This window comes from Scyliorhinus torazame, chromosome 1 (genome assembly GCF_047496885.1).
Source record: "Scyliorhinus torazame isolate Kashiwa2021f chromosome 1, sScyTor2.1, whole genome shotgun sequence".
In the NCBI taxonomy this organism is placed as follows: Eukaryota; Metazoa; Chordata; class Chondrichthyes; order Carcharhiniformes; family Scyliorhinidae; genus Scyliorhinus; species Scyliorhinus torazame.
In genome coordinates, this window is record NC_092707.1 from 126079074 (window position 1) to 126223252 (window position 144179).

At 47.6% G+C, this 144179-nt stretch overlaps 2 protein-coding genes, 1 long non-coding RNA gene, 3 other non-coding genes and 1 pseudogene across 11 annotated transcripts; 2 read left to right on the forward strand and 5 right to left on the reverse strand.

The window, feature by feature from the left end:
* Positions 1-4720: 4720 nt before the first annotated feature.
* LOC140411923 (uncharacterized) lies at positions 4721-32643 on the reverse strand. Of its 3 annotated transcripts, none has more exons than XR_011941150.1 (7): positions 32324-32643; positions 31871-31935; positions 31313-31369; positions 29582-30867; positions 14354-14505; positions 11885-11970; positions 4721-5044 (listed from the first exon to the last, which is right to left on the reverse strand). It is a non-coding gene; the product is annotated as an uncharacterized lncRNA (long non-coding RNA). The 3 variants fall into 3 exon arrangements; XR_011941144.1 differs by having other exon boundaries at positions 14320-14505; XR_011941138.1 differs by lacking the exon at positions 14354-14505.
* Positions 30941-31013, reverse strand: LOC140430814 (small nucleolar RNA SNORD99). The gene has a single exon (XR_011949554.1). It is a non-coding gene; the product is annotated as a small nucleolar RNA SNORD99 (small nucleolar RNA).
* Positions 31458-31593, reverse strand: LOC140430758 (small nucleolar RNA SNORA44). Its single transcript, XR_011949533.1, has one exon. It is a non-coding gene; the product is annotated as a small nucleolar RNA SNORA44 (small nucleolar RNA).
* Positions 32109-32254, reverse strand: LOC140430715 (small nucleolar RNA SNORA16B/SNORA16A family). The gene has a single exon (XR_011949512.1). It is a non-coding gene; the product is annotated as a small nucleolar RNA SNORA16B/SNORA16A family (small nucleolar RNA).
* Positions 32644-32778: 135 nt separating the features above from the next.
* Positions 32779-89079, forward strand: LOC140411866 (synapse-associated protein 1-like). Of its 4 annotated transcripts, XR_011941092.1 has the most exons (10): positions 32779-33203; positions 41152-41270; positions 49936-50002; positions 60947-61020; positions 63337-63476; positions 73484-73632; positions 74015-74073; positions 76643-76793; positions 81850-82354; positions 87840-89079. XR_011941092.1 is itself a non-coding variant. In XM_072500777.1 (9 exons), the coding sequence occupies exons 1-9, from the start codon at positions 33032-33034 to the stop codon at positions 81978-81980; spliced, it is 1062 nt and encodes a 353-aa protein (XP_072356878.1). In that variant the 5' UTR covers positions 32779-33031; the 3' UTR covers positions 81981-85563. The 4 variants fall into 4 exon arrangements, 3 of the variants coding, with proteins under 3 accessions (XP_072356878.1, XP_072356880.1, XP_072356881.1); XM_072500777.1 differs by lacking the exon at positions 87840-89079 and having other exon boundaries at positions 81850-85563; XM_072500779.1 differs by lacking the exon at positions 87840-89079 and having other exon boundaries at positions 32780-33203; positions 81853-85563.
* Positions 48895-49802, reverse strand: LOC140411907 (peroxiredoxin-1 pseudogene; annotated as a pseudogene).
* Positions 89080-106532: 17453 nt separating the features above from the next.
* Positions 106533-137848, forward strand: LOC140411944 (ras-related protein Rab-39B-like). Its single transcript, XM_072500781.1, has 2 exons — positions 106533-106885; positions 137366-137848. Exons 1-2 carry the CDS (start codon positions 106671-106673, stop codon positions 137784-137786), a joined length of 636 nt encoding a protein of 211 aa, XP_072356882.1. The 5' UTR covers positions 106533-106670; the 3' UTR covers positions 137787-137848.
* Positions 137849-144179: the final 6331 nt, after the last annotated feature.

A 144179-nucleotide genomic window follows, 5' to 3' on the forward strand; every position in this document is an offset into this window, starting at 1 on the left:
AAAGTTTCCACTTCATTAAAGCGATTCTTAGGTCATAAAGCACAATTGAAAATAAAATAATAGGAACTTCAGTTTGGCCACCTACAGAAGTTTCCTGTCGAATAACACTCTCCCATTTATGCCAGTTTAACCTGCAGTTGTCAACAGGCAAAATGTTAAAGCAGGGCTTCATGGTGGTTACAAAATGGCACTGGAATGAACACAGACATGGTTTGGGGAGAACTGATGGTTACAGAGGAGTGACTTGTGGAACTAAATATGCACCGCAAAATTGTTTTGGTTTTTGCCAACATTCTGCCCTCCTTTCTTGAAGGCGACGATGATTCATGTTGGGGTTCTATTAACTTCAGCACCTCTGCAGTGCTATGCCTACGTTTACTCTTCATGTGTGAGCCCAGACAATGAGAGTTGGACAGCTGTTAAGAGTGTGGAGGTCGGGGACGGCACGTGGCGCAATGGTCAGCACTGGGACTACGGCATTGAGGACCTGGGTTTGAATCCCAGCCCTGGGTCACTGTCCGTGTTGGGTTTGCACATTCTCCCCGTGTCTGCATGGGTTTTACCCCCACAACCCATAAGATGTGCAGGTTAGGTGGATTGGCCACACTAAACTGCTCCTTAAATGGAAAGAAATAATTGGGTACTCTAAATTTATTTTTAAAAAAGAGTGTCGAGGTCACCACAGCCACAACAGATCTGGACCTCCCTCACATCAATTCTTTCCAGCAGTGCTCGGTCACTATTCAAACCTGGTTGACCAATTTCAACTCCCCTCGCCCAACCCCTAGATCAGGGTAATGAGGTTAACTACTGTTTACTACTGTCCTGGCTGAGATAAGTCAATACAGTTTATACTGCAGATTGAACCTTAGACCTTATCCTAGTCTCTGGCTTGGTTACACATTACCTTCACCAACAGAGCAATCAATAGAGCTGTTGGCATGGTTTTAAAGGAGGATTGTGCAAGGCTTGGTCACAAATCAGCTTTGGAAGAGATCTTGGAACACTCAATGAGCTAGAAGAAAATTCTTTTGTCTTTTGCAAAGATTGACTATGGTATTTATCCATTCAATTTTTAAAGCGTGTGCATTGATTTCGGTGTCATTTAGTGTGAAGGCAATAATAATAATAATTGTTTTCAATACATTTTAATTATCAGCAAATACTGAATTTCCAATCGGCTAATTTCAGATGTGGTCAACAGCACAAACCTTGGACCCGATTTTAACATTGTCTAAGTGAATGGGTTTTGAGTGAGTTAAAATCAGGAGCAAAGTTTGCCTCTGCCTGGCCTGTCTCCAATCCTTCACTTCTTCCATCTCTGAACCAAGCAGCAGAAGGACTGAGAGAAACTCTAATTTTCTTTCCCTTGCGAGGTACTAAGGTGTTTGATATGTACGAAGAAGCTTCGCAAATGAAGGATGCAGCAACGTGTGTCACACAAGTGCTTGCTCCAGACAGGCCTGGACACAAAATCTGGGAGATATAAATTTCCAGATAGAGGGATATAGCAGCTTGGCTGTGCCATGTCAAATAAACAGGAACTCCATTTGTTGACATGACAAAAACCATGATGAGTGCCCTGAGTTAGAATTACTGTATGAGTGCTAGAACAGATCCCACTTCAACGATATGGAACTACCGAATTTTCTTTTAGATTAAGGGGCAATTTATCGTGGCCAATTCAACTACCCTGCACATCTTTGGGATATGGGTGTGAGACCCATGCAGACACAGGAAGAATGTGCAAACTCCACACAGATAGTGTCCCAGGGCAGGGATTGAACTCGGATCCTCGGCGTCATGAGGGAAACTACTGAAATAAAAGCAAAATACTGCAGGTGCTGCAAATCTAGAATAAAAACAGAAGGTGATGAAAATACTCAGCAGGTCTAGCTGCATTTGTGGAAAGAGAAGCATCGTCAAGAGAGGAAGAACAAAAGAGAAGGTCTGGGATAGGATAAAGGTTGGAGAGATTAAATAACAAAGACGACAAGGAACAAAAAGCAACGGGCGAGGTAATGGTTGTAGTAAAGAAACAAAGCATTGGCCCAGAGCAAGTGTCAGTGACAGAATAATGAACAGCTCTGTCTGAAAACAAAAGCATGAAAACAAGATACATGCTGGCACTTGGCCAAAAAAAACAAATCAAAATGGAGGACAGAGTTCATGGTCTGAAGTTGTTGAACCCATTGTCGAGTCCAGAAGGCTGTAAAGTGTCTAATTGGAAGATGAGATGCTACTCCTCAAGCTTGTGTTGAGCTTCACTGGAACATTGCAATGGCCCAGGACAGGAATGTGAGCTTGAGAGTAAGATGGTGAATCAAAATGGCAAACAACTGAAAGCTAAGGGTCATGGAACTACTGAAGTCTTGCATTATACTGTTGTCATAACAAGGCAAAAGAAGCTGTAATATCACTCTTGGATGTGCAGTTATTTATAGCCATTCCTACACATTAAAAATTGAGGACACCACTTTGAACTGTCTAACATTTACGTGGTTGTAGCAAAGCAGTATTCCACGGGGTTAATAAAGTTGAAATTGTTGATTTAAACTTCTAAATTCCAGCCTTTGAAATAAGGTGAAACATAGACGAGCAGCTAAAAACAACACACCAGTGCCCTCTATTGGTAGAACTGAAGAAGCTTCCAAACAAACAGGGATCTTTCTCCTAACCTTTCTAAAATGGGCTGCTGCTGAGGCCCACTAGGCCCTGACCCATTCAGTCACTCCGCATGTTAACAGATTATTTGACAGTGAACCAGGCACTTTGCCAAACCCACTGACACCCACATTCCAACGTTTGCATGCAGTCTCCTGAATTATTTTTCCAGTTCTTAGCCGAGGGCCTATGAGGCTGCTGTGACCACTTATTTTTATTTAATCATTCACATGATGTCTGTGTCACTTGCATGTCCAGCATTTATTGACCACCTTGAATTGCCCCTGAGAATGTGATGGTGACAACTTGGCTTGTTAGGCCATTTCAGAGGATAGTTATGAGCCAATCACATTGCTGTGGGTCTGGTGTCACATATAAACAAGAGTGGGTAAGGACATCAGCTTTGCTGCCCTAAAGTACATTCATCAACTGGTTGCGATTTTATGATAATCCAATAATTTCATGGTCCTAGTTGCTAGTACTAATTTTATTTTCCAGATTTATTCAATTAACTGAATTTAAATTCCCTAACTAGTGGGATTTTAACTTTCGCCTCTGTCTTACTGTCAGGGAACATAACCACTATGTCACCATATTCATTACCCATTACATCCCGATTCTTTCTGCAATGTAGACCTGGTTTCCAAACTAGGGCCTTCCATATCAGGGTTACTCAAACAGTCACCTTTTGGAGCATATGTTTTATGTAAGCTGTGTTTTAGTAGCAGCACTCACCTCTGGATCAGAAGGTTGTGGGTTCAAGACCCACTCAAGACTTGAGCACAAAATCTAGTTTTTTAATATTCATTTACGGGATGTGGGCGTTAGGCCAGCATTTATTGTCCATCCTTAGTTGCCCTTCAGAAGGTGATGGTGAGTTGCATTCTTGAACGCTGCAGTCCTTGAGGTGAAGGTACACCCACTGTACTGTTAGGGAGGGAGTTCCAGAATGTTGTCCCAGCGACAGTGAAGGAGCGGCGATACATTTCCAAGTCAGGGTGGTGAATGACTTGGAGGGAACCTCCAGATGGTGGGGTATCTGCTGGTCTTGTCCTTCTAGAAGGTGTTACCGAAGGAACCTTGGTGTGTTACTGCAGTGCAACTTATAGATGGTACACATAGCTGCCACTGTTCGTCGGTGGTGGAGGGTTGAATGTTTATGGAAGACGGAGCAATCAAACGGGCTGCTTTGTCCTGGATGGTGTCGAGCTTCTTGAGTGTTGTTGGAGCTGCACTCATCCAGGCAAGTGGACAGTATTCCATTACACTCCTGACTTGTGCCTTGTCGATGGTGGACAAGCTTTGGGGGATCAGGTGAGTTACTCGACATATGATTCCTAGCCTTTGGCCTGCCCTGGTAGCCACAGTATTAATGTGGCTAGTCCAGTTCAGTTTCTGATCAATGGTAACCCCCAGGATGTTGATTGGAGTTGACATTCCAGGGTAGTACTGAGGGAGTGCTGCACTGTTGGAGGTGGTGCTATTCAGCTGAGATGTTACATTGAAGCCCTATCAGATAGATGTAATAGATTGCTGCACATTATTTTTGAATAAGAAAGGGGAAGTCTCTCCAGTGTGCTCCATATCACAGTGACTACACTTCAAATGTATTTGATTGGCATCATGAAGATATGAAAGGCTCTATCAGAGGCAAATTAGTCTTTGTGTTGTCGGGCTGCAATTTGGTCCTTTGATTTCTAAAACATGCATCATTGTAATGGAAAGTAGCAATGAAGGCATATTGTGCATTGGGATATACTGTGAGAAATACACGAGGAATGTAGAAATATTAATTTTGTTGTCATAACTCGAATGGAGAAAATGTTAATGTCCAAGAGCACTCTACGTTTGGTGCTTCCTTTATATCTAGGGTTATTGATGAATGCTGCGATTGACTCATTATGGGGTTAACAGTGTTACAACCCCCTGGGCTAGTGCAAGGTCAGTTCCAGCCCACTTGACTCGGAGTCGCCACACAATTGAAATTAACAGATAATTCTTAGAGAAATACCCAAAGTCTTTGGCCCTTAGCTGCTCAATAACTACAGTCACCAGGTTTGTAAATACAAACATATATAAGTTTATTAATAATAGTAACTACTACTAAATATGCAGCAAATATAACGGGTTAACAATTATCTAATTCCTACTCCCCACACACTTAAACTCTCTCCGCCCTCTATATACACACACACATGACAGTCAAACACAGAAGGGAGAAAAGGGGTGTAAAAATAAGGATAAAAGTAAAAAGATAATAGTCTTTGTTTCAGATGGTCGTTTCCAGCATCTCTCTTCTCTTCAAACTTCGCTTTCAGTTCAAGGTTTTCATTTGTAGATTCATTCAAGTGTCTGTAGTTTCAGAAATACAGCAGCTTTTCTGGAGAAGACAAGAGTGAGTGAGAGAGAGAGAGAGAGAGGGGGTCCTTTACCCTCAGTGTCCATGTTTCAACTCTGCTTTCCTTGAGTCTCTGGAAATCACTCTACTCGAGGAGGACCCAATCACTACCTGTTACTGGGCAGAATACAGCCTTTGGGCCAATTCATTGGACACCAGCCAAACAATCAAGCTGATACCCACCCCTTCTCTCGGGTGCCACAATGTATGAGTTCTGTTGCTCTAAAACTAGCACCATATAGTATGTTTCAACTTTTTGAATTTCTCATTCTCCTTGCTACTTGACTTAAAGATACATGTCCATTAAGCATCCATCACTTCCGGTGGTGGCCATGGAGTGAGCGGTCACACATTTGGTGGCTCCCGCTCAAGGTGGTATTTTTTGGTTCTTTCCCCGTCTGAAGGGCAAAATTTTGGATGGAAAGAGGAGTACCTGGAGAAGGTGTAACTCCTCTGGTGTGGTTGGTGGATGAAATGAAATGAAAAAATGAATGAAAATGAAAATCGCTCATTGTCACGAGTAGGCTTCAATGAAGTTACTGTGAAAAGCAGTACTGTGACCTAGTCGTCACATTCCGGCGCCTGTTCGGGGAGGCTGGTACGGGAATTGAACCGTGCTGCTGGCCTGCCTTGGTCTGCTTTAAAAGCCAGCGATTTAGCCCAGAGAGCTAAACTAGCCCCTTGTGGGTGGATGGATCCAATAATTAGGAGTGCGATGAGAAGAAAGGAGCTGTTGGAACAGGAGAGTCTTTGTGGTGTGCCACAGGTAAAGGTGGCGGAGGGCAAAGGGTCCGTTCTGCCCGCCCAATGGTCAACGGAGCAGTTGGTGGAAATTTTGAATGCGTAAGTTCAGCCAGTAGAGGAAGGGGGCCCTGGAAACTTGGCCAAGGTGGTGGAGCTGGTTAAAGCAGGTATCGAGAGAGTGGAGCAGAGGCTGGGGTCCCAGGGCCAGGCGATCCAGAAAGTGGAGAAGGAGATGGGGGAGCATGAGGAGCTGTTGGCCTTGTTGGTGGCCGAGGTGGGGGTGATGCAGGAGACCCAGAAGAGGCTGAAGGAGAAGTGGAGGATCTGGAGAATCGCTCCAGAAGGGAAAATTTGAGGATTGTGGGAATGCCCAAAGGCATTGAAGGTGCGGAGGCGGCACTTACGTAGCCAAAACGTTGGAGCAGTTGATGGGGGGGGGGGGGGGGGCCTGGAGGTCAACCGAGCACACAGGGCCTTGATGAGGAGGCCCCAAGCAGGCGAGCCTCCTAGGTCGATGGTGGAGCGGTTGCACCGCTTTTTGGATAAAGAAAAGATTCACCGGTGGGCGAGGCAGATGAGGAAGTGCATTTGGGAAGGGAACGAGCTGCGGGTGTATCAAGACCTGGGTGCAGAAGTGGCGAAGAGGAGAGACGGGTTTAATTGGGTCAAGGCTGCCCTCGTCAAGAAGGGGGTGAAGTTTGGAGTGCTGAAGCTGGCCCGCCTCTGGGTAGCTCTCCAGAAGTGTGAATATTATTTTGGCAGGCCAGAGAAGACGATGGAGCTTATGAGGGACAATGGACTGAGAGGAGAATGAGGACATTGAACTTTGGAGGAGGTTTTTTTTGTTCTCGGGAAACTTTTCCCCTGTTCTTTTGCTTTTGACGGCGGGGAGTTTGGAGGACAGGTCCCGCCATGGGGGAATATCAAGGGTGAGTGCACCTTTTCTGTTTTTTGGGGTAGCGTGGATGGGGGGGGGGGGGGGAATTGGGGGGGGGGGGAAGGGCAGGGGGTTCGGAGGCCTTGGCCGGGGGCCACCATGCTAGCTGGGCGAGCTAGTAAATGGGAGTTCAGTGGGGGGTTGTCATGGGATAGGAGTAGGGGAGGGGGTTGGGGTTGTAGTTTTGTTTGGGAGAGGGGGGTGGGGGAGGGTTGCTGACAAGGGTGTGGGTGCTGTGGCGCAGCTGGATAGGCAGTGATGACGGAGGACATCCAAGGGTAAGCCCTGAGGGACGCATGGCATGGGCTAGGGGCTGGTCCAAAAAGGAATATGATTCATCGGCAGGGGAGGGGGCAGGGGCCTCCCCAACCAGGCTGGTCACATGGAACATGAGGAGCCTGAATGGGCAGGTCAAGCAGTTACGTGTGTTCGTGCACCTGAGGAGTCTGAAGGCGGGCATGGCCTTTTTGCAAAAGACGCACTTAAAGATAGGGGATCAGACAAGGTTGAGGAAAGGATGAGTGGGGCTCACAGTGGAGGCTGGATGTGGGATTGTTGGCGGATGAGGAGGTGTGCAAGCGGGTGTGGAGCTCAATGACACGGGAGAGGTCACAGCCGACACGCTGTGGGAGGCACTCAAGGCAGTGGTTCGGGGGGAGTTTATTTCAATATGAGCGCATAGTTGGAGGGCAGAGATGGCAAGGCAGGTGGAAGAGATTCAGAGGGTGGACATAAGGTATTCGGCGGCAGGGTTGAGGGAGAGGCAGAGGCCCCAGATGGAGTTCGGATTAGTGTCCACGGGGAAAGCGGTGGGGCAGCTCCAGAGGGCCAGTATGTGAGCATGGTGAGAAGGCGAGTACGATGCTGGCCCACCAGCTGCGGAAGTTGGAGGTGGCAAGGGAGATTGGTAGAGTAAGGACGAGACGGGAAGAGTGGTTTTGGACCCGGTGGGGGTGAATGGTGTGTTTGAAGCTTTCTCCACGAGATTGTATGAGTCGAGACTCCCCGGCCGGGCGGGATAGGGGGGGTGCAGAGGCAGCTCCCTGATGGTTGTAGTTTCCCAGGGTCGACGAGGAGTTGGTGCAGGGAATGGGGGGCCCCATCAGGTTGAGGGAGGTAATGGGGAGTATGGGAGCAATGTAGACAGGATAGGTCTTGGGCCCGGATGGGTTCCCGGTGGAGTTTTATAAAACGTTTGGGCAGGGGGGGACCTGGGGCCACTGCTGGTGAGTGCACACAATGAGGCTGGTGAGAGGGGGGATCCCCCCCACTACATTATCACAGGCATCCATCTCTTTATTATTGAAAAAGAACAAGGATCCGGAGCAGTGTGGATCGTACCATCCAATATCGCTACTGAGTATAGATGCCAAGTGGCTGCCGAAGGTGTTGGCTTTGTGAATTGAAGACTGCGTCCCAGGGGTAATAGGTGAGGGCCAAATGGGATTTGTGAAAGGAAGACAGCTGTTGGCGAATGTGAGGAGGCGGTTTAATGTGATTATGATGCCTCCAAGGGGCAGGAGGTGGAGGTGGTAGTGGTAGTGGCGATGGACGCGGAGAGGATTTCGACCGGGTGGAGTGGGAATATCTGGGGAGGTGCTGGGGAGGTTTCAGTTCGGGCAGGGGTTTGTGGACTGGGTCTGGTTGCTGTACAAGGCACCGGTCGCAAGTGTGCCAACGAATTGGTGAGTTTGGGATATTTTGGGCTGCATCACGGGACGAGGCAGGGGTGCCCTCTCTCCCCGTTGCTTTTTGCCTTGGCTATAGAGCCATTGGCTATGGCACTTAGAGAGTCGAGGGAGGGGGGTCGTCGAACACAGAGTTTCGCTGTACGCGGTCGACCTAGTTATATATTTTGGACCCATTGGGTGGCCTCAGGGACATTACAGGGATTTGGAGGGCTTTGGCCGGTTCTCCAGGTTGAACATGGGAAAGGGCGAGGTGTTCCCAATTGAGGCTAGAGGACAGGAGAGGAGGTGTGGAGAGTTCCTGTTCAAGGCAGTGGGGGTGAGTTTTAGATACTTGGGCATCCAGGTGACGCGGGGTTGGGCGGAGCTGCACAAGTTGAATTTGGCTCGGCTGGTGGAGCAGATGAAGGGGGTCTTCAAGAGGTGGGATATACTGTCACTGTCGTTGGCGTGACGGGTGCAGACAGTAAAACCGACGGTGCTGCTAAGGTTCCTGTTCGCATTTTAAACCCCCCCCCCCCCCCCGATCTTTGTCCCGAAGTCGTTCTTCGTAAAATTAATAATCATTATTAGTGTCACAACTAGGCTTACATTAACACTCCAATGTGAAATCCCCCAGTTGCCACATTACAGCACCTGTTCAGGTACACTGAGGGAGAATTCAGAATGTCCAATTCACCTAATAGCACGTCTTTCGGGACTTGTGGGAGGAAACCAGAGCTCCCGGAGGAAACCCACGCAGACATGGGGAGAACTTGCCGACTCCGCACAGGCAGTGACCCAAGCCGGGAATCAAACCCGGGTCCCTGGTGCCGTGAAGCAACAGTGCTAACCACTGTGCTACCGTGCCACCCATCAAAAAGGTTAAAGCGCTGATCTCTGGGTTGTTTTGCCGTTCTCGCTAGCCAAGTACTCCGTGAGCCCAGTGATAGTGTCGGCCTTGAGGGTGTGGGGGCAGTATTTGGGACTGGAGGGCGCCTTGGTGTGGGTACCGATTTGTGATAATCATAGGTTTGCACCAGGGGGGCTGGATGTGAGGTTTCTGGGGTGGCGGCAGGCAGGGATTGAGCGATTTGGGACCTGTTTGTAGGGGGCAGCTTTGCGAAGTTGGAGGACCTGGAGGAAGAGTATGAGTTGCCCAGGGGGAACAGTTTCAGGATTAGGATTTTGTGAAAAGCGAGGTGCCGTCCTTTCCTGGGTTACTGCCCTTGGGGTTGCAAGACAAGGTGCTGTCGAAGGAGTTAGGGGAGGGGAAGGTGTCCAAGGTCTACAAGGAGTTGATGGATTGGAAGGGGACCGTGGTGAGGAATATAAAGCGGAAGTGGGAGGAGGAGCCGGGTGGGGAGATAGAGGCTGGGACATGGACCTGAGGAGGGTGAATGCATCCTCGTTGTGTGAGGCTAAGCATCATCCAGTTTAAAGTACTTCATAGGGCACATATGAAGGTAGCGCGCGGATGAGTAGGTTTTTTGAAGGGGTAGAAGATTGGTGTGGGTTGTGCGCGGGGAGGCCCGCGAATCACATCCACATGTCCTGGGCATTTCCGAAGCTAAAAGGGTTATGGCAGGGGTTTGCGGATGTAATGTCCAAGGTGCTGGGGGTGAAGATGGCCTCAAGTCCAGATGTCGTGATATTCGGGGTGTTGGAATACCCGGGAATCCAGGGGGCGAGAGAGGCCGACATCTTGGCCTTTTCCTCCCCGATAGCCCAGAGATGGATCTTACTTGCATGGAGGGACTCGGAGCTTCGGAAAGCAGGAGTGTGGCAGAGTTCCTGAGGCTGGAGGTCATGTTCATCCTGAGGGAGTCGGTGGATTGGTTCTCTCGGAGGTGGAAGCCGTTTGTTGACTTCTTTAAGGAGGATTGAGGGGTCAGCCAAAGGGAGGGGAGGGGGGGGGGGAAGGGTGTTAAAATGGGGGAAGCAGGACGGGAGGAGGTGGCGTGAGTGGGGAGCAGGGGGGGTGAGAGGTATATTATTTTGCTTCTGCTTCAGTTTGTTTTTTATTAAAATGCCTGAATAAAATATATATATTTTTTTAAAAGCATCCATGGATCAAAATGATAACGACAAAATAATAAAGAAAGGGGAAATAAAGGAAATCAACATGAAGGACCTTTACATCAGCAATGCGCTTTAAACTGACTCTCACTTGCATGTAGTTTGTCAAGCCAAGAGTCTTTATTGTTATGGCTGTCCTTACGACTAATATGAATGAAGATGATGTACATTAAAGTGTGACTAGATTTTTCTAAAGTGCTCGGTACATTCCTTCATCATCACTGGGTCAGAATCCTGGATTTTTTTGCAGACCACCATCATGAGAGAACCAGCAGCACATGGATAGCTGCAGCCCAAGGAACGGTTCAAGAATATCTTTCCATGGGCAATAAATGTGGAGATTCCAGCATTGCTCACATCACAAGATTATTTTTTAAATATCCAGTTCTAAGGAAGCTAATGGAATATTAGCTCAGAAATAACTGAGTATGATATTAATACCTGCTATTTTCGTGGCAGCATTTAACTAATTCAAGTAAGCTTGATAACTCTTGGAATGTCATCAAATGAATGAAACATTTTCTTTGCTACAATCAGGCAACAGCAGTGTCCTTTTTTTCATAAGTTTAAAGTGCCTAGTTCTTTTTTTCCACTTAAGGGGCAATTTAGTCCTTTCCCCTCTCTCCCCACCATTCCTTTCCCTTCTGTTGGTACAGAGGCGAGGGTACCTGGTCTCTCCAGCGCAAGGTTTAGTGCTTGTGCCATTTGTTTTTTTGTACAATTGTGTTGTGAACTGTTTAAATAATCAGAGTATCCTACCTCCCCCTCCCCTTACGTTGGTACTGAGCGGAGGGTACCCTGTTTCTCCAACACAAAATGAGTGTTTGTACCGTTTGGCCTTGTATATATTTTTTACTGTTTTAAGAAAACAATATGGCCAATCCACCTTCCCTGCACATCTTTGGGTTGCGGGGGTGAGACCCATGCAGATACAGGGAGAATGTGCAAACTCCACAAGGACAGTGACCCAGGGCCAGGATTCAAACCCAGGTCCTTGGTGCCATGAGGCAGCAGTGCTAACCACTGAGCCACCATGCCCAGCATGGTGCTTAATATCTAGGTTTTTTTTTAAAAATTCATTTTAGAGTATCCAATTATTTTTTTCCAATTAAGGGGCAATTTAGCATGGCCAATCCACCTACCCTGCACATATTTTTGGATTGTAATATCTAGTTTTAATCTGCTGTTATATAAAAGAAATATGATTGTCTCTTGGGCAATTATGTGCAATAAATATTGATAAATTTGGCAATATTTTTATGTGTCCAACATCTCCATTTTTATTAGCCTGAGAAATCTTTCCATTACGTTTTGGGCATTTCCTTTGAGTGTACAGGCAACAGATAATATCTGAACACCAATGTTTGTTTTTCTCATTAGAAGTCGGCCAAGTACCTTGCAAGGTCCAGTGGTGACAGTGGACGGGTCCACCACTCACATCTATCCAATCAGGCTTGGGGATCTGTAACCTTCGTGAGCACCTGCAAAAGAAGCACAATGCCAGCACTCCTAAGCCAGATAATCACTTGTGAATACTCAAGACAGCTGCTCCACATGCTCCAAGAATAACAGGATCTCATGTCCAGCATCAACGTGCTGGCTGGGATAAAGACAGAAAATGCTGGAAATACTCGTCAACATCTGTGGAGAGAGAAATAGAGATAATATTCCAGAACTGACAAGAGAAAGAAAGCAAAATCTTTTTTTGAAACTTTCTACCACGTGGCTTAAAATTATCCTTTGGTTAATGGCACCAACCAGTATCTCTAAGCCAAAGGGTGTGCGATGGAAGACAGATGTAGGAGAGAACTTGTGGAGCGTGTAGAGAAATTCCCGAGGTTGCAGTAAAGACGACAATGTGAGTCAGTCGTCTGGTAGATCAGAACTTGAGTATTGCTGAAAAAAGACATTCCACGCTGGGTCATGGTCTGTGAGGAGTCTGCATGTTCTCTCCGCGTCTGCATGGGTTTCCTCTGGGTTCTCCAGTTCCCTTCTACAGGCCAAAGATGTGCAGGTCAGGTGGATTGGCCACAGTAAATTGCCCTGAGTATCCAAAAGTTAGGTGGGGTACCTGGGTTACGGGGATAGGGTGGAGGTGTGGGCTTAAGTAGGGTGCTCTTTCGAAGTGTTGGTGCAGACTCAACAGGCCGAATGGCCTCCTTCTGCACTGTAAATTCTGTGATTCCATGTGATCAATACTCCACCCACCAACTTATGTGGTGTATGTGCACTATCTACAGAATGCACTTCAGTAACTTGCTAAGGCACCACCTCCCAAAGCAGTCCAACCATTAGCAAGGTCACACCTTCAAATCTACATTTCACTCCAAGTCACAAAACATGCTGAATTGAGCGTGTATCTCTGTTCTTTTATCGTCACTCGGTCCAAATCCTAGAACTCACTGACGAACAGTGTTGAGAAAATACTCCCACAGTCCAAAGATGTGCAGGTTAGGTGGATTGTCCATGATAAATTGCCCTTAGTGACCAAAAAGGTTAGATGGGGTTATTGGGTTATGGGGATAAGGTGGAAGTGAGGGCTTAAGTGGATTGGTGCAGACTCGATGGGTCGAATGGCCTCCTTCTGCACTGTATATTCTATGTATGTGGATTGAAGAAGGTGTCACGTTTCAAAAAGGTGACTCATCAGCAATTTGCTAAGGCCAACCAGGCAAGGTAATAAATGCCAACATTGCTCCTGATACCCATAACACAAAGAGTTACTTTGAAAAATATCATGACCAGATATTGCCTGCTGAAACTTGCCCATTGATGATGGCAGCTAGTATAGTGGGCAGAGAGGAGAGCTAAAGTGATCAGGAATTGGGTGGCTAAAGGATTGAGGTACAGAAGTTGGAAAGGGCAAAGAAGGGATGATGATAAACTGCAAAATACAAGCATTCAGTGCCCCAGTGGTTGGGGGAATTGGAAGAAGGGCTATTGGGGAGGGCAGGTGAGAAGGAGGTGGCGATACTTCAGTGACAACAGCAATTGACCATTTCTCAGAGATGAGCCGAACACACGTGAGGATTGGTTTCTTGGGATAGGTACTAGGGGCAGCTCACATTGTGGCAGGATGATCATGTAAGAGTCAGTTCTTCAGGAAAGAAACAAAGAATCACTCAAGATATTTAACCAATATAATCTGAAATTAATATACGTCACTGTTATTCTGTTGAAACACCGCAGATCTGCACATTTTCTAATCTTTTCACAATCTGATGTCTCTGCATATAATCAATGTCTAATGTGTGTACTTCTGTTTAATGACAAATGAACCATAGAATCCCGACAGTGCAGAAGAAAGCCATTCGGCCCATCGAGTCTGTACCAACCCTCCTCTGTAGGAGCACTCTACCTAGTTCCACTCCCCCGCCCTACCCACATAACCCCACCTAACCTGCACTTCTTTGGACTGTGGGATGAAACGCACACAGACACGGGGAGAACATACAAACTTCACAGTCAAGGCTGGAATCGAACCCGTTCCCTGGCGCTGTGAGGCAGCAGTGCCACACCATGCTGTCAGTATTTTCTTCACATGCCAGGCGTTTTGCACTGTGTGCGGCTGAGTTGCACAGAAAGCCAGCTTGTGGTAGCAGCCGAGTTCATTCCACATGAATTTGATTCAAATTCTCAGAAGAAAATCTTGTCCCAGTTGGGGCACATGATCCAGAGTACAGGGCAGCAAACCATTGACCTTGCTAAAAGCTCATTAGTATTTCTGAGTTTAGGTAATGGACTTTGAATAATATGGCCCACTTGGGATCATTTGCATTGGGGAGTTGATCATTGTGCAACCAGCAATAGCCAGGCAAAATATTGCTCACTTTATAGAAACATAAGAGTGACATGATGCAGTACTTCAATATTCCAAGGTGAACGACAATGACTTCATAACACAGCTGTACACAGCTCCGAACGGTTGGCAGTTGATTTTGCTGTTATCATTACCCAATGGGTCAAAGTAGTGCTCGGAATTTCAATATGTCACGCACAAGATTGCAGCTTTGATCCTGTATTTTGCAAACAAACATCAGCCAGTCATTATGTGGGATGGTTGAATGGTTCAAATCAATACAACAATCCTCTTTTATAATTTTATTCTCTCATGATAAATTTTTATATTTTGCACCATATGGAAACTTTTTCATTGCAACAAGAAACAGTATTCCATCATTAAAAAGCCAAGGGAAATAGAAAAAGTTTGTTGCATCCATTTATGCATTCAGGGATATGTGCATTATTGTCAATTCCTTATTGCTCTTGACAAGGTAGTGGTGAGTTGCCTTCTTGAACTGCTGCAGTCTATGTGGTGTAGGGAACATCCACAGTGCTGTGAAGAAGAGAGTTCCAGGATTTTGACCAGTGACAGTTAAGGAACGGTGATAAAATTTCAAGATAGGATGATGTGAGACGTGGAGATCATCTTGCAGGTGGGGGTGTTCCCATACATCTGCTGCCCTTGTCTTCTAGATTGTGGGGATTGCAGATTTGGAAGGAGATGTTGGAGGATTCTCGGCAAGTTGCTGCAATTCATCTCATGGATGGTCCAAACTGCTGCCATTGTGTATTGGTGGTGGAGGGAGTAAATTTTTAATATGGTGGGCCAGATGCCAATCAAGCAGACTGCTTTGTCTTTGATGGTGTCAAACATCTTACGTGTTTGTTGGGGAGCTGCATTCATCCAGGCAAGTGGAGAATATTCCATCACACTCCTGACTTGTACCTCGCAGATGGTGAATAGGCTTTGAGGAGTTAGGAGCTAAGTTACTCACCACAGAAATCCCAGCCTCTGACCTGCTCTTGTAACACTGTGCTTATATGGCTGGCCTGGTTACATTTCTAGTTAATCGTGATCCCTAGGATGTTGCACAATGTTCAGCACCATTCATGATACTGCAGCAGACGGTGACCATATGCAGCAAGAGCTGGACAACATTCAGGCTTGGGCTGATAATTGGCAAGTAACATTCAACCTCAGCAAAACTAAAGAGCTGGTCATTGACTTCATGAAGCGAAGTATTGTACACACATCTGTCTGTATCAATGGTGCCGAGGTGGAGATGGTGTGCACCCACGTTGATGCTATGACTAAGAAAGCACAACACCACCTATGCTACCTCAGGAAACTAAGGAAATTCGGCATGTTCACAGTAACCCTTACCAGTTTTTACAGATGCACCATAGAAAGCATCCTATCTGACTGCATCACAGCTTGGTATGGCAACAGCTTGGCTTAAGACAATAGGAATCATAGAATTTACAGTGCAGAAGGAGGCCATTCGGCCCATTGAGTCTGCACTAGCCCTTGGAAAGAGCACCCCACTTAAGCCCACGCCTCCACCCTAGCCCTGTAACCCCACCCAATCTTTTGGACACTAAGGGGCAATTAAGTATGGCCAATCCACCTAACCTGCAAATCTTTGGACTGCGGGAGGAAACCAGAGCACCCGGAGGAAACCCACGCAGACACAGGGAGAAAGTACAAACTCCACACAGTCACCCGAGGCCGGAATTGAACCCGGGACCCTGGAGCTGTGAAGCAGCAGTTCTAACCACTGTGCCAACTACGGAGAGTCATGAACACAGCCCAATCTATCATGCGAACCCGCCTCCCATCCACTGACTCTGTCTATACCTCCCGCTGTCTTGGGAAAGTGGTTAGCATAATCAAAGATCTCTACCACCTGGGTTATTCGCTCTTCCAACCTCTTCCATTGGGCAGGAGATACAAAAGTCTGAGAACATGCACTAACAGATTTAAAAACAGCTTCTTCCCTGCTGTTACCAGACTCCTTATTGACCCTCTTATGGACTGAACTGATCTCTCGGCGCATCTTCCCTACTGAGTAGCATTACACTCCGTATGCTTTACCCAATGTCTATATCTATGTATTTATATTGTGTATTTATTGTATGTTCTATGTCTTTCATGTACGAAACGCCCTGTCTGCACTGTATGCAGAGCAATACATTTCACCGTACCTCGGTAAATGTGACAATAAATCCAACTAGATGCTGTGAATTATTTTTAAAATTATTTATTTCCAATTAAGAGCCAATTTAGCGAGGCCAATCCACCTATCTTGCACATCTTTGGGTTGTGGGGGTGAGACACGAGGAGAATGTGAAACGTCAATTTTGCAGAATGTGGTAACTCCCCTCCTTACTTCCAGAAGCCTGTCCAACATTTATAACGCACAAGTCAGAATTGTGATGAATACTCTCTACTTACCTGGTGAGTGCAGCTCTAACAACGTTCAATTAGTTCGACACCATCCAGGACAAAACAGCCCACTTGATTGGCATCCCATACACCACCTTCAGAATTCATTCTCACCACCACTGAAGCACAATGGCAGCAGTGTGTACCATCTACAAAATGCATTACAGCAATCACCAAAGTTCCATTGACAGCACATTCCAAACCTGTGACCTCCTAGGACAAGGGAAGCAGACACATGGGAACATTACCATCTGCAAGTTCCCCTCCAAGTCACACATCATCCTGGCTTGGAACTATATCACTGATTCTTCACTGCGGCTGGGACAAAATTCAAGAACTTCCTTGTGGGTATACCTACACCACATGGGACTTCAGTGGTTTAAGATGTCGCACCACCATCTTCTTCAGGGCTTAGGGATGGGCAATAAATGTTGGCCTTGCCGAAAATGCCCACATGTAGTGATTTTTTTAAAAAATGTTAATAGTTGGGATTCATTGACAATAATGCCGTGGAATCTAATGGGAGATGGTTAGATTCTCTCTTGGTCATTGCCTGGCACAAATGTGGTGAAAAGATTGCCACTTCTGCACCCAAGCCTGAGTGTTGTCCAGGTCTTGCGGCACGTAGGCACAGCCTGCTTCAGTATCTGAGACGTTGCGCATTCAACTGAACACGTGTGCAATCAGCAAACATCCTGAATTCAGACCTCATGATGGAGGAAAGATCATTGATAAAGCAGCTGAAGATAATTGGACACTACACTGAAGAGCTCTTGCAGCAATTTCCTGAGAATGAGATGATCGGCCTCCAACAACTACAACCGTCTTTCTTTGTGCTAGGTATGATTCTAGCCATAATTCCCATCGGCTACCATTTTACTAGGTCTCTTCAGACAAATTGCTGCCAGCAGCATTCATTCTCACCTCACCCCTGGAATACAGCTCTTTTATCAATAACTGAACCAAGCTGTAATGATGTCTGGAGCCAATTAACCCTGGCAGAACCCAAATCAAGCATCACTGAGCAGTACTTGATGAATAAGTGTTGCTTGATAGTCCTGTCAACAACCTTTTGCATTACTTTGCTAATGATTGTGTAGGCTGATGCGCGGTAATTGGCAGAATTGGATTGGTCCTGTTTTTTGTGGATTGTTATGTGTTGAGGTATAGAAATATTGCCCTGAATTATTCAAGTCATCCATGCTCATTATGTTGAAGAAAAAAAACAGGCTACCAAAAGTAGGATTTGGAGGTTTTCCAGAAAGGGTCATCGAGCTGAAGCCAATTATCTGCGATATGGTTAAGAATGGAATTTCCTTCTTGGCAACATTTTGACAGCCACGTGACCAATGGAATTATTTGATTTTCATGTTGTCCTGTTACTGTGGCTCTAGATTGGCAATTTTAAAAAAAATTGATTCAGAGCCTGGAAACATGATTATCATAGAATTTACAGTGCAGAAGGAGGCCATTCGGCCCATCGAGTCTGCACCGGCTCTTGGAAAGAGCACCCTACCCAAGGTCAACACCTCTACCCTATCCCCATAACCCAATAACCCCACCCAACACTAAGGGCAATTTTGGACACTAAGGGCAATTTATCATGGCCAATCCACCTAACCTGCACATCTTTGGACTGTGAGAGGAAACCGGAGCACCCGGAGGAAACTCACGGACACACGGGGAGGTTGTGCAGACTCCGCTCAGACAGTGACCCAAGCCGGAATCGAACCTGGGACCCTGGAGCTGTAAAGCAATTGTGCTATCCACAATGCTACCGTGCTGCCCTTTATGTGTCTTAACTTACTGGCATTGACCATCCTGAGGATATCATTTACTACATTCTGAAAACAACTGTAGATTGGAAGTTTCTGGGGAACAGAGTCATAGGCCATTCGGCCCATCGAGTCCACACTGCCCCAGAAAGAGGACCCTACCAAAGCCCACACCTCCATCCCATCCCCGCAACCCAACCTAACGTTTGGACACCAAGGAGCAATTTAGTGTGACCAATCAACCTAACCCGCACATCTTTGGACTGTGGGAGGAAACCGGAGCACTCAGAGGAAAGCCAAGCAGACACAGGGAGAACATGCAGACTCCGTATAGACAGTGACCCAAGCTGGGAATCGAACCCGGGTCCCTGGCGCTGTGAAGCAACAGTGCTAATCACTGTGCTACGACCCTTGCAACCCTATTCATAAAATCCTTAGGTGCCATTTTACTGTTGAGCTTTTCAGACAATTCAACTCTCCTTACATCACATATGGCCTATAAAGATTCTCATTATAGAAAATTGAAGTACGATCATAAGAATTGATTCTGAAATAGGAAATTGGAGTAATTTAGCAAACAAAATGTAATCTAATTGATCTGATAACAATACACCTTCCATCAGTGATACACAAATGGAAAACTACATTGTGTTGCCAATTTATTTTTTTAACACTGGACTGTTGCCTGGATAAGGTGCATTCATTTTTCTTGTTTCATCTCAGGTTCAAAGGTATGGTAGCATAGTGATTATGTTACCGTCTAGTAATCCAGAAGCCTAGTCTAATGATCAGGAGATAGGAGTTTAAATCCCATTATGGCAACAGGGAAATTTAAATGCAATTAATTAAACTCTGGGAAGATAAAGCATATAAATATTAAAGGATGGCAAATAGCCAAAGGCCTAGAACTGATCCCTATGACAACCCAGTAGTCACAGCCTATGAAATTGACAATGCCCCATATATCCCTGCACTCTGCTTCCTGGCGATTTACCAATTTTCTATCCGTAATCCCATATTGTTTCAGTAACAGACTGCAGATTGAGGTTTCACATCTTCTAGAAAAGGTTTGCAGCATTTTGGGCTGGCACACAATGGGCTGAATAGCTTCTTTCTGCGCCATAATTTTTATTTGGTTCTATCTAGTTTGTTTCACAACCCCAGGACATTTCAAACCACTCATGTTGATAGGATAAATGCAGGTCAGGGCACATCCTCCTCCGTAGCACAGTACTGTGTATTGGTTTGCATATGTGATCCTGAAGTGAGACTTAATGCCACCAATGGAACCACAGCTTCATTTTTATGGAATGTGGGTTTCACTGGCAAGGCCAGCATTTGTTGCCCATCCCTAATTGTGGTGGTGATGAGCTGCCTTCTTGGACTGCTACAGTCTATGTGGTGTAGGTACATATCTGTTAGGGAGGGAGTTCCAGGATTTTGATCCAGTAACAGTGAAATATTTCCAAGGCAGGATGGTGAGGGACTTGGAGGGAAATTTCCAAGTAATGATGTTCCCATGTATCTGCTGCCCTTGTCTTAGTATGGCCAATCCACCTAACCTGTGCATCTTATGGGTTGTGCGGGTGAAACCCACACCGACACAAGGAGAACCTGCAAACTTCAGTGATCCAGGGCCGGGATCGAACCTGGATCCTCAGTGCCTTGGCAGCAGTGCTAACCACTGCACCACTCGGCCCTGTGGTTGTGAGTTTGGAAAGTACTGCCCAAGGAGATTTGGTGAGTTCTTGCAGTGCATCTTATAGATGATACACACTGCTGCTACTGTGTATTGATGGACAGACTTTGGGGAGTCAGGTGGTGAGTTACGCGCTGCAGGATTCCTAGCCTCTGACCTGCTCTTGTAGCCATAGAATTTACATGGCCAGTCGTTTCTGGTGTGGTTTGTTGATAATGGGGGATTCAGTGATGGTAATGCCATTGAATGTCAAGGGGCGATGGTTTGATTCTCTTACTGAAGATGGTCATTGCCTGGCACTTGAGGCACAAATGTTGTTTACCACTTGTCAGCCCAAACCTGGATATTGTCCAGGTCTTGCTGCATTTGCACATGGACTGCTTCAATGTCAGAGTTGCAAACAGTGCTGAACATTGTGCCAGTATCAGTGAACATCCCCACATCTGACCTTACGTTAGAAGGATGGCCATTGATGAAGCTGCTAAAGATGGTTGGGCCTAAGATATTACCCTGAGCCACTCCTGCAATGTTGTCCCAGGACTGAGATGACTGACCTCCAACAACCACAACCATCTTCCTTTGTGAAGCGCAAGACTAAAACCAATTTTCCCCATTTCCATTGTTTGAAAGGCCTCTTTTGATGCCGTCCTCGATCAAATGCTGTCTTGATGTCAGGGACAGCTACTCCCACCTCACCTCTGGAGTTCAGCTCTTGGGTCCATGTTTGAATCAAGGCTGTAATGAGCAGGCCATTTCTAAGTAAATGCCACTTGCTGACACTTTACTAATTGAGAGTAGGCAGAGCAGTAACTGGTTGGGTTGGATTAGTCTTGATTTTTGTAGACAAGTCATAGCTCGGAACTCTTCCACAATGCTGGGTAGATGCCACTGTTGTAGTTGTACTGGAACAGCTTGGCTAGTTCTGGAGCACAAGTCTGCAGTACTATTGCCAGAATATTGTCTTTACAGTATCCAGCACCTTCAACTGTTTCTTGATATCACATGGAGTGAATGGCGCAGTGGGTTAGCCCGGTTGCCTCACGGCACCGAGGTCCCAGGTTTGATCCCGGCTCTGGGTCACTGACCGTATGGAATTTGCACATTCTCCCCGTGTTTGCGTGTGTTTCGCCCCCACAACCCAAAGATATGTAGGCCCCTTAATTGGAAAAGAAAATGTATTGGGTACTTAAATTTATAAAGAAAAGACTGCAGAGCTTAGATTGTGGGATCACTTAGTTCTATCACTTGCTACTTATGCTGTTTGGCATACAAGCATCATAGAATCAGAATTCCTATAGTACAATAGAGTCTGCATTACCCTTCGAAAGACTATTTTACCGAGGCCCAATGCCTGACCTATTCCAGCGAACCCCACCCCAAGGGACAGTTTAGCACAGCCAATCCACCAAAACCTGCATATCTTTGGACTATGGGAGGAAGAGCAAATCCAGACATTATCAGAATTAAACCTGGGTCCTTGGCACCAAGGCTAACCACTGTGCTACCCCAGTTGTCCTGTGTTGTGGCTTCACCAGGTTTAACAACTCACTTTTTGGCCAAATGCCCTCACTTTGTAATAACTGTGACATCAGTCCGTCCAGACTTTGCCTTGCTTTGGACTTCCTGTTGCTGCTCTGCTGAGCTAAGTCGCACGTTCGGCAGCTCCCGCCAGAAATGGACTTTTGGGCTCTTTTTAGGGGCCCCAGCGGCATTTGTTCGACGGTTCCCAGTGTGGGAAGGTGACAGTACGATTTCCCCGGCACGGAATGGATTGGACCAGGAGTGGAGCGGTCAAAAAAGTGATTTTGGTGCAGCGAAAAGTGCAAGGGAGGAAAACAAAGATGGCGGCGGGTGGAGACCAGGCAGCTTGGGCGCAGTGTTCGCAAGAGCAGGAGTTTCTCAAGCGCTGCTTCATGGACTTTGAGATTAAAAGGCTTCGATCGACAAGCTGGTCGAGACCCAGAACGCCCAAGGGGCGGCGATTCGGGAGGTGCGGCAGAAGGCCTCTGAGAATGAGGGCGAGACATTGGCCCTGCCGGTGAAGGTAGAGGCGCTGCATAAGAAATGGCAGACGTTTGAGACATGGAGAATCGGTCGAGGAGGAAGAATCTGCGGATTCTGGGTCTCCCGGAGGGAGTGGAGGGGTGGGATGCTGAACACTTCGATGGGCACGGGTGCCTTCCCGAGGCCCCTGGAGCTGGATGGGGCCCACCGAGTCCTGGCGAGGAGGCCCAAGTCTAACGAGCCACCGCAGGTGGTATTGGTGCGGTTCCACCGCTTGGTGGACAGGGAGTGTGTCCTAAGATGGGCAAAAAAGGAGCGGAGCAGCAGGTGGGAGAATGCAGAGGTCCGTATATACCAGGACTGCAACGCGGAAGTGGCCAGGAAGAGGGCTGGGTACAATCGGGCTAAGGCGGTTTCTGCATCGGAAGGGAGTGAAATTTGGGATGCTGCAGCTGGCATGACTGTGGGTCACGTTTAAGGACCGGCACCATTACTTTGAGACGCCGGAGGAGGCAAGGACCTTTATCCAAGCCGAAAAGTTGGACATGGACTGAGAGGATGTCGCGGGAGATGGGGGAAAGAAAAACTGTGGTTACTGTGCTTTGGGGGATGTTCCATTCTGTACTGTTTCCTTGGGTGCTGGGTGGGATAGGGTGAAATGGTTCCAAGTGGAGGTTTTGAGAGAGTGTGGGCATCGGTGGTTGGAATGGTTCTAAGTGGGGGGGGGGGGGGGGGGGGGGGGGGGTCGATGGAGTGGTGGGGTCAGGAGTCAGCTGACTTACAGGAGTGCTATGGGAGGAGCAACGCAGCTGGGGGGGGGGGGGGGGGGGAAAGAGAGAGAAAAAGAGGGTAGAGACTGGGTCGCTGCTGCATTGGCCGAAGGAGAGCTGGAGCTCGGCCAGAGACTCGGGGCGGGGGTCTGCCGCTGGGGGGATTGGAGAGTGCGGGAGGCGCGGGCACATGGCTGGCTAATCGGCAGGGGGGGGGGGGGGGGGGGGGGGGGAGCCCCCTGATCCGGCTGATAGCTTGGAATGTGAGAGGCCCGAATTGGCCAGTCAAGAGGGCCCGTGTGTTCGCACACCTGAAGGGACTGAAGGCAGATGTGGTTATGCTCCAGGAGACGCTTGGAGGGTAGCAGATCAGGTTAGGCTGAGAAAGGGGTGGGTAGGGCAGGTTTTGCATTTGGGGTTGGATAAAAAGAATAGAGGGGTGGCGATTTTGGTGGGGAAGCGGGTGTCGTTTGAGGCGCTGAACATTGTGGCAGACAATGGAGGTAGGTATGTGATGAGTGGTAAGCTGCAGGGGGTGCGAGTGGTATTAGTGAATGTATATGCCCCGAATTAGGACGGTGCCGGATTTATGCGGCGCATGTTGGGCCGGATTCCGGACTTGGAGGCAGGGAGCTTGATAATGGGGGGGGGGGGGGGGGGGAGAGGAGGGGTGAGGGGGTTTATGGACCAGATGGGAGGAGTTTGTCAGGCTGGGGGCCAGGGAATTCTCTTTTTTTCCCCCACGTCCATAAAGCCTACTCCCGGATAGACTTCTTCGTTATGAGTAGGGCACTAATCCAGAGGGTGGAGGACACGGAGTATTCGGCCATAGCCATCTCAGACCATGCCCCACATTGGGTGGAGCTGGAGCTAGGGGAGGAGAGGGACCAATGCCCGCTGTGGCACCTGGATGTGGGCTTGCTGGCAGATGAGGTGGTGAGCAGGCAGATCCGGGGGTGCATTGAAAGCTATCTAGAGGCTAATGATAATGAGGAGGTGCAGGTGGGGGTGGTCTGAGAGGTGTTAATTAGGGGAAAGCTAATCTCCACTAGGGCCCAGAAGGAGAGGAGAGAGGGAGATTGGTTGGGGAGATTTTGGATAGGAGGTGCCAGAGGAGGGATGGCTCAAGGAGCAATGAAGCCTCCAGGCCAGGTTCGACCTGTTGACCACCAAGGCGGCAGAGGTGCAGTGGAGGAAAGCACAAGGGGCGGTGAGTACAGGGAGGCTAGTTGGATGTTGGCACACCAGCTGCAGAAGCGGGAGGCAGTGAGGGAGATAGGGATAAAGGGGGAACACAGTGCGGAGTGCAGTGGGAATAAATGGGGTATTTAGAGACTTTTATAAGGGGCTGTATAGGTCTGAGCCCCCGACGGGAGATGGGGGGGGGGGGGGGGGGGGATGCGTCGATTTTTGGGTTGGCTGAGGTTCCTGAGGGTGGAGGAGCAGATGGCTGAGCTTGGGGCACCAGTAGGGCTGGAGGAGCTGACTAAGGGGCTGGGGAATATGCAGGCAGGGAAGGCACCGGGGCCAGATGGGTTCCCAGTGGAATTTTACCGTAAGTACATGGACCTGCTGGGCCTTCTACTAGTGAGGACTTTCAATGAGGCGGGGAGGGGGGCCTACCCCCGACAATGTCCAGGGCGCTGATCATGAAGCGGGACAAGGACCCATTAGTGTGGGTCGTATAGGCCAATCTCGCTCCTCAAACGTGGACGCGAAGCGGTTAACGAAGTTGTTGGCTACCAGAATTGAGGACGGTATCCGGGAGGTGATTCACGAGGACCAGACGGGTTTTCTGAAGGGAAGGCAGGGGTGCCCCCTATCCCCCTTGCATTGGCAATTGAGCCTTTGAGGGAGTCCAGGAACTGGAGGGGGCTGGTCCAGGGAGGGATGGGGAAGATGGAAGAACACCGGGTATCGTTGTATGCCGATGACCTGTTACTGTATGTGGCGTACCCAATTGGGGGGGGGGGGGGGGGGGGGAGAGATACAGGAGGTGATGCGGATCCTCAGGGAGTTTGGGAACTTTTCCGGATATAAGCTCAACGTGGGGAAGAGTGAGCTCTTCATGGTACACCCAGGGGAGCAGGGAAGGGGGATAGACAAGCTTCCATTGAAGAGGGCGGGAAGGAGTTTCGGTACCTGGGGATCTAGTTGGCCAGGAGCTTGGGGGGCCCTACACAAGCTCAAATTGACGCGACTGGTGGAGCACATGGAGGAGTTTAAGGTGGGATATGCTGCCACTCTTCCTGGGGGGGTAGGGTGCAGTCGGTGAAAATGAGTGCTCCCAAGGTTCCTTTTTGTATTCCATCCTGATCCCGAAGGCCTTTTTTAAGCGGGTCAGCAGGAGCATTATGGGATTGTGTGGGCGAAAAAGACAGAGGTTGAGAAGGGTGTTTCTGGAACGGAGTAGGGAGAGGGTTAGCGTCGCCTAATCAGTGTGGGTACTACTGGGCTGCCAATGTGGCAATGATACGCAAGTGGGTAATGGAGGGGGTGGCGTGGAAGAGACTGGAGGTGTGGGCACGAGTCATGAAAAGTCATTGGCAAATAGGGTTAAGGAAAATCCCAAGGCTTTTTACACTTACATAAAAAGCAAGAGGGTAGCCAGGGAAAGGGTTGGCCCACTGAAGGATAGGCAAGGGAATCTATGTGTGGAGCCAGAGGAAATGGGCGAGGTACTAAATGAATACTTTGCATCAGTATTCACCAAAGAGAAGGAATTGGTAGTAGATGTTGAGTCTGGAGAAGGGGGTGTAGATAGCCTGGGTCACATTGTGATCCAAAAAGACGAGGTGTTGGGTGTCTTAAAAAATATTAAGGTAGATAAGTCCCCAGGGCCGGATGGGATCTACCCCAGAATACTGAAGGAGGCTGGAGAGGAAATTGCTGAGGCCTTGACAGAAATCTTTGGATCCTCGCTGTCTTCAGGGGATGTCCCGGAGGACTGGAGAATAGCCAATGTTGTTCCTGTTTAAGAAGGGTGGCAGGGATAATCCCGGGAACTACAGGCCGGTGAGCCTTACTTCAGTGGTAGGGAAATTACTGGAGAGAATTCTTCGAGACAGGATCTACTCCCATTTGGAAGCAAATGGACGTATTAGTGAGAGGCAGCACGGTTTTGTGAAGGGGAGGTCGTGTCTCACTAACTTGATAGAGTTTTTCGAGGAGGTCACTAAGATGATTGATGCAGGTAGGGCAGTAGATGTTGTCTATATGGACTTCAGTAAGGCCTTTGACAAGGTCCCTCATGGTAGACTAGTACAAAAGGTGAAGTCACACGGGATCAGGGGTGAACTGGCAAGGTGGATACAGAACTGGCTAGGCCATAGAAGGCAGAGGGTAGCAATGGAGGGATGCTTTTCTAATTGGAGGGCTGTGACCAGTGGTGTTCCACAGGGATCAGTGCTGGGACCTTTGCTCTTTGTAGTATATATAAATGATTTGGAGGAAAATGTAACTGGTCTGATTAGTAAGTTTGCAGACGACACAAAGGTTGGTGGAATTGCGGATAGCGATGAGGACTGTCTGAGGATACAGCAGGATTTAGATTGTCTGGAGACTTGGGCAGAGAGATGGCAGATGGAGTTTAATCCGGACAAATGTGAGGTAATGCATTTTGGAAGGGCTAATGCAGGTAGGGAATATACAGTGAATGGTAGAACCCTCAAGAGTATTGAAAGTCAAAGAGATCTAGGAGTACAGGTCCACAGATCACTGAAAGGGGCTACACAGGTGGAGAAGGTAGTCAAGAAGGCATACGGCATGCTTGCCTTCATTGGCCGGGGCATTGAGTATAAGAATTGGCAAGTCATGTTGCAGCTGTATAGAACCTTAGTTAGGCCACACTTGGAGTATAGTGTTCAATTCTGGTCGCCACACTACCAGAAGGATGTGGAGGCTTTAGAGAGGGTGCAGAAGAGATTTACCAGAATGTTGCCTGGTATGGAGGGCATAAGCTATGAGGAGCGGTTGAATAAACTCGGTTTATTCAGATTGTGTCAGATTGTAATTTTAGTACAGGTTAAGGTGAACAGCTTTTAAAGTGGGAGTTTATATATGTTATCCCGAGGGCAGTGGCCTAGTGGTTAGCACAGCTGCCTCACGGCGCTGAGGTCCCAGGTTCGATCCCGGCTCTGGGTCACTGTCCGTGTGGAGTTTGCACATTCTCCCAGTGTCTGCGTGGGGTTTGCCCCCAACAACCCAAAAATGTGCAGAGTAGGTGGATTGGCCACACTAAATTGCCCCATAATTGGTAATCTAAATTTTTTTTAAAAATATATATATATATGTTATCCCTAAGGAGGGAGAACAGAAAATGCAATGGCAAGTTATCCAAATCACTCGAGCCCAGCTAGCAATCTGGCGACAACCCACGTTATATTTCTTTTATTATATTTAGAGTACCCAATTCATTTATTCCAATTAAGGGACAGTTTAGCATTGGCCAATCCACCTACCCTACACATCTTTAGGTTGTGGGGGCGAAATCCACGCAAACACGGGGAGAATGTACAAACCCCACACAGACAGTTACCCAGAACCGGATCAAACATAGGACCCTGGCGACTTGAATTCGGGAACGTTGGGTAGCCAAGTTGGTTCAAGGTCCTGGTTCAAAGCCAGAAGGTTCTGTGGTTAAATCCCGATGAAGTTTACTGATTTGTCATCCATCTGAGATGGATAAAATTAATAGACTGTGAAAATAAAGGAAGTTTCATGCAATGCTTGCCACATTGCCATAGTATCTAGCTATTTGTCAATGGAATTTGGTAATCAGGACAATACTGCGTAGATATTTAGTATGGACCATCTTGTTGTATTCTGTAAACTTTCTCCTGTTTTTGAATGATTTCTCCTGTTTTATGAATGATATAACGTGCAGAGAAAAACAGGTCTGAAATTCAAGTCATGTCTCTCTTTGATAAGAGCAGTTTGTTTAGACCCTTGGATAAAAGCACATTACTATAAAAATGGACAATTTCAGAGGGTCTGACAGCATAAGTGGAGAGCGGGAAGGAGACTAATGTTTTGAGTCTTGCTGACTCTTTGTAAACATTAAGATTCAACGTTAGCTCTGTTCTCTCTCCACAGATGCAGTCAGACCTACTAAGATTGTCTAGTATTTTTGTTTTTCTTTAGACCTTGTCTATTTTTGGATAGTCAGAGGCTTTTCCCCAGGGTAGAGGGGTCAATTACTAGGGGGCATAGGTTTAAGGTGAGAGGGGCAAGGTTTAGAGTAGATGTACGAGGCAAGTTTTTTACGCAGAGGGTAGTGGGTGCCTGGAACTCACTACCGGAGGAGGTAGTGAGGCAGAGGCCAATAGGGACATTTAAGGGGCATCTTGACAAATATATGAATAGGATGGGAATAGAAGGATACGGACCCAGGAAGTGTAGAAGATTGTAGTTTAGTCGGGCAGTATGGTCGGCACGGGCTTGGAGGGCCGAAGGGCCTGTTCCTGTGCTGTACATTTCTTTGTTCTTTGAGTCCTGAGCGCGCTGGTGACAGCACCGCTGCCGCCAAGGTACACAAGTCCAGTGGTGGCAGCGATTTTGAAAATTTGGGGACAGTGGAGAGGCCACAGGGGTGAGGTAGAGGCTTCGGTTTGGTCCCCGATCCGAGAGAACCATCAGTTCGTCCCAGGGAGAATGGATGGAGGCTTCCTGAGCTGGCACACGGCAGGAATTAAAAGGATGGGGGACCTGTTTATAGATGGAACGTTTGCGAGCCTTGGGGCGCTGGGAGGGAAAATTCAGGCTTCCCCCTCGGAAATGCCTTCAGGTACATGCAGGTAAGGGAGTTTTGTAAGACGGCAGGTGAGGGAGTTCCAGGATAGGGTGCTCTCGGGATGTGGGTTGGAGAAGGCAAGGTCTCGGCGATCTACCAGGACACCTCTGTGGAGGAGTTAAAGGGTAAATGAGAGGAGCTTGGGGAGGAGATAAGACGAGGGTACGTGGGCGGACACCTGGGTAGGGTTAATTCTTCTCCTCTTGCACCAGGCTTAGCCTGATACAATTTAAGGTTCTGCACAGGGTTCTGGAGGGGTGTTGTGAGGACGGTTGCTAAGGTGGTGAACACCCGGGCTAAGCCGAGCTTGGGGTTAGCACTATGTGGGGTATTGGACAAGCAGGAGTGCAGGAGGCGAAGAGGTCGGTATTCTGGCCTTTGCGTCCCTGGTAGCCCGGCGGAGGATTCTGCTCGTGGAAAGATGCGAGGCCCCCAAGCGTGGAAGCCTGGGACAGGATTCATTAAATTGGAGGGTAAAATTTGCCTTGAGGGTCTGTGCAAGGGTTCTTCAGGCGGTGGCACCCGTTCCTAGACTTTCTAGCGGAGTGGTAGGAGATGGTCAGCAGCAGCAACCTGGAGGGGGGGGGGGGTGTACTTTGTGTTTATTGTTAGCTTAATGGGGGGGGGGGGTTTGTATATTGGGGGAATTTGTGATGTAGTTGTAAGATGTTTACTATGTGTTCTTTGTTTTTCTTTTTTCTGTAAGGGGGTTTTGTTGAAAATGTAAAAATTTGAATTAAAATATATTTAAAAACTTTGCCTTGTTTTGGCTCACTTGGGGTGGGCAAGGATTAAAACCAAATTCAGTTCTCAATGTTACTAACCTGATAAAGAGATTTGCGAGATCAAGACGATTGATGCAGGTAGGGCAGTGGTTGTCGTCATCTACATGGACTTCAGTAAGGCCTTTGACAAGGTCCCTCATGGCAGACTGGTAAAAAGGTGAAGTCACACAGGATCAGAGGTGAGTTGGCAAGCTGGACACAGAACTGGCTAGACCTTGGAAGGCAGAGTAGCAGCAATGGAAGGATGTTTTTCTGATGTGGAGGCTGTGACTAGTGATGTTCCGCAGGGATCAGTGCTGGGACGTTTTGTTGTTCGTAGTATAGATATATTTGGAGGAAAAATGTAACTAGTCTGAATAAGTTTGCGGACAACACGGAGATTGGTGAATTGCAGACAGCGTTGAGTGCTGTCAGGATACAGCAGGATTTAGATAATTTGGAGACTTGGGCGGAGAGATGCAGGTAGAGTTTTAATCCAGACTAATGCAAGGTAATGCATTTTAGAAGGTCTAATACAGGTAGGGAATAGAGTAAATGGTAGAATCCACAAGCATTGACAGCCAGCGAGATCTAGGTGTACAGGTCCACAGGTTACTGAAAGGGGCAACACAAGTGGGGAAGGTAGTCAAGAAGGAATATGGCATGGGCTGGGGCATGGAGTATAAAAATTGGCAAGTCATGTTGCAGCTGTATAGAACCTTAGTTAAGCCACACTTGGGAGTAGTGTTCAATTGGGGTCACCACACTACCAGAAGGATGTGGAGGCTTTAGAGAGGGTGCAGATTTACCAGGATGTTGCCTGGTCTGGAGGGCATTAGATATGACAAGAGGTTGAATAAACTCTGTTTGTTCTCACTGGAATGAAGGAGGTTGAGGGACAACCTGATAAGAGGCCTACAAAATTATGAGGGGCATAGACAGAGTGGATAGTCAGAGACTCTCCCTCCCCATTTATGGGGCATCTTGACAAATATGTGAATAGGATGGGAATAGAGAAATATGGACCTCGGAAGTGTAGACAGTTTAAACGGGCAGCATGGTCAGCGTGGGCTTGGAGGGCCTGTTCCTGTGCTGTTCGTTTCTTTGTTCTTGTATGCAACCCTGTCCATTGACCAGTCCTCAGCAACAAAACCTAGCTAGTTTTGCAAGTCAAAACATTTCATTAACAAGTCACATGAATGCAATCTATAACCAAAAGACTTGCTTTATTAGTACACTAGTAGACCAATACAGAATCAAGTTGAAACGTCAGAGTCAAATATTCCAGGGTGGTGATGCTTCAAGGTTTTCAAGAGCAGCACAATTTTCAATGGAGATCACTGCACCTGTAAGCAGACCCAAAAAACCCACAATGAAATAGCCTCAAACTACTTTCAAAAACCAATTACATCACAACACCACTGATCTCAGTCCCATATCCGCAAGCATCATCCTACAGTCCACAATATAGGAGTCATCATCATTGATCAGCATTGTAATATCTTAACCAACTCCTGACCACCACAGAACAAATCCAGACGAGACTGCAGTTGATTAATTCTGCTCTACCTCCGTCACTGACCACAAGCTTGATGAACAAATCTCATGGGAAAGGGTGGAGGATATTTAACTAGCATGTTGTTCAAGTTTGCCAGAAATAATTTATTGAACACTAAAACAAGCTTTACCATGCATCTTATCACCACAATTAACATTCCAATATTAGCAGAGTGCTTTAATTGAATGGAAAAATCACCACCAGCCCAGATCCAGCACACAAGTTAAACCTACCTGCAGGCATTGTCATCTACAACAGGAAAGCATCAGAAACAGCCAATCTGAGGGGCTCTGCAAAGAAATACAAAACTCAGTCAATTTATGTACACAAGATCCAGTCAGACTCAGTAATCAGAAGATTCCGACAGTTAATGCCAGAAGATGTAGGAGAGTAGAGTGACAATCAGAGGTAATACAGGACCAATGCTGTCAAAGTCTCTCCAATTTTCTCTTGCATGCCATTGGAGAATCCACAACTACCAACTGTGAAGCTGCAGTTCTTGGTTACCATGCATCAAGATGGCTACATCAGGTCTATGCCACTGGAGTGAAATAAGTGCGATTTCACTTCCCCCTCCAAGTCATGAGCTAATTGTTACAAATCGATTAGCAATAGAAAATAGTTACCATCAGCACTTACTAAATGAAAGATAGTGACTGTACAGTGCAGTAAGTCATTTATGGTGCACGAGGAATGAGTTAATACTATCTTTCATTTAGTAAGTCATTTATGGTGCACGAGGAACGAGTTAATAATATTCACAGTACTTATTGCAATATTTGAAACTTTACCTGGAAGAGTTAATGCTGCTCAAAGCAGGCGGCCAAACAGGAGTCAATGTATTGCAACAATACATCTGTAATACAAGATAATTAAGGCACAAAGGTCAAAAATGTCAGGGAAACAGTGGGTACAAAAGAACATCTGAAACAAATACAACTACATCTTGCACCAAACAAAATAGCATTCGGAAAGAACATCCAACACGGCTCACGTGTTATTAACTCTAATCTAAAAAAAAGGTATTAACACTGTTTTCCATGAATATGTTGCTGAATCAGTTACATCAATAAAACTGAGCAGCGACCGTCAATGGAAATAAAGTTCAATCTGGGCGCCTGCTTTGACCACATGAGCTACAGGGTTAGCTCCACGTGGCTTCGATCAGGGCCCGTCTTTCGAAAGGTCGCCACAGGAAAGCCACCCACATCTCCAACGGCAAAGCAGAACAGAGAATGACTTACATCCTCCCCAGGTAGCACATCCTCCGGTAACACATCCTACTCCCGGTAGCGAAGTGCAAAACTCAATCAGGGCCTGGTCCATAAAACAGGACATTCACCCCCGTTAGGTGGATGGATGGATGGGGGGAAAGAAGGGGAAGTAATTGCCCCGAACAAACCACATCGAAAACAAAAACTACTCAAGTCACATCTGAGAAAAGCATTCAAGGCAATTTTAAGGCGTTAGTAGAATAAAGTAACGGATGGTGCTGGATTGCATCTTCCAGCCAACCCACCACCATGATGCCGGACAGAAATGAAAGACCGGACAGGAGGCGCGCCGGCCTATTATAGGCTGACAGCGCCTCATGCCGATTGGCCGTTTGATAACATCTGACACTATCGTCCTAATGCGCCTGCGCTTTGTTCTGCCGCTTTGCATTATGGGGGGGAGATGTAGTCAATCCGGCTTTTCAACCTCGCGACATACGCAGTTTTAAAGAAAGCAATTCAGAAGTTAGCAGAACCTTCCTTCCTTCTCCAAACTTAATCGGCAACCGGCCGTCTCCGTTCCTCCCCCGCCAGCGGATCTGGGAATGTCCCAGAGTGCTTTGCGGTCGGCGGGGGGGGAGGTCAGGGTGCACTGCGGGCCCCTTGCCCCCCCCTCCCTCCCTCCCTACCGGGCAGGTTCCCAGTTCACCAACAGCCTGAGGCCTCGCCCAAGCTGCCATGTTCCGGGCGCTCTCCATCACTGACTGGCTGGGAGGGGACAACAAGGCCCAGTATGCTGCTTCCGAGGAGAGGCAGCTGCTGACACCCGGGGTGGAGGATTTGGAGGCGCCGCCCGGGGGAGTGAGCGAAGGAGCAGGAGCGGTTCTGGAACAGGCGAAAGGGATGGGAAGTGAGTGAGTGACAGACATCAACCCCCCCCCCCCCCCCCCCGACACAACAGCCCCACTGCTCGCAGAAAAATACTTTTCACTGTACCTTGGTACATGTGACAATAAACAAAATCCATCCAATCCAAATCCAACCCCCTTCCCCGCAGACACAACCCCCCCCACCCCGCAGACACAAAAAACCCCACCCTGCAGATACAACCACCCCGCAGACACAACATCCTGTCCCCCACATCGCAGACACAATCTCCCCCACTCCGCAGACACAGCCCCACCCTGCAGACACCAGACCTCCCAGAGTGTTTGTGGGGTGGGGGGTCAGGGTGCACAGCCGCCCCCGGGGCATAACCGAAGACCCCTTCCACCCGGCTTACTCACTCTTCCAACTTCTTCCATTGGGCAGGAGATACAAAGTCTGAGAACACGCACTAACAGGCTCAAAAACAGCTTCTTCCCCACTGTTACCAGACTCCTAAACGACCCTCTTATGGACTGACCTTATTAACACTACACCCCTGTATGCTTCACCTGATGCCAGTGTTATGTAGTTACATTGTGTGCCTTGTGTTGCCCTATTATGTATTTTCTTTTATTTTCATGTACATAATGATCTGTTGAGCTGCTCGCAGAAAAATACTTTTCACTGTGCCTCAGTACACATGACAATAAACAAAATCCATCCAATCCCCCACCCCGCAGACACAACAAACCACGCCCCCCCCCACCCCGCAGACACACCACCCCCCCCATCCCGCAGACACAATATCCTGTCCTCAACAACGCAGACACAACAACCCCCCCATCCCACAGATACAACATCCCCCCACATCCCGCAGACATCCCCCCACCACCCCACCCCACAGACATCCCCCCCACCACCCCACCCCACAGACACAAGACCTCCCTGGAGTATTTTGCGGGGTGGGGGTCAGGGTGCACGGCCGCCCGCGGGGCATAATCAAAGACCCCTCCCACCCGGCTTACTCACTCTTCCAACTTCTCCCATCGGGCAGGCGATACAAAAGTCTGAGAACACGTACAAACAGACTCAAAAACAGCTTCTTCCCTGCTGTTACCAGACTCCTAAACGCCCCTCTTATGGACTGACCTCATTCACACTACACCCCTGTATGATTCACCTGATGCCGGTGTTATGTAGTTACATTGTGTACCTTGTGTTGCCCTATTATGTATTTTTTTTATTTCCTTTTATTTTCATGTATTTAATGACCCTTTGAGCTGCCGCAGAAAAATACTTTTCACTGTACCTCGGTACACATGAACAATAAACAAAATCCATCCAATCCAAATTCAATCCCCCACAACACAGACACAACACCCCCACCATCCTGCAGACAAAACACCCCCCCCCCCCCAGACAGCAGACACACAACACCCAGCAGACACGACACCCTCCACCGCGCAGAGACAACGCCCCCTCCCCCTCGCAGACACAACCCCCGCCCCCCCCTTGCAGACACAACGTCCGTCCCCCGCAGACACAACATCCCCCCCCACCCTGCAGACACAACAAACCCCCACCCCGCAGGCACAACACCCTCCGCCGCGCAGACACAACCCCCCCCCACCCCCCCGCAGACACAACCCCCACCTCGCAGACACAGCACCCCCACCACCTTGCAGACACAGCACCCCCACCACCTTGCAGACACAACAGCCCCCACCCCGCAGACACAACACCCCCACCACCTCGCAGACACAACCCCCCTCCCTGTAGACAAAACAACCCCCCTCCCCGCAGACACAAAACCCCCCCTCCCCGCAGACACAACATCCCCCACCCCGCAGACACAACCCCCCCCACCTCGCAGACACAACAACCCCCACCCCGCAGACACAACACCCCCCCAACCCCGCAGACACAACACTCACCCCGCAGACACAACCCCCCCTGCAAACACACCATCCCCCCCACCCCGCAGGCACAACACTCCGCCCACCCCGCAGACACAACATCCCCCACCCCGCAGACACAACATCCCCTACCCCGCAGACACAACATCCCCCACCCCGCAGACACAACCCCCCCCACCTCGCAGACACAACATCCACCCACCCCGCAGACACAACGTCCCCCACCCCGCAGACACAACAACCCCCACCCCGCAGACACAACATCCCCCACCCCGCAGACACAACCCCCCCACCTCGCAGACACAACAACCCCCACCACACAGACACAACATCCTCCACCCCGCAGACACACCATCCACCCCCATCCCGCAGACACAAGCCTCCCCACCTCGCAGACACAAGCCCCCCCACCTCGCAGACACAACATCCCCCCCACCCTGCAGACACAACATCCCACCCCGCAGACACAACACCCCCCTCCCCGCAGACACAACACCCCCCTCCCCGCAGACACAACACCCCCCTCCCCGCAGACACAACACAAACCCCACCCTGCAGACACAACAACCCCCACCCCGCAGCCACAACCCCGCCCCTGCAGACACAACGTCCCACCGCAGACACAGCACCCCCCCCACCCCGCAAACACAACATCCCGCCCACCCTGCAGACACAACATCCCGCAAACACAACCCCCCACCTTGCAGACACAACAGCCCCCACCCCGCAGACACAACACCACCTCACACCCCGCAGACACAACACCACCCCACACTCCGCAGACACAACACCACCCCACACTCCGCAGACACAACATCCCCACCACCTCGCAGACACAACAACCCCACCACCTCGCAGACACAACATCCCCACCACCTCGCAGACACAACATCCCCACCCTGCAGACACAACACAAACCCCACCCCGCAGACACAACACCCCCCACCCCGCAGACACACCATCCTCCCCATCCCGCAGACACAACCCCCCTCACCCCGCAGACACAACATCCCCCACCGACACCGCAGACACAACAGCCCCTCCCCCACCCGGCAGACACCACATTCCCCCCCCCCCCCCATCGCGCAGACACAAGACCCCACCCCGCAGACACAAGACCCCCTCACCCCGCAGACATAAGACTCCCTGCCACCCCGCAAACACAACAGTCCCCCCCACCCCGCAGACACAACATTCCCCCTCACCCCGCAGACACAACACCCCCCATCCTGCTGACACAATACCCCCCCCCCTCCCCCCCCCCCACTCTGCAGACTCACAGATAAACACCCCTCTCCCCCAGGCACATTTAAACAACCTCCGCAGGCACATATAAACAGCCTCCCCAGGCACATATAAACAGCCTCCCCAGGCACATATAAACACCCTCCCCAGGCACATATAAACATCCTCCCCTGGCTCATATTCACACCCACACCAGGCACGTATAAACACCCTCCCCGCGCACATATAAACACCCCCCCCCCAGGCACATATAAACACCCTCTCCAGGCATGTATAAACACCCTCCCCAGGCACATACAAACACCCTCCAGACACACGCAGACATAACCCCCCCAGAAACACACATGTAGACATAAATAATGACCTTTATTATTGTCACAAGTAGGCTTACATTAACATTGCAATGAAGTTACTGTGAAAAGCCCCTCGTCTCAAGACATCTGCGCCTGTTCGGGTACACAGAGGGAGAATTCAGAATGTCCAATTCACCTAACAAGCACATCTTTCGAGACCTGTGGGAGGAAACCAAAGAACTCGGAGGAAACCCACGCAGACACGGGGAGAACGTGCAGACTCCGCGCAGACAGTGACCCAAGCGAGAATCGAACCCGGGACCCTGGTGCTGTGAAGCAACAGTGCTAACCACTGTGCTACCGTACCGCCCTACATAACCTGTTTAACCTACATCAACAACCCTCCACCCACACACACGCAGCCATAAACAACCCCCCACATGCACGCAAACATAACACCCACACACACAGACATAAACATCAGAGACAAACTCTACATACAACACAAATATATATATCAGTTGCAACATTCTTTGTCAAACTTAAACCAATGTATTAAACTAATAGATTTATAAACCTCATCAGTGGCTTATTTAATCTCTTAACAGGTCTGAACTCTTAACCAAATACCCTATCACTGCAGCTGAAATTTAATTTAGAAACGCTCTTTATTAAAAGAAAGCTACCTGTTGCGGAGCAGACTCGAGGGGCCAAATGGCCTGCTTCTGCTCCTCTGTCTTATGATTTATTTTGGCTTGAAAAGGCAAGAGGGTTGTGTCTAGACTCAGAATGATTACAACACAGGAGGAGGCCATTCAGCTCCTCGTGTCCATGCTGGTCCCTGCACAAACAATTCGCCTAGTCCCTTTTCCTTTCCTGGTAGCCCTGCACATTCAAGTGTCTACCCAAATCCCCTTTGAAATCCCCTAGTTGACCCTGCATCCACCACATTCTCATTCCAGATCACAATGACTGGTTGCATTGGAAACATTTTTCTTCTCTCATGCTGTTGTTCTTTTGCCAATCACCCTATGTCTGTGCCCTCTGGTTCTCGACCCTCCTGACATTGGGATCAGTCTCTCTAAATTTGTTGTCTAGTAAATCATTATTTTCTATTAAATCCCCTCTCACCCTTTTATTCTCCAAGGAGAACAACCCCAGTTTCTCAAAACAGTCCATGTACTGAAGTGTTTCATCTCTGGAACAATATTGGTAAATCTTTTGCATGCATTCCGTGGCCTTGACATCCTTCCTAGAATCTTAGAATCCCTACAATGCAGAAGGAGGCCATCAAGTCTGCACCGACCCTTGGAAAGAGCACCCACCCTATCCCAGCAACTCAACATTTTGGACACTAGGGGGCAATTTAATTGCATGTCTTTGGACTGTGGGATGAAACCCTCGCAGACACGGGGAGGACATACAAACTCCACTCAGTCAAGGCTGGAATCGAACGCCGGTCCCTGGCGCTGTGAGGCAGCAGTGCTACCTGAGCAGAGATATGGAGCCTCGGTTTACTGTCTCAATTGCGAGACAGCACCTCCAACAGTGCAGTACTTCCTCAGTGCTGTACTGGAGTCTCAAACTTCATTTTTATGCTCACATTGCAAGGCGATTTCCACTGCTCCAGTCTCCTGGCATCTACTGGCCTCCCCAAGAAGACCCCAACCAGGTGCCGTTCAGTACTGGTCCACACAAATGTGGACCAGGCACTTGAGGGGTCCCCTAGGCCATTGGAGGCCCCTGGGCGGTCATGGACAGGGTTGGGTGGTAGCCTGGCAATGCCAAGGAGGAATGATTACCAAGAAGGGTGGGGGAGAGAGGTGGTTCTGAAGAGGCCTATGGAGGTGGTGACGGTTGGGGGTCCTGAAAGGGGGCGTGGGAAGGCCTGAAAAGGGCGGGGGGGGAGCCCTCACTTGGGGGGGAATAATGCCCATGGGCGGGATTCTCCCCTAGCTGGCGGGGCGGGGGGTTCCGGCATAATGGAGTGGCGGGAACCACTCCGGCGTCAGGCCGCCCCAAAGGTGCGGAAGTCTCCGCACCTTTAGGGGCCAAGCCCTCACCTTGAGGGGCTAGGCCCACGGCGGAGTGGTTTGCGCTCCGCCGGCTGGCGGGAAAGGCCTTTGGCGCCACGCCAGCTGGGGCCGAAAGGTCTTCATCGGTCGACACATGCGCGGGAGAGTCAGCGGCTGCTGACGTCATCTCCGCACAGGGGAGGGGGTCTCTTCCGCCTCTGCCATAGTGAAGACCATGGTGAAGGCAGAAAAAAAAGAGTGCCCCCATGGCACAGGCCTGCCCACTGAGCGGTGGGCCCCGATCGCGGGCCAGGCCACTGTGGGGGCACCCGGGGCCAGATCGCCTCCCCCCCCCCCCCCCCAGGACCCCGGAGCCTGCCCGCGCCGCCTTGTCCCGCCGTTCAAAAGGTGGTTTAATCCACGCTGGCGGGCCAGGCATTCCAGCAGCGGGACTTCAGCCCATCACGGGCTGGAGAATCGGCGGGGTTGGGCCCGCCGACGGGCACGGCGTGATTCCCGCCCCCGCCAAATCTCTGGTGGCGGAGACTTCGGGACACAGTGGGGGCGGGATTCACACCAGCTCCCTGCGATTCTCCGACCCGGCATGGGGTCGGAGAATCCCGCCCCATGTGTGTGGGGGGTGACATTTCCTGTGGATGGGGAGGTGTGGAGGACCCTCGAGCTCACCTGGCCATCGGGGCAGCCTTTCAAAGTGATGTTCTGACCAATGAGTTCAGCTCCCCAATGATGGAAACAATTCTAAGTGTGGGCAAGCCTGGGGAGAAACTCCCCAGGGCCCAGAAAAGTGACTAAGTGTGGTTAGGTAGTGGTGGGGAACTCCTGACAGAGCTGGGGAGAAATTCCCAGCCCAGCCCGCCTGAAATGGCACTTAGAAACTTCCATTAGATCATGCCCTACATCTCCTTTACCTCAGTATCCATATCTGAATACACTTCTGCAGTGTTGCATGACTTTTTCCACTGTTACAAATGTATAAATGTAAGTTGGTGTTTTCTTATTAGTTTTCTCAGCACTGCAATCCCTTTGCATTGACTGTCTCTCACAAACATTCCATTATAAAGTACTGTCAATCATAAGGCAGACTGCAAGTGTCACTTTAGTGACACTCTGTCACTGATTATGGATTAAAGTGTGACCTGCTTTCTTAGCTGTCACTTATTAACTGGTTTTGTAATCTGTGTCAGTCCTAATGTTTCCCTGCAATGACAGCTCTGCCATTTAGAATGTTATTCATGAAGAACAGATGAAGGATGATTCCAGTCCTGTAATAGCTTATAAAACCTAAGATTGAGATTGCATGTATATAGCTGTCAGATGAGGAGATCAGAAAATGCTGAAAGCACTCAGTATATGTGGTGAGAACAGGCAAGTTAATGTTTCAGATGCAAAACTTCCTGGTTTCTAAATCTATATATGCTATATATAATATGGAAAAGCCCGCAGATGCAACACCACAGGAAATATAAGGTCAGGTGTATCCTGCAAATTAATTCAAATTTGATGGTATGGGATAGTGGGACTAAGGTTTGCAGATGTAATTTACTTTCCATTTAAAAGTCATAGATTATGTCTTATTTTTATAGGTTCCCATGATAAATTCCTTGTTCCATATTTTTATAATGGAAACAGCTTTTGCAAGCTTATGCTGTAATTGCATTCAACTGTCAGTGGTACAGAACCTCCCATGGAAGGAGATGTGGTTATACTGTGACAAGTTTACACAGGCAGTTTAAATTACAAATGTACACCTCAGATTAATAATTGGGATAATTGTTAGGAGATGTGAGATTTTACATGCTTGGATGAAACTAAATATAGTTATGATATGGTGAACTTATTTAAAACATTAATGTAGAAGAGAAAGAAAAATATTCAATAATATCAGCAAATGTATAGAAGCAGAAAGGTTTTGTGCACTCTTGGTTAGTGCTTTTGGGAAGACAACGAAAATATTTTAGGGAAAGATTGTACACCAACAAAATGAAACATTTGGTGGGCAGCACGGTAGCACAAGTGGCTAGCACTGTGGCTTCACAGCGCCAAGGTCCCAGGTTCGATTCCCCGCTGGGTCACTGTCTGTGCGGTGTCTGCACGTTCTCCCCGTGTGGGTTTCCTTCGGGAGCTCCGGTTTCATCCCATAGTCCAAAGACGTACAGGTTAGGTGGATTGGCCATGCTAAATTGCCCTTAGTGTCCAAAAAGGTTAGGAGGGGTTATTGGGTTCTGGGGATTGGATGGAAGTGAAGGCTTAAGTGGGTCGGTGCAGACTCGATGGGCCGAATGGCATCCTTCTGCACTGTATGTTCTATATTCTATATAACTTCATCTATGAAATTGTGTCTGGGTTTTGTGCCGCATTGCTGTAGGATATTTTTTTCATGAAACTTCAAGCCATTTATTTATGCTGTGCCTGCCATAATCTATAAAAATAATAGTTTAAAAATAAAAGTTTTGTAAAACATAATTGTGTCTTATTTATATGTATCTTTTAATTAATTGCAGGTTACCTACGGGATGTTGCTACGTCTGCTACAAAGAAAGTATCGAACACAATGCGAGAAACTGCGCAAACAATAAAGAAATCTGTAGAGGAACATAAAATAGACAATCTTCTTGATATGGTTGGAACAGCTGCAATTTTGCAAGAAATTACCTGTTAAAACAACTTTGAGTGTTAAGTCGGATATTTCACTGAGTGGTAAAGATAGTGTGCTGGTTCCCTATTTATTTTACCTGCTCAGAAATGTTCATTTGGTAAAATCAGTAGTGGTGATGGGATAGCATTGATAGCCTAAGGGTTTGAATTAGTTTGCATTCAATTTGTCTCTTAAAATAATGTGCCCAGAAATCAAATGCAGGTGCACTATAAATAACATTTAGAGGAGATAACATTATTGACTCTTTGATTTTGAGTTATGCCATAGTCATAGAGTCACAGTCATCATGGCACAAAAGGAGGACTTTCAGCTCATCTTGTATATGCCACAATGACACCCTTTACTGGAGTCATGACCTATAACATCTGGGCATGAACTGAATACTTGTAGGCTAGGTGATGTCCCCTCGCCCTTTCTGTTGGTGCTGCTCTTTTGACCCAACAGTTGGCAATTTTTAAAACATTCATTTACAGGATGTGGGCTTCGCTGGTTAGGCCAGCATTTATTACCCATCCCTAGTTGCCCTTCAGAAGGTGGTGGTGAGTTGCCTTCTTGAACCGCTGCAGGTATACCCACTGTACTGTTAGGGAGTTCCAGGATTTTTCCCCAGTGCCAGTGAAGGACCAAGTCAGGGTGGTAGGTGACTTGGAGGGGAACCTCTGGGTGGTGGGGTTCCCAGGTATCTACTGCTCTTGTCCTTCTAGATGGTAGTTTGGAAGAAGCTGTCTCAGGAACCTTGGTGAGCTACTGCAGTGCATCTTGTAGATGGTACACACGGCTGCCACTGTTCGTCGGTGGTGGAGTTTTTGAATGTTTGTGGAAGGAGGAGCAATCAAGCGGGCTGCTTTGTCCTGGATCATATCATAGAATTTACAGTGCAGAAGGAGGCCATTCGGCCCATCGAGTCGGCACCGACTCTTGGAAAGAGCACTCCACCCAAGGTCAACACCTCCACCCCATCCCCATAACCCAGTAACCCCACCCAACACTAAGGGCCATTTTGGACACTAAGGGCAATTTATCATGGCCAATCCACCTAACCTGCACATCTTTGGACTGTGGGAGGAAACCGGAGCACCCGGAGGAAACCCACGCACACACGGGGAGGATGTGCAGACTCCGCACAGACAGTGACCCAAGCCGGAATCAAACCTGGGACCCTGGAACTGTGAAGCAATTGTGCTATCCACAATGCTACCGTGCTGCCCCCGTCAAGCTTCTTGAGTGTCAAGCTTCTTGAGTGTGCTGGAAAAGTAGTCTCCAGGCAAGTGGAAAGAATTCCATTACACTCCTGACTTGTGCCTTGTAGATGGTGGACAGGCTTTAGGAGGTTCAGGAGGTGAGTTGCTCGCCGTAGGATTCCTAGCCTTTGACTTGCCCTGGTAGCCACAATACTAATATGGCTAGTCCATTTCAGTTTTTGATCAGTGGTAACGCCAGGATGTTGATAGTGGAGGATTCAGCGATGATAATGCCATTGAATGTCAAGGGGCGATGGTTAGATCCTCTCATGTAGGAGATGGTCAAGTGAAATGTGCCACTTGTCAGCCCAAGCATGGATATTGTGTAGCTGCATTTGGACATGGACAGCTTCATTACTGAGGAGTCGAGAATGGTGCTGAACATTGTGTAGTCATCTGAAAAAACTTCCACATCTGACCTTATGATGGAAGGGCGATCATTGATGAAGCAGCTGAAGATGGTTGGGCATAGGACACTACTCTGAGGAACTCATGCAGTAATGTCCTGGAGCTGAGATGATTGACCTCCAACCACCACAACCATCTTCCTTTGTCCCAGGTATGACTCCAGCCAGTGGAGACTTTTCCCCCTGATTCCAATTGACACCAGCTTAGCTAGGGCTCTTACAGCTAATGCAGCTGCAAATAGTCAAGTTTGTCAAATACTTATGGCCATTGATGTTTAGCATTACAAAAGTTGTATCGCATTTACAGTCATTTAGTACACTGCAAAATCAAACCCTGAGAACTAAGATTTCAGGCTCTTGTGGACACCACTGCTCAGAACTGCCGTGATGTGGCTGTCGGTGACATATTTTACTGAGACAGAAAAATTAGAAAATATGAAAACAACATTTGTCTAAGATTCATCATTTGTGTCTCGGGATGTTGTATCGGGACATTACAGTGTGATATTTCTGCAGCACTCCTGAACTGCTAAGGACTGAAATATATTTATTATTGTGCAGTAATGACACAGTTTGCCACAAACTAACATAGATTTCTCGTGATAAATCGTAGCAAAAGAGCCAGGGCTCTGCCACTGAATTTTCCTTTTTATTTCATAGCCGCTCCTAGTTGAATGGCTATATAACTGCAGTATTTAAAATGCAGGGGTTTGCCAACTATTCTTCGCCATAATGCAAATTTTTGGCACTTTCATACTGTAATGAGAATAGAGTATTTGGAAACAATGGGGAGGTGACAAATAATTTTTTTTAAAGTTTATTGCTGGACTCCTAGGCAACCAGTACCTATGTCGATGAATCTGTAGAGAGCAATTGTGCAGTAGAGGGTGCTCTTGTTACAGTTACCTCAAAAGGAGGGGAACGTACAAACTCCACAGAGACAGTGACCCAAGGCCGGGTCCCTGGCACTGTGAGGCAGCAGTGCTAACCACTGTGCCACCGTGCACTGGTCTCTTGTTTCCTATACACTCTGTTGGTAGGAGAATTTATAAGTGACTGTTCCCAGAATACCTCCAATACAACAATGAACAAGCAGCTTTAAGGTACCTGCTGGGCATCACACTCCTCAGAATGCACCAGGCAGAGTAAGGAATTTAGTTCACCTGAGTCTACTTCAGAGCAATCAACTATGCTTTTAACACCCTACCACCACCACCGCCGCCACCACCACCACGCTCCGAACTGTCCTTGGGATGTGTCAGCTTTTACTTCAGTAACCCTGAAGGTTACTAGGTTAGATGGCTTTTGTTTCGGTGCAACATCGTGGGCCGAAGGGCCTGTACTGCGCTGTATTGTTCTATGTTCTAACCCACTCTCAGCTCCATTTAAAATTTGTTGCCCAGCAGATTGATGCATTTGATTCCCTTAACCATTGCATGTTGTTCCCTGCATTCTCTGTGAAAGTATTTTTCACATTTGCTTTTGCAAATCACGTTAAATCTGTAACCTCTCATTCTTGATTCTTTTACAAGTGGGAACAGTTTCTCCCTATCTACTCTGTCCAACCTCCTCATGATTTTGAACATCCCTATAAAATCTCCTCTCAGCATTCTTCCCTTTAAAGAGAGCAGTCCCAATATCTCTAATCTATCCTCATAACTGAAGAATAATCCAGAGGGGAATTGACAAATTGGATGCTGTGGGAGAGACTAGAACTAGAGTACATAGTTTAAAATAAGCGTCTCTCCCATTTAAGACAGAGATGAGAAGTAATCTTTCTCTGGGGGTGGTTGATCTGTGAAATTCTCTTCCCTAGAGAGTGTTGGAGGCAGAGCCATTGAATATTTTTAAGGCATAGTTAGATAGATTATTGATTATGATGTGGAGATGCCGGCGTTGGACTGGGGTGAGCACAGTACGAAGTCTTACAACACCAGGTTAAAGTCCAACAGGTTTGTTTCGATGTCACTAGCTTTCGGAGCTCTGTTCCTTCCTCAGGTGAATGAAGAGGTATGTTCCAGAAACATATATATAGACAAATTCAAAGATGCCAAACAATGCTTGGAATGCGACCATTAGCAGGTGATTAAATCTTTACAGATCCAGAGATGGGGTAACCCCAGGTTAAAGAGGTGTGAATTGTATCAAGCCAGGACAGTTGGTAGGATTTTGCAGGCCAGATGGTGGGGGATGAATGTAATGCAACATGAATCCCAGGTCCCGGTTGAGGCCGCACTCGTATGCGGAACTTGTCTATAAGTTTCTGCTCGGCGATTCTGCGTTATCGCGCGTCCTGAAGGCCGCCTTGGAGAACGCTTACCCGGAGATCAGAGGCTGAATGCCCTTGACTGCTGAAGTGTTCCCCGACTGGAAGGGAACATTCCTGCCTGGTGATTGTCGCGCGATGTCCGTTCATTCGTTGTCGCAGCGTCTGCATGGTCTCGCCAATGTACCACGCTTCGGGACATCCTTTCCTGCAGCGTATGAGGTAGACAACGTTGGCCGAGTCGCACGAGTATGTACCGCGTACCTGGTGGGTGGTATTCTCACGTGTAATAGTGGTATCCATGTCGATGATCTGGCACGTCTTGCAGAGATTGCCATGGCAGGGTTGTGTGGTGTTGTGGTCACTGTTCTGAAGACTGGGTAGTTTGCTGCAAACAATGGTTTGTTTGAGGTTGCGCGGTTGTTTGAAGGCAAGTAGTGGGGGTGTGGGTCGCACCTCTTTAACCTGGGGTTACCCCATCTCTGGATCTGTAAAGATTTAATCACCTGCTAATGGTCGCATTCCAAGCATTGTTTGGCATCTTTGAATTTGTCTATATATATGTTTCTGGAACATACCTCTTCATTCACCTGAGGAAGGAGCAGCGCTCCGAAAGCTAGTGACATCAAAACAAACCTGTCAGATTATTGATTAGCAGTGGAGGTGTGGGGGTGGATAGAAAAGTAGAGGTGAGGCCCCTATCAGGTCAGCAATTATCTTACTAAATGGGCAGGCTTAAGAGGCCAAATGGCTTACTGCTGCTCCTAATTCATATGTTCATATATACATGGGCATTACAATTTTTTTGTGAAGCACAACAATACTAGAAACAGCTTATTCAGTATCAGGAGAGGAGACCTGCAAACCAAAAGTTTAGACATGAGGAATAAAAAGAGTAACACTTAAACTTTCAGTGCCTTTAAATTGAGGCAGCACGGAGGCACAGTTGTTAGCACTGCTGCCTCACAGCTCCAGGAACCCGGGTTCAATTCTGGCCTCGGCTGACTATGTGGGGTTTGCATTTTCTTCCCTTGTCTCTGTGGGTTTCCTCCAGGTACTCCAGTTTCCTCCCACAGTCCAAAGAAGCGCAAGTTAGGTGGATTGGCCATACTAAATTGCCCCTTAGTGTCAGAAAAGTTAGGAGTAGTTATGGGGATCGGGTGGTTGCGTGGGTTTAGGTAGAGTGCTCTTTCCAAGGGCCAGTGCAGATTCGATGGGCCGAATGGCCTCCTACGCTGTAAATTTTATGAAATTCTTCGTCTGAGTTTCAGTATGTATCACTTAAATGTGTGAGAAACCCTATTCGGGCAGAGTATCTAAGGTGAACCCATTACTCTGCCTGTCTAATGTGCCCTCAAAGATTTTCCAGCAGGTCAGACTGCACATCTAGGGCAGCATGGTTTCATAGTGGTTAGCACAGTTGCTTCACAGCTCTAGGGTCCCAGGTTCGATTCCCGGCTGGGTCATTGTTTGTGCGGAGTCAGCATGTTCTCCCCGTGTCTGCGTGGGTTTCCTCTGGGTGCTCCGGTTTCCTCCCACAATCCAAAGATGTGCAGGTTAGGTGGATTGGCCAGGCTAAATTACCCTTAGTGTCCAAAAAATGTTAAGTGGGGGTTACGGGGATAGGGTAGATACGTGGGCTTCAGTAGGGTGCTCTTTGTAAGGCTGGTGCAGACTCGATGGGCCAAATGGCCTCCTTCTGCACTGTAAATTCTATGATTCTATGAGCAAGAACAGACTAGTTAAATTGTAAATGCATTTTCTACTTCAGAAAGGTCTACACCTGTAACAATCTACCTGGTTAGCTCGTCTAGCAGAGCTTGCTGGAAAATAATCATAAGAGGAATCTTAATCCGAGTTGGTTTGTTTCCTTCTCCATCATTAAATCACTAAGGACAATTGTAGAGTCCTGACTGTTGTTGTGACTTAATTCCAATAAATTAACTTGTGCCAGAGATCTTCTGCAATTTTTGAGGAAGTGCTGCAAGACTTGATGCACTTAGTTACTGCGTAACTATTAGGAGGACACTTATTCCAATTTAATATGTCTCTATGTAGTAAACATATTAGGATAATTGGAAGTAAAATGGCTGGTTTTTAATTACTGTATAATTGAAATTTTTGATTCTCCTGCTACTCATGCAGTGATAACTGTTATCCCATAGTCCCCAGATGTCAGTACATTTTAAATCCTGCATGTACCCCACAATTGGCACAGTAAATGCCCTATTGTCTCAGTGCCTCTGCTTCAGAAGAAAAATTATCTTAATATTTATTTCATATTTACCTAGAGCTAGCAATATTTTGCAATCAATATATAATTAAAGACCTGATGATGGAAGCCAGGCCCTCCTTATCCATTACCCTTCGCTTCATCCATTGAACATTTCAAGGTTTAGTTGATTCAACCTATAAACATCAGACTTGCCATTGCACAGTGAAGCTCTTAAGCGTTGTTAGTGTTGAAAATGCTCTGTAGAGCAGCACGGTGGCGCAGTGGTTAGCACGGCTGCCGCACGCGCCAAGGACCCGTGTTCGATCCCGGAACTGGTTCACTGTCCGTGTGGAGATTGTACATTCTCTTTGTGTCTGCGTGGGTCTCACCCCCACAAGGGCAGTAAGGTAACACAGTTGTTAGCACAGTTGCTTCACAGCTCCAGGGTCCCTAGTTTGATCCCTGGCTTGGGTCACTGTCGGTGCGGAGTCTACACGTTCTCCCCATATCGAGATGGGTTTCCTCCAGGTGCTCTTGGTTTCCTCCCACAGTCCAAAGATGTGCCCGGTTAGGTGGATTGGCCATGATAAATTGCCCTTAGTGTCCAAAAAGGTTAGGTGGGGTTAGTGGGTGACGGAGATAGGGTGGAGGTGTGGGCTTCAGTGAGGTGCTCTTTCCAAGGTCCGGTGCAGACTCGATGGGCCGAATGGCCTCCTTCTGCACAGTAAATTCTATGATTCTATGAACCTAAAGGTGTGCAGGGTAGGTGGAGTGGCCACGCTAAATTGCCCCTTAATTGGGAAAAATATTTTTGGGCTCATTTTAGCTGGGCCCAACCCTATTCACATAAGCATTTTCCATCAGGGTTGCTGGAAGCATTAAGGAAGGAAATACTGGTCTGATGCTTTAGTTTCAAGTGATGTTGTTGTCACTGTTCCCTTGATTGAAATTGGCTAACTCACTTTGAACGAGAGTTTGATCTTGGGTCTGCCCTGCCTGTGGGCTTTAGCACTCATCACTCAGTGCTTTTACCTATTGAGCTATTGAGGTTGATTTCAACTGGGAATGGGCAAGGAGGGTGCATGAGGAGGAAAACCCCGGCTGGGGTTGTAGTATTTGTTCTGAATCATTTTAACTCCCAAGCATCATTTAAATAGTCCTAGTTTGAATTTGCTGTAGCCTCTTTACCCAATCCACAACCCCGGCTATGGTTTGGCTGTCAAGGGTTGCCCTGGTGCAGACTTCCCAAATGCTACATTTAACATCCACCTATGTGCCAATGGCATAATTGGGCCGCAACTTGCAGGTTTAAATCAGGTCCCATCTGCCTGCAACAGAAGCCTCAGCCAACTTCAAGGTACCCGAACGGTATTTGGCCTAGTATGTGGATGTGGCGATTTTAACCCTCCCAAACATTGTTTCCACTGGATGGGAAGTTTAAAATCAGCTTTTCTTTTCTTTTTTTTTCTCTTTCAATTGTTTTATTCTGGCACAGAAAAAAAAAAAATTTACAAGAGCATCACGGGACCTTGCACTGGGAGCACAGATGCAAAGAAGAAATACTGCCAAAAACATCCTAGTGTGCAGCAATCTACAATAGGTCTTCACGAAGTGCCGGCATAACAAAAATACAACATCTTCACTCATTTAATCCTCCGCACTAGGAGGAATTGGGCCAAACATCTAATGCTGTTTATCAAAGAACGTTTTGCTGTCTTTCAAATTAGGTTTGATGGTGTCCTGGCCTGGCTTCCACCCAGCAGGGCAAACTTCTCCATGTTTGTCAGTGAATTGAAAGGCCTGCACCAGCCTTAGCGTCTCATCCACCGATCGGCCAACTGGAAGGTCATTGATTGTAATCTGCCGCAGAATTCCTTTATCATCAATAATAGAGTCCTCTGTAAACAATTCCTTCATCTTCCTTGAGAACGTCATACTCTTTGGCAATTGAATGGTTCATGTCAGCAACCAGTGGGATTTCCATGTGACCAATGCCACCCTGTTTACGAGGAACCTTGGTCCAGGCCAAATGGCTGAAGTGAGAATCCGTGGAGGCACCGATTACTTCACAGTTGGTCTTGCGAAACTCTGCAGCTCGGTCACTGAATGCAATAATCTCCGTTGGGCAGACAAAGGTGAAATCCAGGGGTAGAAGAAAAATACAACATACTTTCCTTTGTAACTGGACAGAGTCAGGTCTTGGAATTCTCCACTTGGCATGAGTGCCTTGGCGGTGAAGTCAGGCACAGGGCGACCAATTTTAGCTCCAGGTGCCATCTTGAACAGTTACTATCTCGCAACAATTCCACGGTCTGTGCTCCTTCAGATAATGCTCTAAAATCAGCTTATTTAAGGACATCTAAATAATCAATATTACCAACCAATGCCTTTTTGTTTTTGCATTTTATTGGTATGTTTTAAGCCCATCAATGCATTTGTTGCAATAGAATAAAAGTGATTTTTAATCAGCTTAATACTTTTCATCTTTTGTAACTTATAGACAATTATTGGAAATTTCAAAAAGGAACAAGAAAAATTTGTAAAAGAAAAGAAATTGAAGAAGTCAGGTACTATATTTCAATAAATGGCCCATATTTGTGTATAAATATTATTGAAATACCATCCAATGACTCTCTATACTTGTTCTGTATTTATTGTACTTTAAAAATCAGTGAAGTGGTCCACCATCTCCTCTTACAATTTGTGCCATCTGCTCCCACTGTTGTAAACCTCATTTTCTTTTAGGAGTTCTTTAATCTGTCTCTCCCTAATTTCACATAAAGCAAACCCTCCATAGACCTCAATGGATAGCGTTGCAAGCTATGGTTTAAACCTTAGCGACAGGTACTACTTAACAAAAAGACTGTGACGGTATTGCAGTATCACAAAGAAAGAACTTGAAGAGTACTTTTTACAGAATGTACCAAAGTGCTCAACAAACAATTGATGTACTTTTAAAAGTGTGGACACGAGTGTTACGTAGGCAAACAGTGACAGCCACTTTGTGCAGTGTTGGCCAGGACAGTAAAGGATCTCTCCTGCTCTTCATTCACTTGGTACCTTCTTCAAGGACAGCACGATAACACAGTGGTTAGCATAGTTGCTTCACAGCTCCAGGGCCCCAGGTTCGATTCCCGGCTTGGGTCACTGTCTGTGCGGACGGTCTGCACGTTTTCCCCGTGTCCGCGTGGGTTTCCTCCGGGTGCTCCGGTTTCCTCCCACAGTCCAACGATGTGCAGGTTAGGTGGATTGGCTATGCTAAATTGCCCTTAGTGTACAAAAAAGGTTAGTTGAGGTTACGGGAATAGGTGGAGATGTGGGCTTGGGTAGAGTGCTCTTTCCAAGGGCTGGTGCAGACTCGATGGACCGAATGGCCTCCTTCACTGTAAATTCTATGATATCTTTACTATGATAACCTTGGAAAATTGGCCATTCTTCATTAATGGTTCGAAATTGAATTTTGTGGATTATTTCAAATGCAACTTTACTCTCTGCCAATTCTCTCTTGGATTTGTACCTGCAGATTTTCTTCACGCATTTCTAGATAGCAATCCAAGCAGGAAACTTGACCTCCCAATTTCACATATATGCTGACGACACCCAGCTCTACTTCTCTAAACTCCTCCACTGTTGCCAATCAATTAGATTCCATATTCGACATCTGGATAAGCAGAATTTTTCTCCAATGAAAAATTGGGATGACTGAAGCTACTGTTTTCGGGGCCCGCTCCTAACTTTGTTTCCTAACTACCGTGGAAACAGTCTCAGATTAAGCAAGTCTGTTCACAACCTTGGTGTCACATCTGATCCCAAGATGAGCTTCCGGCCTCCTATTTGTGGCATCACTATCGCCTGTTTCCATCTCCATAAAATGGCTCAATTTTGCCCCATCATCCACCGCTGAAACCCTCACACATGCCTTTGTTACCTCTAGGCTCGACTATTTCAATGTACGCTTTGCTGTTCTCGCAATTCTACCCTCAGTAGGCTTTAGGTGATCCAAAATTTAACTTGCAGCAAATCCCATTCCTTATCATCCCTGTGCTTAATGATCTACATTGGCTCTTGGCAAAGCGACAATTATCACCCATGTTTTCATGGCCTCACCCTTCCTTACCTGTGCAATCTCCCCCAGACCCATGACCCTCCAAGATATCTACCCTGCTGTAGTTCTGGCCTCCAATGCATTCTGAATTTCAGTAGCTCCGCCATTATTGGTTGCGCCTTCAGTTGCCTGGACACCAAGTTCTGGAATTACCTCCTTACACCTCTGCTTCTCTGCCTCACTTTCCTTATTTAAGATACCCCATAAATCCAACCTTTTTGACCAAGCTTTTGGTCATCTGACCTGATATCTTGGGCGAAATTCTCCGTTATCGGCGGAAAGTCCGCCGATCGGCGCAAAAAACGGCGCAAATCCCACTTGCGTCACGTCATAAAAATGGGCCGATAGTCTCCGGCCCGAAATGGGCTAGCAGCGACGTGACAGGATCCGCGCCTGCGCAGTGGTTCACGCCGTGCAGCGTCATACGCGCTGCACGGCGTGACGGCTCATAAGGCCGCGCAGCTCCCCCCCACCCGACCGCAACACCCGACCGCAACACCCGACTGGATGGCTGGCCGTCGCTCAGCCCCGAGGTTCGAGTCACGCGATGTGGAGGCGCTCCTGGACGCGGTGGAGCAGAGGAGGGACGCCCTGTATCCCGGGCACGGCTGCAGAGTTGCCCCACGCCACAGCCGGCGTCTGTGGAGGGAAGTGGCAGAGGCCGTCACCGCTGTGGCCCTAACAACACGGACAGGCACCCAGTGCCACAAGAAGGTGAACGACCTCGTCAGAGCAGGCAGGGTGAGCCTCCCCCATATCCCCCCCTCCCCATATCCCCCATATCCCCCCTCCCCCATATCCCCCATATCTCCCCCTCCCCATATCCCCCCTCCCCCATATCCCCCCTCCCCCATACCCCCCTCCCCCATATCCCCCCCTCCCCCATATCCCCCCTCCCCCATATCCCCCCTCCCTCATATCCCCCCTCCCCCATATCCCCCCTCCCCCATATCCCCCCTCCCCCATATCCCCCCTCCGCCATATCCCCCCTCCCCATACCCCCCCTCCCCCATATCCCCCCTCCCCCATATCCCCCCTCCCCATATCCCCCCTCCCCCATATCCCCCCTCCCCATATCCCCCCTCCCCCATATCCCCCCCTCCCCATATCCCCCCCTCCCCCATATCCCCCTCCCCCATACCCCCCCTCCCCCATATCCCCAAGTGAATCCAGCCCTAACCTTAACCTCTGCAATGCACGCGCAACCGATGGCGTGCATTCATATACCTGCCTGACACTGTTGCCTTTTACCCCTGCCACCACCCCCCCCCCCCCCCCCAGGAGAAGCGCGCACACAACAATAGGGAGCATGTGAGGACTGGAGGGCCCGCTGATGAGAGGCCACTGACCGTACACGAGGAAAGGGCCCTGGAACTGGCTGGCGGACCTGAGGACCGGGAGGTTGCTGATGCAGAGGTCGGGGCCCCACGAGCAAGTGAGCCACCAACAGCCCGTCCCCATATCCCCCCTCCCCTATATTCCCCTCCCCCGTATCACCTGATCACTGCCTGATGTCTAACCATGCATGCTTCATTGTGTATCGCAGGACCAAACTTCCAGGCACCCATCCCCGCAGATGCACACCGCCCGCAGGATGCCCCTCGGAGACCACAGGAGACGGAGAGACCCGGACCCTCCAGCATGCGACGCCCGCAGGATGCCCCTCGCACACCACGGGAGACGGAGAGACCCGGACCCTCCAGCATGCGACGCCCGCAGGATGCCCCTCGGAGACCACGGGAGACGGAGAGACCCGGACCCTCCAGCATGCGACGCCCGCAGGATGCCCCTTGCACACCACGGGAGACGGAGAGACCTGGAGCAACAGGGAGACGACACCCCCGTCACGTGCGGGAGCGACCACCCAGCGATGAGGGGGGCAGCCACAGGCCCCCGTCACATCCGAGCCAGGACACCACTACCCAGGACACCACTATCCAGGACACCCCTACCCGGGACACCCCTACCCAGGACACCCCTACCCGGGACACCACTACCCAGGACACCCCTACCCGGGACAGCACTCCCCGGGACAGCACTACCCAGGACACCCCTACCCGGGAAGACGAAATACCGGACAGTGACTCAGAGTGGATGGGTGGAGACGAACCCCCACCCCAAAGTGCCATGGACTCAGAGTGGGACGAAGAGCACGACACAACGCCACTGCTGTCACCAACACCCTCCACCATCGCAGAAACACTCACCACGGTTGGGCACTTTAGTGATGAGGCGTCTGGTACACTCACTGGTGCGCACAACACAGCCGTCCCGGTACAGCAGGTGGAGGTAGGAGCAGCAGAGGGACCGGGCGGTCGGAGGGCAGCCCAGGCCAAGCGAACATCTGCCGCCCAGATGGATCCCGGGTTCCTGCAGTTACCACACCCACACATAGATCCGATGCAACCACCGACACGGAGACGAGCGAATAGGGTGACGGGTGGCTTGCGGCGGCTGCGGTCGCAGGTGGAGGAGTCCACCCGCGTCCAGGAGCTGGGAGTGGTCCCGGTCATGCGTGCCACCCAGGCTGACACCGCACGGGTGGCGTCCGCGGTGGAGGCAATGGGTGCGACGGTGTCAGACATGGGGAACGGTTTGCGAGGCCTGGGGCCTTCCGTGCAGGCGGTGTCTGTGGCCCAGGAAATGGCTGCCCTCTCACAGGAGGCCATGAGCCAGTGCCAGCGCCAGATGGCAGAGGCGCTCAACGCCATAGCCCAGTCTCAGCAGGCCATGGCCCAGTCTCAGCAGGCCATAGCCCAGTCTCAGCAGGCCATAGCCCAGTCTCAGCAGGCCATAGCCCAGTCTCTGCAGGCCATGGCCCAGTCTCTGCAGGCCATGGCCCACTCTCTGCAGGCCATGGCCCAGTCTCAGCAGGCCATCGCTGAGGGCATCGGCGCCAGTGGCCATGTGCGAGCCGGCGTCGCACTGTCACAGACAGGGTTCGACAACCCCCTGGGCTCCATGGCTGCAAACCTGCAGACCCCTGTCGATACCAGCACGGGCCTCCCGGACTGGCAGCGCCAGATGTCGGGGGCGCGTCGGATGGCCAGTCCGTTCGCATCCCCCACCCATGTAGAGGCCTGGGGGCCATCGGGCACCCCGAGGGAGGAGGAGGTGGTGTGGTCCGTCCCGGCTCCCTCTGTAGGGGAGGTCCCGGTACACCGCGACACCTCGGACTCCCCCCCCCCCCCCCCCCCCCCCTTCCGTCCCAGGTGCATCGGGTGGGCAACGGGCAGGACAGGCTGGCAGCTCGCCATCCCATTCGCCCGGGCCGCAGCCTGGCCCATCTAGGCCAGGACGCCCCAGGAAACGGCCGCCAAAGGGATCCAGTGTCAGAGGGCAGGAATCACAGGAGTCCACCTCCAGTTCTGCTGTACCGTCTGGGGAAACCACGTAGACGTAGTCAAAGGGCCCGTAAGGCCAAACAATTAGACACTGAGTAAGTTGGCACGGGTGCAGGGCACAGATGAGTTTTAGGGGCTAGGGCACGTGCATGAACTCCTTTGGTTATTAAAGTCAATGTTACACCTACCGAAGCTGCCTTTGTGCTCTGTCCAAAGTGTGCGGGCGTGTCATGTACGTTGAGCGCAAGTGTGTGTGTGACGGGTGGTCTTACCTCAGCCCCAGGTGAGTCTGCCCCCTTCCCCCTGGGCCGCCATCAACATCCCCCGGGCAGAGGACGGGACCGTGCGCTGCAGTGTCACAGCCGCATGCAGGGATGGTCCGGGTGGATGGTGGTACTGTGGCCATGGGTCAGACATAGTCCAACGATGTAGAGCCAGGAGCTCATCGGAGGCGGGTTGTCATCATCCTCCATGGCCTGCGATAGACACGCGTCCACCCGCAACTGGGTGAGCCCGGCCCGTTGTGCCGCCGGTGGATCGGCAATTGGGGGGGTGGTGGTGTGCATGCGGGTGGGATGTGTGGGGTTGGGGAGGGGGGTGAGGGTGCTGGGTGGGTGGATGGGTGGGGGGTGTGGGTGGTCGGCTGTTGTCATGGTGTGCGGTCTGTGGCCATACTACCCGATTCCCACACCCATCTAGTCAGTGAAGCGGGCGTCTATCAGTCTGTCCCGTGCCCGCTGGGCCAGCCGGTAACGGTGGACAGCCACCCGCCTGTGTCTACCCCGTCTGCCCTGACCATTGCCCCCATCCCCCTCATCTGGGGAGGACTGGGCCTCTTCCTGCTGCTCCTCCACTCCGCCCTCCTCTGCCTGCGGCACATCGCCCCTCTGCTGGGCTATGTTGTGCAGGACGCAGCACACCACAATGATGCGGCCGACCCTATCTGACCGATACTGGAGGGCGCTCCCAGAGAGGCCCAGGCACCTGAAACGCATCTTCAGCACGCCAAAGCACCTCTCGATCACTCCCCTTGTCGCTACATGGGCATCATTGTAGCGGTTCTCCGCCTCATTGCGTGGCCTCCGTATAGGCGTCATCAGCCACGATCGCAATGGGTAGCCCCTGTCGCCCAGCAACCAGCCCCTCAGCCGGGGATGGCGCCCCTCGTACATGCCGGGGATGGATGACCGCGACAACACGAATGAGTCGTGTACACTGCCTGGGTGACGGGCGCAGACGTGCAGGATCATCATGCGGTGGTCGCAGACCACCTGTACGTCCATTGAATAGGTCCCCTTCCTATTAGTGAACACGGCCCTGTTCTCTGCAGGTGGCCGCACGGCGACGTGCATCCCATCGATCGCGCCCTGGACCATGGGGAACCCGGCAACGGCAGAGAAGCCCACGGCCCGGGCATCTTGGCTGGCCCGGTCCACGGGGAAGCGGATGTAGCGGTGCGCCATGGCATAAAGGGCATCTGTCACTGCCCGGATGCACCGATGCACCGATGTCTGCGATATGCCGGACAGGTCCCCACTCGGTGCCTGGAATGACCCCGTTGCATAAAAGTTCAGGGCCACCGTAACCTTGACGGACACGGGGAGAGGGTGTCCCCCGCCAGTGCCACGCGGTGACAGGTGTGCCAGCAGGTGGCAGATGTGTGCCACGGTTTCCCGGCTCATCCGGAGTCTCCTCCTGCATTCCCGGTCCGTGAGGTCCTGGTATGACTGCCGGGGCCGGTACACACGGGGCGCCCTCGGGTGCCTCCGTTGCCGTGGGGCCGCGACGTCCTCCTCCCCCTCCTCGTCCTGTCGGTCAGGTGTCCCTCCAGCCTGGGCGGCTGCCGCCTGCCCCTCTGCGGCAGCCTGCGCCGCCTCTCTGGCACGCTCCTCCTCCTCCTCCTCCTCCTCATCCAGGGCAACATAGACATGAGCGGCTGCCACCACGGCGGCCAACATCGCTGGATGGTCTGAAAACATGACGGCCTGGTGGGGGGGAGGGGAACGACGACATGTCATCATTGCCCATATCCCCTCCTCCCCCCAGCCAGGTGGCATGGACCGCATGGGTCCAACTGTTGGAGGCTGGCACCTGGCCAGGTGGACCAACTCATTTGCCCTCCCATCACCCACCCTGGCACGGACCCCCAACCCCCAACCTCCACCCCGGCACGGACCCCCCCCCCCCCCCAACCTCCACCCCGGCACGGACCTCCTCCCCAACCTCCACCCCAGCACGGACCCCCCCCAACCCCCAACCTCCACCCCAGCACGGACCCCCCCCCCCAACCTCCACCCCGCACGGACCCCCTCCCCAACCCCCAACCTCCACCCCAGCACGGATCCCCTCCCCAACCTCCACCCCAGCACGGACCCCCCCCCCAATCTCCACCCCAGCACGGACCCCCCTCCCCCAACCTCCACCCCGGCACGGACCCCCTCCCCAACCCCCAACCTCCACCCCAGCACGGACCCCCCCCCAACCTCCACCCCAGCACAGACCCCCTCCCCAACCTCCACCCCAGCACGGACCCCCTCCCCAACCTCCACCCCAGCACGGACCCCCCCCCAACCTCCACCCCGGCACGGACCCCCTCCCCAACCCCCAACCTCCACCCCAGCACGGACCCCCTCCCCAACCTCCACCCCAGCACGGACCCCCCCCAACCCCCAACCTCCACCCCAGCACGGACCCCCCCCCCCCCAACCTCCACCCCGGCACGGACCCCCTCCCCAACCCCCAACCTCCACCCCAGCACGGACCCCCCCCCCCAACCTCCACCCCAGCACGGACCCCCTCCCCAACCCCCAACCTCCACCCCAGCACGGACCCCCCCCCCCCAACCTCCACCCCGGCACGGACCCCCTCCCCAACCCCCAACCTCCACCCCAGCACGGACCCCCCCCCCCCCAACCTCCACCCCGGCACGGACCCCCTCCCCAACCCCCAACCTCCACCCCAGCACGGACCCCCTCCCCAACCTCCACCCCAGCACGGATCCCCCCCCCAACCCCCAACCTCCACCCCAGCACGGACCCCCCCCCCAACCCCCAACCTCCACCCCAGCACGGACCCCCCCCCCCAACCTCCACCCCGGCACGGACCCCCTCCCCAACCCCCAACCTCCACCCCAGCACGGACCCCCCCCCCCCCAACCTCCACCCCAGCACGGACCCCCTCCCCAACCTCCACCCCAGCACGGACCCCCTCCCCAACCCCCAACCTCCACCCCAGCACAGACCCCCCAACCCCCAACCTCCACCCCAGCACGGACCCCCCCCCAACCTCCACCCCGGCACGGACCCCCTCCCCAACCCCCAACCTCCACCCCAGCACGGACCCCCTCCCCAACCTCCACCCCAGCACGGACCCCCCCCAACCCCCAACCTCCACCCCAGCACGGACCCCCCCCCCCCCCAACCTCCACCCCGGCACGGACCCCCTCCCCAACCCCCAACCTCCACCCCAGCACGGACCCCCCCCCCCAACCTCCACCCCAGCACGGACCCCCTCCCCAACCCCCAACCTCCACCCCAGCACGGACCCCCCCCCCCAACCTCCACCCCGGCACGGACCCCCTCCCCAACCCCCAACCTCCACCCCAGCACGGACCCCCCCCCCCAACCTCCACCCCGGCACGGACCCCCTCCCCAACCCCCAACCTCCACCCCAGCACGGACCCCCTCCCTAACCTCCACCCCAGCACGGATCCCCCCCCCAACCCCCAACCTCCACCCCAGCACGGACCCCCCCCCCAACCCCCAACCTCCACCCCAGCACGGACCCCCCCCCCAACCTCCACCCCGGCACGGACCCCCTCCCCAACCCCCAACCTCCACCCCAGCACGGACCCCCCCCCCCCCCAACCTCCACCCCAGCACAGACCCCCTCCCCAACCTCCACCCCAGCACGGACCCCCTCCCCAACCCCCAACCTCCACCCCAGCACAGACCCCCCAACCCCCAACCTCCACCCCGGCACGGACCCCCCCCCCCACCAACCTCCACCCCAGCACGGACCCCCTCCCGGCACTCCCCCGGAGCCCAGCCTACTCTAACCACCACCCCCCCCCCCCCCCCCGCCGCACACACACACACACAAGCCGAGACACACCTCTCCTCACGCAATCAGTCTGCGGCCACACCATTTCCTGCCCAGAGCCAACCCCCCAGGCCGTCACTCACCTCCACGCTGGTCGGCGTGAACCTGGAGCACCGGGTCACGCCGATGAAAAGGAGGTTTGATTCACGTCGACGTGAACGGTCATCACGTCGACGGGACTTCGGCCCATCCGGAAGGGAGAATATCGGCAGGCCGAAAATCGGCTGCCTTGCGCAGACCCGTGACATTCTCCGCGGCAGCGGCGCCATTAACGCCCCGCCGACTTTTCTCCCTTCGGAGACTTCGGCGGGGGCGGGATTCACGGCGGCCAACGGCCATTCTCCGACCCGGCGGGGGGTCGGAGAATGACGCCCCTTGTGTGGCTTAGTATAATGTTTTGTTTTACAATGCTGTGAAGCCAGATGTTCCCACTGTAAAGATTCTGCGATTGCATTAAAGGGGCTATTTAAATCAAGTTGTTGCTGTTGAACTCCTTGCTCAATGTTGCATTGATTGAGCCATCGAAGAGGAGGAAGTTGTGAGAAGCTTATGAAAGATGTTCCTTGTTTTACATTTTTAAAAATAAATTTTTAGAATACCCAATTCTTTTTTTTCCAATTAATGGGCAATTTAGCGTGGCCAGTCAACCTATCCTGTATATCTTTTTGGGTTGTGTGAGTGAGACTCACAAAGAACACGGGGAGAATGTGCAAACTCCATATGGACAGTGACTCAGGGTCCTCGGCACCATGAGGCAGCAGTGCTAACCACTTTGTTTTTACATTCCTTTAAAAGTGGGCCATAAATTAAATGTGAAATGATTATCTTTTGATGTGATAAAATGTATTTGCATAGTGCAAAATTAATTTGGTTCAATTGCCAGTCATTTTAATCAGGGCCTTGTGCTTTTTTATTAAATAAGATTTTCACATTTTCTCCTTTTCTGAATGTGGTGATTGTTACTGGATTAAGATTTATGTCTGAATGTCTGAGTGGTGATCGGCCATTTGACCACATGGAGCTCGTAGATTACCCCAATTCTGTTCTCATTGACACAGGTGTTCATTCTGACCTGGGAGAGGTTCACAAGTTGGCAGTTGGGAGTAGGATTCCTGGTTCCTATTCTGCTGTAGTAAAGAAAGCCAAGACTAATTGTAGCTACTCAACTTGCAATCCTTGCTGCAAAACACTTCCTCAGTATAGTATAGGAATGTCCAAACTACAATTCAGATTCAACTCCAATTCAGCCCTTAAACCCCAATGCTACTTAGGTGTGAATGGTAGCACCTTTGCCTCTGTGTTTGAGGGTCATAGGTTCAAGCCTCAGAGCGGAGGTTTGAACAGCTCATTTATCTCATTGTTTGTGGAACCATACTGTACACAAATCAGCTGCTACATTTCCCTGTATTGGAGTTGTGACTACACTTCAGAAACTTACACCATTGGCTGTGAAATTCTTTGAGACGTCATGAACGGACTATGTAAATATAGCCCTTTGTTCATTTCTTTTTGCTGGATTGTCTTTTTGAATTGTATGCAGCTTAAGGCAATTAAAAGGTTGATTCTAGCAGTGCTGCCTCAGTTAAATTCTAAATCAGATCACCAAGATACTTAATACAAAGATGAGAGTTAAACACCATTCTCCTAGCATATCTCATTTAGCGGTTGAAAAAAGCAAGAAAAAAAGGGCAGCACCATGGCGCAGTGAGTAACATTGCAGCCTCACTGCACCGAGGTCCCAGGTTCGATCCCGGCTCTGGGTCACTGTCCGTGTGGAGTTTGAACATTCTCCCCGTGTTTGCGTGGGTTTCGACCCCACAGCCCAGAGATATGCAGGGTAGTGGATTGGCCACACTAAATTGCCCCTTTTTTGTAAAAATGAATTGGATACTCTAAATTTATTTAAAAAAAATAAAAGCAAGGAAACTGCTTCTTAATTGCCATATTGGTTTTATTTCCAGATTCAGCACTTCCACCATGGGCCGGCCATAATGATGAGGAGACTGTAAGGCACCAAATTCTCTCTCTCTCTGAAGTAAGTTGCGTCCTAAGGTCACTTTGATCTCTTTCCCCCAAGTTGACTTGTTATGAGATGGTGATGTAGAGGCCACTGGACTATTTGTCATGAAGTTCAGGCTCGGGGACACATGTTCAAATCCCACCATGGCAGCTGGTGGAATTTAATATTCAATTAATAAAATCTGGAAATGAAAGCTAGTCCCTGACTATTCATGACCATGACAACTGCCATCAATTGTTGTTAAAACCTATCTGTGGGAAGGAAATCTGCTGTCCTTCCCTGGTCTGGCCTGGATATGTCTCCAGAACCACTGCAATGTGATTGACTCTTAGCTGCCCTCTGAAATGGCCGAGCAAGCCAGTCGGTTCAAGGGCAATCAGGGTTGGGCAATAAATGCTTGGCCACCCACTGACACACGGTAAGGAATACATTTTTAAAAATGCATTTAAAGAGTTGAATCCTCATTGTAAGCACTACAGCACCTTCAAGAGCAGAAGGAGCCAAAAGGCTGACACACCGAGGAATAGGACAGGAAACCCTGCAAACAGCAAAATTCCATTTGGCCCTCTGCCTCCTTTTTGTTGCTCTCAATGTTTCCGCACCCTCAGCTTATCCCTCTATTTCCAAAAGGTATCTTGACCCCACATATACTATCTGCTTCAGGCTTTTATACTGATATTTCTTTCCATATGTCTGTTAACCATCAAATGAAACCAGTTTACCCTAATTCACAATTCCAAAATTCTAAGCACAGTGTGTGAATAGTTTTATTTCTAAAAAAAAGTCCTCATCATTTAAATGTTTGTTGTTGTCCCAAACTTCCCTATTTGAAGGGCTATAATATTTTTTGCTGAATGTGAGGCTGAGTACTGCACAGTGCTCAAGAGAGATGTTGATATAGTGGTACTATTTAGCCAGAGGCTCAAGCTAATGCTCTGGGGGCAGGGGTTCATATTGCAGCTGCTGGGATTTACATTCAATTAATAAATTTGGAATTGAAAACTAGTCTCAGTAATGGTGACCATGAAACTATCATCGATTGTTTTAGAAACCCACCTGGCTCGCTAACGTTCTTCGGTGGAGGAAATCTGCCCTCCATACCGGATCTGGCCCTACATGTGACTCCAGACACACAGTAATTTTGATGACTCTTAACTGCCCTCTGCAATGGCCTAGAAAACCACTCAGTTCAAGGGCAGTTAGATACGACTGGTCTTGCCAGCGACATCCACATCCTATGAAAGAATAGAGAATGGTGCACTGCAAATGATCATGCAACCAGTGCTTTATACAGTTGCAATATCACCTTGTGACTTGTGCTCAGGTTTGAGCACAACCCTTACCTGCTCAACCACCTTAAGAAACACAATCCTAGACAATGTAGAGTAGCTCCTTATTCCGAGTGACCAGCATCCTTCAGAAGACCTCTCCAACAAAACAATCAATCTAAGGCATATACCACTGCAGTGCAACTACTACAGTTTTGTCAGTATTAATGCATGCTCCTGGAAATGGTGTCTAAGCAAAATGTATAACACAATCATTGTATAAATCAGTATTCTGGAGAAATAAACACATAACTGTCTCACCTTCAGTGTAGTTAATTTTTCTGGCTGCAGCACTGATATTAGTTTAGGTTTTCCTGTTTTAATGCCATTAAGTAGCACTTTCACTTTGGTTGGCACTGTGTTACTGCTGGCATCACAATTAGAAAGCCTGGGCTATTGTTTATGTTTTTAAAAATGTATCGTTTCCGCTCATTTGATCTTGAACTTTCAGCATGTTCTTGCATGCTGAGTTGCAAAAAAAAAAGCTAATGACATTTTTGAAGTTTGTGCAATTGTTTTGTCTTTAGCAGACCAGAGAGATTAGACATTGTGTTGCTTCAGATTCACTCAGGCCTTAAACATAGAACATTACACTCTCATTCTAAAGGTAGCATTCAGTGTTTTTGCCTTTGACATAGTGAATATATTTAATAGTTGACCAGATGTTCAGTTGGGCTACTCTATATAATAACTTTAAAATAACTTTATCACCAAAGTCAATTTTCATTCAACTAACTTCAGTGGAAAACTGGAAGAGATGTGAAGAATATATGGGTAAATAAAGCTATACACTATTAAACTTTACACTTGTAGGTTATGTAGTTTGTGTGGATACGCAATGTGCATTTCTGGGGTGGGAGAAAGGCTATAATCTTTTTGTATTTCAACGGTAATATTCCAGTATTATCCAGTCACTTGGATTCTAAGCATTTCTATGTGGCGAGGAGCTAAGTATTGAATTTAATCAAATAAAATCCAGACCTGTAAGAATCTGTTTTTCTAGGAACGACGAAACTTTATTCGGGATCCTCCTGCTGGTGTACAGTTTAATTTTGATTTTGACGCTATAGCACCTGTTGCCATTGTGATGCTTCAAGAAGATGAGCTGCTGAGCAAAATGCGTTTTGAACTAGTGCCAAAACTGTAAGTCCAACACAAAAATCAGTATTTTCTTTCCATTTACGCAGAAACATCTTTCCCAATGAATATTTGTACAGATAGGTCACTTTAGGTTGTAAATTATCTTGGTACAAGGCTGGATGATCTGCCATCAGATAAATATTTAAAAATTTAAAGTAAGTAATTTTATGCTCCATTTGTTTTTACCTTGGAGAAAGGAGTTCACTTTTTCCCAGCAGCAATGATAGTAAATTGTACTGATTTACATCAATGAAATCTTGTAGCCTTAAACATTGCAAATGCTAGCAACACAATAATACATTGTTTTATAAATGCAAACAACAGGGCCGGCATGTGGCGCAGTGGTTAGCACTGGGACTGTGCTGCTGAGGCCCCGGGTTAGAAACCCAGCCCTGGGTCACTGTCCGTGTGGAGTTTGCACATTCTCCCCATTCTGCGTGGGTTTCACCCCTACAACCCAAAGATGTGCTGGTTAGGTGGATTGGCCATGCTAAATTGCCCCTTAATTGGAAAAGAAAAATAATTGGCTACTCTAAATTTATACTAAAATAAATAAATGCAAACAACTACAGATGCTGGAATCTGAAACAAGAACCGAGATGCTGGAAAAATTCATCTGCTCTAGCAGCATCTGTAAGGGGAGAAACAGAGTTAACCTTTCGAGTCCTTTGATTCTTTTCAGAACCGAAGAGGGGGAAAATGCATTAGAGCAGTGTTTTTCTAACTTTTTTTCTGGGGACCCATTTTTACCAACTGGCCAACCTTCGGGACCCAACCTGGCCAACCTTCGCGACCCACGCCGGCTGACCTTCGCGACCCCCGCCGGCTGACCTTCGCGACCCACGCCGGCCGATCTTCGCGACCCATGCCGGCCGACCTTTGCGGCCCACACCGGCCGACCTTTGCGTCCCACCGTTTTCTCTTACCTTGTTTGTTGCTGACAAAAATTGAGAAAATGGTTTCGGGTCCCTTTGGCCCCAATGCTCCCTTTGGCCCCCCGAACTTGAAAAAGAAAGGCTTTTAAAAAAAAATATGGCCGCATTGCGCATGCAACACTGATCATCAGTGCACATGCGCATAGCTTTGTGCATGCGCACCGATGATCGGGCACGCATGCGCAGTGCGGCCAAAATTTTTTCATATGTTTGTGGCCATTTTGAAGGCCGCTCGCAGCCGGCATTATTAAAAGCCGTCTACTGCGGCTGTTGCGCACAGATTTGCGCGATCGGGAGCGCCACAACAGCCGGCTCCGTGACCCTCCCGACACCCACCCGCGGGTCGCGCCCCCATGTTTGACAATGCTTGAGTTAGAGCTGTAGAAACTGCAACAAAAAGTAGCAACTTTAAGAACAAAAGGCAGATGGTCTGGTGTGGGAGGGGTGGGGTTCGCATTGAGGCAGTACATGTGTGGGATATGTTTTAAAAAAGAGTTTAAGATGGAAAAGAAAGGTCATAATCTCAAGTTGACAAACTCAAAGTTGAATCCATTAGTACATTGTTTTTTTATTGTGTTGCATACAATGTGTCTCCTGACTTACTACGTACAATACCATAGGTATTATTAGTTCATATATCAATGCAGAAAAGACTATAAAAGAAATATTTAAAGCATTAATGATTTGCATGTATATAGCACCTTTTTAAAAAAAATGTTTATTCAAATTTTTCCAACAAATTTTTTAACAAACAAACCCACCCCCATAACAAAAAGAAGAAAAAACACAAACACCACAATCAAAAATAATAAACTTCTTATACATTGGGTTTCTCCCGCATATATTAACCCCCCCATATGACATTCAAAAGCACCCTTGGAGACCCCCCCCCCCCCCCCCCCGAAAGAGACACCTCCCTATATAGCACCTTTTGATAACCTCAGGACAGTTTCCAAAATGCTTTACAGCCAATGAAGTCTTTAAAGAAAATGGAGAGGTTTGCTTGAGAGGAGAGGAGCTGTAATACTTTAATTTAGAGCCTCGGTAGCTGATGTACCTTCAACTGTCCAGGCACCAACTTCTGAAATTTCTTCCTCACTACCTCGCTCTCCAATTTAAGATGTTCCATAAAGCATACTTTTTTTTTAATAAATATTTTATTGAAAATTTTTGGTCAACCAACACAGTACATTGTGCATCCTTTACACAACATTATAACAATACAGATAATAATGACCTTTTTTATATAAACAAAAAACAACAAATAAATAAATATTAAATAACAAAAATGAAAACTAGCCCTAATTGGCAACTGCCTTGTCACAGGCTATACCCCCACCCCCCATCCCACCCACCCCCCCCAAGTCCTGGGCTGCTGCTGCTGCCTTCTTTTTTCCCCCATCTATCTTTCCGCAAGATATTCGACGAACGGTTGCCACCGCCTGGTGAACCCTTGAGCCGACCCCCTTAGGACGAACTTAATCCGCTCTAGCTTTATGAACCCCGCCATATCATTTATCCAGGTCTCCACCCCCGGGGGCTTGGCTTCTTTCCACATTAGCAATATCCTGCGCCGGGCTACTAGGGACGCAAAGGCCAAAACATCGGCCTCTCTCGCCTCCTGCACTCCCGGCTCTTGTGCAATCCCAAATATAGCCAACCCCCAGCTTGGTTCGACCCGGACTCCTACTACTTTTGAAAGCGCCTTTGTCACCCCCACCCAAAACCCCTGTAGTGCCGGGCATGACCAAAACATATGGGTATGATTCGCTGGGCTTCTCGAGCACCTCGCACACCTATCCTCCACCCCAAAAAATTTACTGAGCCGTGTTCCAGTCATATGTGCCCTGTGTAATACCTTAAACTGAATCAGGCTTAGCCTGGCACACGAGGACGACGAGTTTACCCTGTTTAGGGCATCTGCCCACAGCCCCTCCTCGATCTCCTCCCCTAGCTCGTCTTCCCATTTCCCTTTTAGTTCGTCCACCATAGTCTCCCCTTCGTCCCTCATTTCCCTATATATATCCGACACCTTACCATCCCCCACCCATTTCTTTGAGATGACTCTGTCCTGCACCTCTTGTGTCGGAAGCTGCGGGAATTCCCTCACCTGTTGCCTCGCAAAAGCCCTCAATTGCATGTACCTGAATGCATTCCCTTGGGGCAACCCATATTTCTCGGTCAGCGCTCCCAGACTTGCGAACTTCCCGTCCACAAATAGATCTTTCAGTTGCGTTATTCCTGCTCTTTGCCACATTCCATATCCCCCATCCATTCCCCCCGGGGCAAACCTATGGTTGTTTCTTATCGGGGACCCCCCCCAATGCTCCGGTCTTTCCCCTATGTCGTCTCCACTGTCCCCAAATCTTCAGTGTAGCTACCACCACCGGGCTCGTGGTGTAGTTCCTCGGTGAGAACGGCAATGGGGCTGTCACCATAGCCTGCAGGCTGGTCCCCCTACAGGACGCCCTCTCTAATCTCTTCCACGCCGCTCCCTCCTCCTCTCCCATCCACTTACTCACCATTGAAATATTAGCGGCCCAATAATACTCACTTAGGCTCGGTAATGCCAGCCCCCCCCTATCCCTACTACGCTGTAAGAATCCCTTCCTCACTCTCGGAGTCTTCCCGGCCCAAACAAAACCCATGATGCTCTTTTCTATCCTTTTAAAAATAAAAAAGCCTTCGTGATCACCACCGGGCGGCACTGAAACACAAAGAGGAATCTCGGGAGGACCACCATCTTAACCGCCTGCACCCTCCCTGCCATTGACAGTGCTACCATATCCCATCTCTTGAAATCTTCCTCCATCTGTTCCACCAACCGCGTTAAATTTAGCCTGTGCAATGTGCCCCAATTCTTAGCTATCTGGATCCCCAGGTAACGAAAGTCTCTTGTTACCTTCCTCAACGGTAGGTCTTCTATTTCTCTACTCTGCTCCCCTGGATGCACCACAAACAGCTCACTCTTCCCCATGTTCAATTTATACCCTGAAAAATCCCCAAACTCCCCAAGTATCCGCATTATTTCTGGCATCCCCTCCGCCGGATCCGCCACATATAGTAGCAGATCATCCGCATATAAAGATACCCGGTGTTCTTCTCCTCCCCTAAGTATTCCCCTCCATCTCTTGGAACCTCTCAGCGCTATCGCCAGGGGCTCAATCGCCAGTGCAAACAGTAATGGGGACAGAGGACATCCCTGCCTTGTCCCTCTATGGAGCCGAAAATATGCCGATCCCCGTCCATTCGTGACCACACTCGCCACTGGGGCCCTATACAACAGCTGCACCCATCTAACATACCCCTCTCCAAAACCAAATCTCCTCAACACCTCCCACAGATAATCCCATTCCACTCTATCAAATGCTTTCTCGGCATCCATCGCCACTACTATCTCCGTTTCACCCTCTGGTGGGGCCATCATCATTACCCCTAACAGCCTCCGTATATTCGTGTTCAGCTGTCTCCCCTTCACAAACCCAGTTTGGTCCTCGTGAACCACCCCCGGGACACATTCCTCTATTCTCATTGCCATTACCTTGGCCAGGACCTTGGCATCCACATTTAGGAGGGAAATTGGTCTGTAGGACCCGCATTGTAGCGGATCCTTTTCCTTCTTTAAGAGAAGCGATATCGTTGCTTCAGACATAGTCGGGGGCAGTTGTCCCCTTTCCTTTGCCTCGTTAAAGGTCCTCGTCAGTTCCGGGGCGAGCAAGTCCAAATACTTTCTGTAAAATTCAACTGGGAATCCGTCCGGTCCCGGGGCCTTTCCCGTCTGCATGTTCCTAATTCCTTTCACCACTTCTTCTACCGTAATCTGTGCTCCCAGTCCCACCCTTTCCTGCTCTTCCACCTTGGGAATTTCCAGCCGATCCAAAAAATCCATCATTCTCTCCCTCCCATCCGGGGGTTGAGCTTCATACAATTTTTTATAAAATGTCTTGAACACTTCATTCACTCTCTCCGCCCCCCGCTCCATCTCTCCTTCCTCATCCCTCACTCCCCCTATTTCCCTCGCTGCTCCCCTTTTCCTCAATTGGTGTGCCAGCAATCTGCTCGCCTTCTCCCCATATTCATACTGTACACCCTGCGCCTTCCTCCATTGTGCCTCTGCAGTGCCTGTAGTCAGCAAGTCAAATTCCACATGCAGCCTTTGCCTTTCCCTGTACAGTCCCTCCTCCGGTGCTTCCGCATATTGTCTGTCCACCCTCAAAAGTTCTTGCAGCAACCGCTCCCGTTCCTTACTCTCCTGCTTCCCTTTATGTGCCCTTATTGATATCAGCTCCCCCCTAACCACCGCCTTCAACGCCTCCCAGACCACTCCCACCTGAACCTCCCCATTGTCATTGAGTTCCAAGTACTTTTCAATACATCCCCTCACCCTTAGGCACACCCCCTCATCCGCCATTAGTCCCATGTCCATTCTCCAGGGTGGGCGCCCTCCTGTTTCCTCCCCTATCTCCAAGTCTACCCAGTGTGGGGCATGATCCGAAATGGCTATAGCCGTATATTCCGTTCCCCTCACCTTCGGGATCAATGCCCTACCCAACACAAAAAAGTCTATGCGCGAATAGACTTTATGGACATAGGAGAAAAACGAGAACTCCTCACTCCTAGGTCTACTGAATCTCCACGGGTCCACACCTCCCATCTGCTCCATAAAATCCTTAAGCACCTTGGCTGCTGCCGGCCTCCTACCAGTCCTGGACTTCGACCTATCCAGCCTTGGTTCCAACACCGTGTTAAAGTCTCCCCCCATTATCAGCTTTCCCGTCTCTAGGTCCGGGATGCGTCCTAGCATTCGCCTCATAAAGTTGGCATCATCCCAGTTCGGGACATACACGTTTACCAAAACCACCATCTCTCCCTGTAATTTGCCACTCACCATCACGTATCTGCCCCCGTTATCCACCACTATAGTCTTTGCCTCGAACATTACCCGCTTCCCCACTAATATAGCCACCCCCCTGTTTTTCGCATCCAGCCCCGAATGGAACACCTGCCCCACCCATCCTTTACGCAGCCTAACCTGGTCTATCAGTTTCAGGTGCGTTTCCTGTAACATAACCACATCTGCTTTAAGTTTCTTAAGGTGTGCGAGTACTCGTGCCCTCTTTATCGGCCCGTTGAGCCCTCTCACGTTCCACGTGATCAGCCGAGTTGGGGGGCTTCCCACCCCCCCCCCCCTTGCCGGTTAGCCATCATCTTTTTCCAGCTTCTCACCCAGTTCCCACGCAGCTGTATCACCCCCAGGCGGTGCCCCCCCCGCCCATCCTCTCCCGTACCCACTCCCCCCTTTCCCCAGCAGCAGCAACCCAGTAATTCCCCCCTCCCACCCCCCCCGCTAGACCCCCCGCTCGCGTAATTACTCCCCCCATGTTGCTCCCAGAAGTCAGCAAACTCTGGCTGACCTCGGCTTCCCCCCGTGACCACGGCTCGCACCGTGCGACGCCCCCTCCTTCCTGCTTCTCTATTCCCGCCATAATTATCATAGCGCGGGAACCAAGCCCGCGCCTCTCCCTCGGCCCCGCCTCCCATGGCCAACGCCCCATCTCCTCTCCCTCCCCACCTCCCCCCATCACCACCTGTGGGAGAAAGAAAAGTTACCATACCGCAGGATTAGAACATAAAACCCCTCTTCGCCCCCCCCATTCGCCCCACCACTTTGTCCAAACGTTCTTTTTCATACTCCACTCATTCCAGTTTTTCTTCTACAATAAAAGTCCACGCTTCATCCGCCGTCTCAAAGTAGTGGTGCCTCCCTTGATATGTGACCCACAGTCTTGCCGGTTGCAGCATTCCAAATTTTATCTTCCTTTTGTGAAGTACCGCCTTGGCCCGATTAAAGCTCGCCCTCCTTCTCGCCACCTCCGCACTCCAGTCTTGATAAACGCGGATCACCGCGTTCTCCCATTTACTGCACCGAGTTTTCTTCGCCCATCTAAGGACCATTTCTCTATCCTTAAAACGGAGGAATCTCACCACTATGGCTCTGGGAGTTTCTCCTGCTCTCGATCCTCGCACCATAACTCGGTACGCTCCCTCCACCTCCAACGGACCCGTCGGGGCCTCCGCTCCCATTAACGAATGCAGCATCGTGCTCACATATGCCCCGACGTCCGCCCCCTCCACACCTTCAGGAAGGCCAAGAATCCTCAGGTTGTTCCTCCTTGCGTTGTTTTCCAGTGCCTCCAACCTCTCCACACATCGTTTCTGGTGTGCCTCCTGTATCTCCGACTTCACCACCAGGCCCTGTATATCGTTCTCATTCTCGGCTGCTTTCGCCTTCACGACCCGAAGCTCCTGCTCCTGGGTCTTTTGTTCCTCCTTTAGCCCTTCGATCGCCTGTAGTATCGGGGCCAACAACTCTTTCTTCATTTCCTTTTTTATCTCCTCCACGCAGCATTTCAAGAACTCTTGTTGTTCAGGGCCCCATATGAAACTGCCACCTTCCGACGCCATCTTGGTTTTTGCTTGCCTTCCTTGCCGTTGTTCCAAAGGATCCGCTGCAATCCGGCCACTTTCCTCTCCTTTTTCCATCCGTGTCCAGGGGGAACACCCTCCTGGTTTACCGCACGGTGTTTTTAGCCGTTTAAATTGCCGTTGGGGCTCCTATCAAGAGCCCAAAAGTCCGTTTCACAGGGAGCTGCCGAAACGTGCGACTCAGCTGGTCATCGCCGCACCCGGAAGTCATAAAGCATACTTTTTGACCAAGCTTTTGGTCATCTGTTCAAACGTCTTTCAATGTGGCTGGGTGTCAAATTCTCTTTGATAATGCTCCTATGCATTGAGACATTTTACAATATAAAAGGTGCTATATAAATGCAAGTTGTTGCTGTCCATTCAATTTGTTGCTTTTGTACAATTGTATATACAAAATCATTGCAGACTGACCAATTAATCTGTTTTATCAGGGTGACAAGGTGGATTAATTTGATAGTTTAACCAACAATTACTTTTATCAAGTATATAGTTTTAGCAAAAATAAAGATTAATGAATCACCAACGTAATCTTACATTACATAATTTTATCTTTGGCCTGTGCCCTTGCTGTTGATTCTATCTCTGCACTCCACCTCCCCCTAGCCACTGCCTCGTGGCCTTCCCCATCCTATCTCTGTAACCTTATCAACTCTGCAATTCCCTTGTGAAATTTTACCCCACCTCTCCTTCACTGTTCGTAATGTGCTCTCAGCCACTTATGCTCCATGTTGTGATGTTTCCTCCTTAAGCTGTTCCCCCATTCTTTTAGACCCTCCTGAAAGCCCTCCTCTTACAGCAAAAGAAAATAAATACTCTATTTAAGGCTTATTGAGTCCCATATTTGTTGTCCAACTTTATTGATCTCTATTATATTGTTGAGGAGGTTGGCTGTCGATGTTTCCAGTGAGTGGTGATAGAAATATTTTTGCACAGTAGCAGATAATCGCGCAGCAAACATGCCTGTGTAAATCCACGTGTCAATTTTTCCATTGATTCATGAGTTCATTGCAGTGCAGATGATTATATCACATACTGAATGGTTCCTAAGTTATAGTTTGTAAAATGTCATTTGATGTGCTTTTGTATCTGCATGTCGAATAGTCAAGCAACAATAACTACTTGCATGGTGGGTAGCACGGTAGCATTGAGGTTAGCACTGTTGCTTCACAGCTCCAGGATCCCAGGTTTGATTCCCGACTTGGGTCACTGTCTGTGTGAAGTCTGCACGTTCTCCCCCTGTCTACGTGGGTTTCCTCCGGGTTCCTCCCACAAGCCCCGAAAGACGTGCTGTTAGGTAATTTGACCATTCTGAATTTTCCCTCCATGTACCCGAACAGGTGCCGGAATGTGGTAACGAGTGGCTTTTCACAGTAACTTCATTGCGGTGTTAATGTAAGCCTACTTGTGACAATAAAGATTATTATTATTTATATGGCATCTTTCATGCAGTAAACATGTCATAATGAGTCCAGGTCAGGTCTCATTTTGCAGACTATATTATATACCTGTGTGTCAGAGATAAATTGAATGCCCTGCTTTGAAAAGAATAAGAAGTGTAATTGGTAAAAAGAGTTGCAACTATTGAACAATGCAGTGTGTTAACATCTTTTACGTCATCAATCCTAAACCGCTATCCATCACAAAGGAGATGTTTTATAACTGCAGCACTTCACAGACTTGTTACCAAGCAAAAGGAGGCCATTTAGCCCATCGTGTCTGCATCGTCACTCCGAACAAGCATTGTGGCTTAGTGCCATTCCCCTGCCTTTTTCCCCGTGCCCCTGCATTTTGGTTTCCCCGTACCTATTCATCCACAGTATAAATCAAATATTCATGAATTTTGGCAAAAGGTTTTTCTAAAGACAGATTGGCTTCTCATAATTCCAAATTCCCACAGCCTGTTCTGTCATGTTGACATCCATGAGACAGCAACATTCAAAGGTGCTTTGATTGGTTAGTAAGCGCACTGGCCTTATGGACTAGGATGATTTTAGGTTAGTTGTGCTGTGTGAGCTGATCTTTGTTAGACTGGCATAACAATGGCCTCCATTATAATTACCACATTGCTTGACTAGGGATGGAGTGGGTGGGGGAGAGTGGGGTGGGGTGGGGGGGGTGGGGGATGTCAGCCTAAGTTACTATTGATAATGGAGCAAGCATTTGAGTCATAATTAAGCCCTTCATTCATAAAATACCTAAGCACAGAAGTAGGTCATTTTGGCACATCCAGTCCATGTTTGTGCTCCACACTTCCTCCCCTTCTTAGTTAGCATAAGGAAAATCAGAATGTTCCATGTTTTGTGTGACACACTTACTGGTTGTGGAGCTTGGTATTGTCTTGTGATGTACATTTGAAGCTTCTAAAATTTCACTAACGTCCTGAAAGATGTGCTTGTTAGGTGAATTGGACATTTCTGAATTCCCTTAATGTACCCAAACAGGTGCTGGAGTGTGGAGATTAGGGGATTTTCACAGTAACTTCATTGCAGTGTTAATGTAAGCCTACTTGTGACACTAATAAAGATTATTATAATACCCATATCTATGCTTGAAGTATGTCTTGTACAAACTTTATACCTTTCTTTGCAGTGTAAAAGAAGATCAGTTCTGGAGAAACTATTTCTACCGAGTATCTCTCATTAAACAGTCGGCACAACTCTCGTCACTAGCTGTTCGGCAGGCTGAAAACTCCAAAGAGGAATTGGAGCATCATCTGAGAAAAAGCATCACAGTTACAGGTGATCACTTTTATTCTGTTTTTCAGTCAGAATAACAAAAGGTGTCACTCTATGCTCCATTTTAATTTTGCTTGTGCATTTTCTATTTCTCCAGAGCAATAGCACTCTGATTTTGAACAGGAAACAAATTGGCTAATTGAAACTCCCTTTTTTTTAAATAAATTTAGAGTACCCAATTATTATTTTTTCAATTGAGGGGCAATTTAGGTGCCCAATTCCACACAGACCCGGGGCTGGGATCGAATCCAGGTCCTCAACACCGTGATACAGCAGTGCTAACCACTGCGCCAACATGCCACCCATTGCAAATTCCAACTTCTAAAATATTTTCGCTTTGTGAGTTGATACAGTTCTAAAAATATGTCTGCTTGTTTTATACTAGATTCAACTCTGTCAAAGACATCCCCAGTCCCAATGAAAAAACAAAATGAATCTGCAGAAGTAAGTTTTTATTGTGTTTTTTTATTGTTTGCTTTACAAAAATTCATCATAGATGTTTATCATAGAATTTACAGTGCAGAAGGAGGCCATTCGGCCCATCGAGTTTGCACCGGCTCTTGGAAAGAGCACCCTACCCAAGGTCAACACCTCCACCCTATCCCCATAACCCCACCCATTAAGGGCAATTTTGGACACTGAGGGCAATTTATCATGGCCAATCCACCTAACCTGCACATCTTTGTGGGACTGTGGGAGGAAACCGGAGCACCCAGAGGAAATCCACGCACACACGGGGAGGATGTGCAGACTCCGCACAGACAGTGACCCAAGCCGGAATCGAACCTGGGACCCTGGAGCTGTGAAGCAATTGTGCTATCCACAATGCTACCGTGCTGCCCAAATTTGAATGGAGTATTCATTGGATTATCAAGCATAACAAATCTCTGATAACTGAGTAAATGCATCATGTATTGAACACTGAGCTGTAGATTTGATTCTGTGTTTATGCTGGTTTGACAAAGCTTAGCTGCAACTTTAGTGACAATAACAGAAAATACTGGGCAATCGCAGCAGGTCTGACAGCATCTGTGGAGAGAGAAGGGAGCTAACGTTTTGAGTCTGGATAATTATTTGTCAAGGCTGGAGAGAACTGGAAATAGGGGGTCATATTTATACGGTTGTGGGGGAGTTAATGACAATGTTATAGTTAGCTTCAGTATTTGCTTTTTTCAGTCATCATAGGATCCCAGCTAAGATTAAAATTGGGCCCAGTTATGATGATCAATTTAGTCCACCTGCTGCACCTGGGCTCTCTCATCAGAATTTCAGTATTTCATCCCTTGTGAGTACATTGTACTGCTAACTAGAAGCATTAGTTCTCATTTTGAGAGGTAGAAATCCAGAGGAAAACCGAAAGATTCAAGTAAAATTTAATGCAGTGATACCTTGTTTTGTTTGGATTTCTCAATCCACATTCTGTTTGTAAATGTGAATAAAATCAAAACCGGGTGCAAAATTATTGGGAACAAATTGCTGTCAAGGTTACAACATAAATAATCGCTGAACTGAAATTATTTTTTTCATGAGGCACTACTGGTAAAGTACAGTAGTACTTTATTCAGACAAGTGTGATCATTAAGGAATATTTTCCGTTCCACCATGTTAGAAATACAGAATAGAATCAATTATCTTAGCATTCTCAGGATTAAAAGTATGCTGCTAAAGTGTCTCGAGTACCAAAACATATTTCTATATTTTACTCCTCCAGTACCTGTTTTCTTTTGCCCAGATCCATGGGATTGCCTTTGCATGCTTCTACTACCATTTATGTGACCAACCAGAGCACCTGCAGCAGTGCAAGCATAGTTCACCGTTGCCCTACCTCAGTTCTTCCACCAGTGAAGCTTTGGTACGATGATCACCTTCACACTTCGCATATCACTCATTTTCTTTATCGCCCTTTCCATACTCCTGTCCCCAAAGTCCAACTTGTCCAAAACACAGTCACATGTATCCTGTGCCACACTTAATCCTTCCTGTTCACCCATCCTCATTGGCCTACAATATGTAAATATTAAATCCCTCCCTGATCTCGTGGCCACTCCACCTGTCCTTGACAGTCTCATAACCCATTTTGTCAATCTAATTTTTAGTCACCTTTCCTACTCTTTCATTCCCTAGCTGTGCTAGTTTCCCTGAAACATTAACTCTATTTTCCTCTCCACAGATGCTACCTGACCTACTGAATTGTTTAAAAAAAATAATGGGATGTGGGTGTTACTGCCCTCACCAGCATTTATTGTCTATACATAGAATTCATCGAATTCATAGAACATACAGTGCAGAAGGAGGCCATTCGGCCCATTGAGTCTGCAACCACCCACTTCAGCCCTCACTTCCACCCTATCCCCGTAACCCAATAACCCTTCCTAACCTTTTTGGACACTAAGGGCAATTTATCATGGCCAATCCACCTAACCTGCACATCTTTGGACTGTGAGAGGAAACCAGAGCACCCGGAGGAAACCCACGCAGAAACGGGGTGAACGTGAGGACTCTGCACAGACAGTGACCCAGCGGGGAATCAAACCTGGGACCCTGGCGCTATGAAGCCACAGTGCTAGCCACTTGTGCTACCGTGCTGCCCAATTTCCCTTGAGAAGGTTGTGGTGAGCTGACTTCTTGAACTACCACTGTCCATGTGGTGTATGTACACACACACTGCTGTTAGGAATGGAGCTCCAGGACCTAACAACAGTGAAGGAACAGTGATATCGTTCCAAGTTAGGATGGTGTGTGGCTTTCCAGCATTTTTTGTTTTCATTTCATGTTTATTATGAGTATCCAATGAGCCTTAGCTCAGTGATACTAGTGTTGATGTTAAGTAGGTTTAGGGGTCAGACTTTGTTGTGATGGTTCCCACACTTCGACATTCCTTAGTTGTCATGAAGAAAGACAGTTTTGTATCTCATCTTGTTCAGAGTATTGGCAAAAAAGGGTAGATAGCAAGAATTGTTTTTATATATGTTCCAACTATTTATTATAAAAACAAGAAGCCTTGTCTTTATAGGTTCATACTTTAGACAAGATTTCAACAAGTCCGGTTGCTAATGAGTTCGTGAGTGACGCATATGATACATCATCCCTAAACCAGGAAGACTTCTTGAGGGGCATGGAACAATTAGGCATGAGTGGTGATCAGACAGCATCTATTGAAGCTGGTAGGTGCAACAGAAAAATAATCAAGCTAAAACCTATTTTATTTTGTCCTTGGATGAAGGAAAAATGGTACATACTCCGATAAAATACATTATTTCTGAATATGAGTCTGTTTGAAATAATCAATTATCGCACATTCTGTGCAAATCTTCATTTAAAACCATATCTGTAAAGAGACTGCACTCTTTAATTGAGTACCATAATTGATACAAGTTACAAGGCAGCCTCCAAATTGCCCCAAAATGACTTGGTGTGGTACTCATGTTTTTGTGACTGATTCTTGAAGTTCTTTTCTTTAATTTTAAGAATAGAGTTTCTTTGAGTAAGCATTTAGTTTCACAGCTTATTGACCAAAATACGATTATGTAATTTAAAATAAAGGGTAACTCTTTTGTCAAGTGCTGCTATTGAAAGAAAATGATATTTAAACACTTGTACATGAAACAGTTTGGTTCCATTAATGCCGTGGGACAGCCATGAATGAAATGAGCTTGCTTTTTGTATGTCACGTACAGTACTATTACAGTTTGCATTCTTCTGTGAAGAAAAGCACCAGTAATCAATTCTTCAGTTTGATTACACCTACCTTAGTCTTCTGACATACCTGGTGTAGCAGGAATTCTGTTCAGTTGCCTCAGTATGGTTCGAGAGTTTTATTCGATTTTAAAATGAAAGGCAATTTATAAAAATAGGATCACAACCTGAAGCACTCAATGGGCGGTTCCCCCATGATCCTTCTCATCTTATTTTAAAGACTCTTGGAACAACGGTCCATCGTAATTTTCTGCCGAATCATTTATTTTTTAAAAGCAGTTCTCAGTATGTTTACGCAACTATCTCCTAAATTCAGACTGGCAATAGAATCTCAGTGTGATAGGCAATTAATCACTTGTACTGGTCACTTAGAAATCACATTCCACTTTCAAGACTTCAACTGTCACACGAAAATCTTTTCTCTGCTCCACCCTTGTTAGTAAGTGTACCATTCATTGTGAAATCATTATTTATTATTACTTTATTAACATTGCTACGTTACGGCGTGGCACTGCCTACAGCGCTGAGGACCCAGGTTCAATCCCGGTCCCGGGTCACTGTCCATGTGGAGTTTGCACATTCTCCCCATGTCTGCATGGGTCTCACCCCCACAGCCCAAAGATGTGCAGGGTAGGTAGACTGGCCAGGCTAAATTGCCCCTTAATTGGAAAATAAAATAATTGGGTACTTTAAATTTATTAAAAGAAAAAAAAATCATTGCTACTTTACGTTTCCAAAGTATTTGTTTTCATTTATCTAGTTTTCTTCTAGTTTCCTCTCCTCTCCTGAAAACACTGACTGCCCATAATAAAGTTTGGCCCTTCTGCCCTTGCCTCCTAAAAAGTTGCATTGTAGAACACCATTATGTAACATCAACATGCTTTAGCTTGATAAACAAGGCTCCACCTATTCCCCGTTCAATTTGAAGACTAATATTTACCACTCCATTATGAAATATTGCACTTGAAACAATGTGGAGTGCTCAGCACATTTTCCTGTCTACTCCACACAGTGCCAAATTGTTGGACCATTACAACCCAGACTAATGATAATCAGTAATTTATCACACACAAGCAGTGAGGCACACAAAATTCAATTCTAACAATGCAAATATTTCGAAAACAAGGGAGTAAATTATCTCCACAAGGGATTTCACTATTTGTTGTATTTCTTTCATGGGCTCATAAGTTTCAGGGGCGGGATTCTCCCCTACCTGGCGGGGCGGGGGGTTCCGGCGTAATGGAATGGCGGGAACCACTCCGGCGTCGGGCCGCCCCAAAAGTCTCCGCACCTTTAGGGGCCAAGCCCTCACCTTGAGGGGCTAGGCCCGTGCCGGAGTGGTTTGCGCTCCACCGGCTGGCGGGAAAGGCCTGTGGCGCCACGCCAGCCGGGGCCGAAAGGTCTACGCCGGGCAACGCGGGTCGGCGCATGCGCGGGAGTGTCAGCGGTTGCTGACGTCATCCCCACGCATGCGCAGGGGAGGGGGTCTCTGCCGCCTCTGCCATAGTGAAGACCATGGCAAAGGCGTAAGAAAAAGAGTGCCCTCACGGCACAGGCCCGCCCGTGGATTGGTGGGCCCCGATCGCAGTCCAGGCCACCGTGGGGGCACCCCCCGGGGCCAGATCGCCCCGCCCCGACCCCCCCCCCCCCCCCCCCCGGAACCCGGAGCCTGCCCGCGCCGCCTTGTCCCGCCATTCAAAAGGTGGTTTAATCCACGCTGGCGGGACAGGCATTCCAGCAGCGGGACTTCGGCCCATCGCAGGCCGTAGAATCGGCGGGGGTGGGACCGTCGCGGCGCGATTCCCGGCGCGGCGCGATTCCCACCCCCACCGAATCTCTGGTGGCGGAGACTTCGGGACACAGCGGGGGCGGGATTCACGCCAGCCCCCGGCGATTCTCCGACCCGGCGTGGGGTCGGGGAATCTTGCCCCAGGTCTCTTGGATGAAATTATTTTTGGAAGACTTTTTAGTGGAATATTAGTACTGAGTGATATGAAATACCTGGATACCTGGTATCAACGGAGCCTAGTCATCAGTGGACTAATCTAAAAGCAGTGTTTTGGGGGTTAGTATATTGAGATGGATAGGAAACTGGTTGGCAGACAGGAAATAAAGAGTAAGAATAAACGGGTCCTTTTCTGAATGGCAGACTGACGAATGGGATTCCGCAGGGATCAGTGTTGGGACTCCAGCTATTCACATTATATATTAATGATGTCGATGAGAGAACTGAATGTAATGTCTCCAAATTCGCAAATGACACAAAGCTGGGTGTGAGGTTGAGCTCTGAGGAGGATGCAGAGATGCTTCAGTGTGATTTGGACAAGCTGAGTGAGTGGGCAGATGTACAGCCGATGCAGTATAATGTGGATAAATGCGAGGTCATGCACTTTGGTAGCAAAAACAGGAAGGCAGATTATTATCTGAATGGCTATAGATTGAGAGAGGGGAATGTGAAATGAGACCTGGGTATTTTCATACAGCAGTGGGTATTTTCATACAGCAGTCACTGAAGGTAAGCAGACAGGTGCAGCAGGCAATGAAGAAGCAAATGGTATGTTGGCCTTCACAGCAAGAGGATTTGTGTACAGCAGCAGGGATGTCTTGCTGCAATTATACAAGGCCATGGTGAAACCACACCTGGAATATTGTATGAAGTTTTGCTCTCCTTATTTGAGGGAGAATGCTCTTACTCTAGAGGGAGTGCAGAGAAGGTTTACCACACTGATTCATGAGATGGTGGGATTGATGTATGAGGAGAGATTGAGCCGGTTAGGATTATATTTGCTGGAGTTCAGAAGAATGAAGGGGAATCTCATAGAAACCTATAAAATACTAATAGGACTAGACAGGGTAGATGCAGAAAGGACCTTCCCGATGGTGCGGGAGTCCAGAAGCCAGGATCACAGTCTAAGGATACGGGTAGACCATTTAGGAATGAGATGAGGATACATTTCTTCACTCAGAGAATGGCGAGCCTTTGGAATTCACTATCACAGAAAGTCATTGAGGCCAAAACATTGTGTGTTTTCAAGAAGGAGTTAAATATAGCTCTTGGGGCTAAAAGGGATGTGGGGTTGGGGGGGGGAACAGGCTGATGAGTTAGATTCATAGAACATACAGTGCAGAAGGAGCCATTCAGCCTATCGAGTCTGCACCGACCCTTGGAAAAAGCACCCTATTTGAGCCCAAGCGTTTACCCTATCCCCATAACCCAGTAACCCCACATCCCACCTAACCTTTTGGACACTAAGGGGAAATTTAGTGTGGCTAATTCACCTTACCTGCACCTTTGGACTGTGGGAGGAATCCGGAGCATCTGGAGGAAAACCACACAGACACAGGGAGAAAGTGCAAACTCCACACAGTTACCTGAGGCTGGAATTGAACCCGTGTCCCTGGAGCTGTGGGGCAGCAGTGCTAACCACTGCACCACCCTGCCGCCCCATTATTAGCCATGATCATAATGAATGGCAGAGCAGACTCAAAAGACCGAATGGTCCTCCTGCTCCTATTTTCTATGTTTCTAAGTGAACAATTTGATTCTACCTATAAGACAATCAACTGAGTTCAAATTTGCTATGCAAAGGACCATTACAAGGCTCAGTTATGAGCAACTTGACACCACATTTTCTAGGCAATATGCATTTTGAAATTCCTCCTAGAAATCCTCCTCCTCTTCCAGGTACCAAGTCCTAAGAGGTCATTGGCAATCATGGACTTCCATTGGATTGGTCTGTGACAAAGTACTGCAGTGGTTTGCCATTGCCTCCTGCAGCATGGCCAACCAGGAAACTCTCTCACTGTCATCAGACATTGGAAGGATTTACAGGCTGATAATCAACATCTTTTGCCACGTTATGGCCATCAAGTCCCTAGGTAGGATATGAACCCAGAGCTTCTGCTCAGAGATGGGACACTACCACTGCGCCTGAAGACCTCATCCTAGAATAAGGCCCACTTTATTTGCTTAATAACCAGGTTTATCCCATTTAACAAACGCTTACATTTAGAGGCTATTATTTTATTCGTTCATTGAATGTGGGTGTTGCTGCCAAGACCAGCATTTATTGCCCAACCCTACTTGCCCTTGAGAGGGTAGTGGTGAGCTGCCGTCTTGAATACAGCCCATATTGCCTGCTTAATCCCTTGTGCTTAGTAATAAGGTATTGGTAAGTAAAACATGTATTTGCGGGAAACACAATTGGGTTGATTAATAATGTGAGGACAGCTTTTGTGTATATTTATATAATATAAAATATTAGCCAGGGCAGTAAGTCCCAGTAACCTGTACAATCATTGTGGAACATCACCACTTGGCTTGGATCCTGTTCTTGTCTGCGACACAAAGGAATTCTTTTTTTGGATATTGACCTAGAGTAGGAAACCTGACTGAGGTTTTTTTGGAGTGTCTCCTAACCCAGTGGTGCTAAACTGGGTTATAGTCATTCTAATTATTGCATGTAACCTTTAAATGTTCATTGTTGTAAATGTCCACAGATTAATCATTCTTTCTATCCCAAGCAGGTGACATTCCAGAGTGGGAAAAGGAGCTACAAAGAGAACTTCAGGAGTTTGAAATTGTTGACGTGAAAGCAAATGTCAGTGATGCCTGGGAGAAGGAAATTGAGGAGATGCTTCAAGAAGATGATTAAATAGTTGAAAACATGACCCTATAATAAGATTTCCACTTTTTGGAGACAAGTGCTTTGTATTAGACTCATTATCTCAAAACGTTCCTGGAGAAATACAGAATGCTATGAATAAATCTTTTGTTTCTTCGGGTGGGATTTAAGCTTGACTACGGGCAGAATTCTCTGGGCCTCATTCGTCCCGCCAGCACTACCAGTAATAATGGAGAGTTTTGTGTGCAGCCAAAACACCATTCACTGCAGTGGGACCAGCCGCGGGTGAGAACGAAGAATTCCAACAGCAGCTTTATTATTACCACATTTTGTACTTTTTGAACCATGATAAGAAAAACAGGTGATTCCTGTGCATTTCAAATGATGAAAAACATTTAAGAAAGGTAAGAAGCCGTAAGTATTGTAGTTTTCAACTGTAGCTGAAGGTCACGTCTTTTGTTAACGATATTTAATTTCTCTCTATATAAACTGTGACTTTTCTTAAAACATGCGTGCCTCATAGAATCTTCTCTTTGTGCCTATCCCAGCCAATACACACAGTAGACCAATGGGTTCAGGGTGGTATAGCGCATTGATATAGTGTGTTGTATTGACAGTGTAAGACCCAGGATTCCCAATTCCTTGCACGGTGGGTTCTGAACTTCAGGCTGTGCTATCAAAGGCTACTGGAGTAAAGTAGTGATTTTGGAACAAAGAAAATACAAACGAAAGAGAAAATGCTGGAAAATCTCAGGAAGTCTGGCAGCATCTGTCGGGAGAAAAAATAGCTAACGTTTCGAGTCCGATGACTCTTTGTCAAAGCAGTTTTGCTGCTTTGCCAGACTTGCTGAGATTTTCCAGCATTTTCTCTTTCGTTTCAGATTCCAGCATCCGCAGTAATTTGCTTTTACAATGTACCCTAAATATTCGGTAGAACTCAGTAGCCTTCTGCGGACCATTTAAGAAAGCACACAGTGAGCAATCCATAGAATTACTTTGAGGAGTCCACGAGTTGTTCAGAACTTTGATCAGTGACTTGGAGAAGGATGATTTTGTTTTCAGGTAGGCTTTAGAAACTCGTTCAGATGCTGGATTTGGCTTCCCAGTAATACAGGAAGATCCCATATTTGACTTGTGACCGGTTCTGTTTGACTAGTCTTAGATGGGGTGACCGGAAAATATTGACATGAAGTTATTTGTTCCCTGTGGAATTATTCTGTCCGTGCATACAAGACTTTAGTAATATTGTGATACTGCAAGGTGTATAGGGATGAACAGTATTTATTGGGTTCAAAGGCCTTCCTTGCATCTTCAAATATAAAATTTGATATGAGTGATGCAAAAATGTTTGATTTTCTTTGCCTTATGTATATTGTATATGTTTATGGCTGTGCCTGAAGTTATTTTATCTTTTTTACAAATGTCATTTATAAATTTTAAGCAAAGATTCCTATCAATAACAAATAGAAATAGAAAGGTGATTCACCCAATTTCATACCATTTAGAATCTGGTTAGAGCTTTATTGGCAAGACCTTGGAATCAGATCAGTTGCATACTCTCTGAATCAGGGAGTGGATTCTGGAGCGGGAACGATGTTAAATGTTTTTGCTACAAAAAGTGTACAGTGAAAATAAATGCTGTGCAAAATTGGAAATCTTTCAGCAGTTTTTAGTTTACTAGAAGTATCTTTGAATCATTATCAATGGAGAGTGGGGGAAATGCTGTTTGTATTTGTGACTTACGAAGTCCCTAGCCGACAAAATCTCTGCTCAGAAAATAAGTCAGTAAACAATGGAGCGACATAATGATGTGGGTTGGACAGCCATAATTACTCTTGTGAATTTCTGTATCTGATTTAGTAAAGAATTGCAATGCTCTGCACAACCCTTTAGAAGTTGTTAAAATAGAGGCTCTTGTTTTAGTTCAGGAGACTTCTTGAATCGTGTGGGACTTGATTTCTGACATAGCTTTTTCTGAATATCCTAGCAGCATTTTAACAAAGGCACTGTAAAATGCAAGAGACGATTAGCTCTTGAAAGGTAACTGTCGCTATTAGGCACAGCTTAAGAACATAAAGAAAACATAAAAATCATGGAGTAAAAATTCTTCTGTGTTCATCAAAACACAATTTTCCCTCGATTAAAGTGAGTGAAAAATGTGTGGGCTGAAAACACATGTGAAATGTCTGCTCCCATCCTTCATTGAACAGAACAACCAAATGTTTTCACAGAAACATGCATATTCAACAAGCACATGGTTTTAACTTGTGTGGGCAGAAATTATTTGGATCCTATAAGTATGCCAAAAATGTAAGTTTCTGCCAAGTGTTTTGGGATTATTTTTTTCCTTCCTGAGGCAAAAGGGGAAGACTATATTATGCATTTTTTTCCCCAACCAACGCAAATGGTCAAAATTCTGTTTACAAAATTATTTTCAACAAAGCTTTCTCATTCATTTATATCCTTTTAAAAATGTAGAACCATGTTCAAAAAAGTACTGTACTTTTAAATTTGTAAATGCTGTTTCCAAGAGGTTATTGGGTATTGTGGAACTTAGCAAACATTCTGAAATTCTTGCACATTACACAGCGATGATCACTTCATAGAAATGCTTACTTCGCTCTGTGATCATGAAAGGTGCCAGATAAATGGAAGTTTTATTGTTTGTGATAGAAAGACTTACATTCATATAATGCCTCTAATGATCTTGGTAAATCTCGAAGCACTTTATAGAGAAGTGCTTTTGAAGTGGAAGTTGCAATGTACAGATTAGAAAAGTTTCCATACTAAATGTAAATTTCAAAATGACACAAATATATTAATGGGGAAATGTTTTTAAACATGGTGTGTTAATTGGTGTTGCTGATCCAGTCTTGCAGTGTCCCATGTTGGAATCAGTTACTTGATCTCATCCTAGTCAGCAGTGGGAGTAGTAAAATACATTTCTTTGCCCACAATTATAGATTTTTTTAAAACAACCAAGATTCGTGTCTCCAGCTGTTATTATTGACCCCATCATTGTACAAACATTGGGTGAGGTTGGGATCTGGCTCAGCTGTTCTTTTCAATCCCTGTGCCCCTTGCAACCAAATTGTTTCCCATCATTCACTGCCTTGGCACGCATCTGAAGAATGGGAAATTCTGCACTTGGGAAATGTATCAGTGGACAGCCTGTGTCCCCACCATGAGTAACTAGCTTCAGAAAGAAAAAAATTGACAGGGAGCAAGGAACAAGCAATTATTTATGTCTGGTTAAAATGCTCCGCGGCCACAAGTTTTAATGCACGCCTTATGTGGTTGCGAAATTTGCAAGTTTTACAATTTGACAGGTGTAACTTCAGACAACTTGTAAACATAAGGGCATCACGAAAACCATTTAAAGAACAAGTCCCATGAAGAGACTTTAGAGGATTAAGCTCATGATTCAATCACAAGCCCAGCTGTGTTTCTTCAGTACAAATGTAGCATTGTATTTAAGATGTTGCACATCTTTCAGTTAACTGGTTTTGTGTGTAATCTGAAAGACTATTTACTGTTGCATTCTGTATATGAAAGATTGTTACACAAACTATATTGCCAATGTGATTTAATTAAATATATATGTATGAATGTGGCAGATGTACTTACATTGCAGAATTATATTTTAATTTTAATTTTGCCAGCTATTTTAAGTTTGGAATCCTTAGATTCCAAGGGGTAAATGCGGCAAGGGGTAAATGGTGGTGTAGAGGTAGTGTCACTGAACGAGTAATCCGGAGGCTCAGACTAATGCTGTAGGGACACGGGTTCAAAACCATGCTAACGTGTGGAATTTGAATTCAGTTAATAAATCTGGACTTGAAAGCTAGTATCAGTAATGGGGACCATGTTGATTGTTGTATAAACCTATCTGGTTCACTTATGCTATTTGGGATGGAAATCTGCCATCCTCACTGGTCTGACCTATATGTGACCCCAGAACCACTGTGATGCGGTCGATTCTTAACTGCCCCCTGAAATAGCTGAGCAGGCCATTCAGGGCAATTGGGGATCGACAACAAATGTTTTTTTTAAAATTTAGAGTACCCAATTAATTTTTTCCAATTTAGGGGCAATTTTAGCATGTTCAATCCACCTACCTTGCACATCTTTGGGTTGTGGGGGCGAAACCCACGCAGACACTGGGAGAATGTGCAAACTCCAGGCAACAAATGTTGGCCATGCCAGCAACTCCCACATCCCATGAAAGAATAGAGTGTTCCCTTTTCCTTGGCCAGTTCGCCTGCCCAATTTTATTTTGTGCTTTAAAGATATATATCTATATTTGCTATTCCTAGCACCTATATATGCATTAGCTTCAATTCTCAAGTCGATACTTCTAAATATTTTTAGATTATTGAATAATGTAAAACATAAGGAAAAGGAATAGGTTATATGGACAATTGAACCTGCTTCACCATTCAGTAAAAACATAGTACGAAGTCTCACAACACCAGGTTAAAGTCCAACAGGTTTGTTTCGATGTCACTAGCTTTCGGAGCGCTGCTCCTTCCTCAGGTGAATGAAGAGATATATTCCAGAAACATATATATAGACAAATTCAAAGATGCCAGACAATGCTTGGAATACGAGCATTAGCAGGTGATTAAATCTTTACAGATCCAGAGATGGGATAACCCCAGGTTAAAGAGGTGTGAATTGTGTCAAGCCAGGTCAGTAAAAACATGGCTGAGCTTGGACCTCACTTTCCCACATCCCTTGATTCCCCTAAAATCCGAAAATCCAATTATCTCGGTCTTGACTATGCTCAACAATTGAGCTTCAAAGAAGAGTCCTGTTCGATTCAAAACATTGGGCGGGTTTCTTCAGTCCCCCAACTGTGTTGCTCAGCGACGCCCCATCCGCTGTGGCAGGATTCTCTCCTGACCCCACCCCCGCGGCTTGTCAATGGGATTTCCCATTGAAGCCACCCCATCACCCCATGCTTCCGGGAAACCCTTGGGCAGGGGTGTACTGTCAGCGAGAAAAGAGAATCCCAACGGCCGGAGAATTCCAGCCATTAACTGTTTCAAAGCATAAATAAAGCCATTAACTGTCTCCCTCTCCACAGGTACTGCCAGACCTGCAGAGCTTTTCCAGTACTTTTTTTTTGTACCTCCAACGCTGCTGTATTTTGATTTTGCTGGATATATCTTCGTTGGTACCCCACTCTGTAGTTTATTTGTACACTGAGCCATAAAAAAAAGTTAACTAGTTGCTAGTTTATGTCCAGGGACATTTACTTCATGTCCACTTTTATTTGCTTTGTTTGTTGTTGTTTAAACAAGGATTTCACAATGTGCCTCACTGCATTCTCCCCCCTCCTCCTCCTCCTCCACCACCCCACCCCCCACCACCACCACCACCAGATATAAAAAATCGAATTCTTAAATAACCAAGGCTTAAACATATTTTTTCTACTTTTCAGTTTGAGGTACAAATGTCACTGCAATGGTTTAATGATTTGCCATCAAATAAACTAGAGTGTGTACAAGTACGATGGCATCTTTCATTGCTGAACTGAATCTTCTGTTCCTGATATCTTGCTGATAACATCTCATGAATTGTATCAAATCTCACAATGACTCAAAAGAAGACCAACTTTTATCCCGTGATTTAACAAGGTCTCACTTTGGAAAGCTTTGCAGTTCCACAGTATCCTTTGCAATGGTGATTTGTTTAATCAATTTGTACTTCTGCAGCACCCAATAATTTAAAAGACCCAATTTTGTGAACTTTGGGGGTCATTCTGTGCATTTATGCTTTGATTTTTTAATAGTCTCTAAAATTTGTTTCCAGTTGTTCATTTGAAGCCTACTTGTGACAATAAGCGATTTTCTTTCTTTAATTTCTTTCTTTCTTTCCACCTAGCCAGACACGGGGGGGAACGTGCAAACCCCACACACACAACCACCCAAGGCCGGAATTGAACCTGGGTCCCTGGCATTGTGAGGCAGCAGTGCTAACCTTTGTGCCACCATGCCGTGTAAATGCTCCTTGCATGTATTTTGGCACGTTAGTGGGCCGTGTTACCATTTCACCTTCCATCTTGTCAACACAATGTAGCACACTCATTCTATCATTGACGTTAAAAAATCTACACTAGAAATGTACTCATACACTTTGTGGTTGTGGAGCACTGGTTAATGATCAGAAGCAGCTTGGAAAACAGGTGTTCATTGTTCTCCGACCAAAAACAGTTCATTTTTCACACTCGTGGATTAAATTTGCAATCGTCATTCTGCTTGTTAGTACCACCCGATGGTGTAATTACCCACTGAGATAGGGAGTGACTCTCTCCCAAGTCTGCTCCCAGCTTTGATTACATGGTGAATTTAAAACCAATCCATGCTTTTATGTCACACCAGTGAAGTATTTTAAAATTCAATTCATTCCATTAGGTTGTGATTTTTTCCCCCCATTAAAACAAGGCTACTTTTCAAAGAATCAGCCAAAATAAAAATGCACAGTAACAACATACTACTTACTGCCTGAAGACTGGTTTGGAGGTATAATTTACTACACTTAAGTCTAGATCAAAATAACAATTCAATTACTAACTAAAAGTACCATTTAACATATGTTATATGTTCTTCAAATCTTTTGAGTAAAAATCACATTTAGTAAACAAACAACCTTTTATTGTACAATAAGTGCCCATTTGTGTTTTTTTATTAATAATTCACAATATATTTATATTGTAAGAATAATGTAAAAATTGCCATAGTCACAGATTACCAGTGGCTGCTTTCTCTTTTGAGGTGATGATTTAACCTGAGAATCACCACACCTCCAGTGAGGGGGCAAGGGTGAGAAGGCGGAGCCTTCATGAAGTTTTTAAAAATATTTTTATTTAAGTTTTTCATTTATGACAGGCACATTTAGGGCAGCGCGGTGGCGCAGTGGGTAGCACTGCAGTCTCACGGCGCCGAGGTCCCAGGTTCGATCCCGACTCTGGGTCACTGTCCGTGTGGAGTTTGAACATTCTCCCCGTGTTTGCGTGGGTTTCGCCCCCACAACCCAAAGATATGCAGGGTAGGTGGATTGAACACGCTAAATTGCCCCTTAATTGGAAAAATGAATTGGGTATTCTAAAAAAAAAAAATTTAAATGACAGGCAAATTTAATAGACATGTAATTCAATTACACATTTGCGTCAGTCATAACAAACTTATAAGTAAGTTACGCCATTTTACTATAAATACCCGAAATGTGATCTAAATTTACACTTGCGTTAAAGCATAATAAAAAAGAGAAAAGTGACCTATTTACATTGTTGTAACCAGCGTGATAAATATATAGTCAGAGCTGCCCCTTTGTAGCCTAAGTACTGCACCCCAGGAAGAAGCAAAACAGATGAGGTCTGGCACAGTGGTTACACCCTTTGTATGGCAGCATTGCTGTTTGTGGGCACCCACGTCCCTCAGTGTATTGTGAAGATTTCACCTTCCCTCGCTGTGGTGTGTGTGTCCCAATCTTGCCCATTCTGGCTAGGGGCTTCGAAACGTGGAAGAGCAGGTCATCCACATAGAGAGAGAGAGAGACTGCTCCCTGTCACCTTTCTGAATGCCTCTCCACCCCTTTGCTGATCTAAGACCGATGGTCAGTGGCTCAATTGCCAGTTCAAACAGCAGCGGGGCAACGGGTATCCCTGCCTCAATGCTCTGTGCAACTGGAAATAGAGCTGATGGTGTTGGTTCGCATGCTCTCCATGCCTGTGCTGTACAGTAGTTTCACCCACAAGATGAACACTGGCCCAAACCCAAGCCTTTCAAGCACCTTCATGAGATACCTCCATTTTATTTTCGAAATTTAGAATATCCAATTCTTTTTTTTCCAATTAAGGGGCAATTTTGCATAGCCAATCCACCTACCCTGCACACCTTTGGGTTGTGGGGTGAGACCCGCACAGACACAATGTGTAAACTCCACATGAACAGTGACCCGGGGCCAGGATCGAACCCGGGACCAAGTGGCGGGATGCAGCAGTGCTAACCACTGCACTACTGTGTCACCCCCGGTACCTCCATTCTACTCGACTGAAGGCCTTCTCTGCATCCAGGGAGATGATCACTTCTGGTGTCTCCTCCGCATGTGGGATTCTAATTATGTTCAGGTATCTGATGTTCGACATTAGCTCTCTGCCCTTGACAAACCTGATCTAATCTTCCAAGATTACTTCTGGCAAGTGGCTCTCCAGTCACCTTGCCAGAGCTTTCACCAGGACTTTGGCGTCAGTGTTCAGAAGTGAGATGGGTCTTTAGAACCTGCACTCATAGAATTTACAGTGCAGAAGGAGGCCATTAGGCCCATCGAGTCTGCACTGGCTCTCGGAAAGAGCACCCTACCCAAGATCCATACCTCCACCCTATCCCCATAACCCAGTAACCCCACCCAACACTAAGGGCAATTTAGAATGGCCAATCCACCTAACCTGCACATCTTTGGACTGTGGGAGGAAACCGGAGCACCCGGAGGAAACCCACGCACACACGGGGAGGATGTGCAGACTCCGCACAGACAGTGACCCAAGCCGGAATCGAACTTGGGACTTTGGAGCTGTGAAGCAATTGTGCTATCCACAATGCTACCGTGCTGCCCATTGGGCCTTTGTCTTTTTTTGGTATCAGTGAGATCAAAACCTGTGTCAGTGTAGGTGGTAGGTGTGTGGGCAGTGCTGCTGCAAACTTCTTGTGTAAGTCCATCGGGAAACTGTCTCGTTCCGGTGCCTTCCCTGACTGCGTGGAATTAATGCATTCCATGATCTCTTCCAGTCCAGGCGATGCTTCCAATCCCTGTCTCTTTTCCTCTCCCACAACTGATATGTCCAGCGCATCAAAGAATTGTTTAAACTTCCAGTCACCCTCCAGGGGCTTGGAGGTGTACCATCCCTGGTAAAAGGTTGCCACGGCTCCGTTGATCTCATCTGGAGCCGTGACCACCCTACTGTTCCCATTCCTTACCTGTGCTATCTCCTTTATGGCAACCTGCTTCCTCAGCTGGTGTTCCAGTAGGTGTTCTCCATGCTCATAGAAGGCCGCCCGTGACTGGTGGAGCTGGTTCACTGCTTTCCCAGGGGAGAGCAGGTCAAATTCCATTTGTAGTTTTTTCCTCTCCGCCAGCAGCTCCACGGTTGGGGGCATGGAGTACCGTCGTTCCACTTCCAATCTGGTGTCCATCAGCCGCTGCCTAGCCGCCCTTTCTTTCCTGTCTCTAAGTGCACTACATGCTATTATTACCTTCTTGATGACCACCTTCAGTGCCTCCCAGAATGTGGAGGGAAAGACCTCTCCATTCTGATTGCAGGTTATGTACCTGTCGATGGCTTGTGACATTTTTTAGCAGAACGGCTTGTCAGCGAGGAGGGCTGTGTTCAGCCTCCATGGGGGGTGGTGCTGGGCCCAGCCCGTCTCCGACCTCAGATCCACGTAGTGTGAAACGTGGCCCGAGATTACTATTGCAGAATATTCCACCCCCACTACCCCTGGAAGCACCGTCTTACCCACTGTGAAGAAGTCTATGCGGGAGTAGGCTTTGTGGACGTGGGAGAAGAAGAAAAACTCCTCCCTCGGATGGTTGAACGTCCGTGGATCCAACCCCCCCCCCCCCCCCCCCCCCCCCCAACTACTCCATGAAGATGGCTAACTCTCTTGCCATTCCTGATTTGGCTCCAGTTCTAGGGCTGGATTTCTCTGTTTTTGGGCCCTGCACACCGTTGGAAGTGCCCCACATGCTGAGTTGGCGGAAGCCGAGGTCGGGATTTCTGCCATTTCCTTTTTAATGAACTTGACGGTAGCCCAGTTTGGAGTGTATATATTTACAAGTACCACCAGGGCCCTTCTAGGGTCCAATAACCATTACACATCGCCCTCCAGGTTTGTCATCGTGTTTGCTGCTGTAAGTGCTACTTTTTTGTTGAACAGTACAGCCACTCCCCTCGTCCTTGTGTCGAAGCACGCCTGATGTCTGTCCTACCTCGCTTTTCCTCACCCTCAAGTCAGTCCCTCTCTCTTAAGTACGTCCCCTGTAATAAAAACTACGTCGGCCCTCAGGCTATTTAGATGGGCGAAGTCTCTGGATCTTTTCACTGGCCCATTGAGTCCCCTCATGTTCCAGGTGACTATTCTGATGGGGGGGTTTCTGTCTTCCTCCTGTGGGGTCAGCCATACTTAGCTCGTGAACATGCCCCTTCACGCTGGGATTTCCCTTTGTTCATTGGTCATCCAAGATGGCTGTCGTCATCTCTCTCTTTCGTGTCGAATCCACATGTAACCTGTTGTAACCTGCATTCTACCCTCCCCCCCCCCCCCCATCACCCAACAGCCCAGCTCCTTTGCCCTTCCTTTTCCACATTCCCCCATTATCTCCCCCCTGCTTGTCCACCATACCCTTTCCTTACACCTTGCCTCCTTCCCTCCCCACTTGCTGCTCTACCTCCCCCCTCCTGCCAGCTGCTCCTTCTTCTCAGGAGGTACGCCGCACCCCGCCCTCCCCCTCTTTTATCCCGTGCATTAGCCTGCTTGCTAGTGTGGTGGCGCCCCCCTGGAAAAGCTTTTCCACCCGTCTGATTTCTTCTCCCCACCCCATCTCCACGTCCCCAAGTATAGTTACCCCTTTCCCCTTGGTTTGTGTGGGTCCACATTTTCCTTGGTCTCCTTCACTGTTTCTTCCTGAGTCTTTTGAACAAACTTGTAATGTTCTTTGTCGTTGAACGTGACCCGTAGTCTTGCCGGGTACAACATACCGAATCGCACTTTACTTTTCAACAGTGCGATTTTCACCTCATTAAACGCCGCCCGGCACTTGGCCAGATCGGCTCCAATGTCCTCGTATATGCAGATTGTGTCCTTCCCACTTGCACGTTCCTTGCCCACCTCAGAACCCGTTCCTTGTCTTTAAACTTGTGAAGTTCCGCAATTATTGCCTGTGGTGGTTCTCCCTACTTGGGTTTTTGGCAGAGCCACTTGTGGGCCTCTTCCACTTCAGGGGGCTTGGCAAAGCCCTCCTCCCCGACCAGTTTTCTCAGCATCTTCGCGACAGATTCCTTCGGGTTCTTACCCTCAGCGCCTCCAGAAGTCTAACGATCCACAGTTTCTACCGGCGGGACCTGTTTTCTCGGTCGTCCACCTTCCCCTTTAGCGCCTTCTGGGTCATACCCAATCTAGCCAACTCAGCTGTGTAGCCAGTTAAAATGGCTAACTCCCGATTTAGAATGGCTAACTCCCGATTTAAAATGGCGAACGGCAAAGGCTGATGGGAACGTCAGCCAACACGACACAAACAAGCAGCTGCAGGTTGAGTGTGTATTTACCTTTGGAAAGGCCAGACAAGATCGATACCGGCAACCATCAGCATAACAAAACACCAGCCATCTGCATATTAATGAGCAATCCCCGGGAACAATGAGCAACATTTAGAACCATAAAGCCAAACCAGACTCTTCGGCGCCAGCAGAAGCCTACACAATGGGAGGTGAACGACCACCTCGAGACCGCCAATCGATCAGGGAACCGCTCCAGCATTGGAGAAAATCGAACCAAGTGATTGGGACGAAGTCCAATCACTTGGAACCAGGTACAGGGTCCGCCCCGAAAGGTGGGAAGCCCCTGGGGACTATAAGAATCAAGCCCAAGTTCAAATCACCCTCTGCTTCTCTTCTGGACCGGGTCACTCAGCAACGCGACCAACCCTTGACAGTGACCGGTCCAGCCATCGCTGATATCTAGTAAGTCTTACTTCAACGCTCGCTACGAGATAGGCGTCCTAGCTACCAATCTGTACCAACTTCGAATCCCGCAGGCTCAGAACCCGAACGAAAGGCCATTTGTTTCCATGACCTGGTGGGCCAGTTCCAAGTTAAGTATTGGCCTGTTAGTCGTAGAAGCAGCTTAGACGTAGAATTTATGCATGAGTAGTGATTACTGTGTATAATAAATGTGCTTTGATTTAAATCTTACTAAGCGGTGTATTGGATTATTGATCATTACTCAGACTTGAACCACGTGGCGGTATCAGAAAGATAACTGGCGACTCGAGCAACGGTGATAAAACAGAGCAATTAAACTAAGGCAAAAGTTAGCAACAACTGCGAGCAAGTAATCTGCTCGTCCTGGTTGGTGCCAGCCTTCTCTTTTTTTTAAAAAGTATTTTTATTAAGGTTTTGCAGAATGTTTCATCATAAAACAGTAGTAACAATAATAACAAAACAAACGAGAGTGAACATTAACATTGAGCAAAAAGAGAATACACAATATCAATTAAATAGACATTACCCCACGTGACCCAATCTTCCCACACCATCCCAATGAAGCACTCCTCCCCCCCCCCCCCCCCCCCACCACCCCAACCCTCCGGATTGCTGCTGCTGGCATTTTAATTTTCCCCGAGAAAGTTGACGAACGGCTGCCACCTCCGAGAGAACCCTAACGTAGACACTCTTAAGGCAAACTTTATTTTCTCGAGGCTGAGAAACCCAGCCATGTCGCTAGCCCAAGTCTCGACACTCGGGGGCTTCGGGTCCCTCCACATTAATAAAATCCGTCTCCAGGCTACTAGGGAGGCAAAGGTCAAGACGTTGGCCTCTTTCGCCCCCTGAACTCCCGGGACTTTTTAAAAAAATATATTTATTAAAGTTTTTTAACAACACAATTTTTTCCCCTTACAAACAATAACCCCCCCCTCCCCGTAACAAAATAACACAAAATCGCACTGAGCAAGATATATACATGGCAAAATGGTATATTTACATAGCTTTATACACTGGCTCTCGCCTGCACGTGCCAGTTTCCCCCACCCTCCATGTTATCTCCTGCTCATCCATCCCCTCAGACAATCTCTCGTTTCCCCCCCCCCCAGGGTTGCTGCTGCTGCTGACCGACCTTCCTCTAACGCTCCGCGATATAGTCTAGGAACGGTTGCCACCGCCTGCGCAGACCCTCTCAAGGCAAACTTAATCCTCTCCAGCTTTATGAACCCAGCCATATCGTTTACCCAGGCCTCCACGCTGGGGGGCTTCGCCTCCTTCCACATTAGCAACATCCTTCACCGGGCTACTAGAGACGCAAAGGCCAGAATGCCGGCCTCTTTCGCCTCCTGCACTCCCGGCTCGTCCACTACTCCGAATATTGCTAGCCCCCAGCTCGGCTTGACCCGGACTTTCACCACCCGAGATATTGCTCCCGCCACTCCTCTCCAGAACCCCTCCAGTGCCGGGCATGACCAAAACATATGGACATGGTTCGCCGGGGTCCCTGAACACCTTCCGCATCTGTCCTCTACCCCAAAGAACCTACTCAACCTCGCCCCCGTCAAGTGCGCTCTGTGAACCACCTTAAATTGTATCAGGCTGAGCCTGGCACACGAGGAGGAGATATTAACCCTACCTAGGGCATCAGCCCACAGACCTTCCTCGATCTCCTCCCCCAGCTCCTCCTCCCATTTACCCTCCAACTCTTCTGCTAGCGCTTTCCCCCCTTCTTTCATCTCTTGGTGTATTGCCGAAACCTTGCCCTCCCCGACCCATACACCCGAGATCACCCTGTCTTGAATTTCTTGTGCCGGGAGCAACGGGAATTACCTGACCTGTCGCCTCACAAAACCCCTCACCTGCATATATCTAAATGCATTTCCCGGGGGTAACTCAAACTTCTCCTCCAGTGCCCCTAGGCTCGCCAATGAACACTTCTAATCCCCACCCGATGCCAGCCCTGGAACCCCCCGTCCATCTTCCCCAGGACAAACCGGTGGTTACCCCTGATCGGGGACCACACCGAGGCTCCCACTGCACCCCTGTGCCGTCTCCACTGGCCCCAGAGCCTTAACGTTGCCGCCACCACCGGGCTCGTGGTATACTTTGATGGCAAGAACGGCAGCGGTGCCGTCACCAACGCCCCCAAGCTCGTTCCTTTACAGGACGCCATCTCCATCCTCTTCCATGCCACCCCCTCTCCCTCCATAACCCACTTGCGGATCATCGCCACATTTGCTGCCCAGTAGTAGCTCCCTAGGTTTGGCAGCGCCAGCCCTCCTCAGTCCCTACTGCGTTCCAGGAACCCTCTCCTTACCCTCGGGGTCTTATTCGCCCACACAAACCCCATAATACTCCTACCTACTCTCTTGAAAAAGCCCTTAGTGATCACGATGGGAAGGCACTGAAACACAAACAAAAACCTCGGAAGGACCACCATTTTGACCGACTGCACTCTACCCGCCAACGAGAGCGGCAACATGTCCCATCTTTTGAAGTCCACCTCCATTTGGTCCACCAACCTCGTCAGATTCAATTTGTGTACGGCCCCCCAACTCTTGGCTATATGGATCCCCAGATACCGAAAACTCCCCACCGCCCTCCTCAGCGGTAGGTCCCCTATCCCTCTTTCTTGGTCCCCTGCCTGTAATACAAAAAGCTCACTCTTCCCTACATTGAGCTTATAGCCCGAGAACTCCCCAAACTCCCTCAGAGTCTGCATGACCTCCACCATCCCCTCCATTGGGTCCGCCCCATACAGCAGCAGATCATCCGCATATAGCGACACCTCCCCCCGCGGACCACCCCCCTCCATTTATTAGACTCCCTCAGTGATATGGCCAAGGGTTTGATCGCCAATGCAAACAACAGGGGGCACCCCTGCCTCGTTCCTCGGTACAGCCGAAAGTACTCCGACCTCCGCCGGTTCGTCACCACACTCGCCACCGGGGCTCTGTAAAGGAGCTTCACCCAGCTAATAAACCCTCCCCCGAACCCAAACCTACGCAACACCTCCCAGAGGTACTCCCACTCTACTCGGTCAAAGGCCTTTTCCACGTCCATAGCTGCCACTATCTCCGCCTCTCCCTCCTCCGATGTCATCATTATCACCTTTAAGAGCCGCCGCACATTAGTATTTAATTGCCTGCCCTTTATGAATCCTGTCTGGTCCTCATGAATCACCCCCGGGACACAGTCCTCAATCCTCGTGGCCAGCACTTTTACCAATAACTTAGCGTCCACATTGAGGAGCGAAATTGGCCTGTACGTTCCACATTGCAGTGGATCCTTGTCTCGCTTCAGAATCAAGGAAATTGTCGCCTCCGACATTGTCGGGGGCAGGGTCCCCTCCTCTCTTGCCTCGTTAAAGGTCCTCACTAGTAGCGGGGCCAACAGGTCCACATACTTTCTGTACAACTCCACCGGGAACCCGTCCGGCCCCGGGGCCTTCCCCGTCTGCATACTCCCCAAACCCTTACTCAGCTCCTCCAACCCGATTGGTGCCCCCAAACCAGCCGCCTCTTGCTCCTCCACCCTCGGGAACCGCAGTTGGTCTAGGAATCGTCTCATCCCCCCTCTCTCTCTCTCCCCCCCCCCCCCCCCCCCCCCCCCCCCGGGGGCTGGGATCTGTACAGCTCTTCATAGAAGGCCTTGAATACCTTGTTTATTTTCGTTGCACTCTGAACCGTGGCTCCCCCTCCATCTTTGATTCCCCCTATTTCCCTCGCTGCCGTCTTACGGAGCTGGTGTGCCAGCATCCGACTGGCCTTTTCCCCGTACTCGTTGGTCGCCTTCCTCCACTGTGCCTCCGCCTTCCCCGTGGTCAACAGGTCAAACTCCGTCTGGAGCCGTCGCCTTTCCCCAAGTAATCTTTGCTCCAGGGCCTCTGCGTATCTCCTGTCCACTCTCAAAATTTCCCCCATTCTAACCTCTCCCTTTCCATGCCCTCTGTCTTCTCCCTATGAGCAATGATGGAGATTAGCTCTCCCCTGATCACCGCTTTCAACGCCTCCCATACCACCCCCACTGGCACCTCCCCGTTGTCGTTGGCCTCCAAGTACCTTTCGATACACCCCCTCACCTTCCCACACACCACCTCATCTGCCAGCAGTCCCACATCCAGCCGCCACAGCGGGCGTTGGTCCCTCTCCTCTCCCAGCCCCATTTCCACCCAGTGCGGGGCATGGTCCGAAACGGCTATGGCCGAATACTCCGTCCCCTCCACCCTCGGGATGAGCGCCCTGCCCAGAACAAAGAAATCTATCCGGGAGTAGGCCTTGTGCACGTGGGAAAAGAAAGAAAATTCCCTGGCCTGTGGTCTTGCAAACCTCCATGGGTCCACTCCCCCCATCTGATCCATAAACCCCCTGAGCACCTTGGCCGCCGCTGGCCTCTTTCCTGTCCTTGATCTGGAGCGGTCAAGTGCTGGATCCAGCACTGTATTGAAGTCCCCTCCTATTATCAGTCCTCCTACCGCCAGGTCCGGAATGCGCCCCAACATGCGCTTAATGAATCCAGCATCGTCCCAGTTCGGGGCGTATACATTTACCAACACCACCCACGTCCCTTGCAACCTACCACTCACCATCACATATCTCCCTCCATTATCCACTACGATAGTCTTGGCCTCAAATGACACATGCTTTCCCACCAGAATTGCCACCCCTCTATTTTTCGCTTCCAGTCCCGAGTGAAATACCTGTCCTACCCATCCCCTTCTTAACCTACCCTGGTCCGCCACCTTCAGGTGTGTCTCTTGGAGCATAGCCACATCTGCCTTCAGTCCCTTCAAGTGCGCGAACACTCGAGCCCTCTTCACCGGCACATTCAGGCCCCTCACGTTCCACGTTATCATGGATTGGAGGGGCTCTCACCCCCGCCCGCCGCCCCCCCCCCCCCCCCCCCCCCACCGACTAGCCATCTCCTTTTCTGGGCCAATCCCGTGTCCGTGTCTCCCTCACCCTCCAGTCCCCCAGCCGGGGGACCTCCGTCCCGACCACCTCTTCTGTGTCCCATTCCCTTTCGGCCAGTGCAGCAGCAACCCCCCCCGCCCACCGCTAGATCCCTGTCTAGCTTTTTTGCTGCCCCCATATCACTCCTGTAAGTCAGCTGACACCTGCTGACCCCGGCTTCCCCTGCCATCCCTTTGACCCCCCCGTGTGGGAGTCTCCCCATCAGTATACGTTCCTTCGTTCCCCTTCCAACCTTTCTTCCCGCACGCGGGGGAAAAAAACCGCGCTTTCCAAAGCTGGCCCCGCCCCCTCTGGCGTAGCTCCTGTCGCAGCCTTGTCTCTTTCCTCCAGCCCATATAACATTCCCTGCGCATGATTGACCCCCTATATACAACAACCATCATACTTCAACCCTCAAATACCCCCCACCCTCACAGCTGACACCTGCTGACCCCGGCTTCCCCCGCCATCCCTTTGACCACCCCGTGTGGGAGTCTCCCCATCAATATACGTTCCTTCGTTCCCCTTCCAACCTTTCTTCCCACGCGCGGGGGAAAAAAACCGCACTTTCCAAAGCCTGCCCCTCTGGCGCAGCTCCTGGTGCGGCCTTGTCTCTCTCCTCCAGCCCATATAACATTCCCTGCGTGTGACTGACCCCCTATATACAACAACCATCATACTTCAACCCTCAAACACCCCCCACCCTCACAAACCCTCAATTAGAGTCCAACTTTTCAGTTAGTATAAAGGTCCACGCCTCTTCGAGCGTTTCGAATTAGTGGTGTTGGCCATTATGTGCAACCCACAGTCGCGCTGGCTGCAACATTCCAAATTTCACTCCTTTCTGATGCAGCACCGCTTTGGCCCGGTTGAAACCTGCTCTCCGCTTAGCGACCTCCGTGCTCCAGTCCGGGTATATTCTGATCTCAGCATTGTCCCACTTGCTGCTCCGCTCCTTCTTGGCCCATTTCAGGACCCTCTCTCTGTCCGTAAACCGGTGAAATCTCACCACCATCGCCCTTGGCGGCTCATTTGCCTTGGGTTTCCTCGCCAGCACCCGGTGCGCCCCTTTCAGCTCCAGCAACCCCGGGGGGGCCTCGGCGCCCATCAGCGCCCCGATCATTGTGCCCGCATATGCCGCGGCGTCAGCCCCCTCCACTCCTTCTGGGTGACCCAGGATCCTCAGATTATTCCTCCTCGACCTGTTCCCCAGGTCTTCGAGTCTTCCCGCCCACGTCTTGTGTAGCGCCTCGTGCCGCTCCACTCTCACCGCCAGGCCCAAGAGCTCGTCCTCATTCTCACTCACTTTTTCCTGGATCTCCTGGATCTTCACCTCGTGGGCCTTCTGGGTTGCCCCAAGTCCTTCAATTATTGCCAACATAGGCGCCACCATCTCCTTACGCAGCTCCTCGAAGCAGCGCTTGATGAATTCCTGCATCTCCTCTTTGTCCCCGGCCGCCGCCATTTTGCTTGTTTTCCCTCTCTTCTCCCGCTGCTCCAATGCCACTTTTTTGGCCGTTTCGCTGCGGGTCCGGTCCATACAAGTTAGTAGGAGACCTCTCTCCTCTCTTCCCCACGGGTTGGCTGTAAAAAAAGTTCCATTGGGGCTCTTCTATCGAGCCCGAAAGTCCGTGTTCGCGGGAGCTGCCGAATCGTGCGGCTTAGCGCCTCATAGCCGCAACCAGAAGTCCTCCAACTCCCGGGTCTTCTGACACTCCAAAGATCACTATCTCTGGACTCGACACCACCCGTGTGTTAAGCACCTTGGACATTGCCCTCGTGAACCCTTGCCAGAACTCTCTAAGCTCCAGGCATGCCCAAAACATGTGGGCATGGTTTGCAGGGCTGCCCTTGCACCTCAAACAACTGTCTTCTACCCAAAAAAAACTGCTCATTCTCGTTGCCGTCATGTGTGCCCGGTGGACCACCTTAAATTGAATTAGACTGAGCCTGGCACATGATGAGGAGGAATTAACCCTGCCCAGGACCTCTGCCCACAGACCCACTTCCAACTCTTCACCTAGCTCCTCCTCCCACTTGCCCTTGAGTTCCTCCACCGGGGTTTCCTCCACCTCCTGTAGTTCCTGGTAGATATCCGACACCTACCCCTCCCCCACCCAGGTGCCGGAGACCACCCTGTCCTGTATCCTCAGTGGCGGCAGCGTCGGAAAGGCCACTACCTGTTTTTTTAGGAAGGCTCGTACTTGCAGATATTTAAAAGTGTTTCCTGGCAGCAGATTAAATTTGTCCTCTAGCACCTTCAAACTGGGAAAGTTTCCGTCTATGAACAGATTTCCCATCCTTCTGATGCCTGCCTTCTGTCAGCTCTGGAACCCACCATCCATCCTACCCGGGACAAACCTGTGGTTTTTACATATCGGGGTCCAGACCGATACTCCCTCCACCTTCTTGTCGGTGGCAGCCTTCTCGAGGACTCACACTGTCGCCTCTTGGGCCTCCAGTCTCTGCTTCACTCTGTCCATTGCTCCCTTTATGGGGGCCGGCATGGTCTCTATTGCCAATTTAATGGCCGACATGAGGTCCTCTTTCATCGCTTCTCTCCGCTTTTGCTCAGCGGAGATGAACTCCCATCAGCTTGTGTGTCGACAATTGGGCTGGAGTTTGCGATCCTGTCGAGTCCCCCATGATCAGTTCTGGGTCACCACATGGGTCTCCCTAATCAGGGGTCGGGTTTTCATTTCTTTGCTTTTGCAAGCTGTTGGCTCGCTGCATCTCAGTCAGCTGAGTTGTCGGTGGGAGTTAACTTGGGGGGAACTTTTTGGTACCCGTTTGATGGGTTAGCAAGGTCTAATAAGAAGTTTCTAGGAGGGAACCACCTTGTGTGCGACCGCTCAGCTCATGGCAGCCACCAGAGGTCAAGGGGCCTTCATGAATCTCCTCAGCCAGTACGGGAATTGAACCCACGCAGTTGGCCTCGCTCTACATTATGAAGCAGCTGTCCAGGGGCCGGTTTATCTCAGCTAACAGATTATTCATGAAGGCCCAGCCCTCGCTTTTTTTTTAAATTAAGAGTATCCAATTCTTTTTTCCAATTAAGGGACAATTTAGCGTGGCCAATTCACCTACCCTGCACATCTTTTTAGGTTGTGGGGGTGAGACCCACGCAAACACAGGGTGAATGTGCAAACCCCACACGGATAATGACCCGGGGCGGGAGGCAGTAGTGCTAACCTTTGCGCCACCGTGCTGCCCTAGGCCCTGCCTTCTCAACCTTATCCCTTGCCTGAGGTGTGATGATTCTCAGGCTAAATCGCTACCCGTCAGCTCTCTCCCTCAAAGGGGAAAGTAGCTGATGGTCATCTGGGACCATGGCGATTGTAAGAATATAATATTCTAATACAGAGAAAGGATAGAACAGCAACCAGCATAATTTGTTTTAAAATGTTCCCTCACAAATGCTGTATTTCCACCTCAATGACAGTGATAATGTGAGAGGATGGTACAAAATCGAGGGTACAAGTTTAAGGCTTTGATCAAGTGATACAGGGGGAATATAAGGAAAAACGTTTTGGGTTGCAACTGGTAATAACCTGGAACTCCCTGCCCACATGATTTTTGGAAATAGAGACAATTAATTACTTCAAGCACAGCTACGACACTGGCATCTACCTGGAAATGTGAAACATTTCCCAGGTATGTTCAGTCCACAATGCAGGACAGATTTAACCCAGAGAATTACCACCCCATTTGACTATTCTTGATCATTAGGAAAGTAATGGAAGGGGCCGTTGATAGTGCTACCAAGCGGCACTTAATCAGCAATAATCTACTCACTGACATTCAGTTTGACTTCCCCTAGAGCCACTCAGCTCTTGACCTAATTACAGTCTTAGTTCAAACAGGGACAAAAGAACTGAACTCGAGATGAGGTGAGAATGACTGCCCTTCGGCAACATTTGACCAAATGTCATCAAGGAGTCCTAGCAAAACTGGAGTCAATGGGAATCAGAGAAAACTCTTCACTGGTTGAAGTCATACCTGGCACAAAGGACGATGGCTGTGGTTGTTGGAAGTCAATCATCTCAGTTCCAGAACATCACTGCAGGAGTTCCTCAGGGTAGTGTCCTCAGGCCAACCATCTTCGGCTGCTTTATAAATCACCTTCCTTCCATCATAAGGTCAGAAGTGGGGAGGTTAGCTGCTGACTGCTCAATATTCAGCACCATTCACTACTCAGATACTGAACTAGTCCATGTGAAAATGCAGCAAGACCTGGACAATAGCCAGGCTTGGTTGACAAGTGGCAAGCAGCATTCAAGCCACACAAATTCCAGGCAATGACCATATCCAACAATGATGTGGAGATGCCGGCGTTGGACTGGGGTGAGCACAGTACGAAGTTTTACAACACCAGGTTAAAGTCCAACAGGTTTGTTTCGATGTCACTAGCTTTCGGAGCGCTGCACCTTCCTCAGGTGAATGAAGAGGTCTGTTCCAGAAACACATATATAGACACATTCAAAGATGCCAAACAATGCTAGGAATGCGAGCATTAGCAGGTGATTAAATCTTTACAGATCCAGAGATGGGGTAACCCCAGGTTAAAGAGGTGTGAATTGTCTCAAGCCAGGACAGTTGGTAGGATTTCGCAGGCCAGATGGTGGGGGATGAATGTAATGTGACATGAATCCCAGGTCCCGGTTGAGGCCGCACTCATGTGTGCGGAACTTGGCTATAAGTTTCTGCTCGGCGATTCTGCGTTGTCGCGGGTCCTGAAGGCCGCCTTGGAGAACGCTTACCCGGAGATCAGAGGCTGAATGCCCTTGACTGCTGAAGTGTTCCCAGTCAAGGGCATTCAGCCTCTGATCTCCGGGTAAGCGTTCTCCAAGGCGGCCTTCAGGACCCGCGACAACGCAGAATCGCCGAGCAGAAACTTATAGCCAAGTTCCGCACACATGAGTGCGGCCTCAACCGGGACCTGGGATTCATGTCACATTACATTCATCCCCCACCATCTGGCCTGCGAAATCCTACCAACTGTCCTGGCTTGAGACAATTCACACCTCTTTAACCTGGGGTTACCCCATCTCTGGATCTGTAAAGATTTAATCACCTGCTAATGCTCGCATTCCTAGCATTGTTTGGCATCTTTGAATTTGTCTATATATGTGTTTCTGGAACAGACCTCTTCATTCACCTGAGGAAGGAGCAGCGCTCCGAAAGCTAGTGACATCGAAACAAACCTGTTGGACTTTAACCTGGTGTTGTAAGACTTTGTACTGTGCATATCCAACAAGAGAGGATCTAACCATCACCCTTGACATTCAATGGCATTAATTCACCTCTTGATTCCCGAAAGCCTGTCTACCATCGACAAGGCACAAGTCTGGAGTGTTATAGAATAATATTCCCTTGCCTGGATGAGTGCAGCTCCAAAAACACTCAAGAAATTTAACACTAATCAGGACAAAGCAGCCCGCTTGATTGGCACTCGAACCACCATCTTTAGCATACATTTACTCCATAACTGACACACAGTGGCAGACGTGCGTATCATCTAGAAGATACACAGCAGCAACTCACCAAGGCTCCTTCACAGCACCTTCCAAACCCACAACCTCCACCACCTAGAAGGACAAGATTGGTAGATGCATAGGTTCCCCTCACCAGCCTGACTTGGAACTATATCCTCCTTGCTTCACTGTTGTTGAATAAAAATCCTGGAACTCCCTCCCTAACAGCACTGCGGGTGTACCTTCACCACATGGACTGCAGCGGTTCAAGAAGGCAGCTCACCACCACCTTTTCAAGGGCAATTATGGATGGGCAACAAATGCTGGCCGAGAAGCCGACATCCTGTGAAATAATTTTTTTTAAACTAAATCGGATATGCACATGAAGAAACTAAACTTGCAGGGCTACAGGGATAGAGGAAGGGATTGGGATTTACTGGGTGACTCTGGGGAGTGCTAGCATAGACTAGGTGGCCAAATGGTCCTTTGATGTCATAAATAATTACTACTCTATAAGTTTTTGTACTGTAAGGATAGGTACATAATGATCATTCATAAATAAGATAGTTGGAACTCAAAGGTTTATATCACATAGGCTTTATAAACAGGTATTTGCTCATAGTAGAGGGAGTGTAAGGAGAAAAGGTTACTGTTACTGTAGAGTGCAACATTAAAGGTTTGTACAATAAATCTCTGGCTCAGAAAAAAGTAATGATAGGAAGTGGTTATGGTGTGACACGACGTCTAAAAAATCTTATTTAAAACTCAAAACAACAAGTAGTTTTTTAAAAATATAACCGGAACTAGACCTTAAAAAAAGGTACAACATTTTACTCCATTGCAACTTTTGCTTATCTTTAAGATCAGGTACTGTGTACATATCTGGTTATTCACAAACATTCTTTGTACAGATGGTTTTAGATGTAGTACTAAATTTGTACCATTTCTTTGAAGTTTTAAGATGAATGTTTTTGAACTATACTAAATTAAGTTACTTTTTGGTCATATTACTGTCTGCGTTCTTGAATCTGTTCTAAAGAAGAAACCAGCCCAGTGATTTTCATGTTCACGTGTATTTGTACCTTTTATGTACTGAACATCTGCATATATATCATGGTATTCTAACATTGTCAATCAAGGAATCATTTAATCAGAGGATCCATTTAATAAAATCAAAGCAAAATACAGTGGACACTGGAAATTGAAACAGAAAATCCAGAAAATATTCAGCAGGTCAGCAGCATCTGTGGAGCAAGAAACAGAATGAACAACTGAGGGACGTGGAGATCTGTGGCTAGGCCAGCATTCATTGCCCATCCCCAATTGCCCTTCAGGAGGTGGTGGTGAGCTGCCTTCTTGAACCGCTGCAGTCCATGTTGTGTTGGGACGTCCACAGTGCTGTTTGGGAGAGAGCTCCAGGATTCTGACCCAGCAACGGTGAAGGAAAAACTATAAAGTTCCAAGTCTGACCTTTCATCAGAACAGGAGAAAGCTTGAAATGTAGCGGGTTATAAACAAGTACAGAGGGTTGGGGGGAGGAAAACAAGTAAAGGGGTTGGGGGGAGGGAATAAAAGGAAAGGTTTGTGGTGGGCAGGAGATTCAATCACAAAATAAATAATGGTGCATGGGGAAAGGAAAATGTAATGGGACAAATAAAGGTGCTATAGAAGACTCATTACCAACAGCTGCTGTCTGATGAACTGGGGGAAGTGATTATGATCTGACATTGCTGAACTTAATTTTGAGTTGAATCCAGAATCCTGTAAAGTGCATGCAAGATGAGAGGCAGTTTAACCGAACTTTAATGGACTAGTGTTTGAGGCTGAGGGCACAGAGGTCAGTATGGGAATAGGGGTGGCAAATTAAAATGACAGGTTGAATTAAGACACTATCTCTGGCAGAAGGTCCCAGGGCCTGGTAATTAACCATAGTCCACGAAGGACCACAGGCTCTCTTCCCATTAGAGAGGGAGACAGACATGCAAATGAGGCATATTTCCACAAGGGCGAGGTAAGGTGGGGAGGCTCCATGGACTGCCACACCTGGTAGGGGGATTGAGCCAACACCATTGACATAATTCTGCACCACACTCTAGTTATCTAGCTAACTGACTCCCCCACCCCCACCCATCAGATTCCTATCTGTAGCACTTCATCTGTAATAAAGATCTAAACAAATCAGAATGAGCTCAAATGTTGTTCGCAGCTTTTCTGAAAACAGATAAGTTCCAACTTGAATATAAATTGCCCAACTTAGAAAACAACATTTCGAAAAAGAACTCCTTTGTGAATTTGTAGTTGGCTGGTAAATAGGATAGGAGTGAACCTGCCCAATCCGTTGTTCGGAGTTGCTGGGAGCTATCACATGATACCAGTAAAACTTTTCGACCAATACGAGAACTAACATAAGAATATTCACTTCCGTCATGGGAGGAAAACACGATTACTCTTCATTATCTTAACAAAAAAAGTTTAGTCAGTGGGTGTTGGGAAGACCTGAGCCAGGAGTTTGCCTCCAGTGGAACATGCCATGGATACGATATGGCAGTACCAGTTTCGGATTATTTTGTTAGGTGATTCTACGGTGGGAAAATCATCTCTTCTGAAGCGTTTTACCGATGGCTCCTTCAGTGAGGTCCAGGATCCCACAGTGGGAGTGGATTTTTACGCTCGCGTGTTAGAGGTTGAGCCGGGCTGTAGGATCAAACTCCAGCTATGGGACACCGCTGGTCAAGAACGGTTCAGGTCAGTGTGATTAGATTGCTCTCTAACAGACAGACACAACCCGCCCTTTAAAGTCGCGAGTTACGAAACGTTCGTGGTTTCAGGAATTTCCTGAAACGCTTTCGGACAAGTTGCTGACCAATGAATGGTTAGTGGCAACTTGGAAGTTTGGGAACAACTGTGACATTTGTGTTCCTTCGCTACAAGTTAGTCGTCAAGGAATCCATTTATTTCATCAGGGTCTTTTACCCAGGGAGTGGGGAGAGAGTGGAACTCGCTACCACAGGGAATGGTCGAGACGAATAGGGTGGAAGCATCTAAAGGGAAGCACAGGAGAGAGAGTTTATTTATACTGTTACAGAGTTACTTGAGGACAGACAGGAGGAGGTTTGGGCGAACTGTCACATCAGCATGGACTTGTTGGGCGAATGACCTGGTTCTGTGTTTTTAAATCATTTAAATCTCCAATACAAACTCCTTTTTTAATTTCGTGAATCATTTCTATAACATGGATTCATTATTTTTTTTAAAAACAGCATTGGATTAATTCAGTAACAAGCTAGCCCTTCCTCTGGGGTTAGCACAATATAATCTAAAAGTAACAATTCCAGACAGATGTTGCTCTCGCTGCATTCGGCGCCTCGGTGTGTTGGTTCATGTAAGGTGGGGCATTGCAACAGGAGGCAATAGTTTCAGAGTAACACTGCACGTGGTCAAAGCAGGAAATCAATTCGGGAGTTTTCAATACTAAAGATTCAGTCATACTTTATTAATAATTCTTTCATATCTGCAAAAGCCAAGCAGTTGTAAAAGGAGGGAAGGGAATAACTACAATAAGAAATGTGTTCTAAAAAAAGAGGGTCAAATAATACAGTACCTTCATGATAAATTGTTTATTAAATACAGTGCAGAACCAAACAGAAAATTCAAAATGGTCTGATTTTAAACTGATCTGAATATTGGGGATACACAGTATGAATTGTAGGTTGAACATAGAACATACAGTGCAGAAGGAGGCCATTCGGCCCATCAAGTCTGCACCGACCCACTTGGGCCCTTACTTCCCCCAACCCTATCCCCGTAACCCTATAACCCCATCTAACCTTTTTGGACTCTAAGGGTAATTTGTAATGGCCAATCCACCTAACCTGCATGTCTTTGGGCTGTGGGAGGAAACCGGAGCACCCAGGTGAAACCCACACAGACACAGGGAGAACGTGCAGACTCCGCACAGACAGTGACCCAGTGGGGAATCGAACCTCGGACCCTGGCACTGTGAAGCTACAGTGCTAGCCACTTGTGCTATCGTGCTGCCCTGAATGATTGATTGATGATGAATTTCTCCTATAAGGAACTAGACTGCATGTGCTTTGATCTCCTAGAGTTTTGTTTTTCCTGTACTACACATAGAACATTACAGTGCAGTACAGGCCCTTCGGCCCTTGATGTTGCGCCGACCTGTGGAACCACTCTAAAGCCCATCTACACTATTCCCTTATTGTCCATATGTCTATCCAATGACCATTTGAATGTCCTTAGTGTTGGCTAGTTGACTACTGTTGCAGGCAGGGCATTCCATGCCCTTACTACTCTCTGAGTAAAGAACCTACCTCTGACATCTGTCTTCTATCTATCTCCCCTCAATTTAAAGGTATGTCCCCTCGTGCTAGACATCACCATCCGAGGAAAAAGGCTCTCACTGTCCACCCTATCCAATCCTCTGATCATCTTGTATGCCTCAATCAAGTCACCTCTTAACCTTCTTCTCTCTAACAAAAACAGCCTCAAGTCCCTCAGCCTTTCCTCATAAGCTCTTCCCTCCATACCAGGCAACATTCTGGTAAATCTCCTCTGCACCCTTTCCAATGCTTCCACATCCTTCCTATAATGCGGCGACCAGAATTGCACGCAATACTCCAAATGCGGCCGCACCAGAGTTTTGTACAGCTGCAACATGACCTCATGTCTCCTAAACTCAATCCCTCTACCAATAAAAGCTAACACACCGTACGCCTTCTTAACAACCCTCTCAACCTGGGTGGCAACTTTCAGGGATCTATGTACATGGACACCGAGATCTCTCTGCTCATCCACACTGCCAAGAATCTTACCATTAGCCCAGCACTCTGACTTCCTGTTATTCCTTCCAAAATTAATCACCTCACACTTTTCTGCATTAAACTCCATTTGCCACCTCTCAGCCCAGCGCTGCAGCTTATCTATGTCCCTCTGTAACTTGTAACATCCTTCCGCACTGTCCACAACTCCACCGACTCTAGTGTCATCTGCAAATTTACTCACCCATCCTTCTATGCCCTCCTCCAGGTCATTTATAAAAATGACAAACAGCAGTGGCCCCAAAACAGATCCTTGTGGTACACCACTAGTAACTGGACTCCAGTCTGAACATTTCCCATCAACCACCACCCTTTGTCTTCTTCCAGCTAGCCAATTTCTGATCCAAACTGCTAAATCACCCTGAATCCCATGCCTCCGTATTTTCTGCAGTAGCCTACTGTGGGGAACCTTATCAAACGCTTTACTGAAATCCATATACACCACATCAACTGCTTTACCCTCCTCCACCTGTTTGGTCACCTTCTCAAAGAACTCTATAAGGTTTGTGAGGCACGACCTACCCTTCACAAAACCGTGTTGACTATCTCTAATCAAATTATTCCTCATGAAGTTAGGAAAGCCATTGTTCCGACTTCTGGGTGCGGCGATGACCAGCTGAGTCGCACGTTTCGGCAGCTCCCGGTAGAACGGACTTTTGGGCTCTTAATAAGAGCCCCAACGGCAATTTTAACGGCTAAAAGTACTGTGCGGTGAACCAGAAGGGAATCCCCCCTGGATACGGATGAAAAAAGGAGAGGAAGGTGGCCGGATTGCGGTGGTCCTTTAGAGCAGCGGCAAGGAAGGCAAGCAAAAACCAAGATGGCGTCGGAAGGTGGCAGTTTAATATGGGGCCCTGAACAACACGAGTTTTTGAAACGCTGCGTGGAAGAACTCAAAAAGGAAATGAAGAAGGAGCTGTTGGCCCCGATATTACAGGCGATCGAAGGGCTAATGGAGGAGCAAAAGACCCAGGAGCGGGAGCTTCGGGTCGTGAAGGCAAAGGCTGCCGAGAATGAGGACGACATACAGGGCCTGGTGGTGAAGACGGAGATGCACGAGGCACACCATAAACGATGTGTGGAAAGGCTGGAGGTGCTGGAGAACAACACGAGGAGGAACAACCTAAGGATTCTTGGTCTTCCTGAAGGTGCGGAGGGAGCGGATGTCGGGGCATATGTGAGCACGATGCTGCACTCGTTAATGGGAGCGGAGGCCCCGGCGGGTCCGCTGGAGGTGGAGGGAGCATACCGAGTGATGGCGCGAGGACCGAGAGCAGGAGAAATTCCTAGAGCCATAGTGGTGAGATTCCTCCGTTTTAAGGACAAAGAGATGGTCCTTAGATGGGCAAAGAAAACTCGGAGCAGTAAGTGGGAGAACGCGGTGATCCGCGTATACCAAGACTGGAGTGCGGAGGTGGCGAGAAGGAGGGCGAGCTTTAATCGGGCCAAGGCGGTGCTTCACAAAAAGATAAAATTCGGAATGCTGCAACCGGCAAGACTGTGGGTCACATATCAAGGGCGGCACCACTACTTTGAGACGGCGGATGAGGCGTGGACTTTTATCGTGGAAGAAAAATTGGAATGAGCGGGTTATTTTTTTTTTTAAAAAAAGAACGTTTGAAACAAAGTGGTGGGGCGAGTATGGGGGGCGAAGAGGGGGGTAAAAAGGGGGGAAAGAGGAGTTTTATGTTATTAATCCTGCGATGTGGTAACCTTTCTCTCTTCCACAGGAGGTGGTGGGGGGAGGAAAGGAGGTGGAGGAGATGGGGCGTTGGCCATTGGGCCAAGGGGGAAGCGCGGGCTCGGTTCCCGCGCTATGATAATCATGGCGGGAATAGGGAAGCAGGAAGGAGGGGGCGTCGCACGGTGCGAGCCGAGGTCACGGGGGAAAGCCGAGGTCGGCCAGAGTTTGCTGACTTCTGGGAGCAACATGGGGGGTGTAACTACGCTAATGGGGGATCTAGCGGGGGGGGGTGGTGGGAAGGGGGAATTATTGGGCTGCTGCTGCTGGGGAGAGGGGGGAGCTGGCATGGATGGGATGGGCGGGGGAGCACCGCCTGGGGGGGACACAGCTGCGTAGGAACCGGGTGAGGAGCTGGAAAAAGGGGATGGCTAATCGACAAGGGGGGGGGGGTAAAAAGCCCCCCAACCCGGCTGATCACGTGGAACGTGAGAGGGCTGAACGGGCCGATAAAGAGGGCACGGGTACTCGCACACCTTAAGAAACATAAGGCAGAAGTGGTTATGTTACAGGAAACGCACTTGAAACTGATAGACCAGGTTAGGCTACGCAAAGGATGGGTGGGGCAGGTGTTCCATTCGGGGCTAGATGCGAAAAACGGGGGTGGCTATATTAGTGGGGAAGCGGGTAATGTTTGAGGCAAAGACTATAGTGGTGGATAACGGGGGCAGATATGTGATGGTGAGTGGCAAACTACAGGGGGAGACGGTGGTTTTGGTAAACGTATATGCCCCGAACTGGGATGATGCCAATTTTATGAGGCGTATGCTAGGACGCATCCCGGACCTAGAGGTGGGAAAGTTGGTAATGGGGGGAGATTTCAATACGGTGTTGGAACCAGGGCTGGACAGGTCGAGGTCCAGGACTGGAAGGAGGCCGGCAGCAGCCAAGGTGCTTAAAGATTTTATGGAGCAGATGGGAGGAGTAGACCCGTGGAGATTTAGCAGACCTAGAGTAAGGAGTTTTCGTTTTTCTCCTATGTCCACAAAGTCTATTCGCGAATAGACTTTTGGTTTTGGGAAGGGCGTTGATCCCGAAGGTGAGGGGAACGGAGTATACGGCTATAGCCATTTCGGATCACGCTCCACATTGGGTGGACTTGGAGATAGGCGAGGAAACAGAAGGGCGCCCACCCTGGAGAATGGACATGGGACTAATGGCAGATGAGGGGGTGTGTCTAAGGGTGAGGGGGTGCATTGAAAAGTACTTGGAACTCAATGATAATGGGGAGGTCCAGGTGGGAGTGGTCTGGGAGGCGCTGAAGGCAGTGGTTAGAGGGGAGCTGATATCAATAAGGTTCACATAAAGGAAAGCTGGAGAGTAGGGAACGGGAGCGGTTGCTGCAAGAACCTCTGAGGGTGGACAGGCAATATGCGGAGGCACCGGAGGAGGGACTGTACAGGGAAAGGCAAAGGCTACACATAGGATTTGACTTGCTGACAACGGGTACTGCAGAGGCACAGTGGCGGAAGGCACAGGGTGTACAGTACGAATATGGGGAGAAGGCGAGCAGGTTGCTGGCCCACCAATTGAGGAAAAGGGGAGCAGCGAGGGAAATAGGGGGAGTGAGGGATGAGGAAGGAGAGATGGAGCGGGGAGCGGAGAGAGTGAATGGAGTGTTCAAGGCATTTTATAAAAAATTATACAAAGCTCAACCCCCGGATGGGAGGGAATTTCCCAAAGTGGAGGAGCAGGAAAGGGTGGGACTGGGAGCACAGATTGAAATAGAGGAAGTAGTGAAAGGAATTAGGAGCATGCAGGCGGGGAAGGCTCCGGGACCGGATGGATTCCCAGTTGAATTTTACAGGAAATATGTGGACTTGCTCGCCCTGCTACTGATGAGGACCTTTAATGAGGCAAAGGAAAGGGGACAGCTGCCCCCGACTATGTCTGAGGCAACGATATCGCTTCTCCTAAAGAAGGAAAAGGACCCGCTGCAATGCGGGTCCTATAGACCTATTTCCCTCCTAAATGTAGACGCTAAGATTCTGGCCAAGGTAATGGCAATGAGGATAGAGGATTGTGTTCCGAGGGTGGTCCATGAGGACCAAACTGGGTTTGTGAAGGGGAGACAGCTGAATACGAATATACGGAGGCTGCTAGGGGTAATGATGATGCCCCCACCAGAGGGGGAATCGGAGATAGTGGTGGCGATGGATGCCGAAAAAGCATTTGATAGAGTGGAGTGGGATTATCTGTGGGAGGTGCTGAGGAGATTTGGTTTTGGAGATGAGTATGTTGGATGGGTGCAACTGGTGTATAGGGCCCCAGTGGCGAGTGTGGTCACGAATGGACGGGGATCTGCATACTTTCGGCTCCATAGAGGGACAAGGCAGGGATGCCCTCTGTCCCCATTATTGTTTGCACTGGCGATTGAGCCCCTGGCAATAGCCTTGAGGGGTTCCAAGAAGTGGAGGGGAGTACTTGGAGGAGGAGAAGAACACCGGGTATCTCTGTATGCGGATGATATGTAGCGGACCCGGCGGAGGGGATGCCAGAGATAATGCGGACACTTCGGGAGTTTGGAGAATTCTCAGGATATAAACTGAACATGGGGAAAAGTGAGTTGTTTGTGGTGCATCCAGGGGAGCAGAGCAGAGAAATAGAGGACTTTCCGCTGAGGAAGGTAACAAGGGACTTTTGTTACTTGGGGATCCAGATAGCCAAGAATTGGGGTACATTGCATAGGTTAAATTTAACGCGATTGGTGGAACAAATGGAGGAGGACTTCAAGAGATGGGACATGGTATCCCTGTCACTGGCAGGGAGGGTGCAGGCGGTTAAAATGGTAGTCCTCCCGAGATTCCTCTTTGTGTTTCAGTGCCTCCCGGTGGTGATCACGAAGGCTTTTTTCAAAAGGATCGAAAAGAGTATCATGAGTTTTGTGTGGGCCGGGAAGACCCCGAGAGTGAGGAAGGGATTCTTACAGCGTAGTAGGGATAGGGGGGGGCTGGCACTACCGAGCCTAAGTGAGTACTACTGGGCCGCCAATATCTCAATGGTGAGTAAGTGGATGGGAGAAGAGGAGGGGGTGGCGTGGAAGAGATTGGAGAGGGCGTCCTGTAGGGGGACTAGCCTACAAGCTATGGTGACGGCCCCATTGCCGTTCTCACCGAAGAAATACACCACAAGCCCGGTGGTGGTAGCGACTTTGAAAATTTGGGGACAGTGGAGACGGCATAGGGGAAAGACGGGAGCCTTGGTGGGGTGCCCGATAAGAAATAACCATAGGTTTGCCCCGGGGAGAATGGATGGGGGATTTGGAATATGGCAAAGAGCAGGAGTAACGCAACTGAAAGATCTGTTTGTGGATGGGAAGTTCGCAAGTCTGGGAGCGCTGACCGAGAAATATGGGTTGCCCCAAGGGAATGCATTCCGGTATATGCAACTGAGGGTTTTTGCAAGGCAACAGGTGAGGGAATTCCCGCAGCTCCCGACGCATGAGGTGCAGGACAGCGTGATCTCAAAGACATGGGTGGGGGACGGTAAGGTGTCAGATATATATATAGGGAAATGAGGGACGAGGGGGAGATTATGGTAGATGAGCTGAAAGGGAAATGGGAAGAAGAGCTGGGGGAGGAGATTGAGGAGGGGCTGTGGGCGGATGCCCTGAGTAGGGTAAACTCATCGTGTGCCAGGCTAAGCCTGATTCAATTTATGGTGTTACACAGGGCGCATATGACTGGAGCACGGCTCAGTAAATTTTTTGGGGTAGAGGATAGGTGTGCGAGATGCTCGAGAAGCCCAGCGAATCACACCCACATGTTTTGGTCATGTCCGGCACTACAGGGGTTCTGGGTGGGGGTGACAAAGGTGCTTTTGAAAGTAGTGGGGGTCCAGGTCGAACCAAGCTGGGGGTTGGCTATATTTGGGGTTGCGAGAGAGGCCGATGTTTTGGCCTTTGCGTCCCTAGTAGCCCGGCGCAGGATACTGTTGATGTGGAAGGAAGCCAAGCCCCCGGGGGTGGAGACCTGGATAAATGACATGGCAGGGTTTATAAAGCTGGAACGGATTAAGTTCGTCCTAAGGGGATCGGCTCAAGGGTTCACCAGGCGGTGGCAACCGTTCGTCGAATACCTCACAGAAAGATAGAGGGAATAGAAAAGAAGAAGGCAGCAGCAGCAGCCCAGGGGGGGGAGGGGGGGGGAGAGAGGAACCAGAAGGACTCTCAGGGTTGTTAATATATATGTATAGGTTGTTGCTATAAATAATTGTATATTGGACTGTTAAATCATATTTTTGGAGAGTGTTTATCTGAGACAAGGCAGTTGCCATTTAGTTTTAGTTTTCGTTTTTGTTATATATTATTTATTCTTTGTTTATAAAACAGGTCATTGTTATTTATACTGTTATATTATTGTGTAAAGGATACACAATGTACTGTGATGGTTGACCAAAAATTTTCAATAAAATATTTTTTTAAAAAAAGGAAAGCCATTGTTCCATTCTCCATTTCCTGGTGTGTCGCCTGTAATCTTATGAATACCAGATGGAATGCATCTATACCAGATACTTGGTTCTTTGTGGGTCCTTTTTAACCTTGAGCTTCACACTAAATAATAACTGATTTTGTAATCTTGGAGAACAAAGAAACTGGAAAGAAAAATGTGGAAGATTTTTTTTGCAAGAGGAACTGGAAAATATAGATGTAATCTGACCACTTCTTTTGTATAGTGTCGCTCACAACCACTAGCCCTTCCAAGGCACTTCACAGCCAATGAAACATAAACAGAAAATGCTGGATAATCTCAGCAGATCTGACAGCATCTGTGGAGAGAGAACAGAGCTAACATTTCTAGTTTGGATGATTCTGGATGAAAGCTTGCTGGGTGGTGGGTGGGGGGAGTGATTGGTTGGGGGAACATCAGTCAAGACATCAGGTGAACCTCCCTGCTCTTTGAATAACAAGGGCAGGCAGGCCTTAGGTTGACATGTGATCTGAAAGACGTCATCCCCAACCGTGCAGCGCTCTCTCAGTACTGCACTGACGTGTTCAAGATTCTGTGCTTGAGTCGATGGATGGAAAGTTTGAATCTACAATCTTCTGCCTGTGAGGCAAGAATGCAATCACTGAGCCAAGTCTGACACCTTGTCCTCTCACTCACACCTGAGTAATTAAGTCCAAAACTGGAATGCCCAAGGTCAAACCAGAGGGTAGAAAAGTCCCTGTTCCTGCTTGTTATTTGCAGATTTGCATCTGTAGTTTGGCTGGAAAGGCTCAAATTACTGCCTCCTTTTGAGAAAATGTGGATCAAATGTCAATTTCTGTTAAGGTTGTTGTAGAATCCGCTAAAGCAGCACGCATTGACCAGGCAGGTAGAAAACAAAGATTTATATTTATTTACGATATTACACGCACCAAATCACGAAGGGTTTTCCTCCTCGACTGCTCCCAGGTCGGAGTTTTTATACTAGAGGTCTGATTTCCTCCAGTTAAGGGGGAAACCCTGCCCCCTCACTACCCCGGTGCTCATATTCAGAGGAGGTCATCTGGAATCTGATTGTCCTGATACCGTGATCTCCTTGAGGGTTATAACAGTTGTCAAATTTTTATTTGATTTTCTGTCTGTAGGTTCACAAAGTGGGACATGCAAAATTGCCCTAAAGTGGTGCACAATGAATTGTATCTGTGCTGCTTCTTTGCAAGAGATTAATTTTCCTAATTAATGAAAGTATTGAAATCTGTCAATCTCCTGAATGAGATTAACAATTGAACTTGTCTAGCACCTTTAATGCATTAAAACATCCCAAGGGGCTACAACGGAGCATTTTAAAACAAAATATGACCCTGAGTCACCTAAGGAGATATTTGGGTGGGTAAGAAATCAGTTTTAAAGGAGTTTCTTAAAGAAAGAGATTTGAGGTGTAGGGAGGGAATTCTGGAGTTTATGACCCAGGCAGTTAAAGACAGTCCCCAACTGGTGGAGAAAAAAAATGAGGGATGCTTAAGAGGCCAGAATTACTTGAGCTTGGATATCTTGTAGGGTTGTGGGGCTGAATGAGATTACAGAGATGGGAGGAGTGTGAGGGGTGAAGCCAGACAAAGATTTAAAAACCAGGATGGGAATTTCAAAACCAAAATGTTTCTTGATCAGGAGATAATGTAGGTCAGATAACACAGGAGTGCTAGGGTAAGGGCAGCACGGTGGCGCAGTGGGTTAGCACTGCTGCCTCACGGCGCCGAGATCCCAGGTTCGATCCTGGTTCTGGGTCACTATCTGTGTGGAATTTGCACATTCTCCCCATGTCTGCGTGGGTTTCGCCCCCACAACCCAAAGATGTGCAGGCTAGGTGGATTGGCCACGCTAAATTGCCCCTTAATTGGAAAAAATGAATTGGGTACTCTTTTTAAAAAATTAAAAAATAAAAAATTTTTTAAAAAAAAAATGTTTGTATAAAAGGATAGGGTAATGGGACTCGAGTGTGATTAAGACATGCGCTACAGAATTTTGGATGACTTCAACAGTAACTCGTCACTTCTTGAGCAGAAAACAATTGACATACCTCATGCTAAGTAACAATTTATATTACTTGTATAAATGAGAAATTTTAATTATTGCAGCAAATCTCAAAGTGCCAGTACCTTCCAGCTATTTACAGGGAATTGAATAAGATTTACAGTCACTGTTCCTTATTTCAAGAATGACAGTTCTTTTAGCAGGACACATGCAAGCCAGCCATTGAACAGATTCTGCTGTAGGTGGTCCACAAGGTCTTTAAGACTACTAATGCTACGGACTTATTTGTATAGTTTTTGCATGAAGGTAGCGTGACTGGCTTGACTCCCACAAACAAGTGAGTACCAAGAAAAATGATCAGATTTCCAATTCTGTGACTATCCACCAATCCATGAATGGAAACGGCTGCACCAGAGGCTCTGTGTAAGAGAGATCTGTGATTGTCCCCTTACTAAAGTGTGGTCAGCCAAGGTCCGATCACTTTCCGATTCTCACACTCAATAGCTATTTGGTAGCATCATCAACAATATCTGAATGTAATATTTTTAATACAGAAGGAGTTGTAAAGTGTTTTACAGAGGGCCAATCAAAAATGAATGCTGTGCCAAAGAAGTGGCTATTAGATGGGGGGAATGGTAAATGAGAAAAAGTTTAATCGGTGATAGGTTTTAAGAAAGGTCTTAAAAGAGGAAAAGGAGGTGGAGAAATAATGGTTGAGGGAGAGAATTTAAGAATGTGGGATTTGTGGGAGCTGAGGACATCTGTCAGCACTTTCAGAAGAAGAAGGATGAAGAGAGGTGGGTGAAAGGGAGGACGGGGACAATTATTTGTTTGGCATCACTCTTCCTTCTTGTTAGGATTAGAAATACATGACTCTCTGTCCCAGATAGATACATATTTCCAAGTTATTAAATTAATGTTTGAGAGACATCAGAAACACTCATGATCTCTTTACCTCTGCTCTTGGTTAGGGTAGCACGGTGCAGTGTTAGCAGTGCTGCCTCACAGCGCCGTGGACCCGGGTTTGATCCTGGCCCCGGGTTACTGTCTGTGTGGAGTTTGCACATTCATCCCGTGTCTGTGTGGGTCTCACCCCCATAATCAAAATATGTGCAAGTTAGGTGGATTGGCCACACTAAATTGTCCCTTAATTGGTAAAAAAAGAATTGGGTACGCTAACATTTTTTAAAAACCAACTCTGATCTTGGTTAGCACTGCTGCCTCACAATGCCAGAGACCCGGTTCAATTCCGGCCTTGGGTAACCGTCTGTGTAGAGTTTGCGCATTCTCCCCATGTCTGCGTGAGTTTCCTCCCACAGTCCAAAGATGTGCAGGTTAGGTGAATTGGCCATGATAAATTGCCCCTTGGTGTCCAAAGATGTGTAGATTCGGTTAAGGGGTAATTGGCATAGGGCAGGGGAGTGAGCTTGGGTGGACTGCTCTTTCAGAGGGTCAGTGCAGACTCAATGGGCTGAATGGCCTCCCCATGATCTAAACCCTTGAGTTTAGATATTGCCTCTCATGAAGCTATTGATCCTTTGCTGTCAAGCCAGTTAACTTCTGATTCCTCAGTCAAGTGACTGGTATTCCCCAACGAGTCCTGAAAGTGAATATTGTTCATCTATTCAATTGTAACGACTATTTCAGTCCAGCAATTGCTCCTTGACACGCTTTCAAGAACGGATCAAGGACAGCAAATGTGAATGCTAAAATATTTTTCCCTAAACCAGAGATTAGACAGTTATAGGGCTCCTAATGCTATCTAGCCTGTAATTAGCTTACTCAGTACATTGTGGGATCTTTTTAAGTTCTGTATTGTTTAAACGACTCACTGACTAAACGGCTGATCCATTTTAAAAGCTCTCTGTGAAACCCCGAGTGAAAAGTAGTAATTTGGAAATAGGCTGAAAAAGAGTGGCGAACATTCCATTCCTAGGAGCAGCAGTCCAACAACGGTTGTTACTATTTTCCAAGTTAAAATCTCTCGCTGAATCGCATTTGAGCATGGTAGCCTGTGTGGAAAATGTTACTGATATGTTGTTCCATCTTTTTTTGGCACAGACCTTAATTTTCTATCCACATTTGGATTATTGAATATTCAAAGATAAAATTAATTTCTATTTTAACGACTGATAGAAATGTCTGATGGGTCCGTGATAAATTCTTTGTGTAATATGACACTGAGTCATACAGTCTGAAGGCTGATCTCATCTGAGGTGGTTTGGAGAACATGATTCAGTGAGTAAACAAAAATAATGATGATCCACTGTTCTCAATCCTGATTATGATTTAGTTTTATTATGATAAAGACCTTCGGTAAATGTGAGCTGTTGCTTTTTTTTGTAAACATGTATGATTTTTTTTTTAAAGTGAGAGTATCCAATTCTTTAGTTTCCAATTAAGGGGCACCTACCCTGCACATCTTTTTGGGTTGTGGGGGTGAGACCCACGCAGACATGGGGAGGATGTGCAACCTCCACATGGACAGCGATCTGAGAAACAGGTACAATATTAATGAATGTTTTGAAATGTTACACACTTTTTTGTTTAATTGTGCAAAGCAATTCAACATAAAACAAGTCATTTCCTTGAACTGAAATAGGTTCTATGTATAATTTCATTTGATCATCAAAACACTTAAGACATGAGTTATGAAGTACATTTTATGGCACCGATGCTGCATATCAATCAGAAGGTAAAGTCCTGTCTTTTGCCGCTTCCTGAATACTCCGTGCACCCTTCGCTCCTCTTTCTCTGGGAAGACTGAGCAGAGACCGCAACCTGTTTTAACAAGGAGATTTTGTCACGGTCTCGGGAAGCAGATTCCATTCATTGGTACAAAAGCAAATTACTGTGGATGCTGGAATCTGAAACAAAAACAGAAAATTCTGGACAATCTCAGCAGGTCTGACAGCATCTGTGGAGAGAGAAGGAAGCTAACATTTTGAGTCTGGATGACTCTTTGTCAAAGCTCAATGAGAGTTGTGGTTGATCCCTGCTGGAGGTTCATGAATGTGAAACGCTTTGCATACGGTTGGGTGTTGGAGGGTGGGGGGGGGGGAGCAGCAGCAGCAGCAGCCAAATCCACAGCATCGTGGGTAGTTCTGCTGCTCAGATGGGTGGAAGAAAAACAAGTGGCAGGGCTATAGTAATAGAGGATTCAATAGTCAGGGGCACAGACATGCGCTTCTGTGGCCGCAAACGTGAATCAAGGATGGTATGTTGCCTCCCAGGTGTCAGGGTCCGGGATGTCACAGAGCGGCTGCAGAACATTCTGGAGAGGGCAGGTGAACAGCCAGTGGTCGTGATACATATTGGTACCAATGACATAAGTAAACTAAAGGTTGAGGACCTGCAAGCTGAATACAGGAAGATAGGAGGTAAACTAAAATGCAGGGCCTCAAATATAGTGATCTCAGGATTACTCAATGTTCCATGCACTAGAGAGAGCAGGATTAGGAGGATAGATCAGATGACCGCGTGGCTAGAGAGATGTAGTCGGGACGGATTCAGATTCTTAAGGCACTGGTACCGATTCTGGGGCAGATGGGGCTGTACAAACCAGGCGGGTTGTACCCAGGCAGAGCTGGCACCAATATCCAAGAGGGCTTTTGCTAGTTCTGTTAGGGAGTATTTAAACTAGTGTGGCAGGGGGATGGGATCCCAGGAGTAGGATCAGATAGGTCAAACTCGGATCAGGAAAATGGAAGTAGAACTTTAGCTTGTGATGCAGAAGATGTAGTGATAGACTTAGAATTATAGGAGAAACAAAGTTTTAAAAGTGTCCAGCTAGGGAAAATGGTGGGTTAAACTGTTTGTACTTCAATGCAACGAGTATTACAAACCAGGTAGACACATGGCAGCAAGGTGTCATTGCTATAATGGAAACCTGACTAAAGGAGGGACAAAGTTGGCAGCTCAATATCCCTGGATACTGAGTCTTCAGGCAGGACAGAGAGGGTGATTTTTAAAAAAGGAGGGGAGAGTATCACTAATGGTTAAGGAAGCAGTTCCAGTTGTGAGAAGAGATGATATACTAAACGGGCCAATAAACAAAGCTTTATGGATTGAACTTAGAAATAAAAAAGGGCAGTCACATTACTGGGAATATACTATAGACTCCCAAATTGTGAAAGGCAGATAGAAGAGCAAATATGGAGGCAAATTTCTGCCTATAAGAACAAGAGGGCAATAATAGTAAGAGACTTTAACTATCCTAATATCAACTGGGAATCAATCAAAATAAGGGGAGCTGAGGGAGACAAATTCATGCAGTATGTCCGGGAAAATCTTTTCACCCAATTAGTGACGAACCCAACGAGAGTAAATGCAATTCTGGACCTAGTCTTGGGGAACAAAGAAGAGCAAGTGGACGAAGTGACAGTTGGTGACCATATCAGGGATAGTGATCACAATTCAGCTAGATTCAGTATTACCATGGAAAAGGACAGTGATAAAGCAGGAGTAAACATTTTGAACTGGGGGAAGGCAAATTTTGTGGAAATGTGAAGGGACTTGGCTGACGTGGACTGGCCAGCATTGTTGGAGGATAAATCTGTGAGAAGCACTAAAAGGAGCGATTCTAAATGTACAAAGTAGACATGTTCCCTCCAAAAATAAGAGTGGTACTGCCAAATCTCGACCCCCCGGTTGTCTAGAGGAATACAGGGGCTAATCAAACAGTAAGTGAAAGCATACCATAGGCATAAAGAACTAAACACTGCAGATAGCCTGGACAAGTATAGAAAGTGCAGGGCCGAAGGCAAAAAGGAAATAAGAAAATCAAAGCGAGGGCATGAAAAAGATTAGCAAGTAAAGTTAAAGAAAACGCAAAGACGTTTTACCAATGTATTAATGGTAAAAGGTTAGTTAAGGAAAAAGTGGGACCTATCAGAGATGAAGAGGGGAACTTGTGTGTAGATATAGAGGCTGTGGGAAGGGTTTTAAATGAATATTTTGTCTCCGTGCTTACAAAGGAACTGGATGATGCAGATTTAGTATTCCAGGAGGAACACTTGAGATACTGAATGGGATAATCAAAGAGAGAGGAACTACTCGAAGGATTGAAATCCTTGAAAGTTTAAGTCGCCAGGGCCAGATAGATTGTTTGCGGCTACTGAAGGAGATCAGGGAGGAGATAGCAGATGCTCTGAGGGTGATTTTCCAATCCTCACTGGAGACAGGGGAGGTACCTGAGGATTGGAGAAATGCAAACATGGTACCATTGTTTAAAAAGAGTTCGAAGGAAATGCCGAACAATTATACGCCAGTTAGTCTTGCGTCAGTGGTCAGCAAATTAGTAGAATCCATCCTGAGAGATGGGATTAACTGCCACATAGAAAGGCATGGACTAATTGGGGCTAGTCAGCGTGGATTTGTTAAAGGAAGGTCTTGCCTCACAAGAGATTCCTCTGATGTCCAGCATCGTATTGACAGCTTCCAGTCCGCGGGCCCTAACCGCATTCTATTCACCATGGATGTGCAATCTCTTTACAACTCCATCCCACACCAGGATGGCCTGAGAGCTCTCTGCTTCTTTCTCGAAAAGAGGCCCGGACAATTCCCATCCACCACCACTCCTCCGCCTGCCTGAACCAATTCTATCTCTCAACAACTTTTCCTTTAACTCATCCCATTTTCTCCAAATCAAAGGTGTAGCAATGGGCACCTGCATCGGTCCTAGCTATGCTTGCCTTTTTATGGGGTATGTGGAACATTCCTTCTTTTGGCCTACTCCTTTACCCGTACATTGATGACTATTTTGGTGCCACTTCCATGCTTTCGGCTGGACCTGGAAAAATTCATCAACTTCGCTTCCAGTTTCCACCCCTCCATCACTTTAACCTGTTCCATCTCCAACACTTCCCTTCCTTGATCTGTCTCCATTTCCAGCAATAGACTATCCACTACAAGCCCACTGACTCCCACAGCTACCTGGACTACAGCTGTTTGCACCTTACACCCTGTAAGGACTCTATCGTTTTCTCTCCGCTCCTTCACCTCCGTCGCATTTGTTCCAATGATGCCACTTTCCAAAATGGTGCTTCGAAAATGTGTTCCTTCCCCAATCGTGATTTCCCACCTACAGTTGTTGAAAGGGCCCTCAACAGTATGCGGTCCATCTCCCTCGCCACTACCCTCGCCCCCTCCCCTCCCTCCCAGGAGAGTCCCCCTCGTTTTCATATTTCACCCCACCAGCCTTCGTATGCAAAGCATAATCCTCCGCCATTTTCGCCAACTCCAGCGTGATGCCACCACCAAACAAATCTTCCCTTCACTCCCTCTTTCAGCATTCCGCAGAGACCGTTCCCTCCGAGATAATCTAGTCCACTCCTCCACCATACCCAACACCTCGCCCATGGCACCTTCCCATGCAATCGCAGAAGGTGTAACACCTGCCCCTTTACCTCTTTCATGCTTAACATCCCAGGCCCAAAAACACTCATTCCAGGTTAAGCACTGTTTCACTTGCACCTCTTCTCAATTTGGCCTATTGCATTCGCTGCTCCCAATGTGGTCTCCTCTATATCGGAGAGACCAAACGCAGACTGGGTGATCACTTTGCTGAGCACCTTCGGTCTGTGTGCATTCAGGACCCTGACCTTCCTGTTGCTTGCCATTTTAACAAAAGACCCCGCTCCCATGCCCACATGTCCTTGGCCTGCTACAATGTTCCAGTGAAGCTCAATGCAAACTAGAGGAACAACATCTCATCTTCCAATTAGGCACGCTAAAGCCTTCCGGTCTCGATATCTACATCTGTCACAGCTTACCCTCTGATTTTAGTTTCTCTGCTGTTTGGACTTTCACAACTTTTGTTCTCTTTGGGAACTGCCACTAGCACTCTTTCCCCTTGGTTTCTGTGGCTATAAGCACCCTGTTCTCTTGGTTTCTGTGGGTATGACTCATCTTTCATTCTCTCACCCCACAATATGAATATTTCCCACTTTCTATGTCTTTTAGCTTTGACAAAGGGTCACCTGGACTCGAAACGTTAGCTCTTTGTTCTCCCTACAGATGCTGCCAGACCTGCTTGAGATTCTCCAGCATTTTCTCTCTGTGGTGTTGCCTCACAAATGTAATTGAATTCTTTGAGGAAGTGACAAAAAGGTTTGATGAAGGTAGTGCAGTGGATGTGGTGTACATGAATTTTAGCAAGGCTTTTGACAAAGTCCCACATGGCCGATTGGTCAAGAAATTGAAAGCCCATGGGCTACAGGGAAATGTGGCAAACCTGGATAAAAAGTTAGCTTAATAACAAGAAACAAAGCAAAATGGTTAATGGCTGCCCTTGCAATTGGAAAGTTGTTTCAAGTAGTGTTCCACAGGGCTCGGTGCTGAACCCTTACTATTTGTGTAATATATTAAAGATTTGAACATGAATGCAGGGAGCATGATTGGGAAATTTGCAGTTGGCACAAAGATTGGCCAAGTGATGGACTGTGTAGAAGATAGCTATAATCTTCAAAACAATATAGATGGATTGGTGGAGTGGCCGATAAATGTGGCAGATGGAATTTAATGCAGATAAGTGTGAGGTCATGCATTTAGGGAGGTCAAAGAGTTGTAGGAAGTACACAATAAATGGAAATATATTAAGAGGCGGATATGAAGTGAGAGATCTTGCCATACAGCTACACGGGTCCCTAAAGGCAGGAGACAAGGTTGTTGAGAATGCTCCCCTTAAGTAGCAGAGGTATAGTATATAAAAGTAAGGATATAGTGAGAATTGTATAAAACACTGGTGACACCACAACTGGAATATTGTGTGAAAGGTCTAGTCGCCACATTACAGGAAGAATGTTATTGCTCTGGAGAGAATGCAGAGAAGGTTTCTAAGAATGTTGCCAGGGCTAGAAAAGTGTAGCTACGAGGAGAGGTTGGATAGGTTGGGATTATTTTCCTTGGAACAAAGAAGGCCGAGGGGGTGACTTAATTGAGGTGTACAAAATTATGAGGGGAAGAGATGGGGTGGACAGGATAAAATTGTTTCCCTTCGTGGAGAATTCTGGAATCAGGGATCATAGATCCAGTTTAAGTGGCAGAAGGTGTAGAGGGGACATGAGGGAAAATGTTTTTTATGCAGAGGATAGTGGAGTTTGGAATTTGCTGCCTGAGTTGGTGGTGGAGGCAGAGACCCTAAACTCTTTTGAAAGGAACCTGGATCAGCACCTTAAAGTGCTCTAAGCTACAGGGCTATGGACCGAATGCAGGAAGGCGGGATTAGAAAGGGCACCTGCGTGTCCTCGGGCTGACATGGACAAGATGGACCGAATGGCCCCCTTCTGTGCTGTACCTTTTCTATGATAGTGATCAGGGGCCAGAAACAATTTTGTTTCCCTTTTCCTAGCCTGGGAATGTTTTTTTTTTGTATAAATTTAGAATGCCCAAATATATTTTTCCAATTAAGGGTGTTGTTGAAAACTCACCACTATTCTTAGAAGTCCCCTATACCAAAAAGGGTTGATATTCTAAATGGTGAACAGGAATTCTCACTCCCCGACTCCGATACAGGCTTCAGTGGGTGGTATTCAGGTCAAACTATGTTTTCAAGTTATCCCTCGGTATAACCCATACATTTACCGAAGATTTTATCTACTTACCACTTAGTAGCATCGATCCTGGGTCCCGCATTGCTAAGTAAGTAAAGTAGACTTTGGAATAACCACTATGTCAGGTTAAATTAAGTTATTTTATTATATTTATTCTTTTAAAAGCTGCAATTAATTTCTTCACAGAAAGGAAAAATATTTTGCTTCTGGATCCTTCTGGTTGGTTGAAGGGACCTTCAGGCCCAACTTGACAATCAATCTTTTTAAAATCTGGTCTTCTTTAGATGTGTTCGCTGATGAGCTTGGTTGCTGTGTCCTATCTTTCCCATGTACCGAGCTGGCCCTGCTGGCTATCTCTGAGCTGACTCTGCCTACTCTTTAAATTCTAGTCTTCCTTAGATGTATTTAGCTGTTTTAGTTCGGCTGTTTTGCCATGTCCCTTTCCCAATGCCGAGCTGACTGTAATCTGACTCTGAGCTGCTTCTCTTGTTCCTTCTCTGATTCTCTCCGAGTTCTGGTTCTGGCTGCTGTCCCCTTTCTTCGGGTTTATATATTTTTCTAACAGTTATCTAGTTTTTATGACTTTATTGTAAAGTAACTTTTATCACTTTGATTGTAAAAAGTATCTTTGATCTAAACATTCTAATCCAACTAAGTATTTATTTTGACATAACCTCACCTCTCAGGTCTCTGATTACATTGTTTCCTTTGTGATGTTCAAAGTTCCTTTGTGATATTCAAAAATGCTTTGATTTCAAGAGGTGTGAATTTTGGCTTGGTTCCTGTCATTTCTATCGTTTTTTCCAATTGCGTCCTCAGCTCATAATTTTGACTTTGATTTTGGCTTTGAATTATGTTTCTCGTAGACTGATAGTCTCCAGTTTTCTTTAATTTACCTGGTATTAGCAAAGTTTCACATCTAGAATTGTCACCAAATTCAACTGAACCTCATCCTTACCTGGTATTAGCAAAGTTTCACACCTAGAATTGTCACCAAATTCAACTGAACCTCATCCTTTCCTTTCCAGCTGCTTACTAAGATAGTTAATTTCAATGAAGGTGTGAGCCATTATTTTTGGCTTCATTCAAGATCCTGTGTGTTTGCTAAGCCTGCTTGACTAAGGCTATCTGCATTTTACAATTCTTCCCTGGCAGCTGCTGTTAACCCTTTGTGGGATCTTGCCCTGTATTCTCATGTTTCTCTCAAGCCAGATATTGCCAGACTTCCATGTTTCAAATGACACATCTTTCCATATTTTCAATAACAAGGGGCAATTCAGCGTGGCCAATCCACCTAAACTGCACATCTTTGGGATGTGGGGACGAAACCCACGTAAACACGGGGAGAATGTACAAACTTCACACAGCCAGTGACCCAGAGCCGGGATCAAACCTGACACCTCGGCGCAGTGAGACAGCAGTGCTAACCACTGCACCACCGTGCTGCCTCTAGCCTGGGAATGTTGATGATAAGTTGCTGGACTCCCACTCCAGCTGGGGATTTATTCACCTATCTTGACTAGGGTCAGTAATTCCTGATCTGTGTGAATTGGCCTTGAACCAATTTTCATGCCTTTACCGATGACGTGGGTTAGTTCAGTTAATTTAGCAGGAATCAGAATTTAAATTAGTGTCTTTCTGATCTGTATGACTAAGTAGCTCACAGTGCACTGGCCTATTGGCTGTTAAGGTGGGATTATGAATTATTCAGTGTTTTGGTTCATAAAATAATTTGTAGACGGGCATTATTCTGATTGTAACTTTAGCCAAGCAAACTAAAAGAGAGCGCATATCTCTTCAGAGGCTCAATGTTTTGTGTTGTAGAAATGAGTCAAAATTTGGGAAGGTCCAGAGTTTTATCCCTGGCTGAACTGGTTGCTGTGAGTCAAGCATATATTAATAATCTTTTATTAGTGTCACAAGTAGGCTTACATTAACACTGCAATGATGTTACTGTGAAAATTCCCTAGTCGGCACACAATGGCGCCTGTTCGGGTACACCTGAGGGAGAATTCTGAATGTCCAATTCATCTAACAAGCTCGTCTTTTGGAATTAATAGGAGGAAACCCACGCCGACATGGGGAGACTCTGCACAGACAGTGACCCTAGCTGGGAATCGAACCCTGGTCCCTGGTGCTGTGAAGCAACAGTGCTAACCACTGCTACAATGCCGACATCATAAACTAAATGAGAGGGAAACAAATTGACCAGTGATTGTCTTCCAGTGACCCTCATAAAGAAGTATGGAGTTTGCGCACAGCAAGACCTGAGGAAAAGTTGAGGGAGCTAGGGCTTTTCTCATTGGAGCGAAGGAGGATGAGAGGTGACTTAATTGAGGTGTATAAGATGATGAGAGGGATAGATAGAGTAGACGTTCAGCGACTTTTTCCTCGGGTGGATGTAGCTGTTACAAGGGGGCATAACTATAAAGTTCATGGTGGAAGATATAGGAGGGATGTCAGAGGTAGGTTCTTTACTCAGAAAGTGGTTGGGGCATGGAACGCACTCCCAGCTATGGTAGTGGAGTCGGACACTTTAGGAACTTTCAAGCGGTTATTGGATAGGCATATGGAGTGCACTAGAATGATTGGGAGTCGGTTGATTTGATCTTAGTTTCAGACTAGTTCGGCACAACATCGTGGGCCGAAGGGCCTGGACTGTGCTGTACAGTTCTATGTTCTATATAAGACTCCATGTGCTAAAAATCAAATAAACTCTTTTGTTTACTTGGCAGTGATTTTTATTGAGGGTTAAATATTGGCTAGGGTACCAGAGGGAATTCCCCCTCTGCTTCACCAAAGTCAGATATTTTACCTTCATGAAGGGTGGGCAGGATTTACCTTTATCTGAAAAATGGCATTTCCAAAATTGCATCACCCAATTGCATCACGTCTTCGTCAGTGCTGCATAATGGTGACTGTCTGAGTTTGTGCTCAAATCTCTGGAGTGGGACGCAAACCCTTCTGGTTCTAAGGTGATATTGATACTGAGCCATGACTTGCACCTATTATTTGTATAACGATCAGGGTAGAAATTAGAGATTTCTGTAATTGTCTTAACAGTTTTTAGTATTCCATCAAATACTTCATTTTGTTTCCTGGTGCCGATGGGGATCCTGTAAAGGTTAGCATCATTCCACTTTGCAGGCTAGCGTTACGTTATTTTTGATGATAATTGTTTTGATGATATATTGAATTGGAAAAATGTTCTATAAGGGAAGATTCATAAATCTGGTCAGTGTGAAATGCCTTTCGTGAGACCATATTTCTTCTTTTAGACGGAAGATATTTTAATTCTAGCCTTTCTATTCAGCTGTTCTTGTTGGTGTACTGTCAGTGAGGGGCAGGCAAGATAAAAAGTATTCTTCGTGTCAGAAATTGGGTTCTAGGTGATCCGTTTTTTTTACAAGAACAAGTGAGTAATGCAGTCAAGAGCTTTTCCAGATAGCTTTACCATTTCCAGCCAAACAGTAAGTCTGCCTATAACCAGTCAACAATTCTATCAGGCTGATTGGCTAAGGACACAATAGGGTTGTCAACTCGATCACATTGGACTGCATTATTTGGGAAAACCGAGGCTTTAAAATGACTGGAAACTGATGAAAATTAATTTTAAAAACCTGATTGCAGCAGCAAGTGGAGTAAATTAATTTAATTTTGGGAAAAAAAACAAGACTCTTACCATTTATTAAATCTCTTTATGGTCCTATGATGCAGTGGGTAGTGCTCCTCCCTCTAAACCAGAAGCTCCAGGTTTGAGTCCTACCCCATGATTTGATGACCAAGAAAGTTGCATTCACAACATGACCAAACAGGTTGAGTATCTGCCTGTAAATCCTTCCCACACGCACCTATGGCTAGCAGTAAGTTCCTGGTCAGCCATATGGTGAAATTAATATTGGAGCCTCTACCGTCACAATCCATCACTCCAGATTACAACTTGTATGTAAAAGCACAGGTTGCCACAACAACTCTAATCCCCTGAGTGAATTGTAACACCCTGCCATACCTCTTCATGACAGATCTGGCATAACGCAAACAGCTGTACGTTTTATTCCACTAAATGTGGAGACGGTATCTGCTCAAATTGTCTATAAAACAGTGACCTACCTCATTTGGGAATTCTCACTATTCTTTTTTTTTCGCCTTAAATTTAGAGTGCCCAAATCTTTTTTTCCCAATTAAGGGGCAATTTTAGCGTGGCCAGTCCACCTAGCCTGCACATCTTTGGGTTGTGGGAGCGAGACCCACGCAGACACGGGAAAGTGTGCAAACTCTGGACAGTGACCCAGAGCCGGGATCGAACCCGGGTCCTCTGGGCCACGAGGCAGCTGTGCTAACCACTTGCACCACCGTGCCGCCGCCTCTTTTCTTTCCTCTGGTCTAATGCTGGACGGGCATGTCATTTGCATGCTTAACATTAGGTTCCCGAAGCAACTGTTCGTCTCTAAACTTGGTCGCAACTGGAGATTCCCAGGAGGACATTGAAAATGCTTTAGGAATGTCCTCAATGCACCCTGAATTGGTTAAACATTCCTACCAGCTTAGGGGAGACCCTGGCTTGTGACTAGGAGAAGGCTCATGCGGGAAGGCACCAAACTTAATAGGAAAGGAGTCTTTGGGAACATGCAGAGGTGAAGTCGAGATGTCAGAGAGTGTACAAACCTCCAAATGCCTCAACTGACCAACCCTGCAAGTGGCATAGTCTGAAAATCACTCATTGGACTTATCGGCCATCTCCGAACCCATCGAACTGGAGTGGAAGGAAATCATCCTCAATCCTGAGGGACCGTCAAAGAAGGAGGAAGAGAAGATCATCTTGAGTCCTGGCTCTGGATTCAGACTGCAACTTTAGCATTGGTGCTCAGTAAACCCCCTTCATGCTGATGCTACAGTTCTAGAATGCAAACCACCTTTCATATGGGTGCTACCGTTCTAGAATGTGACACCCTTTCATGCTGACACCACAGTTCTAGACCGTGCAACCCTCCTTCATGCTGATGCTATATTTTAAAATTGAGGCGTGGGAATTTCTAAACAGCTTTGTCTCACATCAGGCTCTCTCATACAAATGCTGATGGTGTCAACCCTGAAGAAGGCAACAATGTATATGAAGCAAACTTTTCTGCATGTCCATACTCATTGAATGTTTTTCTTAATGTGGAGCATTGACCAAATTAAATACTGTGCTCACAAGAGAAATTGTAGTTTTTAAAGAAAATGTAAAGGCGTTTGTGTTGCTCAAAGGTGTTTAATTAGTACCTTGTGAATTTAACATGTTTCCCGCAATTCCCTTGAATAGAGGCAGAGGAATTGAATCAATAATGTAAATGTGTAATCTCTATATTTTAGGAAATTTTGTTCCTATTTCTTGAATACTAGGCCACAATTGAGGAATATTTGATCTTTGAACTAATCATGATACACACTGCACAAATAATTAACTGCAGTCTAGTTGTCTCCTTCGAGAGCTTTAATATATTCTCTATGATTTACATTTGCTGGTTCACTCCTTCATCAACAGCCAGAATGTAACTATTTTCTGTTACCTGGGTTTTGTTCATATTTGTTATTTTTAGTTTTATCTGAAATAAATTGGATAAGTTGTTCTCACCCATTTATTTGAATGCATTTATTATTAATATTATACTGCAGGATTTCAAATTTACAGTCAAAACTGTTTGTAGCTTATTCGGGAAATGGTGTAATATGTTGGGAGTGTTAATCTCCAGCCCTGAGACTGCGCCCCTCTGGTCTCTTAGTTATGTTCTAATTCGGGCCTCTTAGTCATGTTTGATTTAAATTACTCTACCATTGGTGGCCATGCCTTCAGCTGCCTAGTCCCTAAATTCTGAAATTCCCCCATGACCTCTCTGCCTTCTGTACCTTTCACTCCACCTCTCCTCCTCTAAGATACCCATTTAAAAACCTTTGACCAGGCTTGTGACCATCTTGTCTAATATCACCACCTCTGCTACAGTGCCAAATTTTGCTTGCTAATATTCTTGTAAAGCACCTTGGGATGTTTCATCACATTGCTGAGTTATGGATTAGATTTGAATATTCTGTGATTTTTGGGATGCCTCGGGGCATAGGTTTAAGGTTCGTGGGGCAAGGTTTAGAGGATATGTGCGAGGCATTTTTTTTTTTTTACAGGGTGGTGAGTGCCTGGAATGCGTTGCCAGGGGAGGTTGTGGAAGCCGATACATTAATGGCATTCAAAAAACATGGATAGGATTGGTATAGAGGGATACGGCACAAGGAAGTGCTGAGGCCTTTGGCCAAGGTTAGTTAGTATCTTGACCGGTACAGGCTTGGAGGGCTGAAGGGCCTGTTCGTGTGCTTTATTGTTCTTTGTTCTTTGACACTGAATTTCTGATCGTATTTATGTTAAGTGGACCAACTATTGGGTTGAACACTCTGAAAGCAAGGATTAATTCAAATTGTCACACGTCGTTTTAGAAATCCCATTACTGGATTGTTTTACACATCCAGATTTTTTATTTACTTTATTTCAGTTGTTTAAATGTTACAAGGACAAAACCTTACAAGGACAAAACCTTTCTGTAAAATGCAGGAATTTGAAGTAAAAAGACATACAGTTGTGCAATTTTGATAATGACATTGAACAGCCTGACCCCTATAGTGTTCCCAGTTGAGACTGAAGAGTTTTTTGAATAGTCATTCTCTCAAAAGTGCTTTTTGCAAATTCGATGGGCTTGATTTTAACCCTCACCCAGCAGTGTTTAAAATCAGGCCATAGTCTCATAATGGTTACTGTAGTGTACATTCAACAATGATTAAAGGTAAATGCACCGAGTTATTTAAAAATAAATATTTTTTAAATTTAGAGCACCCAATTATTTTTTTCTAATTAAGGTGCAATTTAGTGTGGCCAATCCACCTAACCTGCACATCTTTGTGCTGTGGGGGGTAAAGCCTACGCTGGCACGGGGAAAATGTGCAAACTGCACACGGACAGTGACCCGGGGCCGCGATCGAAGCTGCGACCTCGGCACTGTGAGGCAGCAGTGCTTCGCACTGCGCCAAATGCAGTGAGTTATAAGGAGTTATGCAGCTCTGCAGGATGAGGAATACTTGATGGGAACAATTGCTGCCCTGGTCAGGGTGGGGGATAAGTACAATTGCTTTTATTGGTCAGGGTGGGAGATAGGAACAATTGCTTGCCCTGGTCAGGTTATTGGGGGGAAAGGAACAATTCATAGAATCATAGAATTTACAGTGCAGAATTGGCCCATCAAGTCTGCACCAGCTCTTGGAAAGAGCACCCTATTTAAGCCTACACCTCCACCCTATCCTGCAACCCAGCAGCCCCACCTAACCTAAGGGTAATTTAGCATGGTGAATCCACCTAACAGCACATCTTTGGATTTGGGGAAGCAAACCGGAGCACCCGGAGGAAACCCACGCAGACACTGGGAGAATGTGCAGACTTCGCACAGACAGTGACCCAAGATGGGAATCGAACCTGGGACCCTGGAGCTGTGAAGCAACTGTGCTAACCACTATGCTACAGTGCCACCCTACCCTGGAAAGCCAAGGTGTTTGGTGGATCCCCTTGCAAGACATAGAAGATCGAACACAACCAGGGTGTTGGGGGATCTGAATAATTGCTTTCGCCAGTCACGGTGTTGGGCGATGCGTGCCCTAGTCAGAGTGTTGGGTGATTGTGGTGAGCTGAGGTAGATGAGCTACTTCAAACAGCAATGGGTTTCATGTATTGTAAAAAACAGGTCATGACAGGTAGTCCACAAGCTGGCCTGATTGTAGGAGTTGAAATTGGGGTGATCTCAAGACCAAATGGCGTGCTGACCATTCAGCCATCCTGCATAGACTGTAAGGAGCAGGAGCGAATGGAATTAAAGTTTAAAAAAAATAAAAAATAAAAATTCCCTGGTTTCCTAATACAACAGTGTTTTTTTTATATAAAGAGTTCCAGCAGTCTTGGGTTTCACCCAGAGCTCCTCCTGTTTTCTGCACTCTGACCCTGCTGGAAAGTATGTGTGGCTATTCAGACAAACACTGGTTAAGGACAAAATTTAGCTTGACTGATGCCAACCATTGCTGAAGTCCTGTTGTCACACTGCTATCTATACATTAGCATTTGAGGAAAGGGTATTGAAGAGTGAATAACGCAGCATGAATCAGCACCTTTTGAAGAGGAGCAACAAAAACATTTTACTAAATTGCTGAAACCTTCAGGTGAAATTCAACCCATGAGGATTTTTAATGGAGATGAATGTTATTGCCATAATGGAAATTTGTGCCCTACAACTTTAATTCCTGATGACGGTGGACCTTAAACTGTGGTAACATTTTGACACATACACTGATTTGTTTGGCCAAGTTATAAAGTGCAGATGCTACATTTAGTGCAGAATGCAAGGTGATGCAATTCACAAGAATAAATCAGAACTGCCACAGGAAAGTTATTGGACAGCAACATTTGCTTATGAAACGTGTGCCAGCAAAACCTGGTTGAAAAGGGTTTTGTATAAAGTAAAAGCTTATAGTTTATGTTGTACACTACATAGCAAACCATATTTAAAAGATCCTGTTCATGCAGTAAGGAACTGATTTCTGCATTGTCAGTTTCTGTCAGCGCAAAGATAATTTGTGTTGTCTTTTCCAGTGAAACAGAAGCACACCCAGCCTCACTGGCAACGCTGAGCACAATAAACACATCACGAGTAATGTGCTGAGCCTATGGGCTACACTATGGGATAGCTGGCCTCACTCAACTCTGACATTAGCTCTAGAAAGATTACAGAAGGAAGAGTGTTCAAAGTGATTGTGAATGAGTTCTGAGTCTCCTGCCCAAGAGGTTGTTTGATGTGTCACTGAATTCCGCTGACCAGAAAAAATTCAAACATATTTTCTGCTAAGTTGACTCCTCTTAGTGAAGCAAGTGATGGGGCTACCAGTTGGTCTCAGAAACCCAAAGCTAGGACAAGTGTAGGGGACAATGGATACTTCAGGGCTGCCTCTACTAATGTTGCAAAGTGCATGCCTGACTGTCGGGCAATGACTTGGATCAGGCCTGACTGATGCTCTCAAGACCAAATGGCGTGCTGACCATTCAGCCATCCTGCATCGGCTGTACGGAGCAGGAGCGAATGGAATTAGGGTTTAACATTTTTTAAAAAAAAATAAGTTTAGAGGACCCAATTATTTTATTTTTTCCAAGGGTCAATTTAGCGTGGCCAATCCACTTAACCTACACATCTTTGGGTTGTGGGGGTGAAACCCACGTAGACATGGGGAGAGAATAGGGGAGAGAATGGAATTAGAGTTGATGATGAGTCAGTACCCTTGGGAGAGGAGGAGAGAAATTACTTTATTGCAGTTATTGTTCCTGATTGCTGGTGCCAATTATGGACAACTGTAAAAGCCCAGTTAGCACGAGAAATGTTGCCAATAAAGAGTGGTTCCAGCAAACACTTCACTCCCAAGTTGAATAATGTAACCCTTTATTTTTATGTAAACATTTTATTTATGGTTTTATAACTATAAACAATACAAATACAAATGTAAACATAGTTCAGTGCGTAACCCATCCCTCCATCTCCCACTGTTCCTGCCTAATCTAGACAGAAAATGGCCTAACTCCCCCTTACCCCCCCCCTCCTTATTGAATCTGCTGACAGTGAACAAACCCTAACATTGATCCTCTCAGGGCGAACTTAATTTTCTCAAGTCTAAGAAACCCAGCCATGTCGCTAACCCAAACCCCTGATTTCAGGAGCTTCAAGTCCCTCCACACTAGCAATATACGTCTCCGGGCTACCAAGGAGATAAAGGCCAAAACGTCAGCCTCTCTCACCCCCTGGACTCCCGAATCTTCTAAAACTCAAAAAATCGCCAGCTCTGGACTCGGCACCACCCTTGTTTTTAGCACTGTGGACATGACATCTGCAAATCCCTGCCAGTATCCCCTAAGCTTTGGGCATGCCCAACACATGTAGACATGGTTTACGGCCCCTCCCGCGCACCTCACACACTTGTCCTCCACCCCAAAAAACTTGCTCATCTGGGCCACCGTTATGTGTGAACCACCTTGAATTGTATCAGGCTGAGCCTGGCACATGATGAGGACGTGTTGATTCTGCTCAGTGCATCTTCCCACAGACCCGCCTCTATTTCCCCTCCCAGCTCATCTTCCCATTTACGCTTTAGCTCACCTATCTGGGTTTCCTCCCACTCCATAAGTTCTTTATAGATTTCTGAAACCTTCCCCTCCCCACCCCCATTCTAGAAACTACCTTGTCCTGTATCCCCTGTGGTGCTGTCGAAACCTGCCTTCACGCAAAATCCCTTATCTGTAGATATCAAAACCCATTCCCTCCCAACAATTCGAACTCCTCCTCCAAACCCTCTAAACGTGGAAAGCTCCCATCAATAAATAGATCCCCCAGCCTCTCAATCCCTGCTCTCTGCCACCTCCGAAACCCTCCATCCAGCCTCCCTGGGACAAACCTGTGGTTGCCACAAATTGGAGCCCACACTGACGCTCCTTCCACTCCCATATGCTTCCGTCTCTGCCCCCAAACTCTCAAGAGCCGCCACCACCACTGGGCTTGTGGAGTACCAGGCCAGCGAGAACGGCAGAGGAGCCGTTATCAATGCTAATGTAACTCTTCATACCGATTGCAGGAATCCTGATCCTTGAGGCCTGGCCTTTCAAATTGGCAGTGTAAAAAAAAAAAAAACTTCATTTATGTAGCAGCTTTCATGACCCCCTGACGTCTCGAAGCACTTTACAGTAATGAAGCACTTTTGAAGTGTAGTCACTATTGTAATGTAGAAAATGTAGCAGTCAATTTTCTCGTGGCAAATTCTGCAAACAGCAATGTGACGATGACTGGATCATATGTTTTTATGATGTTAATTGAGGAATAAATATTGGCCAAGACACTGGGGACAGTTTGCCTGCACTTCTTTGAAAATAGTGTAATGGATCCTTTACATCCACCTGAGAGGGAAGATGGCACCAAAAATTGGCACCTCCAAAAGTGCAGCAGCCCCTCTGTACGACACTGGAGAATGTTTTGATCTTGTTTGTGTGACTCCGAGTTCCTTGGAGTCCATCTTTTGCATCACATCTGTAATGGGGTTTTAAAAGCTCACAGTAATTTTTATAAGCTGTGAATCCTGAATTGAGTTACGTTTAGCACTTGATGCTACTGTTTTGCCAAGCGCTCAATTATTAATCTCCACTAGACTTTCTAGGAAGTCACTGAGCAGTAATTAGGACAAATACCAGGTGTGTTGTCAAGGAAAGGTCAAAGCTGAAACGTTTGCTTTGTTGCTCTTGCCGTAGATGATACCTGGCCTGCTGAGAATGATGAACATTTTCAATCAGACTCACTCTAACGTGGCTTCTAAACAAGGCGATTTAACGACAGGGTGAGAAGCAAAACCAGGATGAGAAAATAATCATATCGGTGACAGCTGAGTTGGCCAACTTCAGTTTTCTAGACATGGGTAACTTAGAACACTCCAAAGTCACTAAAGTTGTGAAAGTGTCTACAGTCACTGTGTTCATGACGAATTGTTGACTTATTTCTAAACTGTTATTCAGTTCAGTTAAAACAATGTTGTTGTTTTTTCAGATCAATTACTCGCTCCTACTACAGGAATTCTGTTGGGGGTCTGCTAATGTTTGATGTGACCAATCGGAAGTCATTTGAGAGTGTCAGGGAGTGGCTGACAGAAGTCAATAACCATGTCTATCCAAGCAAGACGATCTTCGTTCTGGTTGGGCATAAAAGTGACTTAACGGACGACCGCGATGTTTCCCGTGAAGAAGCGGAGAAGTTGGCAGAGGCGCTGGATCTGAATTACATTGAGACTTCAGCCAAAAATAACACCAATGTTGACTTGGCATTTATGAAATTAACAGAATGTATTTATGATTCTATGAAAGTGGGAGAGATTTCACTGGAGGATGGTTGGGATGGAGTCAAACGGGGATTTAATCCGCAAGTACTAGAGCAGCCAAAGGAGGAAAAACAAAGTGATTGTAATTGTTAACTTGGCCTTGGGTGTAATTCATGACTCACTATATTAAAAGGAGGCCAGCCACTTGCAACATATATTTGCATCTTGTGATTGTATCTTATTAATTCTCCCACCCAGTTAGAAGAAGTGGAATTAACACTGCAAGAGATTTAGAAACCCAGCAATCATTAACCACAAAACTTGCTCATAATAAGGGTGGAGTGGAGGTGCAAATTCCAGGAGCAGGAGTAATTCTTTAAAAGAGGAAATTTGCTTGTGCACTCGTGTGCTTTTACATCCGACAATATGTGAAAGAAATTGGATACCATAGTTTCTGGCCATTGTAGGGTCTTCTCATTAAGCAGCAGCAAGTTTAATGGGAGCAGATAGTTTTCTAGTCAGAGAGACTTGGTCAGTGAAGAGCAGCTCAAATTGGATTTTTAAAAAAATCTAATATCTTTGGCTGGTCCAACGTAATGGTGATCTTCAGGAATTGGAACCGGATGTGTGCCAGGTTTGGGAGTTTTGTTGATTTTGGGTCCTAGGCCAAGCATGAACTTATAATACATAAAATAAAGGATAAAAGAGTTTGTCCAAATTGCTACCTAGGGCGCCAGTTTCAAATGTAGTCAGTTTTCAGGTCCATCCGGATTTTGGGACACTGGATCCAGAACCTGTATTTCCAGGTCAATCTGTTGTATAGCTGTCAAGAGTTTCATGTACGTGTGATTCACACAGCTTCATTATTATTTCTGCTGATTGGGTTTTGTTGTCTGTATACTTTTGGACTTTGGTAACTGATCTCATAGCAGTTTTTTTGTGACTGCAGAGATTTCACCTTCATAAATGGAAGGGAAAACAATAGCACAACGCAGCAAATAATTACATTTGTTCAATGAGGCATACCTGTTGATTTGAAGTAAATTTTAAAAAACCTTTTCAAAACCTGTATTCAATAATATTAAAGAGATATTGGCATCTCTTTCATCGTCAAGTGCTTCTGTGCAAGGGAAGAGTAAAATCAGAGATTGCCCCTGATTGTTGTCTGTGCTTGCTGAAGTGCCCTTGGGGTGGGCCTATTGGGTAAGAAGAGGATGAGGCTTCACAGTCAAACAGCTAGAATAAAGAGCTTGGGCTCCGTGGACAAGTTATAGAGACATTTAGACAGGGAAAGAGGCCATTCAGTCCACAGAATCCATGCCAGCTCTCTGCGGATCAATCAAGCCAATCCCAGCACCCAGTCGATCCCTGTGGCCCCACAGTTACTGGAGGACTTTCTCATTTTATTAAGGCATTTGTATCACAACAATTTCAAATGTAAACATAGCTCAGTAAATAACCCCCCAACCAACAACAATACTCTGCCAACCTGGCTTACACACACAGTTCCCCAAGCCCCCCTCCTCCTCTTGCTGCTCTTGCCTCAACTATTGCCCCCATGTGTTGTCGTCCCCCCCCGCCCCCCCCATCGTATCTGCTAACAGCTTAATTTTCCCCAAAGAAGTCGATAAACGGCTGGAACCCTAACGTTGATTCTCTCAGGGCGTACTTGATATTCTCAAGCCCGAGAAACCCGACCATGTCACTATCGCATGCCCCCAATTTCGGGGGCTCAAGAATACCTCCACGCCAATAAGACCCGTCTCCGGGCAACCAGGGAGGCAAATGTCAAAACATCAGCCACTCTCGCCCCCTGAACTCCCGGGTCTTCGACACACCAAAAATCGCCACCTCTGAACTCGGCGCCACCCTTGTCTTTAGTACCGTGGACATGACATTGGCAAATCCTTGCCAGAATCCCCTAAGCTTCAGACATGCCCAAAACATTGGACATGACTTACAGCCTTCCCGCACACCGCCCACACCTGTACTCCGCCCCTTCGAAAGACCTGCTCATCTGGACCACAGTCATGTGTACCCAGTGGACCATTATCAGGCTGAGCATAGCACATGATGAGGAAGTGTTGACTCTACTGACTACCCTCTTCCAGACCTGCCTCTTGTTCCTTGCCCAACTCATCCTCCCATTTAAGCTTTATCTCCCCTATCTGGGTTCCCTCCCACTTCATGAGCTCTTTATACCTTTCTGAGACCTTCCCCTCCCCCACTCCCACTTTCAAAACTACCTTGTCCTGTATCCTGTGAGGCGGTAGAAGCGAAAAGGTCGAGACCTGCCTCCGTGCAAAGTCCATCACCTGCAGATAACGGAACCCATTCCCTCCTGGCAGTTCAAACTCCTCCAAGCACGGAAAGCTGCCATCAACGAACATCCCCTAACCGCTCAATCCCAGCTCGCTGCCTCCTCCGAAACCCGCCATTCAGCTTCCCCGGCACAAACTGGTGGTTACCACAAATTGGAGTCCACACTGCCGCTCCCTCCACTCCCATATGCTTCTGCCACTGTCCCCCACACCCTCATAGCCGCCACCATGTCCGTGCTTGTGGAGTACCGGGCCGGCAAGAACAGCAAAAGTGCCCTTACATGATGCCGCCACCACCCGCTCCCACACCGACCCCTCCCCTGCTACCCACTTCCTAATCATAGCTATATTTGCCGGCCAATAATAGTTCCTAAAATTCGGGCAAACCCAACTCCACCCCCGACCCCTCTCAGCTCCGATCCAGCAGCACCTTCTCTGCACGCGGGGCTTTAACCGCCCATACGAACCCAGAGATCACTGCATTGACCCTCTTGGAATAAAAAGAGGGAGACACTGTAATATGAACAAAAATCTCGGGAGAACTGTTGTCTTTACGGTCTGTACCTTCCCCGCCAGTGACAACGGGAGCATATCCCACCTCAGAGTCCCCCTTCATCTGCTCCACTACCCGGGCCAAATTTAATTTATGTAACTGTTCCCACACCCGCGCCACCTGGATTCCCAAGTATTGAAAACTCCCTCCCACCACTTTGAACGGCATCCTCCCTAACCTCCTGCCCCCTCGCTTGAATCACAAAAGATCTCATTCTTACCCATATTCAATTTATACCCTGAAAACCGGCAAACTCCCCTAGGATCTGCATAATCTCTCCCATTTCTCTCCCCGCCCCCCCCAACCAGTCAAAAATATACAGGAGTAGGTCTTCCGCAAATAACGAGACCCTGCTCCCGCACCCCTACCTCCCCCCGGACTATCCCCTGCCAGTCCTTTGACGCTTTCAGCGCCATCGCCAATGGCTCTATAGCCAAGGCGAACAACAGTGGGGAGAGTGGACATCCCTGCCTTGTCCCCTGGTGCAACCTACAATATTCAGAGCTCACTCGGTTTGTCTGCACACTGGGCACCGGTGCCTGGTACAGCAACCGGACCCAGTCCACAAAATCCTGCCCAAACCCAAACCGCCCCAGGACCTCCCACAGGTATTCCCACTCCACCCAGTCAAAGCACTTCTCCGCATCCATAGCGACCACCACCTCTCTACTCTTGGAGGGCATCATGATCACATTTAAGAGCCTCCTGACGTTGGCCGTTAACTGCCTCCCTTTTACAAACCCCGTCTAGTCCTCCCTTATCACCCCTGGCACGCAATCCACTATTTCTGTGGCCAAAATCTTGGCCAGCAATTTGGTGTCTACATTCAAAAGGGAGATTGGTCTGTATGACCCGCATTGTTCTGGGTCCTTCTCCTGCCTCAGAATCGGGGAAATCGAAGCCTGTGACATCGTTGGGGGAAGAACACTTTGCTCCCTTGCCTCATTAAACGTCCTGACCATCAAGGGCCCCAGCACTCCAGAAAACGTCTTGTAATATTCCACTGGGTACCCATCCGGCCCCGGGCCTTGCTGACTGCATAGCCTCTAATCCTTCCACTACCTCCAAGAGCCCAATTGGGGCTCTTAGGCCATCCACCAGCTCTTCCTCCACCAACGGAAACTCCAATCTTTCCAAAAACTGCCTCATCCCCTCCATCCCGGCTGGGGGTTCTGACTCGTACAGCCTCCTATAAAATTCCCTGAACACCCTGTTCACACCCGCTGGGTCCAAGATCATGTTTCCCCCCTCTATCCTTCACTTTCCCTATCTCCCTAGCCGCCTCCCGTTTCCTAAGCTGGTGTGTTAACATTCTGCTGGCCTTCTTCCCATATTCATACACCGCTCCTCTCACTTTTCTCAACTGTCCCACCGCCGTTCCCTGTAGATAGCCGACCAAACTCCATCTGCAGCTTCTGCTGCTCCTTCAACAGCCCTGCCTCTGGGGCCTACGAGTACCTCTTGTCTACCTGAAGACTCTCCCGAACCAATCTGTCCATTTCTGCCCGCTCAACCTTCTCCCTATGTGCCCGTATCAAAATAAACTCCCCCCTAACTACTGCCTTCAACGCCTCCCAAACCGTTGCTGCTAAAACTTCCCGTGTCATTTGTCTCCCTCACACATCTCCTTATCCGCTAACAGTCCTACATCTAATCTCCAGTGCAGGCATTGGCCCCCCCTCCTTGCTCATCTGTAAATCCACCCTGTGTGGAGCATGGTCCGACACTACGATCGCCAAGTATGCGGAGTCTACCACTCCCGCCAGCAAAGCCCTATCCAAAACGTAAAAATTGATCAGGGGGTACACTTTGTGCACATGGGAGAAAAAAGAAAACTCCTTCGATCTCGGCCGCCCAAACCTCCACGGACCCACCCCTCCCATCTGCTTCATAAACTCCATAAGTTCCTTTGCAGCCGCTGACACCTTCCCTGTCCTCGAACTCGACCAATTCAGCCTCGGATCCAAAACAGTATTAAAGTCCCCACCCCATGATAAGCCGATGTGAATCCAGATCAGGAATCTTTACCAACACAGTGCAATACAACAGTGTAATATATATTGCAATGTCATTTCACGGGTTTTCAGTATTTGAAAGTGGCCGATAGTATAAATGAAGAAGATTGCAAGATAATATCATAGTAAGTATTGTGGAGAAGCTTAGTTCTAGAAGCGGCACAGTGGCCAGGGGTTAGCACTGCTGCCTCAGGGCGCCGTGGACCCGGGTTCAATCCCAGCCCTAGGTCACTCTCCGTGTGGGATTTGCACATTCTCCCCGTGTCTGACCCCCCACACCTCAAGATGTGTCTGGTAGGTGAATTGGCCACGCTAATTTGTCCCTTAATTGGAAAAAATAATTGGGTACTGTAAGTTTAACAGAAAAACTTCAGTATGATTTGTGTAAGAATTTATCCACCCGTGTATCAGCATCAGTGAGTCATCATCGAACTGAAAAGTTAACTCTCTCTCTCCACAAATACTGTCTGACCCGCTGAGCTTTCCCAGCATAATGTTTTAATTTCAGTTTTCTAATATCTGTAGCGTTTTACTTTTTCTTAGTGGCTGACCTCAACACAATTAGACGATAGTTACATGCAACAAAAAAGAAAGTGTGCAGATATGCGCTGACATTGATGAGTGAATCATGAAGAAACACTCTGCACTGGCGGCGTCTGTGGAGCAGCAATGGAGTAGGAACAGCACATCAGTACCGATTCTGGGCCATTACTTTGCCCTGTGCCTGTTGCGTTGTTTGTTATTTTTGGAATAAATTTGAGGCCGCACCTGGAGCAGAGGTCCCAGGTCTATCAGGATAGAACGTAATGTGCATTCTGTACCCACAAGTGTTCGCATATTGCTAGTGGCTGATGCTGCTCTCTCACCTGGGGAGCATGCTATGCCAAGTATAACGTCAGCCAAAAAGGAAACGTGCAGAAGAAATCAGGAATAAATGTTTAAGAAAAATGCATTATAAACATAAAAATAATTACATTTTAATAAATCTGACAACCTGTTGTTATTCAGCATGCAGGAAATGATGTGTCACGATTCCTGAGCTGTACCTGCTGATATTGGAGATCCTTTTGACTTAGAGGTTGACGAGAGTGGTGATCGGCATTGCCCTCAGAAAGCTGACCTGTGCTGCAAATCTTTGTGGATATTAACAGTTTCCTTATTATTCCACAAGGCATAATTCTGTTCATTTCTCTTAATTAGCCTTTAACAAAGTTTTAACATAGATAAAGGATGCGATTGGGAGGATGCAGTCGGGGAAGGTGGCAGGGTTATAAAATATTATAAATAATTCAAGGATAAGTTGGCACCCCTGATGGTGGGGATGTTTGAGGAGGTGATAGGGAAGGGAGTGCTGCCACAAACCTTGGGGCAGGCATCAATTTCACTGTTGTAAAAAAAAAGACAAGGATCCGACGGAGTGTGGGTCGTATAGGCCCATATCACTTCTGAATGTGGACGGAAAAGTGTTGGCGAAGATACTGGCGGGTAGGCTGGAGGAGTGCCTCCCGAAGGTGATAGGGGAGGATCAGACGGGGTTCGTGAAAGGGAGGCAGCTGTTTTAGAACATTAGGAGCGTTTTGAATGTCGTTATGGCACCGGCGGAAGGGAAGGAAACAGAGGTGGTTGTGGCATTGGACGCCGAGAAGGCGTTTGATCG

Coding starts and splice junctions, on each gene's coding strand:
- LOC140411944 (XM_072500781.1), top strand. CDS start 106,671: ATGGATACGATATGGCAGTACCAGTTTCGGATTATTTTGTTAGGTGAT. Junction 106,886..137,365: donor GCTGGTCAAGAACGGTTCAG/GTCAGTGTGATT, acceptor TTGTTTTTTCAG/ATCAATTACTCGCTCCTACT.
- LOC140411866 (XM_072500777.1), top strand. CDS start 33,032: ATGTTCCGGGCGCTCTCCATCACTGACTGGCTGGGAGGGGACAACAAG. Junction 50,003..60,946: donor AAAGAAATTGAAGAAGTCAG/GTACTATATTTC, acceptor TTTTATTTCCAG/ATTCAGCACTTCCACCATGG. Junction 74,074..76,642: donor AACAAAATGAATCTGCAGAA/GTAAGTTTTTAT, acceptor TTGTCTTTATAG/GTTCATACTTTAGACAAGAT.